General features: G+C 40.0%; 3 protein-coding genes across 6 annotated transcripts; all 3 read right to left on the bottom strand.

Annotated features, from left to right (window-relative positions):
- Positions 1-4,163: 4,163 nt before the first annotated feature.
- Positions 4,164-27,689, bottom strand: TWSG1 (twisted gastrulation BMP signaling modulator 1). 3 transcript variants are annotated; one of them, XM_040078256.2, is made up of 5 exons: positions 27,534-27,689; positions 25,387-25,552; positions 18,252-18,351; positions 14,388-14,654; positions 4,164-6,690 (listed from the first exon to the last, which is right to left on the bottom strand). In XM_040078256.2, exons 2-5 carry the CDS (start codon positions 25,507-25,509, stop codon positions 6,509-6,511), a joined length of 672 nt encoding a protein of 223 aa, XP_039934190.1. In that variant the 5' UTR covers positions 25,510-25,552; positions 27,534-27,689; the 3' UTR covers positions 4,164-6,508. The 3 variants fall into 3 exon arrangements, with proteins under 3 accessions (XP_039934190.1, XP_039934209.1, XP_039934200.1); XM_040078275.1 differs by having other exon boundaries at positions 25,387-25,514; XM_040078266.2 differs by having other exon boundaries at positions 25,387-25,571; positions 27,534-27,575.
- Positions 27,690-29,714: 2,025 nt separating this feature from the next.
- On the bottom strand, positions 29,715-89,130 carry ANKRD12 (ankyrin repeat domain 12). 2 transcript variants are annotated; one of them, XM_040061828.2, is made up of 12 exons: positions 88,928-89,130; positions 69,738-69,875; positions 63,240-63,387; positions 55,599-55,745; positions 54,557-54,757; positions 51,173-51,315; positions 49,443-49,590; positions 42,285-46,972; positions 36,184-36,282; positions 33,858-34,001; positions 31,307-31,402; positions 29,715-30,985 (listed from the first exon to the last, which is right to left on the bottom strand). In XM_040061828.2, exons 2-12 carry the CDS (start codon positions 69,822-69,824, stop codon positions 30,800-30,802), a joined length of 6,087 nt encoding a protein of 2,028 aa, XP_039917762.1. In that variant the 5' UTR covers positions 69,825-69,875; positions 88,928-89,130; the 3' UTR covers positions 29,715-30,799. The 2 variants fall into 2 exon arrangements, with proteins under 2 accessions (XP_039917762.1, XP_039917772.1); XM_040061838.1 differs by lacking the exons at positions 63,240-63,387; positions 88,928-89,130 and having other exon boundaries at positions 69,738-69,844.
- Positions 89,131-94,360: 5,230 nt separating this feature from the next.
- Positions 94,361-106,861, bottom strand: NDUFV2 (NADH:ubiquinone oxidoreductase core subunit V2). Its single transcript, XM_040059932.2, has 8 exons — positions 106,571-106,861; positions 105,447-105,509; positions 99,440-99,502; positions 99,240-99,356; positions 97,492-97,660; positions 96,189-96,298; positions 95,388-95,464; positions 94,361-94,516 (listed from the first exon to the last, which is right to left on the bottom strand). The coding sequence occupies exons 1-8, from the start codon at positions 106,844-106,846 to the stop codon at positions 94,423-94,425; spliced, it is 969 nt and encodes a 322-aa protein (XP_039915866.2). The 5' UTR covers positions 106,847-106,861; the 3' UTR covers positions 94,361-94,422.
- Between the last annotated feature and the right edge of the window lie 10,868 nt (positions 106,862-117,729).

Genomic DNA, 117,729 nt, shown 5'->3' with positions numbered 1-117,729 from the left:
CCGGCCGCCGCACTACAGCTCCCAGCGGTCAGCGCGCCCCGAAGGGGGGGGGGGGGGGGGGGGGGGGAAATTGCAGCTCCTCTGCCCCCGTCGCTGTTGAAGCCCCCAGGCTCGCGGGAGCGGGGTCCGGCTGCGTGAGGGGACCCCAGCGAGATACGTATGCGAAGCTCCCTCAGCAGCCGCCGAGAGCCGGCAGGAAGCAGGTCCATCCCTTTTCTGGGAGCACAAGGAGCTGGCGGTGGTCCTTGTGGCCAAGAACACCAATGATATCGTGGGCTGCAGTAGGAAGAGCGTTGCCAGCAGGTCGAGGGAGGTGAGCCTGCCCCTCCATTCAGCCCTGGTGTGGCCGCGTCTGGAGTGGTCTGTCCAGTTCGGGGCTCAGTACAAGAGAGACGTAGAGCAGCTCCAGTGGAGGGCAATAAAGATAATTAAGGGGCTGGAACATCTCTGTTATGAGGAATACTGAGGGAGCTGGACCTGTACAGCCTTGAGACAGGACAACTGGGAGGGGACCTCATAAATGTCTGTAAGTATCTGAAGGAAGGAGGATGTCAAGAGGATGAAGCCAGGCACTTCTCAGTGGTGTCAAGCAATAGGGTAAGAGGCAACAGGCAGAAACTGATTCACAGGAAGTTCCACCTGGATATGTGGAAGAACTTTACCGTGCATGTGACTGGAACAGAATGCCCAGAGAGGTTGTGGAGTCTCCCCTACTGCAGATATGCAGGAACCACCTGGGCACAGTCCTGTGCTGTGTGCTCTGAGATGATCCTTCTTGAGCAGAGAGGTTGGACCAGGTGACCCACTGTGGTGCCTTCCAGCCTTACCCATTCTGTGATTTTGAGATTCTTTTGGCAGCGATTAAAGATGGTTATGGCCAAACGAGTTGTGAGATTACACTTACTGGAGTGGGAGGTCAGCAAACACCACAAGCCATCAGTCTGAGTGTGGGAGCTGACACAGCCCCACAGGTGGGGGCACCTGGGCCACCTTCCATGTGATGGCACTGCTGACAGAATTCCACATCCTCAGTTCACATGAGAACAGCCACTGGTTTCAGCTTCATCCCGCATAAAAAACCTGACCTCCTGAGAGGAGTTACCCACTCCTTTCTACTGCTCTCTGGAATGCGAGGGGAATGGAGAAACCCTCTGGATGCTGCTTGAGGTGACCTGTGCCAAGGAACACATCCCCATCTCAGGATGCATCCTGTTTACAGTGATGTTATAAGGAATTTTGTGGGGGGGGGTTTTTGCCTCTTACAATGCAAGTTTCTGTTACGTTGAGCACCTGCGTAATTTGAATCCCTTTCAGGATTGCTCATCAACGGGGGAATTTGTTTCAGTCAGAAGCAGGGCCGATTCATTCCCACAGCCTGAAGCATAATCCCCGGCCTATTGGACCCATTAATACTGTGGCAGCGTGCCACCTGCTCCATTTATTCACTTGAGACTCAATGCTGCTTAGTCCCTGTCGAATGAGCTCTTTGTGCCACCTCCTGCGGCAATGTAAAAGGTCCCCCACAGGAATTTGTGCTGTTCAGTGGAAGCTACAAAAGGGAGGGTTGTAAACACTCCGATTAGTGTTGGAGCACAGGGATATTGTCTTCACCGCCTATTACATAACCTCGCAACTTCCAGTCTCCCTCTCCCTCTCCAGAAGAAACAGTGTAACAGCAAGGGCTCACAGGCTATTTAACTTAACATCGCAGCTAATGTGTTTCTCTTTTTTTGTTATGTATAAAGGCCACCTTACTCCTGGCAAAAGAAAAGAGAAGGGTCAGTTCTGTAACATCCATCCCGTAGTAATTGGAGATGGTTGCCCATGAGGATCTCCACTTGAAGTGACAGTGGCCAGAGGCTCTCAGCTCTGAAGAATATTTATTATCAGAGGCCACTGCCAACAAAAGTTCATGCACAATGGGTCTATCAGCTAATGAACCCAGAATGAATCTTCTCCCAGATTTTGTAGACAAACAAGTGATTGTGTGCAGTGCTGACTATACCAATTTACTGCCATGTGAAACGCATTTGCATGATTTCTGACTTGCAAAATTTGCTGTGGTCCGGGGCCAACTTACACAGACCGAGGCACTTTATTACACCCTCAGCTTGCCCCACATTCACTCAGTAAATTCTTACTGCTTTAAAGACAAAGTGAAGCAAAGATTCTGAGGTGGCAAGTTCTCTGCTTGGAAAATCAGTTTCACTGATGTACCCGAGCTTCATAAAAGTAATGAAATAATAATGGAGGGGAGCTTTAGAAAGCATTTGGTCAGGGAAAGAAAAGGGGAAAGGCATAGCTGTGTTAATGAATAATTCCTTCCTCCTCCTCCTACTTCAAGAAAGCCAGTTCTGGGGTTGAGCTTGTCTTGGAAAGATGGGAGTCTCCATGGGCTGTACCATTCTGGGATAACTTTAGAAATGCTGTGTAATTCTCCCTAGCAATAAAGGAATACACAGCAGACAAAAAAAAAGATTTAGCTTAGGAAAGAAACTAGTTGGCCACATGCTGAAACAAACAAGTGAAACAATGAGAGCCTGAAGATACAGCAGGAAAACCTAGAAGTAGTAATTTACTTAATGCCTTTGGGGGAGAAAGTATGTTGTTCATAGAAAATACCACAGAGCAGGAGAACAAAGCCAAAAAGGGTGTATGATGCTGAACTCTTCCTAAGCAGCTCCTATGAGCAGTGTTATGGAGCTGTAGAATCACAGAGTGGTTTGGGATGGAAGGGCCCTTAAAGACTACTTCCAACCCCTCTGCCCTGGGCAGGAGCATCTTCCCCTAGAATAGGTTGCTCAAAGCCAAATAATTCCAAGTTCTCTGCAGTAGGAAGAAAAATTTATAAATACTTAAGCAATGAAAAGGGTATAAGAAAACTTGAGCCTTGGCCACCCTTACATCCTAGGTGTATTTGTTTGAATCAGGTTTGCTCTGTTTCTAGAAAGATTTTGTATCTAAGTGTGTTTTCTCATGTGAGTAGCACAAATTTTAATGATGTACTGGTGATTTGGTGAAAGATGTCGTGCCAAGGGAACGTGTCAAATCTTGGTAAAGGTGTTCCGTTTGCCAAGCCTGAGAGGCATTACCATCTAACAGGAGAACGCCGGGTCGTTGTTTGGCTGTGCTCTGCAGGTACCTCATCAGCATGGTCCGTCCTCTCTTCTCATTAAACCCCCCCAGGCTGTGAGTCTCCAGGCTATGCCCATGAAGGTCTAATGCCAGCCGTGGGACAGGGCACCACAGCTCACGGGGCTGGAGAGACCGGAGCGTGTCCGTGTTGTGTGGGTCTCTGTGTCACCCTGCAATCACCAGCAAACTTCAGGTCACTCCAGCCAGCAGGATGAGGGGCTTGGGAGCCAGGTATCAGAACAACCATAACTTGGGGAGGAACACTGGAGTGACTATAGATATGTTATTAAGGATACAAGCAGGTGTTCTTATATTTATTTTTTAGGAATTAGATGTGAAATCCATTAAGCATGCTAAAAGCAAGCCAGGATCTTAAGAAATGACGGGAAAACAATGTCACAATATGACCTTTGTACTCAAGTGCCTGTAAGGAAAAACAAACCAAAAAAACCTGAACAAAACAAACTGAACCCCCAAAGCAACAAAAAAAAACTTTTTTACTTTTAAAGAAAGAATAACAAAAGGTTCTCCACCCATTTTCAGTCGGACCCCCAACACATTAGGGGTTTGTATAATTTCTTGCTATATGAATTCCCTCTTTGCTTCCCTTTACGTTCAGTGATTTACCATTCTGTCTCAAAGGACAGTGATAAAAGTGGCCAATGCTTTACCTGGAGAACATTCCTAACTAGAAGAAGTTTTAAAAGCATGTTCTCATGTAGGTGATGGTTTGCTGGTTATCCAGATGTAGGGTGAAATAAGAGACCCCAAAATAAATTATTATTTTTCCTGCAAAATTAACAAGACTAAATAAATAACTTTCCAAAATAGTTAGGTTTTTCACAAAGAAAATTCTGAGTATTAATAATTTATGTACAGAAAAATACTTCAAAGCAACACTTTTAGGTATGGAAAAATATTGTTGGAGAGTTAATTCTCTGTATTATTCTATCCATCTAGATCAGTAGATTTGTAATATGTTTCCTGGTAATATTTCCCTGAGAAACTCTTGAGAAAGAAAACACGAGAACCGGTAATGTCTTTTTATTAAAATACCTCTCAAAACATTCATCATCATAAAACACACTGGGTGTTGCTACATGACGTTTGTGTACACACAACACCTTCAACAAACTCTAGACAGCATCAGGAATTACAAGAAGTAAGGCAAGCCCCAGAAGGTGTGCACTACCTTCTCTCAGGCCACTACAGACAACTGTGTTTACATTTTTATGCCATTCCCCATAGCATTTCCTGGACACCTGTTAGGCGGTACCCCCATCCCTCCCGCCCTGCCTTGAACTGACCTCACAGTGAAATTCTGAGGATGTAAATGGAGACAGTGTCATAGATCCATGGGCAGCAGGTGCCTGACCAGAAATGTCAGCCCTGTTCCTCTCCCAAGCAGATTCTGAGCTACCCTCATGTTTCCAATAATTTAGGACTGCAAAAATCCAAAGCACACTAATGACCTCCTGCTTGCTTGATTGCTACGTGTCTCCTGTCTTGGTTGGGAACGTTGATGCATCACCCTCCAGCTATGAACAGTCATAGCTACTCTAACATATTCTTCCTCTCCATTCATTTTAAGAAATTCTAGCAGAAGAAAATATAACAGGAATTGTAAAGTATAGGAAGAACAACTCCTCTGCTATAAGCTAAGTTTTTCTATTCTTGTCTATGATCTTTTATCATTTAACTGTAAGTTTAAAGTATGAAGACATTCCATTATCCACTAGTTCAAAACAATAACATTCATCTTTCAAGTACATATTTATAGCTGAAAATGACACTGAAAAAAGTAACATTATTTAACAAGAGTAGATTTTTCTTTATTATTATTATTATTATAATTATCATTATTATTCCATCTTGTTGAAAGAACTGTATCATGAGAAAAAAAATTGAAAAAACATTCAGGCAAATTTTTCAACAAAGTAAAAGTAATATGACTGCTTTCATTTGTACATGGTACAGATAGACAGGTGTAACTAGAAAACAGTTTAATCCCTCTAGACTGATGTTAATGAGAGAAAAAACAATAGTCAAATTTTGCATATGCATATATCCATTAAAAAGTTCAAGGAGTTAAAACCCACATTATTATAAATATGAAAAGCTGATCATTAACTACTCATACACTTTATCCTTGTACTTAGTACCGTTATGAGTGGAGCCCTTAAATGGGTCATAGTAACTGCTATGTAACTGTCAACATATAAAAACTCTTAGAAAAATGGACAATGTTCTAAACTCAGAACACTTTAACTTTGCCTTTGCAGACACAGATTCCCTTCTTCACTGACAACAAATTTATGGGGAAAAAATAAAGTTAATATTAATAAAAATGTTTTGGAATAAATATTCACAGGCAATTACTAAATGGGAACATGCTTGCTGCCAGCTGCTCAGCTGGTAGACCTGTACCACTTGCTTGTTCCTGTCATTTCATTCTTTATTCCTTTAGTCATTACATCCATCACAGCCTGTCATGCTTCCTTTACTGGAATGTTCAGGGTGTAACAACCCTAGAGAACAGTGCAAAAGGTGGGAAATGCAACTGCACTTAACAGCTTTACTTTGGGATGTAAGAGAAGACTGAGAAGGTTATTTTGTGTAACACATAAATTATGCATCATAGGCCCCAATTAAAAGAGAGCAGGGCAAATGCAACTTGGAGAAAAAGTGTCCCATACATGGTGTTTTGTTGGGCAGCCCTTCTAAGAAGTTAGGATTTTATCCATGACAGCCCATACTTTGAACTTGAAGAGAAAGCATGAATTTTTATTTTTCTCCAAATACTACTTCCACAATAAAAAGCTACCCTCAAAAAACTGGAAAGTAATAAAGTTAAAAAACAAAACCATAAATCAAATCCCAAAAGCCCAGCCCCTAAACAACAACCATCCTTCCTCCCACCTAGAAGACATTTATTTACTTGTTGAATTTAGATAATGGAAATTTCATTACCATGTTCTAATGGTTTCCCTACTCTAAACTACAAGACAGAGTACTATGTTCTGAAAACCAGTATAGCCAATAATTTCAAATCAAAGGAAAATAATCAGAACAGCAATGATGAGCATGACTGTACCATCTGAGCAAAAATAAAGAAAAATAAGTTTAAAACATAGTGTTTAAACATCTACTAGTTAGCCTCACTTATATGAATTTTAAAAAAAAAAGAAAAAAGAAAAAAAAAAGAAAAAAGAAAAAAAAGAAGTTCTCTGATTTTATACATCCTCGTTTCCACCAGGTACATTTAATTGCAACCAGCAGGCACTCCACCAAAACACAGTATTTGCAATCCTCGTCTCTTTATCCGAGAGAGATTACTTTGGCCTCAGCATTGCTATATTACAATTTTCCTGCTTCAGAACATGCAGTTCATACATTTGACAGTTTTACTGCCATAGTCGATGCATTCTGGCCCAATGCACTCACAGCAGGCGTTGTGAAACCATCGGTATTTGGAAGCTCCCATGGACTCGCAAGAGATCTTGCACTGATGTATTGACATGCAGTCATCAAAATACACCACAGTACACATGTGTTCTAAACCAAGAAGGGGGAAAAATTTGGTTTAAAAAGTGTACACACAACACCTTCAACAAACTCTAGACAGCATCAGGAATTACAAGAAGTAAGGCAAGCCCTTAAAGTGTTTTTAAAGGTTAGCTAGAAATTAATTAAATGAGCAGCTTTAGAAATATGATTGCAAACCAACAGAACTGCGAGGCATAAGGAAAAAAATGACAGTAAAAGCAGAGAGTCAAGGCAGAGAGAAAAAAAAAAAAGACAGTAAAAGCAGAGAGTCAAGGCAGAGAGAAAATCTAGAGTAAAATCTATCAACTTCAAATTTCCAGCATCTACAACTGAACCTGTTGTCCAATCTCCTTCTGGATTAATTGACTTCTATATTCATAGGCAAGAATGTTTTTGAGTTTTGTCTCCCAGTTATGAGAGCATAAGGATGAGCTATGCCAAAATTACAAGTAGGAATGTGTCCTCTGAAGGTGTCCTCTGAATATGCTACCACAAAATACTTCAGGTTCAGAGAAGTTATTTAAAAAAAAAAGCCATTATTTACATGTAAATGTTTCTTTCTCTCTGCCCTGCCCCAAACTCCACAATAATCTTCAACCAGATTAAATCACAGACCTAGAGAATTCTTTTATCATCAGCATGAAACTGCACACTTTTTTCTTCCCTTTTTTTAGCAACATCACCAGCTTTACTAGCAATCTCAAGAAACCCCTTCTGCCTGAGTGTTGGCTTCGTGCTTCTAACACCCATGCAATTACTTGAAATGCCATGATGTTGCAACATCAAAATGGGGCTCAGGCATTCTCCACAAGTATAAATAAAACCAATCCCCACCCCCCCCCCGCCCAATCCACTTCCAATTCTCCAAGGTGGCAGATTCCACCATCTTTCTTCTGTATTGACCAGGTGATTATACCATAAAACTCTCTTCATCCTCCAAAGGACCATGATTACATAACATTTACCTGAGCATAACTAGGCACACTTTGGGAAAATCACAACTGGCAGCTGTCTGCAAACAGGAAATGTCTCCCTCACACACATCAGGCCAACTTGTGAGCAGAAGATGTCAAAGGGCTTTCTAGCTTATTACTATTCATGGTGCACCTAGGAGAGCCCCACTGATCTACATTCCAATGTGGAACAGAAAAAAGTAATCCAAACCTAAATAGTAAATCAAGACAGTGGATTTGTTTTTTGGTGGTGTGGTGGTTTTTTTGGGAGGGGGTTGGTTTGTTTGTTTGGTTGTTGTTGTGGGTTTTTTTTTCTAATGACCGATTTTGACCACTGCCAAATTATCTTGCTACTACCAAAACAGCTGCAAGAAGGTCAAAGGGTGTGCTGCCAGCCCACTGAAAGCAACAGAGTATTCACTGCCTTCATCATGCTCCAAACTGATGTACACACATACAGTGCAACAGGTAATAGGGATCTTGGGGAAGAGAGATAGACCCAGAGCTGAAGCAGTTTCTGCTCCAGGAAAATCTGTGCTGCAAGTAAAGCTGCAGTTGTCCAAAAAAATCTTGCAGTACCTGAAGTACTGCTGGGAACGTCAACAAAATGCACCGTGGCTGTGTTAAGTCCTGTCCCATTCTTCTATTTCTATAAGCACTTCAATAAGCCCTTATAATATATCCTGAGGCACAGCAACCAGAAGAGTAGAATTCTCAGAGAACAAAACCTCTACCTGAAAACAATTAACATATCTACAGCTTCAGTAAGAATGTTTGATTCACAGAGAAGAAGGGGAAAGAGCTGAACAGAAGTGCATGCCATGGTACCATGTGCAAAGGGTGACAAATATACACCTAAAGTGCTCAGCCACAGCTGGAAAGCTGGAAAGTAGTAGGGAGATGCAGCCAACACAGCCTCAAAGGCAAGAAGGCTGCCAGACAGCAGCTCCAGCTTTTATGGGGAATGCACAAGGACTTGGCAACCTTTCATCACCAGTGACAAAAAGCTCAGATTGCCCTAGTCCCAAGGGACTTCTCACAGAGAGTTTTTACTGGAAGGGTAGGGATGAGAAAGTAGAAGCAAGTCTCCAGGCAGTATTCTTATGTCCCATCAGTCATCCAAGTCAGTGCTGGGGCTCAAGCACAAGAACCTTACAGAAGACTCTGTTGCCCATTACTCATACTTTTTGTATCCTTTTGCTTAATCTCTATTCAGTCCTTTGATAGCTTTTTAGTAGTTTTCTACTGAAGTGTTACTACATTAAGTTTGATCTTAAATTCCATACATAGTTTTAGAAGGTGTTAGCTGGAGGCACAGAGCCTCTGCCTCAAAAGAGGCAATCCTGGCTAATCCAGAAAGATTTCTTCCTGCAAAATCACCTTTTGGATGCCATTTCCAGCCGACTGACTTAGTCTCTGGATAAGCCTAAGAAGGCAAAATGATTCATGGCTGTCTCCAGATTGGAGTGAAACAGCTCTTTAAAGGAAGCAACCATCCAAGGGGTTGCCAGAAGTGCTCACTATCTGTTGATCATGGCACTCCAACCTGCAACACACAAAGGAAAGCCTAAGGTAGGTCAGGGAGGTTGTCAGGAAAGCTGTGCACACTCTGAGGTGTGCTATCTGCTCCCAGCACTTATAGGCTGTTTTCATACCAGAGAATGTCCAGCCCCTTCTGCATAAGGAGACATCTGCGTTCACCTTCATGTTAACCTCATCTCTGACAGCCTCAGCAGTGTCAGTACTGCTTCACAAGTCCTGGTGAAGCCCCCAGCTCATTAGCTAATGCCTGCAGAAATGAAACTTCCTGGGGAAGGAGAGCCTGTGATTTCTAGGATGTAAAGATTGGTGATGCTGAAGATATCTCTCTGGGTAAAGGAGGCCAGAGAAGCAGCAGCACCTGGCCTATAACTGGCAAAACTAGGTGGTATCAGTCATCTCCTGTGAGACTGCAGAGACTGATCTCCAGAAGCATTCTCCCAGGACCAAAGCAAAAATTCAACCTTATTATGGTGGCAGCAACAACCAAGGACAGTAATCATGACTGACTGGAGAGTGGAGACGAAAGTTTGTATCCACCTGCACACAAGTCAAGAGGATTAGACTCTCAAGGACCAGTACAAAAATGCTGCAAAGCAGAATGCATGTGGCACGCCAGAGCTAGCAGTAGATCCATCTGGTCCCAAGTAAGCAGCTGGAGGACACGCATCTTGTATGTTACCAAATTGTCCCCAACATCTTGCTCACTGAAAGACTTGCCAGGTCTGAACAAGTCAGATTGGCCAGGGTGCACTGTGTTTGTCACAGGGCACTCCTGGTCCCCTCCTCAGCAATGCCTCTGTGCTCATGTAGAGGCTGAATTACTGAAAGCAGGAGAGTTCCTCCCCTCAAGCAGGAATCTTGCTCTATAGACTGCAGAGAGTTACACAGGGGAAAAAAATACATACCTACAGACTCGGTTGGGACCTGGGAGAGTACTTAAACTGTTTCACAAACCTAATTAGAGAGTCATCACTTGGCTCCCTCAGTATAGATAAAAACAATATTAGTGCAGTAACAGCTTTCTCATTTGCATTTTCTCAATTGTCACACACTAAGGACTACAGACTACAGATGCAGGGAGGGAGAAGGATGCAGCCATAAACTTTTTTTCCCAGAACATTAATTTCTCACTTTTTTCCCCCCTCACACTTCATACTCAGTGAAGGTTGTGTAGGAGAAAAAATAACCAAGTCTGAATTAAAAATGAACAGAAGAAACTATTAGGCTTTGCCATAAAATGATCAGAATTGGTGTAATATAGAAGAATTTAGCAACTCAGAGAACCTTCCCAGTTAATGATAATTTGCTGTACGAGATTTGTGATGTTAAAGGTGCTATGTAACTTCAGCTGTCTGCTGGCCAGTTTATTGGTAGCTCTAAAAGTTCTTTAAAAAAGTAACTGTCCATCCAGCAGTGATACCATTTTATCATAGAACGGCCTGGGTTGGAAGGGAGCTTAAAGATCATCTAATTCCAACCCTCCTTCTGTTGGCAGGAATACAACTTCCACTAGAAAAAGCACTAGTCTAGTGAGAAGAGTGGAAAACAAGAACAAGGAGATTAACCTGCAACTGATTATAAACAATCAACTTCCACGATATACTACCCCTGAACAATTCTATGTCAATCAATTTATAAAAACAAATGTTTTAAAAAAGCATCTTCCTAGACTACCTACAGAGGTAGATGTGTCTTCACTGGAATTCTAGCTCTCTCCCTGTTACACTGGAGGGGAGGAGAATTGCAGAGCAGACACCACCCCCTGTGTCACCAAGCAGTGTAAGTCAGAAACCCTTAATTACAACAAAGGTTTTGTTTTATCAACTGCCAAAAAATTATCTATCTCCCCTCTCGCCAACATCCTGTCATCATCTGAAACAACTAAGCTTATTTAAACCTCTGAACTCACAGTACAGAGCTTTGAGGTTATCAGCTAGAAGTAAAGCAAAGAGAATGAAGTACAAATGTAGCTCCAGATTAATAACCATCGCAATCCTCTCTGAAGTAGAGGCTCAAGTGCCAGAAACAACAGATACAAAGAACTCCAGCAGCTCCAGCGGTGCATGCATAACTTTGGCAGCTAAAACATTACAAGTCCGTTCACAGGAGGAAAGGGAAGACACTCATTAGGAAAATAACGGGAAGTTCAAGGTCTGGCAGCTGGGTTCAGAGTAGGCTGGGGTGAGAAAGGAATGCTTTATATCCCACCACACCCCACCTCCTCCCAGATCCGCGGCCGCCCTCCCCGGCTGTGGCTCCGCACCACTCAGGCACAAAGCTCGTGGCTCCCGTCGCTGGTGCTGCTTTTCCTGGCACTCACCCAGAACTGCATCAAGCGAGTCTGGCACCCTGGGCCAGCTCAGCGGCGATCCCTGCGAGAACACGCAGTAAAGCTAAAATCAGAGCTGTCTTACACTACGTGACAAGTGGTATTCGTAAGCAGAGCCTTTCCAAATTTTGGAATATCTTCCAGAAGGCAGCACAGAGACCAGTGTCCCCCTACAAAATCTACCTCTCATTAGCCCCTCTGCCTTTACAGGCCATGCCATTGGCGGCTGCCAGCACACCATGTTGGAGGGAAGCATGCAAGGAACCGCAGAACCACAAAATGGAGGAGGCACAGCGCTGTAAAGAAAACATAAGGCATCTGTGTTCCTGCTCACAGGAATATTCTTTCAAATCCCTGATTGTCACAGCCCCAAAGACAACTGCTTAGCAAGTGACCTTAAGGGTATCTCCATTTGCAAGACCTGCCCTCAAGCCTAGCAGCATTTTTGGGGAGAAGAAAAGGGTAAAGACTGTTTCTCCCACTGCAGGCTTATGCTCGTGTTTGCTGCCACTGAGCACACACATACACATTCACACACCCTCCCTCTCTTTCAGGGGTTTTAACACTTGCCAGTTTGCTAAAGCAGTGACCTGACCGAGAGACTGAACTTTGCATGGACAGAAGCCATCAGGCTCCAGGAACTTCCTCAGCTACCTCACTGTGCCCATGCTCACAAGGCTCTTCAGTCCCAATCAACCGCCTTTGGATTAGGGCTTCCCCAATGAACTCAGCAAGACAGCATTAGAAACGCTGCTACCCCATGGCTCACACAACATCCAACACTATTCCCCAGCTTCCTGCTTCCACCAGAATAAACATCAACTGACCAAGGCCAGACGCTTAATTTTTCTTTCCGCCTCTGTTCTCATTGCTCAAATCATCAATGTTTTTATAAGCAAAATTTAATATGACTTTTGAGAAAGCAGAGCACCACAAAGTTAACTACACTGTGACCAAGAAAAAGAGACTCTTCAGTAGGCTTATGTATTTAGATACTTAAAAGTACAGGAATTGGATGTGGAAAGTAATCTTTTCCAGTTCTTCACTGGTCACTAAGATGGAGAAGGCATATCCAATGATCACAAGAACAGTTCTGACATTTATGTCTGTTTTAAGTGTCTGCTGAGCCCTGAAAGCCAGTGGCATTTGGTAACTATTTCCAAATACGACTGTTGTTTTTGGATTGTCATCATTCCAGTAAGAGCTCTCTCAACCTAATCTCTAATATGTTCCTAGTAAAAGAAATGAAGGAGACTTTTGACTGAGAAAAAATGGCAGTGTTATGTATTTTTCTGTGTTGTTGAACTCAAAAGAGCTCCACACCCTTGAGATACAATTCAAAGTTCAAGTTTAATCCAAAACTATCATTAGTCCATCCTGTTGGTACAGTAGTGAAGGACTGTCAGGGAATGGCCATCTGGATGGCAGTACCTAAGTACAGAGGGGTATATTCACGGCTGTACTGAATTTTTTTTTTCCCTGAGTTTAATTTATAACTCTAAGTACTGTAGTCTTTGCACACAGGGCTTTTTGGGGCTTTCAATTTTACATGGCTTTGTACATTATTCTCATAACAGCAAGCGAGCATTTTAATAACATCAAAGACATATGAATGAGATCCTTTCTGCCCATCTGGTTTCCAAGTTCTGGAATTAATTTATTTTTCTAATGTGCCTTAGCCAAAGGAAATTAGAAGAGTTGCCATTACGGTTCCATTTAATCAGCAGCAGTCCCAGTCAATCACACAACTAGGTCAATGGTTCACACTGGTAGGGAAAAGCAGCGTGTCCATCAGTTAGGGTATCTTTTATTGATAAGATAAAGGGGCCATCACAACAGCAACATATGGGCTTACGAATATTTCAAGTGTATGTTGGGAAGGAAGCAAAGCATTAATTGCCCTAATAAAATAAATCAGATGCTCTTTTTCCCCTATTAAGCAGCAATTTCACTATGAACCGTTTATGAGATTCTTTAAAGTCTGACGTAATGATTTGCAGGGAAAAGTGTTTCAGGTTTAGTATGGAAACCAAGAAACAGTATTTTTTTTTATACCACTATCGATACTACCTCAAACTTCTCATCTTGCCCCCACCCAGCCAAGAAACAGTATTTTTTTTATACCACTATCAATACTACCTCAAACTTCTCATCTTGCCCCCACCCAGCCACAGCAAACAGTATTCTGAAGTCTGTCCTCTAAACTGAAGGTAAGAATATAAAAAACTTCATAAAAAATAGGAGGAATGAATCTGTAAGTTGAACCCCTACCACCAAGTTACTTATTTTGAAAACAGTCTGTCACTCATCCTTCCTTCATCAATCCTTCTAACCTTGTTCAGATTTACTATTAATCCTGGATTTCATACAAAACATCCCACTAAAGATTTCAAGTTATGCCAGCTTAGATGAAAGAAATGAAGAACTGTTCCAGATATAAGTGCTTATGGCCCACCATTTTCTCAGACCTCTTAAGCTGTGTTCCAGTTGCCTGCCTCTGCACTGATATGATTTGGATTCAGTTTCTGGTCTGTCCTGTCTCCTAAGCTACAGGAAACTGTTTCCAGGTCAGAGAACACACTGTGCCAGTGCACATGAAACAACATGAACAAACTGCCTCATGCCACAGGAGTAATTATGGAGATAAACTCACGTGGTTCGGTGTCTCCTAAGAGCATCAGTCATTTTAATACCACCTTCCACGTTCTTCAACACCTTTGCCTCACTCCCTCTGTTATGTCATGCTCAAAATCAGGCTGAACCTTTCACACATTCTTATGGGAAAAGAAGAAGTGAGCACAGAGGAGCATAGGATATGCACCAAGAAGGCTCCTGGAAGAGACAAGAGGAGATGCTAGGGATTTAGACACTACAGTCATTACCTTTGTCACTAGAGTAAGGTGTGTGGACATTGTTGTTTGGAACAGAGACGTTCTGATGCTGTGGCTGGTTCACTGTTTCTAAAAAGGAAACAAGGTTCTCATGGTGTGACAGTTCTTCCGCCACTGGGAAGGAAACAATATTCCAGTTCAGCTGAGTATCCCCTTCTGTCAGTGCCCGGAAAAGGGAAGGAATTGGTTCATGCAACTCCTCAACAGTGCTCTTGGATGTTGGAGGTGTGTCACTGTAATTGCGAGGATTGCACATACCTGCAGAGGAAGGAAACAGTTAATTACACGGAATCCCCATAGCTCTTCTTGAAACAGGCAGGAATATTCAGAGAACTAAAATAGCTACATTTCTTGCTGAACAGAACAGAACTCTTTCATATCTATCCCACTCTCAGACCAGTAGCAGAAGTGTATCAAATACAGCAGGACAAGCTTTCTGTAACAGCACATTTTGGATCTTTCAGACTTCTACAAAACACACCTGTGGCTTGTGAAAAGAAAACCCTCGTCTAAACAGTACTTTGCTTCCCTATCAGTGTTAGCATTACAGCTTAGAAAATGGAGGGTTCATGGAAGGTTTGTTTTCCCTGGGAGAAGAGACAAAGCACAGTATAATCGATAGGAGCATAAACCTGGAATGCAAGGTTAGAGCTGAACAAAGGGAGTATCTTGATAAGTCTGAGGTACGTGAAACTTTTGATCACAGTTCAAGTATTCCATCTCATCTGCTGCAGCAGTGCACTAGATCTTTTTAGTCATCTGCCAGAGATGCAAAGATCACTATCAGGACAGAGCATGAGTCTGAATTACTTTACTTGTGTAGAGACAGCCAAGATGAGCCTCTTTTTGCTACTTAGCTGGAGGGGCCACAACAGGCAAATACTCATTTCTAGGTTACCTCTTCCTTATTTTTTCAATGTCTTCTGCAGTATCTTTTTTGAAACCCTGTAATCTATTTTCACCTTGCCAATTCCTATGGAATGTTTTTGTGATATGCAAAGCTGGTGCCAGTTTTTTGTTAACCATTTAAACACTAACATTTATTACTAGCAATGAAACTGAAGGGCATCTCAATTTAAATCCAATCTGTGGAAACAACCAAGATTAAAAAGAAAATTTGTATCTGCATAGGTATTTTAAACTCCGGAGCCATAAAACACTGTTAGAAGTCACCTATCAAGAGACAAGCCAATCCATTTTCCTCATGTACATCTGGATATAATTTTGGGTACTTTCACAGACACAGGTTTAGACAGCTACACCAAATCCTGAAGTATGAAAGTGGTATGAGACATGAATGTTTAAAGCCTGCCTCACACAACCAGAGAAGTTTCTCCTGCCCCGTAGATCCACTACGACTCCAGCTTCACAAATAATTGTGTTTAATTAGAGCCTTACACAGACACATAATCTTCTCAACCTAAGTAGATGGATTTCCATTGTGAACAAAGCAGGGGGAAGCTTGTCCACCGTGATTAGCATGAGATCCAGCAAATCTTAAACAAGTGGTTAGCATTAACAGCATTTGGTAATAGAAACACTCCACAGCAGTCTGCTCCTATAAAAAGGTGAACCAAGTATGAGTAGGAAAAGAAAATAAGCCTCTTTTCCAAACAACATCAGGTCATACTAAAAAATAATTCCACTTACACAAAGATCCTACTGTAAATGTATATTTTTCTACTCCTCTCTATTAAGTTTGTTCTTCATGGACCTTTCTAGACTCACTGCTTTAGTAAAAAAATTCTATTCCTTCCTTATCACCTTTTAATAACCACTAATATTAACAATGCTTTAACAAGCACTCTATTAACCATACAATTGCAATAAGGGATTCCCACATGAAAATCAGTTAGGAAGATATCAAACCGGGTAAGAGTTTTGTACAGATACATCAAGGGATGTATGCTTTAGTTGATGTCATTGTATTAATGTTGTGAAACAGAAACCAGTGGACCTTTCTAGAGGTGTCAGACCTGACCTCTGCCAGGTAGGATTCAGAAAATAAATTTCATTGATAAAAAGGACACACAAGTGGGAAAAAAAAATAACATCAAGCTTGTTTACCAAAATCCTGCAGAATGTATACAAGTTTGTGTGCCTATCAATGCAGTATGAAAATATTACCTTAAGATGGAACCAAAAAATCATTGCTTATAGTTTAATGAGTAAATGCTCATCCACAAAGTTCCTTCACTTACTGTTTTTTAAAGCATTTGAATTATAACAATATTTTTATACAGCAAATATTATAAAATAGCAGCTTTGGTTAGAAAGAAAATGAAAAATTTTAACTTATGAGCAACCTGTAAGGATCAAACATGTCTATACTACGGTTTTGGAAGGGATGAGAAGATGCAGAAATGGGCTATTAAAATGATGGAAGCAGGCAAGCCTTTACACAAGGGACTAGAAGAGCTTAACTCAAATGGAATGGGGGACTTGTTGCTGTTCCCCCTCCTCCAGCATGTTTTTCCCTGTCAGAGAAGTGAGTGAACATACACAAAACATGGGGGCACCAACTGAGCTCCAGTACAGTTAGTGGTGGAGGATAGGAAATAATTCCTGACCTCAAGGCAGACGTGATCTATAAGACACAACAATCTATCTGCTTTTTCATTAGACATGATCAGCTTATAAAGAAACTTAAATATCAGCTCAGGTACCAGCAAAGAACTGTGTCTAGGGAGTCAGGTATGGCACGTATTCCTGTTTCCTCATTTGAATAAGGCTACAGCAAGGATGATCCTTCACTGAAGAGAAGGAGAATAGGACCATAGATTCCGAAAAGGTCTGAGGCACCCAAAGAACCAACAGGAGAAGTTTTCGTTTACTCAGTACTGGGAAACTGAACCTGAAACCTTGTTAGCTCCTCTCCTGGAAAACACTATGGGAAAGAGTCGCAGAACAGTAAGTCACCTACAGATTTATGAAAAGAAGCTCATGTGTGGACTTCACAATCCCAAAGGGTAGGTTCTTCCTCTCCCTAGAGATCAGTACACTATGCCTAGCTTTCTACAGCAGATAATGGTTCTAAACTACGGAAATAACCTGCACTGAAAATGGGTATTTTGATACTAAACACCTTCATGAATTCAGAGAAAACTGACCTAGAGTAGCTGAGAGCAGGTACATACAACACTCAACAGGCATCCCTTTCATGGAAGCCAGGATTTTGGATGTTAGCACAACAACCATACGAAGATGAAGCTTTTGTTACATATTAAACAAGAAACAGAACTAGAATGCACCTTCTTAAGCAGGGACAGCACTCACAAAGACCTGGGCACTCCGAACACCACCTGTCAGCAGCAATGTGCTCTTTTTAAGACTGTCACCTAGTCCTACAGTAAGACCTTGTCTGCTTCTTTCTTCCTTCCCAAAGAGCTCTCTTTGTAAATAAAAGAACAGTGGAAACACCGGGCCATGCATGCTTCCTAGTACTCCCAAGTCAATCCTAAAAGTGTCCCAGTGCTGTACTAGTCAATGCACCTTTGACAGGTAGAAACCTTCACACAGTGTCCAACCCCACAAAGCAGGCACTGTGGAGTTTCCTCAAGATGACAATTCCAACAGGAGTTTTATGTTTAAGAGACAAAATTAATAATCAGCTATGATGACACTTAACAAGCAGTACCTGGACTACTACCACCCCCAGCTCCATAGAGCAGACACAGCCTTCAGATGTTTGGGTCTCCACAGCAATTTATTCCATATCCACACAGAGAGCTGTAAGATGCTTGAAGCACAGGTTCTGTCCCAGTGTTTTACTTCTATTTTAAGGCTGTGAGCTCAGCATGTGTCAGGAGAAAGCAATGTAAAAAGCAGGAAGTCCCCCCAAAAATGCAAACTTACCAACACAGTCACAGCACTCATCCCAAAGTGTGCCCAGGCAGAGCATACACTCCTTACAGCAGGAACAGTTCCCTTCCCCAGGGCGGCACTGACACAGCTCCTGGAATCAACAGACACTCATTACACTGCAGCAATCCCAGATGTAAAATAACTACACAGCAGAGTGATTTTTCCTCAAGCCACAACTCAAATTAGGGCATTAAAAAAGCTTAGTACACTAATACAGCGAGTAAACGGTGAAACAACTCCAGCCAAAAACCGATCCAAGTTTACAAAGGGATCTTTTGCAAGTTTGCTTTTTTTTTTTTTTTTCTTCCTTAAAGGTGACATTCTGAAGAGAAATATGATGTAAGCATTTAAAAGACAAAAAAATCCTATTCATGGGAAAGGTGTGTGCATTTCTGTGCATGCCTAAATACAAAATCTTTGAATGCTTTTCCCATCACAACAGGAAACTTGGAGAAGGATGCTTCTTTATATATAAATAGTGACATTATAATTTAGCTAAAAAAGAAAGCTACTATAAGCCACGTGTGCCCACTCAAGACATGCATGATGTCTACCATCACACCTATCCCTGGATTCTAAGAGGAACTTACCCATTTAAGTCGTCTGACCACAGGATTTTCTGCATCTCCGAACGCTTGTTACACATTGCACTCTGTTTGCAACATTAGTGACCAGATTTCCCTCCCACCCCACCTGCCCCAGGTCTAGTTGATTCATTTTTACTATTATGAAAACAATCCTATGCTTTGTCCCTCCAAATTGGCAACTTGAGATACCTACAAGGCTTCTAGAGCCTCTAGAAAGTGAAATGACCAACACACGCATTTTTCTTTAACCCTCAATAACCTAAAAAGATGAAAAAGGCATGGAAGCATAAAAACAAATATTTCTCTTTGTACTGCCTAAACCCACAAGCAGTGGTTTAGCAGTCCTGCTGGAGACACACACTTGTGGATCTCAAAACATGGGAAAAGCCTACATGGATAAAGAAAATCTAAAAACCAGGCAGTCTCCTTCCCTCTAACTCAAATCCATACTAGTAATTCCGGTTTGGCCAAAAGACTGTGGCTACATGACAATAATTCCCAGCCTTGAATTACATCATAGCGCAAAACACAGATGAGCCAAGAAGTCCCTTTGGTTGTCCTGTCTAAGAATTTGGTTTTGATGACGTCTGTCTAACTATCACATTACACACAACTGGGGAGAAAACAAAATCCCGTTACTGGAAACACTGACCACGGGATCCTTGGGATCTTTCCACCCCTGGCTTTACTGGAAGGGCCATTGGCAAATCTGTTACACACCAGGCCAGAGAGATTATGTTCATCCCCACTCTTTGATCCCATTATCCAGAGGCAGAGGAGGGACACGCTGCAGGAGATTCTCATGGACAGGAGAGAAGGGCAGGAAGGTGGTTTGGTCTGAAATTATCCTATCCTGGACTCCCCACCCATGGTTCCACCCCAGCTGGGTCAGGGGCACCTCTCCTTACAGGCAGGCACCGATGTCACCTGCTAAGTGAGGTTTCTTTCTGAAGCACCTTGGGAAGAAGCTCATGGGGCAAAATTCCACTTTTAAAATAATTCTTTGCTTGCTGTCATTAAGAGGCACAAGGTAGGGGAGAAAGGAGGCATTTTTGTACCAAATGCCAGGAGCACATTTGCAGGGCAAGGCAAGGTACAGTTTTGCACCTGATCGTATGACCCCTGTTCTCTCTTCACTCTGCAAAACTGGCAGCTGCAGATATCCACAGCCTGTTGAGCTGCACAGTGGGCACCCCTCGCTCACACCAACTCACGTGGGCACACAGAAGACCAAGGAATGCACTTCACAGGGGGAGGCCAGAGCAAAGTCTGCCTGGGGGCAGGTCTCCAGAATACAGCAAATGGAGCTGCAAGGCTCCCAGGTCTGGACTAAAACTGAGCAAACCCTAGAACGTGCTGCAGATGAGCTACAATGTACTAATGCAGTATAAATCCACTGAGTCCTTATTTTTCCATTCACCTCATCCCAGATCACAAGTCATCTTGAATCCAGCAAAGAAACAAAATTTGCCAACTATTGCTTGTGATACATAATGCTGAGAAATGCTGTCGCCTGTGGAGTTTATCGTGAACTGTTTGTCCCACTGACTGATCGAGAGTGAACCCCTGCTCCACACACATTTCTGCCACAGGCAGCCCTCATAAGTATTGAATTTTTACTTACAGAGTGGAAAACCACTAAGATTTATTACTATTTCATGCTCAAAATTTATGAATGGCACCTATCACTGTTTCCACACAAACTGTGCTGTTTCCAAGTAAAAGACGAAAAACAGGCTAATTTTAAAAATACGTACATTTTTCCACAAGAGGAGACACCACAAACTTGGAAAGATGACTTATGTGAATTAATGATGCATTTTAAAAATATTTATTTTACCATTTGATAAACAGATTTTGTCAGCCTTTAGAATAAAAAGTCTGAACAAAACAACTTTAAAAATAACCACAAGTACTTTTACTTTGGCCAGAGAATAATAGTAATGCGTATTAGCATTAAAAATATCCAATTTATTCTTCAACAGTAAAACCGGGCAAACAGCTTTTACATTTTAAAACCCAACAGGCCAGCATGTGGGAGGAGGCAATTCTCACTAAACTATTAAATGTGATGCATGAATAGAAGCCAGAAAGCTCACTAAACTAAAGTTGTTTCAGTTTTATGGAAGAGTATTCTCCGAGAATTAAATGTAACCTAAAATTCTGCACTTGCAACCTGTGAACAAAAAATTCTGCTTAGCATCTGTGTGTGTAAGCACTGACTTGGGGACAGCATCATTACACCTACCAGTATTGTTACAAGCTTGTTTTTACAGGAAGGGCTTATGAGCAACACAGTATTTAAGGGGTTTTATTGTTGCTGGTTTTTGTTGTTGTTGTTGTTTGGTTGTTTTTCTTAATTATTTCTTTATTTTAAAGCTGGAGGGAGAGGAAGGAAGAAAGAAAACCTAATTGATTAGCCTTCTGCTACTTTTGGGCAATAACTGTGTGTTTTTCCATGTATCTGTTTGCACATCCTTAACCAGTTCTGAGTCCTCCTGCCTGACTCATCCACACTGGATATTGGTACAGGATACATCTTTTTAAAAGAATGCTTACATGAGACGTGGGTGAAGAAAGGCAGAATAAGGAATGCTCCTTGTTGATAGCTGGGGGTGGTGAGGTGTTAGTGGAAGAAAATATTACTCATAAGTCAACTTGGCAACTTCCCAAGCTGAACTACTGAAGGTGCATCAGAGAATGTATTTTGCTAGGCAAGAAATTAGCCTCACAGTTGAAAAACACAGTATTAAGGAGGAAGAAGGCATGTTTGTACAATAAAGTTACTCCTGCTCCAGAGAGCAAACAAAAATTTTTTTAGAAGATGTTTAACATCTGAATTTTTTTCAAAGCTGTCTGAAATTCCAGAGGATATTTTCTTGGTAGAGGGAGAAGCAGGACCTGAAGGCACTGGAAACCTCTCTGCAAACTGGAAGGGGGAGTGAAAGAAGGAGAGCTTTTTCCCTAGAACAGAAAATCTCCTGGAAGCAAACCAACTAGAACTGTTTTGTTAACCCAACTGGGTTACGTACTGCAGCTACAAAACACACACTGGAAGTAATTTTTAGATGCTGAAGCCCTGAAGTTAAGGAGTGGCATTTATTTCATACCACAGGGCTAAAATGTCTTGGAAATCCTTTCAGGCTGACAAGTTTGTACACAAGACTAACAGGAGGCGAAAAAGACAGATGAAAAGAGATTTTAATTGGAATGATACCACACCAGCTGAGGCGGCTGCAGTTCTGTAGAGTCTGGGAGAGAAAATCCTGTTTTCTCCACAAAAGAACGTCTCTTTAGAAGGATCGTAAAACCATGCCTGAATTATAACACCGTTTGTTTCCTTTGCACAGCAACAGTTTAAAGCACTGTTGCAGATGAGGCAGCAAAGCACAGCCTCCAGCCCAACACTGACATTCCACCCGAGCCTGACTCCTGCTGGGAGCTCTGCACCTCAAGAGCCAACCTGGGACTCGCCTCAAACCCATTCACTACGAACAATTGTGGGAACGTCTCATCCTTGAGGTTTCTGCCTTCAAGGATTTCCTCCATGTTGCAAGGACACAGCGTGCGCCTCCCCTCCGCCCAGCGAGCGTAACTCTGGCCTTTTCATCTCCTCCACACATGGAAACATCAAAACATCCCACGCGGCCAAGTCAACAGCAGATGTGCTGCAATAAACACTGCAGCACACGCTCCGTGTGCACCCAGGGCTCCACCTGGAATGCACGGCAGCAGTCGCACACGGACTGCAATTCCCCGGTCCCAGGGACATGGGAAAGAGCTACGGCCAGAGCCTTGAAGGGAACCAATTTTGTGGACTCACTCTCTCCACTCCCAAGTCTTACCCACATCTCTCTCAACAACTACAGGAAGCCACAAAGTTTCTTTGCGAAGGCTGAGCTTGTGCAAAGGAGATGCCTCAAGCTATTTTCTTACAGGCCTTTGCTTATGGCAAAAAGAGGAGCACCAATGAAGCTAGAGCCCGAGATGCAAAGGGAAAGCCGAATCCATGCGAGCTGTTGATCTCATGCACTGTTCTGGATCTAACAAAATAAATATTTATGTAGGGACCACCCTTAAGCAGAGCAGCTCCTAAGGAGTGGCAGAAATGACTGTACTGACTTCTAGCCATGCTGGCAAAAATATTTATGTTAACCGTATGCTTTTTGAGAGAGCAGGTCTCTTGTCTCTCTGTCTCCAGGACAGGCAGCCTCTCTTTCTGCACACAGATGCAGATGACAAACATTCACAATCTGTTTGCTCCCCCAGTTGTCTCCGAGTGACTTTATCTCGGTTTCAAGACATGGATTTTGCTGAATTTGAACAGCGATAAAAGTTGGTGAGGGAAAAATGTCGTGTGATAGTCAAGCAACCTCCCTCAACATGGCATTTTATTTTAAAGTTCAGATTCCTCCAGAAGAGTTTAGAGGGGAAAAAAGTACATGGATATACTCTACTTGCATGCCTTCCCAGGAAAGAGCATGCATTTCATATACCAGTGCAGCACTTCTGCCACAATAGCTCTGAAGTTTTTAAAACAAACAAAAAAGTCAAGCAGAAAGATGACAATTGCTTTAGGTCAAAGCTTTAGGATACTTCCTATCCACAATCAGACTAGTCTGACCTGACCTGTTCTTCTATAAAGAATGAATACTGACTGGTAAGTCAGGCCTGTGTGCAGGAAGACAGCACCCAGATGGTGGAAAGGAAGAGTGTAATTCCCCTGCAACTCCACACAACTGACATGGCCTAGGCTATATTAGGTCTCAGAGAATTGCATATGACTTTGATTTTAGGGAAATGCTTTAAAAAGGGACTCCACATCACCTGTACAGAGTAAGACAGAACACACCTACCGCAAGAAAAGCAGTTCAGTGGTTTCTCTGCATGCACAGGGCTGTGTTGCTACAGAGATGCCAACATAATCCAAGGAAAGCACATTTGTATGAGCCATTTCCATGCACTGCTGAACTTCAGCCATTTATTGCCAGCTGAGTACTCCAGTAGCATTAACTCCAACCCCTCCTGGGCTGTGCTCTGTTCAGACTAGCTCATAAAAATAAAGTTTAAATGCTTGCTGTCTCAGGCTTGACTTGATAAGAGATGATTACTCAAGGAGGAGATAATCTGTTCTTTCATAGATGGCGGACTTCATCAGTGGCACCAGAAAAGGAGACACATCTTCCCTTTTCACCCCTTTGCTTGCAGAGAAAGAAGCAGCAGACCAACAGCTCCCAAGACTGAAATCCAGCACCTGGACCAACAACTTCCCCCTGAATCAACAAATCTGTACCACTGGATTTACTGTTTAAGTGCCATGTACATCCAATGTCACAATCAGCACGTTACTTCTTACAGGTTTCAATCCTAGAGCCGATTTTAAAAAATGCAAGAGAGGGGGCTTATAAGTACATCAGTTTGTCATAGTGCACAATGTCCAACCACTGGAGTTCTGTTTGAAAAGGTAAAAATCAGAAGCCTCATTCGTGCTGCCCTATTTAACAACTCCACAGACTGTTGTGAGGCTGGAAGAAGCAGCAATTTCTTTTTTTCACTTTGCTTTAAAGCAAAGGCGGTGCAAAACCCAGAAGGAAGATGGTTCAGCCTACAGTCAGTCTTTAGTCTACAGGATGGATTTGTGAATCTGGCAAGTGTTTTTATTTGTAACCCAGACAAATTTTAAACAGACGTCAGCAAAATAAAGTAAACATGGAAATGCTTGAGGCCACTTCTACATCTCTTTTCTGTAAATGTGACCATGCATTTACAGAAAGCACACTCGCTGTGCTTACTGCCATATGATGTTGGTGCTCTCAGTTATTGCATTTCAAATCTACAAAGAGGCAGTAGGAAACTGTTGTTTTTAAAGAAGCTGCAGCTGACCACATGAAGCCTCCTTTTTCAGTCTGGAGTCAAGAAGCATGCTCTGTTTCCCATCACTAAAAGAATACTTGGTAGCTACCAGAACCGCTTGTCATTTTGCTAGAAGAGGCCCTTTTGTTCTGCTGCACACCACATTCCTTAAATCCTGCTCTAAGTAGAGGAACCTGGTCTCACTTTGTTCCTTACACTGTACAGACATGCAGCGAGTCAAAAGCAGCATCTGAATTTAACATACATTTCCTACCAGTTCAGTTCATAACTATTTGGTTTGGTTTTTAGGCATCTTTTAATTCACTGTACAACCCCGATGTTATGGAGAACATCAGGAGTCAACTCCTGACCCTCTGCTTGAGATTTAAGGAACCGGATAAATTGAAAGTCAAGGGGAACATCTCAGCCAGACATAACCCTTAGCTTGAACAAATTTCAATTTAAAAAAAAAAGGAAAAAAAAAAAGATGCTCATATAAATATGCACTTGGTATTCTCTGTCTATAAGATGGTTTTTAATCTGCACTTGTATGGGTAGGAGACCAAACCAACCTCTTTAAAGAGACACCACAACATAAAATACCAGTTAATTGTATCTTTACAGGGTGCAGTTTCAGGACTGTTTTTTGAACACTCAAAAGCAGATAGAGGACACAGGACTCATACCTGTATCAGGCATTTGCTGACGTCGCTGGCACAGAGAGCCTTGTTGCAGCCTGTTGATGATGGGATCCACAGCAGGAACAGGAGGACAGTGACTGTGAGCGCCGTGACGTACTGTGACCTCATGTTTCCTGCAGGTGAGCAATTTTCACAAGTACTTCAACCAGCACTGAAACAAGAACCAGCGACTGAAAAGACTGTTGGAACTGAAATTCTATTTCATTCCCCCCTTGCAATTCCTTCAATAAATATGAATATTTAAAGAAAAATTCAAATTGGGGTACTTAACAACAAAACCAACCCTTCCTCCTCCAACTGACTTGTTTATACAATTTTTTCTGCTATTGCACCTTTATATTAAAACTGCAATGAACTTGAGGGGAGCAATCTCAAGTTTGCAGTATCAATTATGGCATCCTATAAGCTGCAAAGATAAAAAAAAAATGCCTTGGATGAGAAAACTCACCAAAAGAGACCTAATTTTGTAAATGGCCAAAGTAGACAGATGGGTTTTATGTAGTATCTCCTCAGGCTAAGGCACACACAGGTCTGTAGGACCAAGGCCATACAGCAACCTCTTGCAACAAGCTAAGTTGCCCATCACCTTTAATGCAGACAGGCAGATGTTTTCACATGGACCCACAGATGTCACACAGGCTTTCAACCCAATCACAAATTTATTAACTTCTCTTTTAAGAATATTCAGACACCAGCATTAAAAAAAAAAAAGTACCAGACACTTTGAACAACGTAACTTTCAAGAGCCAACCAAGTGTCTGAGATCAACCAGAGACGACAAGCATCTGCTACATCAGACAGAGGAACCCAGTTTGTTCAAAGCATTCCACCTTCCTGCCTTTGTGAAAACCCAGCCTGTCGGCAGGTGGTATTTGCGACAAATATATCACGATTAGCAGCGTGCCACTCAGTTTTAACTTGTGCTTCATATAAGAACCCGGCTAAAAGAGGACCTATTGCACCAGGCACTGTACCAATATGTAATAAAAGGCAGCCCATGTTTGGGCAAGCTTACAGTGAGCCTGTATTGTTCTCCTAAGAGAGAAAGAATGTTAATGGAGCACTGGATTGATTCCTTTTGGTATCTTGAAGTGTTTTTCTGTTTTGTGAACTACAAAACCCAACACCCTCAATGAGCAAAAAAAGTGGAAAATCCATAAAGAAGGCACGATCTGGACATTGAAAGTCTGCGTCCGATTAGTTCTTCTTACAATGGTTGTTAAATGCCTCTGAATCTCGCTGTGCTGGGCACGCCGCCATCCGTACCAAGCAGGGCTGGGAAGACCCCCCCTGCAAGACCCGGGGGCACGCACGGAGGACACGGGATCTTTTCCCTCACCGCTTTCCCTCCCTGCCATCCGGAGCCAAGAACGCTTCCTTCCAGCAGCTACAGCTGCCGGCCCGGACCCGGCGGGTGTCGCATCCCGGCTCTGGAGCCGAGGCGAGCACGCTGCCGGAGAGGGGAGCGATCCAGGCGTGTTCCCGCACGGCTCGGGCGCGGGGCTGCCTTACATAAAGAGTCCCGAGCCGCAGGGCAGAGCGGAGCCGTCTCCACCCGCGCCCCTCGGATGCGCACCGGGGTCCGGGAGCCCCTTCCCCGGCCTCCCCCCGCCGCTCCAGTTCCGATTCACCGACCGCTGCTTTCCCAGACTTTTATCCGGCGTGGCGACCCCGAGGAGCGGGACCCCCGCCCGCCGCCCCTCCTCTCCCGCAGCCCAGCCCGGCGGCACCGGCTCGGCATCGCTCCCCCGCTCCGCCGGAAAACACCCCAAAAAAGCCCTCCGGCCGATCGACCCGCGCTCGGCTGCCCGTCCCCGCCGCAGCTCCCGAGAGGCCCGGGCCCCAAAGATGGCACTGCCAGGGGCCGGGAGGCCGGTGACAGGGAGGGAGATGCGGGAGAACACCTCCCCGCCACAGCGGCCCGGGGCAGGCGGGGCCCCGCACGGGGAGCGGGTCTCCTCCTCCTCCTCCTCCGCCAGGCACGCAGGCAGCGGGGCGGCTGCGCCGAGCCGCACCGAAACTTTCCTGCCACAAAGAAGCGTCCGCGGCTCCGCCGCCTTCTCCGCCTCCTCCTCCCAGGCCGCCGGCTCCATCCCTGCGCGCCCCCCGCCCGCTCCCCCGGCGGCGCTCACCGGGCGGCCCCGGGCCGGGCACCCCGCGCTCCGCAGGCGGCTCTCGCTGCTCCGGAGGCGACGGCGGCAACCCCGCGCCTCGTCCCACTGCTCCCCCCTCGGCCGCAGGCAGCGCGGAGGCGGCGGCCTCGCATCATCGCCCCGCCTCGGGGCACCGTCAGGCGCCGGGACCCTCCCCCCGGGACCCTCCGCCCCGGCGGGCGGCGGCTGCGCGGAGCGGGGCGGGAGGAGAAGGAGGAGGAGGCACGGGCCGGTGGATGGGAGCTGCCCCGGGCCCGTGCCTAGCGGGACGGCCAGGCCACTGCCGCCGGAGGGGCTTCTTCAGGGGAGAACGAGGGAATATCCCCCCCGCAACCCGAGTGCGAGCAGGGAGGAACTCGGGGGTGTGTGGGCAGGAAAGGCAGCCCCGGGGCGCGGGGGTGGCGGGCGCTGAGGGGAGCAGAGGGCGCCCGGGACAGCGCTCCCGTGCCGGAGGGAGGCAGGAGAAAAGGAACCGGGAGAAAAGGAACCGGGGAGCAGCGCCGCTGGAATCGCTAGCGGGGAACGCGATGAACTTCCCCGGAGGCTGAGAAGTTGTGCAGGTGCCCGGGGGAGGGCAGCGGCCACCTGCACCGGGAAGGGACCCTGGGCTTCCGGACAGCCTCTCCCAGGACCTCTAAAACACGGCTGGGCCGCGGCTTCATCCTCCCACGTGCCAAGCTCCAAGGGACCACGGTAAAAAGTTCGGCGCCTGGAAGAAAAACACAAGAGGATCGTGGCTGGGAACCCAGAAACTCAGAGGAGCCCTCGGGCTTCCCAGGAGGCACCTAAGACCCTGGCGAGGGAAATCGTGCCAACGAGTTATTACCGTATCTCCTCTCATCCCTTCTTCCCAGCTCCCACCACTCTGCTGAGGGAAATCCACAGCCCGGTATCCTTGAACAACACGAGGTATCATCCCACAGAGTAGACTCGGGGAAGAAAAAAAAAAAAAAAAAAACCCAAACCAAAACAACCGGAACAAACCCTGGATTCAAATCAGAGAAGCCAAGAGATCATTATCTATGGGACTGAAACATTCGGAGCAATAAAACTTACTAAGAAGTAGCAATTGTAAAAACTCTCTTGCACAGATCCTGGTACTGGGAAATCGCTTCTCCTTATAAAGACGGCACAGGCTAATGCCAAATAACATCTGTCTTCAGATCTGCTTACAAGATCCTGCCAAAACATTTTTCTTGTCTCCTGCATCCCAACTATTTTTGCCACACTTCTTTCCTAACACAGCCAAGACTTCTGCAACCCAGTTTCTTTTATGTTCTTTTTGCTACTCTGTTAATTACTCCTTTCTCCTATTTCTGCTACTTCCAGTCATGTCTGTTACTTTTTACTACTCTGTTAAGTATCTGATAGAAGTAACTTGTACTCATTTACTAGTTAACACCTTGCAGCTTCATCCATTTCTCCCTCATCTTTTCAAGCAGATAATACAGAAGCTATGTTCAGAAGAGTATTTAACTTTGAGAAGAAATTTGCTTTTTCCTCAATAGTCTCAATTCTGAATGAGGTCAGGAAGATGCTAAAAGCAGGAACAACTTTTCTTTCCACACGTACCTAACAAGAGGGGAAAAAAAAAAAAAAGTTACAAGGCAGGAATTAACACACTAATTGGCTTTACTGTGTTTGAGTTACTATTTATTCTAAACTGGCACCAGCAGTGATGTGCAGATGGAAGGAGCCTGCTGTCCACAGAGTCTCTTGTTCACTGCCCGTTTGCCCTCTGCCCCAGGAAATGCCCCCTGGACATTTACACAAGCACAAGGAATAAGTTCTCTGTGGTAGCTTACCACAGAGCTGATTAAAAATCAGTTCAAACCAAGGATTTTAAATCTCTTATTTTGAGTAACCAGCTGTCCTGCTCAAGCCTCAGTTCCTTCAGAAATAATTTCACAGACATCAGATCCTAAGCATTCTTGAATAATTTATGGCCTGGAGGGTAACAAATCTTTTTCATGAATATCCGTAACCTCCTACTAATAAATAATTAACCTTCTGATCATTAACAGTACCAAGAATAAAAAAGCATTAAATTTCACAACACTAAGAAATTTTTTTAAACTTTTCCATTGAGTCTCCTTATATATTCCAGGAATGCTAAGGTTTGATGTGTCAAATGTTCCAATATTAAGAAATTCCAACTGATAACATGACCAATAAAATTTATTAAGTATTATATTTACAACTATTTACATATCCCTTCCATAGATTAATATTAAAATAGACAATATACAATTTAAGAATTTTAATTCAAAGGCATTTTGTTGGAAAAAATAGGCTCTATTACGAGACCACCATATAAGAGCAAAAGGGTTTTTTTTGTTTTACACAAAAATACTTTCAGTACAGGAAGTCATAGGTATGGCATTACAACAGCAGACTAATATGAAGTATGATTTTGTACATGTTACAACGGTTTAGGTATCAGTTATTGAAGGGAAGGAGCTCAGAGTCCTGTGGAGCATGCAACACAGTTCAATCCTTTTACAGTTATGGTGATGGAACAAGCAGCTAACTCAAACGCATGCCATACAAAAAGGAACTGCCAACCAGGAACACACTACACTTAATAAAAACGACAACTTTGGTCCAATAAAACATTAGACAAAAACAGTTTTACAGTTAAAATATCTATTTTATACAGGTTTCAACATTAATTACAAGACTATTTACATTTGCACAATATGTATAAAATAAATTATTTAAAAATGAAGACAATATTACATCTTTTTCCAAAAAGAAATCTGTACAGTAATTTACAAAACATAGTAAGATTAATTTCCTCCAAGTCTTACACTTTCTTCCACAGGCCTTCTCATCACTCTTCTGTGGGAGTTCAACTGTTACTGAAGTTTCACAATACAAAGCTTTATAGCAGATTTTAAGTATCATTTGCTTTATGGTGGATGTTTTAGTTATTAACAGCTTCCAGCGCTGTAAACTCACCAGGTTTTGTCATCTTTTTCAGCAATAAGCTCTAAAGCGACAGGCAATTTTAAAATACAGATAACAGCAGTTACTGGGAATCTGAATTTAAAATTAGCATCCATCTTCTGTTTTTGAACAAGTGTCTGTGCCACACTTCTCTCTGTAGGAACACCTGAATTATTGAGAAAGGTAGTATTCCACAGAATTAAGTGCTCTGTCTCAAAAGAAAAATACCTTTGTGCATCACTGCACCTCAGTCTCTAGCTGTCCACGGGGAGGGACGAGCCCGACGGTGCTGGCTGTCATATGGGTGTCAATTCAAAGTCATCATTAACATCAACAAGAGGAACATAAAACTCCTGAATTTCATAAATGCTGATGGATTTGTACGTAGCAGGATCAAGCTCTTGCAGTTTAAGCTGCCACTCCAGTCTCTGCACCGCGTTCAGTGCTGCTGCTTCGTGCTGCTGCCTCATCAAAAGGCACGTCTGGTTTAAAATTGAGAAAGAAGTTATTGAAATACTTGAAAAGGTATTATTGCAACAAGTTTGAACATAGGAAGTATCTCTAAGAGCCCCTCTGGTGATAGTAAATTATCCCCCCAGTATATACTTAGAAATCTGCAGAATATTCCACTACACTTCCCAGCAACAGAAGTTAGGTTTTTTCTATAGTAATAGACCTTCCTTTGTGCTGACTCCACAAAAGCCCATAATACTCACACAAACCTACTATTTATCCATCTCATCTTCAGAAGGACATTAATTTTGGTTTATATTTTTTTAAAGTGGGAAGACCAAGGAGTGTACCTTTAATTTGTCAAACTTATCATCAACGTCCTGCAGCCATGACATGAACTGTCTTGCATTAAATCGATCCCTCACCGATGTTTTGCTGTCATCAGTCTGCAAAAACCAAAAATTTATTCAAACTTGATGATTCAATCTTAAACATACTTTAAAACACAAAACCTACTCTGTGGGACATAAACAATCCCACAAATACTGCTTCCCATGGAAAAACAGATTCAAAGTACAAAGGTATATAAAAGTATAAATGTTGACCAACACTTCCACTGTGAGCCAGCTGCTCACTAAAACTGGATATTTTTAGATTCCCTCAAGCTATTTACTGTACTCTGGTTTTGAATTTAGAATGGGAGGCTTAAAGATTTATACCTTAAAGTCTTAACTAATAAAAGGCAGATCTTTCCACAAAATTACTGTCTCTTTTTTTTTCTTTAAAATTCAGTAACAAATCAAATCAATATCCCTCAGGGAAAAGCAAAAACATTAATAAAGGAAAACTTAAGCTGCCTGATTTAACTGACTACAAAAGTATTGAATGTAATTAAAATACATTTTTGCCATCACAATCCCCAGAAGATTAAAAAAAGTGTGCAGACCTGTCTTATGTCCTGTTTTCATGAAATAGTTTTTTGTTTGTTTTTAATTCCAACTGTTTCATAAGGATTTGGAACGTCACATCTGCCCACTGTGAGAAACTAGATATACTCTATACATAGTCCTGAAGTCAGACTATGCCAACCATTTAAATAATAACCACTAAATACAACAGACTGCTGTTCCTCTTTCAGGGAGAAAAGAAGACACCGCAGGAATTTGTACACAGTAGCAGAAGGAACAAAAAGAAGCCCCACCAAACGTAAAAAGATTGACTTTTCTGGAGAACAAAATTAGTATTTGCTAATGGGGTAACAGGAAAATGGCAGAATGCATTACAAGACAATGTTTTCTTATGCATCTACATTCTTCCCATTAAACATATTTAAATCAAACCATCAAGTTGGTAGTATAAGACATTGTTTTCCATTACATAAAAAAAATCATTTCATAATTTGCTGAACATTATATGCAATGTAATTTCCTAAGAAAAATTACCACAGACTGAACCATAAAGCTGTTGAAGTAGTGAGGGGGGAAGGAGAGGCATTTTAGTACTCCTCTTGTTATTATACAGATGGTCGAAAAGAATTCCAGTACTTGGGGGGCACACACAACACCTCAACTTCTCTCCCAACAAAGACTCCTTTCATTTCACAAATTTCAAATACAGAATCAGCTTACTCAAAACGAATTGTAGAATGGTAACTACAAAAATGCAGTTTTGTGCACAACTCATGCTTTTCTCATATCTAAAAAGCTCAAGGTCTATGAATTGAAGCAGAAACAAAGCAAAGGATATTCAGAATTTCAGAAGAGAAAATTTTTTGCCCTATCAGGTTGAAGTTCTAAGGAAATGATGTAAATTTAAATGATGCTTTAAAAATTTATCTGCATGAAGCTTAAAATGAGACAACAATACAGTCTCCATAAACTGCTAGCTCCATAAACTGCTATCTTTTGCTGAAACACCTTGTTGGGAATAGCTTTAGTTCTTCAGAGACTGGGGAAAAATGTAGTAACTGATTGAGGAAACACTGGAATAATTCTACAAAGGACTCCAGAACTAATGTAAAATCTCCCACGTGTTGGAAGTGTATGTGCTTAATTTTAAAATCCCCAACATCCAATGCATCAGCACTTTTATTACACCCAAAACACTTCCTCCTTGCATTATGTGCTGCTCACAGTCACTGTAACAGGTGTCAAATGCCGGTTCCATGTTTGTTAGTTGGAAAAGCTGTCCACAAAATACCAACACCATGAGATTATTTTCTATTAGAGATACAGCTGCAGCCAGTTTTTGAGTGACAGTCCATACAACATACACAGATTGTGAAGCACATTGCTTATTTTATGTTTTAATCAGGACGAAATACCCACACTGAACATGTAAATAACATGGCACAAGTAAGTCATACGGAGCCTGAAGTAATTTTGAAAAAGGTTATTTCATCTGGTAGCATTCAACATTTCACTGTTGATCATATGTTTTTTTATAGTTCAGTTCTTGTGTCTGCCTTGTACAGAAGAGGAAAGTATAATGTGGATACATCCATAAAACATGCCCAAATTTCATAAAGCAATTTCATCACTTTGCACACTACTGCATTCCAATTATCTGGATTACTGATAGATGTGATTTTCTATGCTGATTGAAATCTGTCTTTAATAGCAAAATCAGCAGAGGAATTTGCTTATTTTATCCATTTCATAATTCCTGGAGGTAAAAGAAAACCAGACATGGTACAAACCAGAAAAAACATTACATACACCCATATCCACCTATTACTGTACACCCAACTGAGGCCCAGTAAAAATAACAACCTATACTGGGCATAATCTTAATCCCGGGCAAATCAATGACAGTTTTACTATGGGAACAGAATTCTTTCCGAATGCTTGAGCCAGGCTAGCCATGCCTTTTTGTCTGAAGCTGTGAAGGACAAATCTTTACCTGAGCATCCAGAGGCACGTTGTACACCTCAGCATCCAGCAGCACAGTGCAGGCACTGAAGGGCAGAGTTTGATTAGCCAAGGTCCGGGCTGCTCGGTAGTGAACACGTAGAACCTCCTGCTCATTAGAGACGATAAGCTTTTCCTAATTAAGATATCAACATATAAATATACATTTAGTAAGTGAAGTATTCATAAAAATGTCCACTAATTTAAACATTTATTTTTAGGGCTTACACTTTTGAACATTGTGAGAAATGGGCTGCTGAAGGTAGGAAGGGTTGGTCTTCTAATCAAATCTGAAATTTCAATTTAATGATGCAAAGAGTGTCCTGTGGATGTCAGAACTGGAAGCACCTTCTCCTTACCCCCGGCCTTCACTGATGGATGAATGTTTCCACTGAGGCAAGTTCTGGTTGATGAGGGTGGTGAAAGATGAAAGGTAGGAGGAGCATAGCGTTGGGATACAGATTTGTGAATGTTAACTGTATGAAGCCTTTTACTTCAGGCACAATGGCCAAGCAAACTGAAGCAGAAATACAATTCGCAGGGTATTTTTTTTTTTTAGACAATGTGCAGTAACTCCCTAAATTCACAGCTGCATAAATATTCTTTACCCTAAACTGAGATACGAAAAATACAACTCATTTGACAAAGTTTGACTTACAATTGGATTCTGTAAAGTGGATTTAATTTGAAGAACATCCCATAGAGCAAAATAACTACGAATATGCATAATTTTTTAAGACATAGAAGAATGTTCGTATGTGTTTACTGCTCTGCAATAAAATGGCTCTAATTTTTATTAAAGTAAAAGAAGGTGGATTATAATATTATATTTCCCATTTTTCAGAAAACAGAAAAAGAAGCATCTTTCCTTTGGTTAGAATCATAAGAGTCTGGGTTGGAAGGGACCTTAAAGATGATCTAGTTACAAACCCCCAGCTGTGGGCAAGAACACCTTCCACTAGACCAGTTTGCTCAGCGCTCCACACAGCCTGGCCTTGAACACTGCCAAGGATGGGGCATCCACAACTTCTGTGGGCAGCCTGTTCCAGTGCCTCACCACCCTCACAATAAAGAATTTCCTCTTAATATCTAATCTAAATCTCTCCTCTTTCAGTTTACAACTGTACCCTCCCCTTGTCTTATCACCATTTGCCTGTGTTAAAAGTCACTTTCCCTCTTCTATATAAGCCCCTTTAAATGAACTGAAATGCCCCAATGAAGTCTCCCTGGAGCCTTCTCTTCCCCAGGCTGAACAACCCCAGCTTTCTCAGTCTGTTCTCCACAGGAGAGGTGCTCCAGCCGCCTCATCAGTTTCATGGCCCTTCTCTGGACTCACTCTACCAGGTCCATGTCCTCCTTCTGCTGGGGACCCCAGGGCTGGATGCAGCATTCTATGGGGGGTCACCTCACCAGAGCAGAGTAGAGGGACATAATCATCTCCCTCATCCTGCTGGCCATAATATTTTTAGTTGCAGAGGATTTATTTTCAGTCAGAACTTGATCCATGTTTACAGTCTTCGTGCTTCTTGTTTTATACTTTTTGCTGTAATACTAAATTCAAGTAAAACCCTCTCTCAGCTGGGTTTGTTAAGTCACATTGAAACTGTCAATTGAAAAAGCATCACACTGGGTTTGATGTGGCAGCTCCTTGTGTAACTATGTGGAAATCCTTATGATACATCCATGTCAGAAAAGAGTCCTGCCTGTGCCCACAAGCTACCTGGCTCATGATACTGGCATCTAAAACTAGGTTACCACAGAAAAAGGGCAACCTAAAAATAAACCATACCCCTGAACCAGGAATACTTTCTCTGTTTCTGTGCTCAAAATCATTGATGCCCACAAAGGTAGTTCTAATATAATTTTACCCAGTTTCTGAGCAGAATATTGCCAAACAAGTTTTAGTCTTAGAGCCACACATCTCCACATCTCCTCTCAAGACAGAATTCACTATGTCTTTAATTCTTTAAACTCAGTCAGTTTGGTTTTGAAGTCAACAATCATCATTAGCTTTCAAAACTACACTCTGAAGCTTCCTTCCCACTGCCTCTAGGATAAATCTGGGACAAAACTCCAAGTATTTAACAGGAAAAAGCTGCTATCTTACCAACTTGAGGGTTCTGCTAATAGCTATTCAAACCATTCCCGCGCCCCCCCCCCCCCCCCCCCCCACTTAGAAGTGTCTCCAATTAATACATTTGGATGGAAAGAAGATTACTACTGAACATTGCTAAATTGAGAAAATGTAGTCTGTTCCTTGAACAAGCGAAAAAACATAAAGCTTAAATCCAGGACATAAAAAAATAAATTAGTCTTACCCTTTCAATACTGTGCTGTAAACGTAGTTTCATCCTTACAACCTCCTGTTGTTTGAATAGTTCCTTAAGTGGGTCTGACAGTGATGGAGGTGGCGTAATCTGTGCAAAAAGATTTATAAATAGTATAGTGAATATGTATTTAACATGTTTAGCATTGCTTATGTGATCTATTAAAACCCCCACACACATACACACAAAAAACTGCAAGGCATTTTTAAAGAAAAGTAAGAGCTTTTTACTTTTCATTGATTATGCGAATTCAATGTGTTTGCAGTAAAAGGTTTTAAGGATTCCATACCATAAAATTAATAAACCCAAGTGAAAACGGTGTTTCAACCTGTTTAGTGCTTTTAACCAGTCATTATCAGTATTCCACAGCTTTTTTTTAAGAGGCTATACTGTAGAATATAGTAAGAATACAACTTGCTTTCAGTTTTAAAGACTCTTTAAAGTACAGCTGTTCATTTTGAGAAGATAAAAACTGCCTAGCAAAATACAAGAGCAAAGTAAAAAAAAAGTATTGCTAAAAAAACCCCAAACCACTTGATATTTTCACCTAATGGCAACAACATTTTATACTGCACAAAGATAACTAACCATACTCCTAATCTTGCAATCATGCAGAACACAGGCAAGCACAAAAAGTAGACGAGAGACCCAGACAGTAGCTTGAAAAAGCATTTCTTCCTGTCGGTTATTCAAATACGTTTTTTAAAAAACTTCCTTAAAAAGAAAGTAATTGAAAAAAAACCAAATAGACTTGAGTGACATATCAATGCTGTTACTGATTTGTTATGCTATAAACATTTTGCATCTTCAATCAATTACAGTAAACAACCAGAATTAGTGTCTGGTCTGAGCTGTATGAAAAACACTGACAAGGCACCTGGAGCCCTCCTGGCAACCGCAGAAATCTGATGCTTTTTGAGAAGTAACTAATAAACATCTTGGGAGTTTTAAGGCTCACTCAAAGTTTACTTTTCTTTATGCCAGTTCTATTAGACAGTTCAGCATGGGTTTTAACAACTGACAGATCTAAGAGCACTGACACTGCTTTGGAAAGGCCCATTCAAACTACATGAAACACTACCTACTACCACTGATATTCAAAAACCACAGCTCAAATACAGACCTGCAGTTACTCTACCCTACCTCGTACCTAACACAAACAGAAAGATAAATAAGTCTTTTCAAAAAAATAGATCCTTCAACTGTCAAGAAGTAAGAAATCCATTACGGAAATACAGACACACTGTAGATTAAACTAGATAATTAGTATCAATATTGCACCTATACATTCCAGTAAGAAAGTGATTTACCTACCAGAAACACCTCAATTATTATTATATTGGAAAATTATTTCAGGACAATTTTTTCCCCAATTGGTAGTTAGCCAATGTCTCTAGAATTATAGAACATAATATGAACAACTGATTGCAGTTCATTCCTTATATTATTATATGGTATAAAATGACATTCAACTCTTTCATATTTCGAACTACAGAACAAGATGCACTTAATTTTTCTTAGTCAAAACAGTGTGGCCCTCAAACCAGTAATGTTTATGGCACATGCTATTTTGTGTAAAACAACAGTACTAAAAACAAACATATCCCCTTACAGACCAGTTTTCTCTGAAATTTTTGTGTTCATGGTACAGTACAATAGTGCTGTCACAGTCTTTCAGTAAAATAAGACAAGATGCTTGCAAGTAATATCAAGCTTTTATTTTAACAAACCCAAAACATCTCCCCAGATCTCTGTTCTTTTGGTTACAGAAAAGCACAAAGATAAGAAGCAAGATAGAGAATCTGTCTATAAATAAGCTTTGGGTTTATGCACCTAAATTTGCCAGAAGAAATAAAAATTTCGGAGCTGGCAAGCATCCATATCACCTGAACAATTTCACAGAATCACAGAATGGTCTGGGTAGGAAGGGACCTTAGGGGTCATCGAGTTCCAAGCCCCCTGCCATGTGCAGGCATGCCACCCACTAGACCAGGTTACTCAAGGCCCCATCCCATCTGGCACTAAACACTTCCAGGGATGGGGCAGCCACAGTTTCTCTTGGCAACCTGCTCCAGTGTGTCACCACTCTCACAGTGAAGAATTTTTTCCTAACACCTAATCTAAACCTGCCCTCTCTCAGTTTGAAGCCATTCACCCTTGTTCTGTCACTACATTTCAAATATTATAACATGTTATTCCCTTAAATTTACAGATGGCTTAATGGTGCAACAGAAATAAGAATCAACACCACAGAAATAACCTGACAAGGAGCTGACCATCTAGACAGCAAAGTTGTGTGGACTTTTATTTAAATGTATAGAACTCTGTTTCAGCAGCCTATGTTCAGCCCTGAACAGAGATTATGTTCAGACTTGTGTGAACTGACAGGTCTCCGTGATCCCAGTGATCCCTATTGCCACTAGACACATCCATAAACTATTCACTCCTGCCCAGCCCAGCACCACCTGCCAAAATGCACAGCTAAATACTAGGTTTAGTCACAGTAATTTATGGAATGATCTGTTTTTTCCTCTCTTGGAAACTTCGGAAGAGTGAGCCTCAGATCCTTAAGAGTCTGAACACAGGATGTGGGCAGTCGCACACCACCTGCTGGAAATCCCAGCCTGTGAACCAGCACTGGATTCAGACAAAGGAAATTGGTTTCTTTGAGACCAGAAAGTCTGACTTAAAGGTTTTGAGGGAGGAACAACCAGAGAAGCCTTTCAGACCTTCTAGTCAAAGAAACTGCTACTAAAGAGAACCCAAAAAAACATGTAGGGAAAATACAAACACATAGGGTAGGACTTGCAAGAACAGAGCATGAAGCTGAACACCATAAAAAAAAAGGTGCCCTCTGGTTTTTTTGCATAACCAAAATATCCAACTATTCTCTTTAGGACTCACACTCCATACAGAAGAGAGGGAAACAAAGGGGCCCTGCCTGCTTCAGAGAATTCTCTCTTCCCAGTCTGAGAAATGACCCAGAAAAGCCAGACAGAACTTGGCCTTGTGCCTCTGCTCCACCTCACTTGGAGCCAGCCATCAGAGCAGGTCTGATTGGGCAGAGTTCATGTTCAAGACATGCCCTCCACACATCAAAATCCATCAGCAACTTTCCTGCAGGCCTTGCATGCTTCAAAACAACTACAACAAGAGCATCAACTCCTCACTCTATAAGCCTTCAAAACCCATTAGTGCATGCTGCAAACTCTACTCTGCTATGTCATCCAAGCAACTGACCTGCTCTAATGCTCTAGTTCATGCATTTTAAAAACAAGTTTCTGGTAATATCCCTAAAATTAGATTTTACCACTTGAGTTTCTACAGCAATGCCAGGGAGACCAGAGAGAATCCCTCTTACTAGAAGCACATGTACTAGATAGCCATTGGAGGCTGGCAGTGAATCATCCTGGTACGTCCTCTCAGGAGGCAATACAGATAGAGATGACTGAACCCCGTAGAACATGGAACAATCTGAAAGGCAACAGAGCCAAGTACAATTGAAATTTGCTCTGCTGCAAGATTTAGATTTGTCTCCTTCTATTTTGAACTGACTTGATGCATTTGTATTTGTACTGGTGAGAAGGAAGCCATAGTTGATATGTAAATACTCTCACTGCCTTAGGTGATCCGGGTTGTAAATTACAATGTATAAACAAGGCTTCGGAAACAAGGTTTTAGCACACTATCTCCTGGTTCCCACCTACAGCATGTTTGAAGTTCATCAGATAAACTACAGTGCATCATTAAAATTCCAATGCAGAGAACAGTATGTTACACCAACCATTACGAGTCTCAGAGCTAAATATATGGTCTTCACACAGACCTACACAAAGGTATCTGTAACACAGGAATAATTAAATAAAGAGTATCTCCTTTCCCTCTGTGTAAACTGATGAAGCAAAAATTAGTTAAACAGAGAATCATTAGAGAATCAAAGGAAAAAACTGTAAAACAAACTTGACAAAAAGGTAATTTTATAGTTGCTTACTAAATTCTGCATTACAGGTGTGACAACACTCTATTAATATTTCAACATTTCACAGAGACTAAGCCTAGCCTTTATTTTCACTTTGTCGGACAATGTGTATAATAAATGAACACTAATTTCTGAGAGTGAAATGACTCTTGGTTTAGCAATACTCTTTTTAATGGAATTATTATGATTGTGATTTTCAATGGTGACAAAATTATTTAACTGTGTACATAAGCAAATTCTGCCGGTAAGTTAAACCTGAATTATTACTAATTTTTTTAAACAATTAATTTTTTTTCTGAAAGGAAACATGAAAAGTTTTATCAAAATAGTACATTTACACAAGTGACAGTAATTAAACAGTCACATTGGAGATTTTTCAGAAAAACAAAACTTGCTTAGAGTACCTTCTTATTTCGAACAAAACTCACGCTTTTTCTTGCACTTTAATTCTAATGAAAATGACCACCAATTTCCTAATAATTTATTTTGGCTTCTCAAAGTTTATCTTCTTCATTTTTTCTTCTAGAAGCTTGAAATAAAAAGTTCCACCTGTTCTCTCTACATTTGTAGAGTATTACCAGGACAATCAAAGTATATACAAAACAATTAACTGTTTAAAACATCATCACCATCAGAACATGTATGCGTAAGGAAGCAAACCAGAAATCTAAATGAGATAATCAGTAACTGTAATCCTTCAATTACAGATTTACATTTTTATCAACTTTTTTTAAAGAGGCTTTTCTTTTCACCAATTAATTAAAAGCCATTGAGAATGGGAAGCATACATCCATCTCTGGTATTTTCTGAACCTGTTACCTGAGATTTTGCTCCCCAATACCTAAATTTATTTTCATTAGCTGGAGAGTCCCTATTATACACCACAACAGAGACAGGAAGCAATTATAAGGCAGTGCTTTAACATCAAGTCAAAAACTCTGCCCTCCATATGCTGTCTACAGACATTGCCATTGCTGGCAGGGAATTGAATTCTATTGCTCAGGTAGGAGATGGGCCAGGGAAAAATATGTCATGCTTCTCTACTTTCCACTTATCCCAAATTAAGCACTGAAGTGTGATGCCAAAGCAGTAAGAGCAGTAAGCTGTAGATTGAAAACAGTATGTACTTGACTAGGAGAAGCTTTCAAAAAAAAAAAAAAGAAATCTATGTCTCCAGTGATAAAGATGTTACAAATGCCGCAACAGCTACTGGGAAAGATCTGTAGACTTGGGAAGGCTGACAGCCTGTGGAACATGCACCCTGGTTCACTTACAGACCTTGTAAAAGGGTCATCATACTCACATCTTTCCTCAGACTATAACCAGCCAACTAATTCAAAAAATGAGAACAAACTGCTTGTACAGGGAATTAAGACTAGCTATATAACGAAGAAAACTTTTTTAAATTTACACATTAAACCCCTATTCATCACTTCATCAAAAAAGTCCTCAACTCTGCTGGACAAAGCTAAAGCTTTTTTACTCTCAAGTGAGTTACCTTAGATGAGCTGACACAACAACTTGTCCGTTCAAAAATGGAGAGCTTAGACCTAAACAAGCATCTCTGAACTACAGATTTCTTCAGTAAAAAGGAAAAAACTTTGACATTATTTAATAAAATTATGAACACTTTAGATTGATGGATTATAAAAGCCAGGACACAGCAGATTACATCTGCAGCTTTTGAGATAGCTGGCAGGCACTCTCCTGCTTAAAACATTTGGTGATGGACTTTGTATTTTGAAGTACTGCACATTCACCCTCTCCAAATGAAACAGCTTTGACTAATTAGTTCTAATGAAATTATTGACAGGAGAAATTCAGAAAAGCTCTCAGTAATTGACTTCACTTCTGAAAGAGTAGGCTTTACATACTTTGAAATATAGTACTTGTATGTGTGCCCTTGACAGATGTCATACATGGTTTGTCTTACAGTGACTGTGAAACCACTGTCTGTATTTCCAGTGAACGGGGCTTTTAAATATGTCGCTATTAATGAATATTAATTTGACATATGTCTGCTTCCAGCAGAAGATTCAGAAGCAAGTTAGGAAGAATATGGAAGTTACAAAAATAAAACCAAACCACACCTTTCATGGCACTGCATACTTACAGTTGGGATGCATATCTTGCTCAGGGGATTGCCATCCAGCAGGTAGGAGCCATTGAAGGTCACATACTCATCGTAATACTGAGGTGCCTGAGGAATAACACTGCACAGCAATTTACGCTTCTCTTCTATTTTCTTCCTTATGTGCAAGTATTCAAAATAGGGGTTTGCTCTCTCAGAACTGTATGGCTGAATCTCTTCAAGTTTCAAAGAATCAACAATAGCTGCCAGTGACTGCTGGGTCTTTTCCTTGGCCTGCAGCAAAGAAGGGTTTGCTTGCACAGGCTGAGGCACACGTGACACCTTCCTTTTACGTGGATGATGTACCTGAGCATCATCATCTTCAGTTAATCTAATCCTTGCTTTCATAGATGCTGATGATTCAGACTCTTTTTCCGATGTTTGTGTACAGACAAGAGGATTCTGCTTGCCCTGGTTAGCAAGCAAATTTGCCCTGTTCCTCGTGATTCTTTGAGGTACTTCTTGCTGTTCCATCTTCTGATCCTCAGCAACTTCTTCTGCTTTAACTATGTGGCTGTATTTATGCACCTCTTCATGTGTAATCTGTTGTGAACTATTTTCCAAATTGGATAGAGAGGAGTACTGCGGTGGATCATCTGCCAACACATTTTCTCTGTCTGCAGTGCAGGGGCTTTTATTAACCAATTCATTCGTAATTCCCTTTGACATTCCTGAACTTAGTTCACAGAGCTCAGCATTTGCTTTACTATCAACAACATGCACAGAGACCAACTTTTCTTGTTGGTCTTTTTCATTTCTGATATCTGAAGTATCTGCCTTGTTACCATCCACTTCTCTCAGGGCATTCTCAGAACCAACTTTACTGAATGAGTATGAATTCACATTTAACTGTGAACTGCTATCACATTCAGGAGTATCTTTCTCTAAAGGTACCATTGGTAAATCATTCACCCTTTCATAGCTCTGTGAAACTTCTTTTGCAGAGCTCTCAGAAAATACAGCCATAGCTGCATCAGTCTTAATGTCTGAAGGGAAGAAAGCATGTTCCAATTCTCTGGAACTAGCAGTGTCTGTATCCAAAGCAGAAGTTGTAGTCTGAACAAGATTTTGCTGCTGTACAAACGATGACTCTTGACTGATAATGCCTGGCAAAGAAATGTGTTTTGACACAACTGGAAGTGGCTGGATAGGAAAAGAACAAGGTGACTGTGAAGGCAAAAATGATGCTGATTCTTGAGAACTGGAACTTCCCTTAATTTCAGGGTGCTGAGGCAAAAACTCAGATACTTGTTGTTCTTTTAATGTCCTGCTCTCAGAATTTTGCACTGCTATAATGCTTTTAGCATCGTGCTCTGATACACCACAACCTGAGCTATTACAGTCATTGTTTAATGAATTAAGTCTGTCAAAAGGCACATCCCATGGTTTGGTTTGCTGAGTCACACCACTTTGACAACACAGCTCTAAATGCATGTTAGAGTCTTCTGAAGGGCTCATCTGAACAGTATCTTTAACGGTACTTGTCCCCATTGTTGCCTGCTTGTTGCTAACAGCTCTGTTTGGAGATGATGCGAAGTTTGACTGCAGAACGGTGACACTGCCCTGAAAATCTCTTTCAAGTGTGCTGCACGGTAGTTCTGGTTTAGGAGAAATGCTACTATAAGCCTGAACTGATGGCAGAGCGGTCTGGTTGTTTTCTTCTGATATAAGAGGCTGTCTGCTGTGTTCAGAAACTGCAGCAGGCATGCTGCATCTTCGAGCCTCTGTAACAGGCCTACACTCATTTAAAACCAACTTAACATCTTCAGCAGATGCTGATCTAACATACATTTGTGGGAGCCTGTTCGTGAAAGGTGGCTTAATGCGATCTGGCAACTCAGCAAGACCATCAGCCTCTTTTTCCACAAGGGCTGGTGATTTGGCACTTGCCAAAAATGGTGACTGTGAAAAAGACATTTGGGAATCAGAACCTTCTGGCATAAAGTCTGAATCATATTCAATTGCAGGCCTTGGAGTAGTTACAGTGGTATGGCAAGAATCCTCAGAGCTCGCAACAGAAACCATGGACACTGACCTGGAGCTCAGCCCCATCTTTTCACTTTCCGATTTGGGCGATCTGTTTAAATTATCTAAAGCCAGTGAAAGCTTTGCAACACTGACACTTCTCGTATCTACTGACTGTGATCTATTACTTGTAGCATCTTTCTGTTTTTCCTTCATACAAACATCTGGCAACTCTGAACTTTTGGAACGAATCAGTTCTTTGCCTTTTACTTCAGCTAATGAGTGTCTGGGTTTTTCCTTCATTTTGTTATGTTCTGAACAAGTGCGGTTTCTCAAACGTTCCTTCTCTTTCTGTTTTATTTTTTCTTTATGTTTTCTATGCCACTGCTCTATTTCCAGATCTTTAAGGCTAAGCATTCTTTCAAAACTAGTTTGCATTAAATCATCATTGACTAATCTTTTTTCTTTAGGTCGAGCATCCTTTGGTGCAGGAGCTGGTTTAGGCTTAAGTTTCTCGTGTTCAAGTTTTAGTTTAAGCAAACTACTCTGATGCAGTTTATCTTTATGCTTGTCTCTCTCTTTGTATCTATCTATATCTTTATCTTTTTTATCTTTCTCTCTACCATCTGGAGTTTTCAACAAATCATCTTTTGGTTTTTCTTTCAAAGATGACAGTTTGTCATGAACTGTTTTATTACTTTCAGTAATAGTGCATCTCCTTTCCTCTTGCACGTGTTTTGAGCTTGCTAATGATGAGGTCTCCTTGTCTTTGGATTTGTCTTTTTTTTCAAATTCCTTTTCTTTAGTTCTAGTTTTTTCTGATTTAGTATATTCAGATTCTTTTTCAGACTGCTTGACTTTTCTTTCAGTACAGTGTTTTTCTTTGCTTTCAGCCCAATATCTCTCTTTATCGGCCTTTTCTTTATCATGCTTCCTATCAGTTTTTTCTTTATTTCTTTCCTTGTCATCAACTTTTTTAAGAGCACCTATGCTTTTTACTTTATCATTTTCCTTATGGCACCTTTCTGCTTGCTGAAAACTGGACTTCTCCTTTACTTTCTCTGTATTTTCATTTACTTCTGCTTTTTCTTTCTCCATTTTGTATTCATGCTTTAACTTTTTCTCTTTTTCTCCATGTTTTCTTTCTATCTTTTCAACATCTTTTTCTTTGATTGAGAGTCGCTTTTCTGTCTTTTCTTTATTTTCCTTTAAATTCCTTTCCTGTTTTTCAGTGTCTATTTCTCTTTCTAGTACACGCACACTGGCGGCCTCATCTTTAACACCAAAACAGAACAATTCAATTTCTTTATCTGCAAGCGTAACTTCTTTTTCTTCTTTTGTATCTTTTATTTTTTCATCCTTGAGAAACTTCTCATTTTCCTTTTTGTTCTTCTCTTTTTCTCTCTCATCTTTAATACTTCTCTCTTTCTGGAACTGCCTCTCCTTAACTAACTTATCTTCTTTTGCCATAGTTTTTTCTAGCTTTGATTTTCTGTCTGAAGAAACAGATTCATGTTCTGTATTTACCAATGTATCATCATTTTCATCACTTTTGAAAAAGTTCTCTTTCCAAAATTCTCTGTCAAACTCAATATTTCTTTGAACCTCTTTAGCATTATCTTTATGTTTGTGTTTCTCCCTCTCCCCATCGTGTTCCTTTTTGTGCTTTTCCTTTTCTCTTTCTTTGTGCTTTAATTTATGCTTTTTAAGCGTTTTACCTTCCTTGTCTGTTTTTCTCAAAGTATATTCTGAATTCTCAAATGTTGAGCTATTATCTTCCTCTTTAATTTTAGGACTAGATTTTTCTCCAAATTCCAAGTGAAAATCCTTTTGATGATGTTTGCTTTTTTCTTTGTGCTTGCAAGATTTGCCACTAGAACTTTCTACTGGATAATCAGAATCAGTGTTGTGATCATACCGAACTAATTCAGACTGCAATGTTATTTCTGAACTTCCTGGTGATAAGCAAGTTTTGGTATTTTCTTGCTTTAATGGCGTTGACTGCTTTTCACTTAACCCACAGGGATGCTTTGGAGATTTTCCAGCAGTGATATGAAACAGTTGTAAAGAAGAATCTTCTTTTGAGGTGAAAGACTTTTTAAAGGTTTCTTCCTCTCTAGCTTTATCTAAAGAATCTATCCCAGAAGTAGCTATATTTGTTACTCTAGCATTTTCTTTTTCTTGCTTTACTTCTTGATTCTCTTTATTTTTGCTCTGATTTTTTACTTTCCTTTTAACCTTGCCCTTTTGCTTGTGTTCATTTGTAACCATATATTCCTTCTTCACTCTGACATCAGAATTTGATGTCTCTGAAACGGAGCAAGGAGAGACCATTTTCTTGTCCTGAAGTATTTCTTCATCTGAACTTTCAGAACTTGAATACAGAACTCTAGAGGGTTTCTGCTTTTTAGTTTTACATGTTTTTGAAAAGATAACTTTTTCTTGTTTCACAAATAAGCTGGTCTTTTCAACTTCAGTCTCACCTTCTTTCCTTGGGTCTTTTCTTAGAATATGCTTGTCATCAATCATTTTTTTCATTTCATCTTCATCATCATCTTTGAACTCATACTCATCTAGAGCAGATGGAAGTGGTGCCTTACTAGGGACAGTTTGTTTGCTGTTGTTGGCTACAGAGTCCTTTTCTGCTTCTGAATCAACATTCCCATCTACACTGGAAGGATTTACAGACGGAGCTTCTTCAGAATCTAGAATAAGGAAACCAAAAATAATTGAATGCCGATGGGACACTTGTCACACTTCAGGATAAAAGAGTTCAGTTCAGCAGTCACCTCTTTACAAATGAAAAAAAAGTAAAACCTACCTTAAACACACAACAAAACTTTTCACTAGAATTAAGCTTTTAAAGAGAAAACAGAAAGTCATGAAATCGAAGTTCTCCCCTCCCTTTACAGCTCTCTCTCTTTAGGCATGTAAAAATACCAATTAACATTTACATCTAATAAAAGAAATGCACTTAAATTTTGAAAACCTCACCTATTGTGCATAATTACTGTATAACCTGACTCTTCCTAAAGGATAATATCCTGCACAAATTACTCAATTACTAAATAATAACAAATTCTTATTACACATATGTAAAAACATTTGTCTTAAGATTAATGCTTTCACTAAGCCGAAGTTGATTCTGTGAAGTGATGCCACAACTGTCCCTTTGAACAGAAGGACCACACACTGTATTTCAGGTTGTTCTAATGCCAAACAAGTTAACAGTACATCAGAACATAGGGCAATATGACTTTTTTTTTCCTTGAAGTGTAGTGAAACTTTGAACAGAAAACATTCCTAGGGTGTTGGATTTTATTTATTTGTCTGGGAAAAAGAAACCAACTTTTACAATCATGTGACATGATACTCTTCTTCATGTGCTTTTCAAAGACCACAGAATGGTTGAAGTTGGAAGGGACCTCTGGAGATCATCTTGCTCAACTCGCCCTGCTCTAGCAGGGACACCCAGAGCCAGCTGCCCAGGGCCATGCTCAGAAAGCTTTTGAATTATCTCCAAGGATGGAGACTCCAAAGCCTCCTTGGACAATGTGTGCCACTGCTTGGTCATCCTCACTGCTAAAAAAACGTTTCCTGCTGCTCAGAGGGAACTCCGTGTGTTTACTGTGGGCCCATTGCTTCTGGTCCTGTCACTGTGCACAACTGTCAAGAGCCCAGCTCTGTCTTCTTCACCACCTCCCCTCAGGTATTTTTATGCAATAAGACTACCTTGAGCCTTTGCTTTTCCAGGCTCTTTGTCATCCTCCTGGCCCCTCTCTGGACTCTCTCCATTATGTCAATGTCTCTCCTGTACTGGGGAGCCCAGAACTGGACCGAGCACTCCAGCCATGGCCCTCACCAGTGCTGAGCAGAGGGGGAGGATCACCTCCCTCAACCTGTTGGCAACATTTCTCCTAACGCAGCCTGGGACACCACTGGCCATCTTTGTGGCAAGGGCACATTGCAGACTCATGATCAAGCTGGTGTTGTTCACCGTCACCCAAAGCTGCTTTCCCAGCGATGGTTGTTCCTCACCTGCTGCAGGACTTTGCACTTCCCCTTGTTGAACTACATGAGATTCCCATGAGCCCATTTCTCCAACACAGTGAGGTTCCTCTGGATGGCAGCACAGCTCTCTGATGCACCACTCACTCCTCAGAACCCCAAGATCAGTGTCATTAGGAAACTTCCCGGTGGTATACGCTCCCCCAGCCATTAAGGAAGGCGTTAAACAGGAGTGGACGCAGTATTGATCCAAGGTATACAGGCAGTTACTGGCCTCCAAATAAACTTTGTGCCACTAATCACCATCCCTCTGGCCTACATGTTCAGCCAGCTTTCAATCCACCTCTTTCATTTACCTAAAAGATTCTGAATTGTTGAAGATTCTGAAAGCCAAATGAAAAGTTCCTGTCTGGCACTCAAGTAAGTTACTCATGCTCAAGAATCTTTTGCTTCTGAGGAGGCAACAATTCATTCTGCGCTCCAAGAGGTGTTACATATTCCTCAATCTGCAGAAACTCAGGAGGGACCAAGAATTACTGCCTCCACTTCAGCAAGTTACTTAACTGGTTGCCCACAGAAACCAGCGGTTCCCCCAGTGGCTGGAACTTTTCTACGCTGAGTAACTAAGTTTCATCCATATGAAACACTGACTCCTGATTCATCTACTAAAGGTGGGAGATAAGTGATTTTGGGGATATTTTTCACCATGAAACAAATCATCTCAGAAAACACGCTGTATCATAACAAATATGGTCTTTTCCTCTGTATCTTTCTCTGGTAAAACCACCATTCTAAAATAGATTGATTTGCAAAGTGGGAATGGTTTATTAAAGTCAGAGAGAAAAGTAAAAAAAAAAAAAAAAAACCCCAAAAAACCAAAAAAACCCCCAAACCAACCAACCAAACAAAACCCCAAAAACCCCACCAAAAAAAACAACAAAAAAAACCCACCAAAAAACCAACCAACCAAAACCACACCAAAATACACATTTCAGATAATTCAATTGAAAAATTTAACAAACTATCTCTAAAAATAAAAGACAACCTTAGCAATATCAATTGTTACCTGCAGCAAGTTTTAATAACTAACACTATGCAAAATATTAAGGCCACTTAGCCTTAGGTGAAATTATGCATTTAACTATGCAATTACATAGCTACTTTTACCTGAGCAACTGTCCTCATCATCAGAGATGGGCACCTCTCTTTTCAATAGCATTTCCAATTCTTCAGTTTCAGCAACATCAACAGGTCTTTCCCCATGCTTATTGGCTTGAAATGGATTTCCACCATGTCGAAGCAACAGCTTCACAATCTGCAGCATTAAATAAATGAACTTTTAGGTTATCCACTACATGTTACTTGACCAGCATAAAAATCCCCCACTGCATACAAAATGTGAGTAACATGATATGCAATCCTAAGCCCTATCTATGATACTGAGACTGGAAAGCAAGACTTCACCAGCTAAAATGCAAAGTCCAGGTAGTATACACATAGTCTGGTCAGTAAAGGAAGTGAAAGGGAAGACTGGAGACAGCTGCCTTCTGTTACACAGACACAGTATCAGTACAGAAGAAAGAAACAGGGGCCTTTTGTTCTTGTTCTAGCATTTCTTCACACAATTCAACTGGTTCCCCACCTACCAGGCTCTCTACCCCTGTGCACTTGATTCACCCTCTTGCTCCAAATTTTATTACAATTAAATAAGGAACAGATAAAGTTTTACAAGTCACAGTACTGTTGGTTTCCCCAGTAGTTCCAAAAAGCCCTGAGAGAGATCCAAGTGTCCTACTGGAGAAACAAACCACGCTCATCCAGAACTGCATGCAATAAATCAAAACCATCAACTTCTCCATCACCAAGGGCAACAATTTGTTAATGTAACAGTGATACTAAGGCAGCTTCATTTTCAGCACAGTGTCCAGTATTAATTACCTTTTATTTCCTATGTGTAAAGAATGTGGAAATTCAGCAGACAGTGATACCTTAACAGGAAGCTTCAGAATTATTCTGGTACACAATGTCAGTGAGATGGCCACAGGTACCTGTGGCCATCTCACTGACAAGCGAGTGAGCCAAGCAAAAGGTCCCATTCTCCAAGACTCTACCACAGCTCTATGAAAGCTTGATCTAAAGACCCAAGATCTTTGTTTACATACCTATAAAAAGCAGTTGCTAAACAGCTAATAAAAAAATTCCCAACAGATTATCATAATTAATTTCTCTAGCTTTTCCAGAAAAATCTTTCAAACTGAACACCTTGTTTGCCAGGTGTACTTGATTTAAGGATGTATTCTATTTTTCACTTTATATAACAGATCACACACACAGTAATGAAATAAGAGATATAAAGGGAAAGCAGAGTCATTTCTGCATCTTATTTGCAGAAATCAAGAACAAATTTAAAAGTTAATGTAAAGTACCTATAGAATTCCATTTATCTTCTCCACTAAGTGCTGATTCGTAAATTAAAAATAATAGTAATAATATATACATCAACTCTCTATTTCAATACCATAAGTAGTATTTAAAGAGAAATATAGGATATATACCTTTAAATATTTATTAACATGTATGCATAATATACACAAATCTACAGTATACTGTTAGGAGATATTTTTCTTTTGAGAATTCTGTACAGTAAAAGTTTCTCAAAAAAAGTAATTTACGTGCTTATTTACCAAGAAAGTAAAAGGTAAAACTTTTAAATATTTAAGAATATAGATACTGGTAGAAAATATCTGGCAATAGACGTCAGAAGATGATCAGAACAACTTTAAGACGCTCCCCAAAGAGCAGAAGCAGAACTACAAGACCATACAACTGCAATGAGGACAGCTAGGATTTGTTCTGAAGCTTCAGCATTTCAAATATCCCCCTCCCAGAACACTCACGTTTCTATGTCCACTGCTTGCAGAATCATGAAGTGGGGTATCATCATCCAAGCCCTGCGTGTTCACATCTGCTCCCGCTGCTATCAGAACTTTAGCAACATCATAGTAACCAACATTACAAGCTTCATGCAGCGGTGTCCAACCTAGAGCGAAGAACGGTAGGTTCAAGACAAAGATCAAAGATTTGGGTTTTCGTCCCTGTGCTATAGATCTCTATTGCCTCCAAACATTTCAAAACACACTCTCACACACGCTGCTTGGCAGACCAGCAATACCATCCCTCTGATGAACAACAAATGCTTTATCAACTCTAAACCTCACATCAAATTCCAAGTTTTTCTGCGATTAAACTGAACACTGGAATCACAAATCAAATAGTAGACGACAAAACCTGGTACAAAATCCCCAGGCTAAACATGTTAGAGATTCCTTGACTAGTAAACATTTGAACTGTGTTAAGTGTGTATATAAATAATATAATGATATATGGAAACTGTTTGAAAACCACACTATTGGAAATAGTGTGGCAAAAACCATAACCAGGTGCTCCTGTAGAGTTACTGAATATGTAACTAGGAATCATTAACAACATTAGCAGCTAGATAATAAGCTATTAATAAATAATGGCAGAGAACTTATTCTGGTATTTCCCACAACACTAGTCATTTTTTGCAATTTTGATTTCCAAAAGTTCAGTGCTCATTTTCTGTAGCAGAGTATCTCAACTGAAGATGACAACCTTGGTATGGTAGACTCCTACCTCAATTTCCTCTCCCCAACTTGATGACTTCCACTTCATAGCTGACCTGAACTGCTGTTGATGCCTTCTCAAAAGCCCAGTTCTTGGGTGGCATTCAACTTTTGTTTCCAACATATCTAGTAAAAGAGTTTAGTCATGTGAACTCTGTGTCTTATCAGTAGCAGTCCTGTACACCCGTGAAGTGGAGGTACAAAAAACCCCTAACTCATCTAATCCCTCAGTAATGGGACTTCTCACCTTCATCTTTCACTCAACTTCCAAGCTGCCATACATTTAAATTTTTAAAAAAGCTAAAAAAAAAAAAAAAAAAAACAACAAACCAAAAAAAAACACAAAAAACCAAAACCAACCAAACAAAACCCCCTTCTCAGTTATTCTAAAGCAAAACACTCCTTTCTGTTCTTCATACACTAAATTTCCTCTTCAACCATCACTTGGGTTACTCACTTCCAGCACTGCCTGGCTACCACCTTCTTCTTTCCATTTTCTTGCCATTTGCCCTTTTCACACTCATCCAACATGATAATGCTCTTCTGCTCTCAGCCCTCTGATCCCTGTCTTTTAGTCTCTGTACTAATTGTCTACATAATTTATTTTTCTCCATGTTGTACTGCTTTGGTTTTCCATCTTTTCATGATGTCCAGCCTGCCAACTCTAGTGCTGGCTTGCTGTCAATATCTGTTTCCTTTACTCTTGTTCTCACACGGCAGTATCATTCTGGCAGATATCCCATGAACAGGGTTACTTCCTCCATTACTAATTCATTTTCTGTTCCTTTAGTTCTGCCAAATCCTTAGCTAAAAAACCTCTAATTCTCTCAACTACACTGCGTCCTAAATTCCTACTTTTCTCCACTCATGACTCACTGCTTCAATCCTCCCCCTCTTCTTGACTTCTCCCTCTGCACAGTATTTTGAAGTTCAGCCATTTCTGCTTCTCACTTCGGACTACCAATAAAAAATCTCACATGCTCCCAAATACCTCCTCCAGAATTTTGAATGAAGTCTCCAGCAACTTGTTTCCAACTGATTCACAAAACCAACTTTCAGCCATTGTCTTTTTCCTTTCATCTGCCTTTAAAATTAAATATCTGCCTGAGATCAGACTGGGATGAAGCTGTGAAGTTAACTTCCTTCAGAGCAACCCATACAGTAAGGTGCATTGCATTTTGGGGCTACATCAGTACTCACAGCATACTGGTGGTTTTGGCTACTACTGAACAGGGCTTGTGAAGTGTCACAGTTTTCTCTCTCCCTCCTCCTGCACAAGAGTTTGGGAGGGGACACAGCCAGGACAGCTGACTCAAATGGATATTCCATACCACAGGATGTCACACAATAAAAGCTCATTGAAAAAAGACGGAAGGAGGGTCGTTTGTACATAATGGCATTTGTCTTTCCAAGTATCTGTTACACCTGCTTAGGGCCTGCTTCCTGGGAAAGGACTGAACATTTGCCTGATGATGGGAAGAAGTAAATTAATTCCTCTTCTTCCTTTGCTTGCACATGCAGCTTTTGCTATTCTTATTAAATTGTCTTTAACACGACCCACAAGGGCTTTTTTTCTATCTTATTTTCTCCCCACACCTTGTTGAGGAAGGGAAGTGAGAGAGCAGCTGGGTGGGCGTCTGGCAGTCTGCCAAGGTTAACTCACTACATCTCTTCTTCAAGTGTTTCTATTATTCTCTATGGGCCTGCCTTTCCCCAAACCTCCCCCTCCTTTTCTAAAATTGCTCTTGTCAACAAGTTCTCATCTCCCCTCTCAACTTCTTTGAAGATCTCACAGTGTTCTACTTCTGCTTGTCTTCTTCTCTTCCTCTACATGCCAGTCCTGGGCAGCTTCATGCTCAAATATAAATTCAGCTACCCTCTACAAACCAAGAAATTACCTATCTATTTCTTACCTAAAGTCAAGATTTCAGTTCATCTCATTAATATCTTTTCTTGATGTCAAGTTTGGGCTGACAACTAATTGTGCTATACAGTTCTTAGTTTCTCCTACAGGGGCCTGCTACCTCAACTCCTCTAAACCATTCCCACTGAGAACACAATTCAGACCTATAAACCAAAACCATAAACCTAAAAATACTGTATATGTTACAACTTAACATAGCTCATCAATCATTGCTTAAATCACAATGCAAATACTGACATATCAAAGCTGTCATTAATCCAGCAGGACTAGATGACAACTGCAACCATACCATTCTCACCTGCCTTGGTGCGTATCAGCTGTCCCAGTGAAGACAGAGCGCATCACAGCACCACCACCTCCACCATTATTAAACTTTGCATCTCCTCACACAGCCCACAGCCTCACCATTTAACTCTGCCCAGCATAATCCTACCAAGTTCAGCAGGTGTGCACAGATTTCTGTAAATACCTACTTGCTCAAAAGCCCTGGACACAACTGGAACCTCCAGGTATTAAAACAGTGCTCTAATAATACACTATGTACTACAGTGCCCCAGTAGTACCACTGCCACTGGAAACGAAAAACACAATTGTGGGAATTTCTAGGAAGTTGAACTTTTACATTTGCATACAACATAAACCAAAAGGAAACCTCTGTTAACAACTTTGGTCTTACTTTTAGTTTATACAGTTAAGAGTACTCAACTTACCTGCAAAATCTTTTACATTTACATTTGCACCTAGTCTGATTAGCTCCTTGACCTGTTTAACATCCCCTCGAATTGCTGCCATATGAAGAGGAGTTTCCCCTCGTTCATTTCTCTTGTTAACTTTGTCTTTTTGTCTTGAAGAAGAGGTTGGAGTTTTCTTCTGTGTTGGTGTTGTTTGTAAGGAATGATTTAAGGTGGAATCTATAAAGCAAGTTTTTAAATGGTCACTGTTAAGTTAATGAAAATGAGGTGAAATAAAAACATTTGCCTTCAAAGATAATGACCAGGGAATCATTATATTTAAATGAAAGGCATTTCACCCTTCACGCGTGTCAGTGCAATGCTGACTTTCAATGTGACAAAGGGCATTTCACAAATTCTTACTATTTTAAGCAGGTTTTTAGGACAGATGAAGTCTATCCAAACTACAAGGTTCACATACTCTGGTATAAATTCTCCTGAAGCAAGACAAGGTGAGACCATGCAGATAAGTATCCACCTTGCTTCCCCTTCCTTCAGCAAAATTCCACTGAATCTTTATGCAGTGGGATGCCAGTTTAAGGAATTACAGTCTGCGTATTGTACTACATACAAATCCTCAGCTGTACCAACACAGCTGGATGGACTGGATAGTTCCTTAAGGAAACACAGCCATTTGCTTTTAAATAGCAATTCTGTAAAAACTTTACACCTGTAGAACATATATATACATAAAGACTTTTTTAAATGCAGCTGGAAAAAGTATTTCAGGCTTTAAATACTCTATACAGAACAGCGTCAGAGGCAAAAATAACGAAGGAAGAAATTAAATTTTCAATTTTTACAGCTATCACAGTGCAAAGCTTTTCACATAAATATTGAAGATCAAGATTTTTTAAATCAGATTAATCATCCATGTGAAATAAATTTTAACAGAAGCATGAATGATTTAAAATATGTGGGGAAAAAAAAGACTGTTGAAAAACATCAGTGTTCTGAATATTGTGACTAGGACAGAATTAAACAGGCAAGAGGGAGAAAACTGTTAACTCTGTAAGATCACCTGGACTGTTGTCTCTTGCTGTCATCTGCATGAGAAGTGCCATCTGTTTGCGCTCTGACAGTGGGTAACCAAAAAGAATACTAACAGGTGCTGATTTCTTATTCCCAGCATCCTTCTTCATTTTCTTTTTCTCCGGACCTTCCTTCTCTAGAAATAGGAATATTTCAAGACTCACACTGCAGTTCCATCAGTATATTTTTCTAAAAATAAAATCATCCTCTTAAGGTCAGTAAGCTTGTGAATGGTGGCAGGGGATGAAAAAGAGAAATTACACCTCTAACTTACTGCATTTGTATTAGTGTTGGTTACATATTCTAATCATATTAGGATAATAAGCTACTGAGATAAAGCACTTAAAACTGTAAGCAAGATTACCAAAAAATTCTAACAGATGAAAAACCTTTATCATAGAAGGAATTCTGTGTATCTCATAACTTTATTTCTCAGAGATTAAAGTCAGGAACTTAAAATTTCTGTAAAATCAGCTGGTCAGCTTTCAACATTGAATACAGATCTGAGACTACACTCTCTTTTACTTCTCTTAAGACACCATGTTAAAAATTAGGAAAAGACTATTTAATATTGGTATCTGCTAATTGGTTAAAAGATTTTTTTCTCTCAAACTCATCCTGTTATTTTATCTTAAAGCAATTTCTTCTCCAGAATCCATATCCTTCAAAAACATACAGCTATTTTATATACATAACTTCTTTCCTTTTATCAATATTTACAGAAACTGTTTAGTATTTCATTGCCAAGTTTTTAACCAGGAGCTAAAATTACATATCTAAGTAAACACATCAAAACCAAAACAAAACTCCCATCAAAACCAAGAAACCTTGTCATCTGCAAAAGCAGAAAAGCTTAGAACAGAGGACTCCACTGAGGAAAACGTCAGTGACTTTCTGCAGAGAGGTAAAAAATTAGAAGATTAAGCCCTTTTGAGTTTCCTAGTTATCTTTTCACTTTCTACCATTCTGCCTTCTTTCTTGTTCCATTTTCTGCCTTCCTAGCCTTCCCTAAATCTTCTTCTAGGCCTGATTACAGACACAAGCTCTAGTAATGCAATGCTCTTGAGGCACAGGAAGGCACATCAACAGTTCTTATCTTGAATTCCATTCTGACCCGTAAGAAATACATGATTTTACGGGTTAAACAATTGCCAGCGAGAGTACTTAAGAATGGAAAGCTACAAACCCACATACATATGTAAACTTCTATACATTTATCCATCATGTTTAAAAAGGAAATAAGATCTCTTTTACTGAATCAAATGATGGGTTTTTTCCCTAAACTGCAGGCAACTCACAGTCTTGAATATCTAAAAAACTAATTTAATACCAAATCAACACTATTTGTGCTGTGCCCTACTGGTAAAAAACTCCGCATAAGAAAAAAACCCAAAAAACCCCTTACAATAAAATTGTACTTTCAACTTTTTACTGCAAGCACGATTTTCTCTCTGCAAAGATAATGTACAACACACTCTTTACTGACTAATATAATACTACCATCAAAATACCAGATTTCAGACTGACCAGCATAATCAGCTATTTCTTAGCATATGCTATTTACTACTTATGATTCTTACCTTGAAAAACACTTATTTTCATTCTGATTTATTCCTTACTATTTTATAGCTATTTTAAGCTTGATAAAATAATATATCAAAATAAAAGATATAAAGTTCTTTATTATCTAGGTTTTACTCTTTTATGCATTGGGGGTGTCTGAATTTCTTGGGTTTTGCCTTTTTAAAATCAGCACAATTTATTCCTGCCTCATGTTCAGTGCTGCATTTCGGTGGTGAGGTAAATTATTCTTCTAATACATTTATATTAACATGGTGTTTGCAAAGCCTTTCTAGATCTTACCAATTAAAAGCACCAAGTAAGAACACAACTGTTCTCACCAAGTTATACTGTAATTATGCACCTACTGCTCAAACCCAGACCATTTTATTAAAATGGATATTAGATTTCATATTTGTTTCCAGTAAATCTAAACACTTCAATAAACAGAAGTCAATATGACCAACAACAAACCTAAGAAAATCCCAAGATTATCGCAGGTGCACTTGATAAACCCCCCAAGTATCTCATGGATTTGACCTGGTTCTGACAAGAGGAGTGGAAGAAAGAAGAGAAAAAACCAAAACAAAACCAAATCAACAAACACCCGTGCTCCACTCGCGCACCACCCCCCCCCCCCCCCAAACCCAACAACAACACCAAGAAAAAATCAGGACAAAGTGAGTAGGGCACATAAAATAGAAAGTTTTATACATCAAAAAATAAAATCTACGTTCCAAGAATACCATCACACAGTACACTACACTTTAGCAGGAGGAGACCAACTTAACATTTAGGAACTTCAACTTCTTAGCTTTTCTTTGTCTTACAGTAACAGAAAACTTTTCACTGCTGTCAAGTTCACGTTTCTACAATTTGAACAGTAATAACTTCCCTAATAAAGGAACAGAATCAGTTTAAGATATTAAGCTTAGGTAGAATTTGATGCATAAAACTGACTATTCCACTCAATCAGTTGGTTTGGTGTTTTGTTTTTTGGGTTTTCTTTTCACATTTTGTTTTCAGGTTCTATGGAATACACATTTCTTTTACATTCACATTCTCATCACTTTCTGCTGTTCTTCAGCAGTTAGAAATGAATATAAGGGTTAGATAGAGAACATAAGAGATTTTTTCACTTTTTATTAAAAAAATAAAAACCAGAGCTCTACAAGCAGCTTCACGCTCAACTACCTTTATTTAATAAACTTCATAATACACAGCCAACTCCCTTAGGACAATATCTCTTTAAGCTTTTCCCTTGGCAACACAAGCTTTTCACCAAATTAAAAAAAAAAAAAATTAAGTAGTCAAATTATGTGAAATGGGAATTCAGGAGCATTTGAGCACTTACTTGTAAAAGAGCTCAATGAAATGCACTCAGTACTTAAAATGTACTCACACGAGGAACACGAGACACTGGTGATTATTTTAGGATAATTTACGCATGAAAGATTTTGTCCCAAGGCGATAATGTGTCTTGTTTTTTGTTTGCTTGCTATTTTTTTTTTTCCAATTGGACAAATTACAAATACCTACTCAAATAATTGTTAATGTTTTGGAAAATTAAATTATTAACTAATGCAATACATGGATTCCTCAGAACAAATCATGCTGAACTAGCAGAATATTTCATTTGGTGAAATAATCTCCTCAGTAGATAAGGGAAATTAAGCAAATTACACAAACCAACCCCCCCCCCCCCCCAAAAAAAAAAGTTCAAACGTCAGGGGTCATGATAGTCTGTTTTCAAGTAAAAGACTCCCATTATAGTCCAAATCATAAAGAATGACAGGATCAAAAAATAGCAAATTTAAAATATGAGCTGCTTGAAATAAATGTTATAAAGTCATAAGACTGAATGATCTACAACAAAAGAATAATACATTCACTGCTAGGTCAAGACCAGCTCTGCAGATAATGAAGTTCAGGGTTTGATGAGCTCTGCATCATCATTGCATCCTGACTGAATTTATTTCCAAGAGAAACACGCCATGACTGGCTGTGTTTCCTACCTTCAGGGAAAGAAAAATCTTAGAATGTGATGCAGAGACACCACAGTGCATTTAACAATGTAGAGATTCCAAGGTACTGTTGTGAAACTTAATTAACCAAGTTTTTGACATATTTATTTAATGAAACCAACACACAAAACCACCTCCACCTTCCTGCCTGTGGCCCAAACAACAGTTAAATAAACTTGTTATAGCTGAACAGTAAGCCCAAATCCAGCAAGCAGTGTGTGAACAGTCCCTTCAACACCCTCACTAACCTCTGTAACTATAGAAAGCAGGAGCACAGGAATTGTGATACTGTGATGTACCCATGCAACATGAAGACGCCAGCTGTTTTGCTCTTCTGGATGTCAATTAGTGCTAAAAGAAGTGCCACGTTTGGACTGCTTTAAAGACTGAAATTGAAGGGGCCAGAAAACAAAACCAAGATCCTGCTATAAACAGTAAATCAGGAGAACATAATTTCCAAGAAAGATCAACACATTACCACATTCAGTGTAATTGTAACTTGTTGTTCCTGAATAAACAACTCTGTAACAAGACTGTCTTTAAAATGAGAAGATTTTTAGGATCTGCAGTTATGATTAATTATTATGAAAAATTCAAATTTCTCTCTTCAGATTAGTAAGGTGGAGAAAGCAAACTAATCTGACCTCGGCAAAATCAACATTTGTCTACTGTTCTTATTCCAATAACCACATCAGAGTTTACTTAAAACTAACCAGATTACTTAAATAAAATTAAGAAAATTTAAATAACTCTGTTTAAGTAATCTAAATAACTGGTAGCTTTTCAGTCAAATTATAGTTTTGGATTGGGAGACTTAAAATCAGAGAATTTATTTTAAAAGATATGAAAAATATTTCTGCTTTGACCATCCAATCCAGCAGTCTCAATCAAAGCTTGCATGTAGACCCCTCCCTAAGATTTACTTATAAACAGGTTAAAGCTATACTGCAGTATATATAAATTTGCCTGCGGGATGTATACATTGTATTATTCCTTTCTGTTTGCTCTGACCAAGAATGGGGATGTCACAACAGAGCCCTCAGTTTCGGGAAGCCATCACAGCCAGGGGAGCGTCACAGCCCTGCACAACAGAAGAAAACAAAACAGGATGCTGCTGATAAAAACAGGGACAGAGTGTCCTTCCAGGTGTGTCCTGTTCCCTGGGGCCTCTTCAGAAGGGACTCCTGGGACTCACATTCTTTCAGACTTGTGCAGACTGTGCAGCTCCTGCAGCCATCTCAACTGGCATTGCAGGACTGCCTTTATGCAACTGGATGTAATCTTCATGGGTATTAAATTAAGAAAGTAACCAAAAGGCTCAGTCTTAAAATACTGAATACAAATTTATTGCAGCATTTTCTTAGAGAAAAAAAAAATAGATTTAAATTCAGATAAAGAGGTGAGTTAAAATTGTTCTAGACTCTTACAGACCAAACAAATGCTGTTTGGTTTCAATCTTGCCAAAACTGACGGGGTGTAAAATGTACTTTGGGTACAGTGTTGCAGAAATCAAATGAAAAAAAAAAAAAACCAAAAAAAAAACAAACCACAAAACAAAAAAAAACAAAAAAAAAAACCACAAAACCCACCAAAAACAAACCCCAAACCATTTCTGTGTTACATCAACATTCATTTTGGCTGTCCATACTCATTATCACCTGCAGTATTTAGAGAATACTGAAACAAACAAACAAAAAGCCCACCAGAAAAAGGAACAAATGAGAAATTTTTACAAAAATCAGTAAAAAAAGGACAAAATTTTAGTTTATGAAAGACCCTGGAGCTAGAACTAAGAAAGCTCTACTGATGCAAAGCTCTAAAATTAGGTATCCCCTTCTTTGACTCATTTACATGCTTAAACAGGATGAAATCCAATTATCATGGAGTTTCTACAATCAGCTAGTGACCCTACAATGTATCTTGGGGAATAAACCATTTATTAAACTATTAAATTGATTTTTTTTAAGTACCTCTAGCTACTTTTACAGTCTGGGGTTTTTTTACCTCAGACATATTTTCAAAGACCTTGAAGTTGTAAGAAGCTTTTCATTACCTTTTCTTTTCCCCCCCTCTGTGTCCAATTACACTCTCATTTCCAAAAACTTACTTCCTTCCTTCTCAACATTCGCCATTCTCTGTACACAGCTATCAGGGAGACACTTCTGTGAGAGGCAACAGTGTAGCTCAGTGAGAGCAAACCTTTTCCAAGTATAATGCCAAGTTCGTGCCAGAAGTAGCACTGCATTTCATGATCACTGATGTCAGTCCTAATCCAGGTCAGTGACAAACCTGGCACCAGTGTAACTGTCTAATTCCCAGCAGTCTAATCCAATTGGTTAGGCACAGAATCTGCATTACAGGAACAGTTTGTTCATCCTAGCAGTGCTCCTGCTCTAAAGTTTCTGGAAGGTTTGTGTACCAAGTTTCCCACCTGCAAAAGGGCAGCTGCTCTAACCTCCTTACCTCAGCAGAAATGAAATGTTCACCAAGCTGTGATGTCTGCTACCAAAGTTAAGAGCCACATGCCTTCTACTTTTATGTTAAATATTTCTTGCCCCTACTTGAACTGTCTATTTCACCTCCCTGCTACAACTTCCGACAAAAAATTTTTGTAGTGTGAGCTTTGTCTTGTTGTGCATGTCTAAGTGTCTGAAATAATCAATCTTGTTTGTGGCAACTGTGACAACAGATGCCATAGCAGAAAAAAACCCAAAAAGTTCTGCTACTTTAGAAGATGCTTGGGACAATGACTTATTTAAAGTTGATGGGAGTGGGGAGACACGACAAGATTTTCAACACAGAAAACTTTCAATAAACACTAAATATTACACCTAAATACATTTCTTTCCATTATTAAAAAAAATAATTATGGTCTAATATCAAGCAAAAAATTTAATAAAGCAGGTGCTGGGAGCATACTTCTAATTTAGACATGGTCTTTTCAGAATGAAATGGTACTGTGAATAGTGTAAGAACCAAGAATGCTGTAAAACCACTGTAATCAGAACAAACCCCAAGAGCACTATTTTGTAATGTGACTATTTCAAATATGGATTTCATACTACAGTCTCTTTACCGTAATAAAAATATGTATGTATTATCATTATTGATTTGCATGAAATCAATCCTGAACAAAAACTAAACACACACTGAGGTATACACTTCTACTTTGCATTTAAATCTAAGCATATTAAGGGAACCACCTGGTCATGAAAATATTCAAATATACAATAAGCACTGTATGAAAAACTGTATCACTGAGCCTTTGAGAAATTTGGGGAATTTCAATGTGTTCTGCTGGCCATGGATAATATTTGGTTATCAACTGAACTATTACTGAACTATTATTGCACAATGACACAGATAATGAATTACCTAAACCCAGAGATAACTGTACCTCTTGGAATGCATCCAGCTCCCTCCATCTTGATTTGGAAAGAACTTTGTTAAGAATGGCAGTCTGAAGCTTTGAAATAAGTTCTAATATAAATAAGCTTAAGCTGGGAAGAACTATTTAGTCTGTGCAGAAAAGGTACAGATCATAGGAACTTAAAAGCTGAAAGGGGAATTGTAATCTCCACGACTAGTTTAATTAGCTCTGTCATCTTAGCAACCTTTTCTATGAAGGACAGTACATCTACCAATCTATCTGATGCTCCCCCCCAAAAAAAGGCTCCATAAGGCCGACAGCTGTGTCTCAAATCAAGGCATTCACATGGTTTTTCATCTGTTTACTCGTTCAAATGAATGGATCTCTAGAGATGACAATACAAAGAAAGATTTGTTACTGAAACAGAAGGAAAGAATTAAGTTAGGAAACAACTGGAGAATATGGATCAACTATGGTGGCATGGTGGCCATTGCTAATGACAGGATGAAAGCCTATCAGACTGAGATGCAACAATCAGAAGCAAGCAAGCAACTTTTATACTTATTATTCTTTTTAAAGAGAAAAAAAAATCAATGTAAAAACATAATATACAATTAATTAAGTTAGGACTTATTTTACCAACAAATTATTAGTTAAGGAAATAAAAAAGTTCTACCTGTGTCTGAATTGCGATCTTCATTTCTGGATGGACTAATAGTAAAAGGAAGTTTACGTTTCATGGAAGACTTTTCTTTCATCTCCTTCCCCACATCACTCCTATCCACTTTTGGAGTTTTGCTGTAGGATGCAATCTTGTCCTTGCTCTAATATAAATAGAAAGTATACTAAGTAACTTTTGCATAAAGCAGGATAGTCTTATAACGTATACAGACTGAAAAGACTGATATGTGAGAACCTATGTGCTTGTGTATCAGTACGTGTATTACAAATTTTTTTGAATAAACAAAATAATCAATTGTAATTTCTTTTTTAAATTGCTAACTTCTGTGTTATTCCTACTTTCAGATACATCACTGTAGAAATGCTGTTCACTATTAGAGGCTAATTAATTAGCAAAGGAACAACACAAGCTGAAAAGAATTTTCCAGGTCTTGATGGCCGCTCCAATTTCCTTCCCTGACCATAACAATCCCACTAAAAGCACATTAAAAGCCCACACTGCAATTGAGACTGTGAACTGTAAACCTTCAAAACCCCCTCTAATTACCCTCCCCTGCCTTCACTCCCACCCTGTAATCCAACAATACAGAAGTCCCTTTCTGTTTCAATAATAACAGCGTAATGTTTCATCTGAGAAAATCTATGAAGAAGCTTTTTAAACTGATATCAAATTCAGAAAAAAACAGGTACAAGCTATTTGTATTCTTGAGTTGTATAAATCTAGATATTTTGTCTTATAAACCATATTGCAAATAAACAGAGAAAAACCTAAACAGGCTCACTATTAACTTATACTTGATTACTTCACTAATATAGGAGGAAAGAATGTAAAAGATACCAGGTTAGTGTAAAAGGCTGCTTGAGGGAACCCTCTGCAAACCCCAACATCTTAACCTACTAATTGAGATGCAATGACACATTCTCTGTCCAGTACATGTTGCAGAAATGCATTATCCACTCCGTCAGCTGTCACAACTCTGTCACAGCTTTATATCATTTCTAACACATGCTCAGATGAAATTACTAATAAATTAACTTCCTAAAGGTAGAAGAAGAACATACACTGCCTTGTCAATCACTGAAAACCAAAAGGCTGGTCCTTGGTACTTCTGAAGATTTATTCTGATTGGAAGAAAACTAAAAGTACACTTGAAGTAAAGGTACTGCTCTCAAAGGCAGATTTCCTGTTTTTTTTTTTTTAAAAAAGCCGAACTCAGGTAGAAAGATATCATCTGACATGCTGAGTTTAAAATGTTGCCAAAAAGTTAAGCAGAAATGATTAGAACAAGAACCTGCAAACAAACGCTACAACCTTCAGAAGACAAATATCTCTACAAGGAAAGTGACAAAGAAGGCATAAGTTTGTGTCAACAGAATTCCTGAGGTATAAAGGTTGCTGCCCTCAGAACACCTATCTTCTTCCCTCCAAGTTTTGAAACCCAAAAAATCAAAATCCAAAACAAAATGCAGAATAAAACCCACACACCAAAACTAAAGTCAACCTTCCTTCAAAACCCCAAAGGACACAGCACCCTTTATTTTTTCTTTACATGCTAGAACAAGAAAATCTAAAAACCCAAATCCCTTAAGACACCCCTAGGCCCTTGGAATATACAGTGCCTGTGGTAATAGTTATGAAAGAAGTTAATCCACCTAACGCAAGTCGTCATTTCCAAATGCATCTCTAATTTGGCAAGAGCAGATCCAAACTTCATTAGGCATTTTTAAACTTCATTTATTCTCTTCCACCACACACACAAGTCTCTCACTTGAGCCCAACCTCACCAAGAGCTTTCTCATCTCATTTCAAACAAACCAATTATTTCTTCTATCTATGTATTTGGATTTCCCACAATATGACAAAGTGGCATAAAAAAAAAAAATTATTTCTCTAGAATATTATCTTATGTTAGGTACTATGCAACAGAAAGGATGAACTAAAAATCTAAAATTCCTAAACAGAAAACATTGGTTTTGACTTGTTCTGTAGAAAAAAAAATAAAACCAAAACCCCACAACTTTTTCCAGTTGGTAATCTTTAAAAAGAATTCTTCTGGGGGCACTCCTCGGTAAAATACATCAGTAAGTGTTAACAGAGGCACAAGCTGCTTAAGTAATTAGGCAGCTTTACATTTATTCTTACATTGTTTGTATGCATTACGTAAAATATGACTGATGCACTAGTTTTTGAATAATAACTGAAAATTAATTTTGTGATAATTTAATTAGGAGTAGAGACAGTTCAAAGTACATACTTTCAGATAAATAAAAACACATTGAAAATAATAAAAAGAGACTATACATAGAATACACAGAAACGGAAAAAAAAGAAGAGTATTTTGTTCCTTAGCTACTGTGGAAATAAGTGTTCGGCATTCAGTGGTGGACTTTCCAATCCAAAAGATGCAATCAACAGGGTAAAATCTGTACAAAGTTGGTGCTATTTATTATTTTCGTTGACAATGCTGAAATAGAGATACAATCAGATATACAGACAACATCACAACTGAAAGAGAGGGAGAAGCAAAGAGCCCTGGCAAGGGAAACGTAAAATGACTGACTAATTTGAAGAGTAGTCTTAACAAAAATCAAAACAGAAAAAAACAGGATAAAACCAAGGTCCTACAAACTGATAAAAATAATTAACTGTACAATGATAAAATTCTGTGTTAAAAGACAGAAAACTCTTAATGGCATCCTGCATTCAGCTTCAAGTAAAGGAATAGAGGAAGTAGAAATAGGAAGAGGAAGTAGAAACCCTGCAGGTTAGACCAGGCATTCCATTTTAAAGAATGAGCATTCACTGCTCCAATTGCTCCTGGTCACTGCAACAGCATGGACATCTCTTTTTCAGGGTCCAAGGCAAGGTTCAAAACTCAGCATCAACAGGTCTGCTGCATGACTTCATTGTGACGCATAGAAATAACCTAAAATGAAGTTGACATTTTTTATAAAATGGCCTGTTAAGTCCTGTGGACTTTAGTCTAAAGAGGTTAATTAATCTAAAGTGAAATCTACTAATCAGATAAAACACTGAAGACATGTTAATGTTCAGAAAACTAAACTACTGATGATAAGTGAAAAGCATTACGTACTTTCCATGTCCACTGCAGCTAGAGAACATTTAATGGCTTTAGACTGCAACAGGAGACTAGCAAAGGTTGTTTATCCTTCTACTAAGTATCTAACTCTATGCCAGTCAGCATAATTAAGAATCAGAATAAACTGCCCAAGGAGACAGGAATTTCCATCAGGCAAGCCTTTAAAGAAAAGGTCTGGCAAACATCTGTCAGGAACTGAGTACAGCTTATTCTACTCTGGGGCAAATGGATGAACTGGATCCGCACGCCTCAACATTTAATGCATGCCTCACTGGAGGATGTAGTAACAAGGAAGAATTTTCTCTGTCAACAAAACCATACTAGTGTGCTATGATGAGGAACACATTTTTAATCTGTTCAACAGGAACTGTCTCAGAAGGCCAACAAACAGCAGTCTGGACAATTTCTTGATATCCCATTCCAGCTCTATTGTCTGGTACCGCTACAATCAATGACAAGACACAAAAGGAGACAACAGAGAGCCATATAATCTAGCAGATGTACTAAGCCCTGGGAGAACAAGCATTCTTTTTCTGCCTTTCAAAGATAATTACATACTGAAGCGTGTTCTGTATGGTATTAAATGGTTCTGGGCACTATTGTTGGAGTCTTCCAAGGAGAGAATTAATTCTTACAAACTCCAAATGTGTTTCTCCTTTGGATGACATATCCATACTTCACTTCCTTTAACTTCCTGAGTTTGGCCATATGAAGTATATATTCAGGTAAATTAAAATTTCATCATGCTCATATGTTTACAAAATATCTCATACAAACATTAGATGATCTAGCTGCTGTATAAACTCGTACTATTTTTATACGCTTGCCAGATGAGCAACTGAAATACAAATACACATACCCTAATGCATATGTGATATAAACTCAGCTTATTAACAGCAATGCCATTTCAAATGGGGGGTTTTTTGAGATCTCAGAAGACCTGAACACATAGCTGATTCACATAGCTATTCACTGGTTGTTAGGGCCACATAATAAGCATTAATTTCTGGACAAATTTGAATGATTATGTCTAATAATAACAACAGTAACTGCACTACATTTCTCTGTCAACAGCTAAGAGTGCACAATCAGAACCCGTGTAAAAACTATGAAACAGAAATAAAATCCTATAAGTGTTTTTTCTTTTATCCTATGTTAACCATTAGAACACTTACACCATTTAGGTCATCACAGTATTTATTTTGTGAAGAATGAGGATTCTTTTATGGAGTGGTATCCTTTAGCATTACTGTTCACTTGTAAGAGGCACAGTTTTTTATGAACATTATTTCACACTATTCCTTAGTACTTCCTAACATGAATTACATTGGCTAACCAATCACTAACATTTTTCACACTTCTAATGCTTTAAGAACTATTATTTTTAAATTCATGGCTGCAAATGTTTATGCATTGAGGAAAATCCTTATTTGCTTTACAGATATTTCCACTACCTTTTAAGGATATTTCATTAAAATTATCACTTTTGATTTGGCCTGATCAATCCTCACTTCAGAGTTCTATGTTTGTGTATGTCGTACAGATTGGCCGTCATGACTTTCTGTTGTTCAAACTCACACTTTACTCTTAGCCTATTGCCTGCCAGATTTCAAATAATTTTCTTGGCTGAATCTAAATTATGACATTTTGGCAATATTTTCTCTATCTTTTCTAATTCATACTGAAGAGTGCAGATTAGTCAAAGGCCAGCTGAACATTCTAACAATTGTTCATGTGTTAGAGAACAGCAATGCAACAGTTTAAGCGACCATTTAACATGACCATGTATTCAGTTCTTCTCAGAATATGACAACTCTATTGATTATGCTAAAAACCTGAATACAGGAACATTAACTGAAACACTTATATTCTCCATTAATAATAATAATTCTCCCTTTTTATTTAGGATCTTATATTACACATTGTTTTATATCATACAATTCCAAACCAAATACTACATTATTCTAATCTCAAGCTCTACACTGTACCAGGGTGGACAGTGAGCAACACTGGATAGAACAGTGCAAGCGGTTTATCAGCTCACGTTTTTGGCATCAACTTAATCAGTCCATCACTGGGATTCCATATTCACAACCTTTGCCAAACTTCCATTCCCTACTCTTTCCCTAAATTACTGAATGACACTTAATTCAACTTTACCATATCCCAAACAAGGACCAGAATAAATAGGGGGGGAAAAAAAAAAAAAGGAAAACCCAACATTATTTCATTCCTTTACTAGTAAGCCAATTTCCTTTCCCCATTTTACTCTGTTAACTTCCTCAGCTTATCTAAGTAATTCCTCAGAGTAAGCAGAAAGAATTACCTTTGCCTCACTTTACTGGCACCAATGAAACAAACTAGAAAGAGACTGAAAGGTCTAAAGGTTTCTATGAATGGTTTTGGAAGACAAAAACTTACAAGTAGATGCTGAATCATCTTATCTTTTCCTGTTTTTTAACCTTGTCCTATGTTATATCCAGACATCAAATGGTCTTGCAAAGAATACAGATTTTGACAAAAGGGTAAGTACGGCCACACACACACATAAAATCCTTTTCTAGAGAAGACAGTTCTAAAGACTGCTGGGAAACAAACAGATTCTCTCTCCTTAGGGCAATAAACATGTCACTCATCATTCTCAATGCAGAGTATTATTCCAGCTTCTGTTATTCATTACTAGCACAGATAAACCCGTGTTCTATTGTACAAGTGTACCAGGCAGACAGACTGGAGAACTGGGTGATCTGAAACTTGTCTCCAGACCTCCAAAAATCATGGGATACTTCACATTTATAAACAACAAATCACCCTTCAGCATGACTGGACTTCCCATGTTCCTTCATTCCCCAACACTCAAAAATGGACTGTACAATTTTTAGATGGGACTCCCTTGTACAGGAGCTACTCTCAAGCTTTGTGCAGCATTTGGCTTTTAAGTCCTCCCTCACAGAGGGAACACTGGAAGGAACATTGGAAACCGGTGTTTTTCTTTGGTCTGTGCCCTGTCACAGGCCTTCACAAATGCTTTGTGTGTTTGCTACAGAGAGCAACACACTGTAAAATAAAATATGAATTGTTGTGCTTGTGAATATATGAAAACTTCACATAAGCTACGATATGGGAGACTATATACTAACTTACATCAAATAAAATCAAAGCATCTAGCTTCCCTTTAAATCACCTTGCAAGTTACAATAAAAGTTGAATTCTGTCCCTCAGTTTAACTTACATTTAACTTACAATTAAATCAACATAAAAATGTATAACTTTTTTCAATACTGATGATATCAGAACAGAGATTCTTATTTATTTCTTCCAATTACAGCAACAAAAATCATGAAAGAAGCTTCATTTTACTTAAATTAAATGGGTATTAATATAATTTTTACCTTTCTTGCAGTTGTTTTTTCCACCATGGTGCTATTGCTGTCAGAATTTTCAACTTGAACTGTTTTTGTAGACCCAAATTTGGGCATTTTATAGCTGTTTAGCTAGTTGTATCTTGTATCAGTGGGTTCATCCTGTGTCTGAAAAACAAACAAACAACATTACACAAATATACACACTGCAGTGTCATTTCAGGATGAATGCTACTGCAGATGGTAGCAGAGCTGAATAGTACCCCCAAAAAGATGACTAACAATGACACCAGGCTTCAAGCATCGTCCTCACATGAAGCTCAAACCTTGAGCTTCAACACGGCTGTTGCTGGGGCCAGTATCATGAAAAAGCACCAAGTCAGCTGCTAAACTGCCTCATCCCTCTAGCCTACCTTTTTGGAAGGCTGAACATTTTTGGCTATTTATATAGGTTCATAGGTTCAATATCTCACTTTCTTTTAAATGCCCTAAGGCTCAGGAAGATGAGCAAGGTTTCTAGCAATACTGGGAAGAGAAATAAAGCCTCCTAGCCTAGGACACTGAAATATTGTATATTCTTAGTAGTATGGAAAGAAGGTCAAGTCTTGTGATTTTTTTATCCTTTCTGTTGGATCAAGAGATGCCTGTTAGATGAAAAATCTCCTAAAGCTTAAACCTGGAACTAGAAACCTTAATTTCCGCTATCTATCAAATCAATTACATAAGCCACCACTAGAGACATATCTATCTATATAAAGCTCCGTGAGCTGTGTAGTGTTTGCTATATGGTGGAGATGAAACAAGTGTCATTACAGATTCGCACCATGGAAGAGGTCCGACTTGCCTCTTACACAGAAGGAAGAGCCACCCTTTTTGTAAGAATGGCTGGGAGGAAAGGCCACACAAGAAGTAAAACTGCATTTGACTGCACTTTAGAGCTGGTGACTTTTGATGGGTCTCTTTGAGTTGATGTATTTTGTTACAAGTATATACACGATCACAATCTTACTGAGTTGTCCTAATTTTATGCCTGATCAAGCCATCATTTCAGGTGCAACAACTTCTATTGCTGCTTTGCCATTAAAATTTTGGGATCATCACATAGAGAATTTGTTGCTGTTTTAGGACTATGGCCACTACTTTGGTTGGAGACAGTTAATTGACAACAAACCTGGTGCAAATGACTTTAAGAAAACCATTTTGCACATTATACCTGACACGAGATGTTGACATTCAAACAGATTTCTACATCCTGCCCACATATCCATCTCCCACAAGGTTTAAACTATGGAAAATCTGAATATTTGTCCAAGATTAATACTGTTGTATACAACAATGTAACATGCTACTTTCTTAAATCTTCCAGAGTAGGAGGGGAAGTTAAAAAAGCTAAATCCTTGAGACAGAGGTAGGAAATGTTGCACCAAGGTCTGCTGTTTTCCTCCCTTTCCTCTACACCTGAGGTGGTGTTTTTCCTTGTTTTGCTGTTTTTTGTTTTTTTAACATGAACCACAAGCTTATGAAAAACAGGAAGAGATTAATTAGAAACAATCTCACACTCTATAACCAGAACCTTGTCTCCACTACGATGCATGATACATTGTTGTGAAACTCATACTGTTCTATTCTTACTTAAGACAAAAGAAACATTAGTATTTTCCCTCCATTTGTGGAGCGTTAACAGGATTTATGCAGATTGTTCAATTTTAATGAACATCAAAGCACATGGTTATCAGCCTTTTGTTTTTAGTTGCTTTTTATAACAGCTACAGGAACAAAAAATGGTTATCAGTTCAAAGAAGAGAAAGAAACTAAACAGAGTTTCCTGTAATTTACAAAAAACTTTCCTTAATCCTAAAAGAAGCAACAAGCTACTATCTTCACAGAATACTACTGTGCTGATTAGACCAAACACAGTATATTACCATAGTAGCAAATACATTTCCATGGGTTTAAAAAGCGACAAGTCATAAATCGGCTTTTGCTCATTTAGCCTCTCAAATCCTCTCTGTAAGTTTTATTTGTATCAATTCCCATTATATATATCATGATTACAACTACTTTAAAAAAAATCAACAGGTCAAAGTTTTCTTTATTATTTTAATCAGAATATTTCTCATTGCATATGCTGATGTTTCCTCTCCTTCCTTTTTGACTGCTACCCAGCTCTCTGAAAGTACCTCCATTCCTGCTTTGCTTCTCTTCCTTTCCTAGATTCATATGCCATTCCCTGGTGTATGAAAAAAAGCAAGAAGCCAAACTTCATGATCTTAGTAAAATTCATTAGCTTAGGCTTGGCTCCCTTGATCTCATTTGCCTCACCTGCAGGGGCTAAACCACATGAACTGAACAAGAGTTGCCCTTCTCAGGGCCTGGTCTCCCTGCATATCTTATCTAGACAGCAACAGTTTCTTTTTAAAAAGGGTAGAACAAAAAATCCCAGCCTCAAGTATAGTATGGGGGCAAGAGGATTATGAAAACACTTTCAAAACAGATTTCATTTAAAGGCATTTTTAATTATACAGTTAGCTTAATATACAAATAGAAGTAAACGAACACAGAAAACAGAGGATATTTAAATTTTCTTTACCAAAATGATCAACAGGCAGAAGCAGGTGTGCCAGAAGCTCCACCTGAACATGAGAAGAACTTTACTGTGCAGATGACCGAGCACTGGGTCAGATCACCCAGAGAGGCTGCGGAGCCTCCCTCACTGGCAGTACTCAAAAACTCTCCGGACTCAACCCTGTGCTGTGTGCTCTGGGCTGGCCCTGCTTGAGCAGGGATCTCAGAGCAGATGCCCCACTGTGGTCCCTTCCAACCTGACCCAGTCTGTGATTCTGTGATCAAAAGTAAGTGTGAATTCATTCAATTCTTGACCCAAGCCAAATATGTTTTGGGAAAAAAACCCTGCTTTGCAAGTTCACTAAAACTAAGTGTCACCTACTGGATTATCAAAGCAGAACCACCACACTGAGACTAACAAATGGCACTATTTCCCTTAAGTGTTTCAAGTACCAGACTGCTGTGTCACAATTACTGTGCAGAATTTAAAACACAAATAAATGCTTCACATATTTGAAAAAAATACTTTTCACAAAGGGTAGATTTTTAAAAACTATTAAAATATCACAATGGAGGCCCAGAAATTAGGCAAACTATTCAACTGGTGATTACATAGTGTACATAACAACAAAATTTTCTGCTGAAGAAGTGATTTTACTGACATTTTCAGTTTTATTTCCATTTGTCTGGAGTTCAATGCCATTTCAATTCAAGTTCTAAACACAAATGTTTGCATTCAGAGTGGAAGTATGGAACATTAACAGGGTCTTCCAGGGAAACCTAGATCTGTGTCTGCTTTGAGTTTTCCTCAGAGCCATTTCTTAATGCAATTACTGGTTTATTAGGCAATCTCGATGGCACATTTTGTATCATCAGAATCCTAAATTAAAAGTAAACTCTTTACATTCGAATTATTCTCCTCTGTCACAACAAGCAGTATCCTCACTTTTCATCTGATACACAAGCACAGACAGCTGTGCTTTCTCTCAAACCAACTGATTTCAAGCTTTTCAATAAAACAGAATCTGCTTCCTACTAATGAAATCAAATATTGTTATTTTATGTTTGGACATCTTTCCTGCACATTCATTACCAAACATGAGTCATAGTATTGGAAGTACTGTTGAACTCTTCTCTCAGTTACTTTTCAACCAAGAAACTAGAAATCTCCTTGAAGTAACAAAGATAAGCATTTAGACACATCTATAGGAAGTGACAGAAACACCAGGATTATTTCCTATAAAAAACTCTGGACATAAACAATCCCAAAAAAATCTCGCCAACCACCAGAATTTCAGATATAATTAGCTACAGAAAATTAGTGATATAATAAATCTCTAACACCAAGTTACTGTATTAATTTGTATATGCTTACATCTAGCACTGATGAAAAAGCTTGTCTTTACCTATGTAAAAAACCAGAGAATTCATGAAGTACTACAATGGTGCTGCTGCCACTGTCATGCATTCCTTTACATCTTTCAGTCTGGTCTTCTGAGAAATTAAGGCCCATGTGTTTGTGTTAGGTGCACATGTATGATTCACTAATGATTTCCAAGCCTGCGGATGGATTTTCTTTAAATTTGACAGCAGTAAAAATTTTCAAATATATTAAGCACTCACAAATTTCACGGGGAAAAGTGGCCAATGGACAATAAGAATAACAATAATAATCCATTACCATTTTCCCATGGGAAGGCTTCAATATGAGCTTCATGACATACTGCCTGTAAGAAAACTCCACATGAGATGCCCATTGTAAACCACTTTCCTTCTTCCTCTTAGTTATGGGGGGAAGTTTCAGTTGAGACCTGCACATTACCAGTCAGTCAACTACAAGACACAGAGTGCTAAGAAATTAAGCATCATTAGTTCTGGTGCTCACTGAACTACTTGTTTCTTTTCTGGTTCAGAGTGTCCTGCCTGTAACACCTACAGCAAAATGTCACAGGATGCTTTGGGAAGGTTTTCATTGTATAGCTTGAGGGTTAGCTGACTGCTAGTACTACATCAAAACAAGGGGGCACAAGATTAACCTCCTGTAAGAATACAAGTAGTCGAGTTAATTTCCAAGACACTGCATCTACCCTCCTGCTCTAGAAAGCAGTTGTATTTAAAAAGCAGGGGTCTAGAGTAAGGCAATCTTTTCAACTACCTCTGCTTTCCCATATTTCCCGTATCTTACTTTATCTGCAGGGAAGAAGAAACACAAAACCAAAACAAACAGAAATCCCTCTCTTTCAATAAGGATTACCTGCAGACTGGGAAACAGTGAATCAACTATACCAAATTTCTGCTATAAATAGTTGACAGGAATGCTTCAGAATGTTTTAAGAAAATTAGACTACTGAAAATTACAACTATGGCTACATCTAAATTAACAAGAAGTAAAGAATTATCAAGAGCAAAATCTGTAGAGCGGAACAGCTGGTAACAAAAATCCCACATTAGCAGATTTGCTCTGGACTACTTCTAGTGCAGTTTCATGTACTAAATGCACATTAAAGGTTGGAGCACATTCAACAAATTCCTAAACACATCACTCAGCTTAAATCAGGAAGAATCATGCTCTGAAAACACTATACAAAGCAAACTCAACTACAGAGAGGAAAGAGGATAGTCACTGATTTAAACTAAGACTGACCCGATTTTTTCTCAGCAATCTCCTCCTTCCCAGTCCTAGAAATTTGTCTCTTCCAAGTTTATCTTGAAATGACTGGTATGCTCTAGATCTCAAAGCTATTAAGAGTCTACCAAAGAAAAAAAAGAAAGTTAGTGGATGAGTACAAGAGAGATGTCTAAGAACAGCTGAACTGAGGGAAAGGCAGGCAAAAGCCAACATTACATATTCTGTTCAGAGAAAGCCAGCTGGCCAACCCGTATGTACACACTGGCTAATTAAGAAGTATGTAGGTAGCTCACGCCTAGCCATACCAAATGTTATCTGCATTCTGGTGGGAGTGTGTCAAAGACAGATGAGGTTAACACACTGGGAGAAAGGGAATGGGTACAGTACAAAGGACCAAAAAGCTACAGAAAACTGGTATTTTTAAATCCTGTAAGAAGCAGAGTTTTAGCAAAAAGATGTTCATTTAACTAAGTTTAACACTCTGTGCTCTTTTCTCTTCTAATCAGGAAAGCGCAAATGACCTCAGTATTTTATTTCACAACAAAAGCATCCTTCAGCAAACAGCGCAGAGAAGTGATTTCTTTCCACAAGAGAGGCTAACTAATTATTAATGCTAAATGAAATGTGTGATGGGAGACGTAACAGCAGTGCCAATTATTTTCTTCTTACGGAACTCAGTTCTTCTACACACAGCTACTCAACAAGAGCCAACTGCTACACAATGAAATGGTTCCTGGTAAATGAATGTGTTATCAGATCAGCATCTACCTTTTCACCTACAGTGTCCAGTAAGAAAAAAGGGCTTGAGACAGAACAAAAGATTATTCAAGATATTTCAGTTAGAGGCTGGGGATGTGCTAAGAGGCACAAGACCAGCAATTTGGCATGGTGAGGAAAGAGGCCACTCAGGTTACAACACACAGTAGCAGTGAAGTCCAGCAGAACAGGTCGGGCTTTTCTGGGTTGCAATTTAAACACCACATCTACAAAAAGAACACCTGTCTGTATTTTAACTTAGTATCTCCCACACAGAAAAATATGTCTAAAGCTTCAGATTAGCCATATGACAGAATGTGACTCTGGCAAGGAGGCAGCAGAGAGAGATTTGAGAGGACAATGCTAAGAAGGGATTGTCTCTGGGAGAAAAGCATAGGAGACTCTATGATCAACACACAAGTATTTTTTTCCCCAGAATACTTCTTTTGTGTTACAGAATACAAACCAGAAGCCTTTAGTCTTGCCATTCCTACACCTTGTAAAAAAGCACAAGCGTTCCATATCACTTTTGTTTATATGGAGAATGACCAGCTTATCCCTGTGGTCCATTTTCCACTACCTCCTTGGACAGACATACTTGCAGAAATGAACTCTCAAACCTTGCTGATGTCTCACGAAAATGTCAGAACAATGGTAAAGGACTGGGGGGGAATGGACACACACAACTGAGAGGAAGCACTTAAAAATCTCATCAGAACATTACACAAAATACTATTCTGAGAGGTCAAAATTTTAGTGACTGCAGCCTGAAAAACACTTGTACCAAGGCCTTCATTGCAGAAAACTATCAACACAGCTATTCTATAATCATTAGAGCAGTTTATTTGGTCTTTACAATGAAGACACTGAAAAGGTCATTAAAGGCTTTATTTGAGCAGAAATAGTTTCAGGTTTCTTGTACAAGTCCTATGAAAACACTGTTACATTGATCCCCCACCAAAAAGACTGCCTCTCAATCATTTAGCAACTGAGGGTGCTGCTGTAGTCCAGCACATATAATAATCCTTAAGTAGGATTAGGGAATATTTTAACTACCTGGGTGCTAAAGTCAAAGGTGAATAGGTACAAAATCTAGAGTGCAAATCATTTTTTCTAAGAAGCTGATAATACATATATGCAGCTATAACAGACTAAATATACACTGCAGTACATCCCTACTGGCAAGCCTACCTCCTGCTGCAGGCTAGAACCATATTATTCTTTACAAGATCAAAGGAAAACACTTTCTGCATAAGAAAAGATTAAATAAAATGCTATTTGTGTATACTGTACTGTTTGAGAGTCTATTTATACCATCACCACTTCCTGTATGTGGTACAAAGTATAATACCTTCAAATACAATGAACAGAACAATTTACCAGGCTCTTTTTGCCCTGTACTCCATGGTGTCTCATTGTACTCACAATTCAGAACTCTGGTAGTAGCCAGCAAATAAATTACTAACCACTACCGGCTTTAGGTAGCACAGCAATTTAGTATGTTAGAGAGAACACTGTCTGAATGATACATGCGGTGGCTTTTGCAGATGAAAGGTGACAAGAACATTTTTATTTGGAAAATATTCACAAGGTCTTTTCACACAAATGCAATGGTTCAGTGCATGCACATTCCAGTGTCAGGGTTATGATGAAAGAACTAAGCCCCAACAGTCTCAAACTAATGTGCCTAAGGCAACAGTCTGTTGCTGTATTAACTGCAAATGTAGTACCCAGCATGGACATGAGTCACAAATTTGGCAGATTTTACAGCATTTGACAATAAAAAAATATGACAAAACATTCTTGGTCCAGAAGTGACAAATTACTTTTATTACAGTTTTTCTTTAAGATTTGCACAATACTTGAGACAACTCCATGGATAGAACATGCATAGCTGGAATTAGTTCTATTCCTTTGCTATACTTGTTGTGCAATCTCAGAAACAGTGCCCTACCACTCCCCTGCAGCAGTTTGCTCTACCAGATTTTAGTAGATATAGCAAAAAGAAAAAAAAGGAAGAAAACAAATCAGCCTAATAAACATACATTTCAGAAATATCTGCCATGAGAAAAATTGGAGATATATATATATTTTGGAGACTCCTCAAATACTAGCTAATAGATGGAACAGACTCATTGTACTATCAGAGAGCATTCCTACATTCTAATTTGAAATGTTCAGATACCGAGATCCAAACACAAGAATTGTAAAATCTTTCTGCAGTAAGCAAAATAAACTACTTATCTGAACTCCATTTCATAAAGGTGTCCTTTATAAAATAAAGTGTAACAGTAAAACAGGCATGGGCAGTGACTACTCACAATCTCCAGAACAGCTTTTAATGTACTCTGAATACCTACTCATCGCAGGCCAGACTACACTATACAGGGGTAGGATGAAGTCCCTAAAAAAACCAGCCAGCACTCAGGCAGCAAGAAAGATTTTCCAGTACTTCAGCTGGAACTCACCACTACTTCCTACCAAAATAAGGAATCTATCTCATAGTCTAGGAATTTCTACTAGGAAGAGAAAAAATGAGAGGACATACAAATCTTTCCTATGCAGAAAACAAACAAAACTTTTGCAGTGGTTTTGTTGCACTTGTCTATATAAGACCTTGGGATAATTCCTATTTTAAGAGCCTGAGTTTACCTGTGCTTGGTTTCAAGTGTCAAGTTCCACAGATTTCACAACACTCTTTAATTGATTTCTGTGGTAGTAGTAGCACCTAGACTTGTCAACTTCTTTATCACAAATACTCTCAATTAAAGACCATGAGTGATTCTAGAGCTTTCTAATTAACCTTCAGTAAGATTTTTCTCCTCTTTTATTTTAACTAAATAAGCTTATCAGAGACTACAAGAACTTCATTGTACATAGAACTAAATAATAGTTGAGGTAAAGAGACATTTGGAGGTTCATTTAAGTCTCTCAGTTATCTAATCAGTCAGACATTTTCAGCTTTAGTTGAACTTTATGCAGGCCAGGTTGAGTTTGTTACTTGAGCAGAAAAACACAGTAAAAGAAATATGGAAGTACAAAACTTCCTAACTGTAGGCGCCTATAAATCATGTAGCGGCACTTCACAAGCAGCACACCGTGGAAGAAGAAAAAACTTTGGCCAAAAATTTAATTTACAAAATCCTATTCACTGATTGAAAACACCCCAGTATGTCTTTGAGACGTGTTACATGGAAGTTGAAAGGTACTATGGGCTCATTAGAGAGATCACACTGCACTCACAGCTGTATCTGAGCAAGGGATGACTCCTCTTTCACGTCACACACCTTGTCATTAGAAACACCCCTGCACATCCTCCCAAAGGTTTTCTTGCAACTACGTTACATTAAATGCCAACCAAGTAAGAACTGAAACTTCTACTGGAGTAAGCTGGACATTTCCTGCCTCACTAATTCTCAACTGAAATTCCAAAATCTACCTGTCAGAATGAAACCAACATACTGACAACCTAGTGAAGTTCTGAGGAACCAATGACCACAAACAGCTGCAGCAACTGACTTCACCTGCTCCTAGAGAAAGATAATTTATTTCTCACTCTCAACATGATTGTTGCTATTTCAGCTTGTCTTGATTTCTACCTTCTTAAAGTGAAGAAATGTCTTAAAAAAACAAGAAACAAAAAAACCCCCACAACAACATCCTAAATAAAAAGCAGCACCTACCCCAGATAACTCCAAAGAAATATTCATAAATCAAAACAAGGAGTGCTCCATCTCCCTTCAGAAATATTCATTTATTTTCACAATATTGCTGGAAGATGAAAATGCATTATTTCCTTCGTTTTACAGATGGCAAATTAGGTTGACAGAAATAATGAAAGTAAGAAAAAACGAAGTGAGGAGTTCGACCAATTTGTCACACTTGTAATATCAAATACTTTATTTTTCAGATTATTTTGCATTAGATAGTAGTCAATACTTGGTTAGACCATAGCTACTATTGATTTTATTTTCAGCTTCTGCAAGCCACTGCTCTGTCCTACCACTGCAGAAGGAAAAAGGTCAAAGTCTCAAAGCAGGTATCTCCACGTGAGGAAAACACTTAGCATGTGCTCATAAAAAGTCTGTAGCTCACAAATTCCAAAACAGACTGAAAACAGGTCATTTTCAGATTCAGTGTTCAATCTCCTTCAACATGGGACCCTCTCTTCCTGTAACCTTCTCCTAAGTTAGAAAACTTATTCCAGCTTTTGCCACAGGACTCTTCTTGGAGTAATAACTTAGACTGCACAAATGAATTTAACCCCAGAGTGTCATACAGTTTATCATTTAAAATGGAATATCAACCAAAACCCCATCAACTCATGATGCAATTCTGCTGTGTACAGCAGGGCAAATGAGCAGAGCTGCTCTAATAGAGAGCAGACAGCATTTCTGGCACAGCAGAAGGTAAAGGTTAGCCACGCTGTAGAACACAGCAAGAAGTCATGCAAATACTGACAAGAAGCACTTGTTTCACTTCTTTTGCAATACACTCCTCCCATTTCCTTCCTCTACTTTCTCTGAAGTTTCCAGTCTCAAACAGATTCTGAGATCCTCCCACTGCAAATGTCACTCCACATATCAAGATTACGAAAAAAAAAAAAAAAAAATCAAAGCAGTTTGTTGCTATCACACTTCAAAACTCATATGGAATTAATTACTGTTTATGTCTTTCCAAGGCACTGCAGAAAACACATAAAAACTAACATTTAGTCAAAATATCCTTGCAGGTGCTATATCAACCAATTGAATACTGTTTGGCACGTAAGACCTAAAAATTACTAGCAGAACATGACAGAGGAAAAGAATAAGGATCCCAGGTATCTATAAATGACCTTTCAAGTTCTTCCACATAGATAACTAAACAGGGGAAAAAAAAAAAAAAAAAAAAAAAAAAAAAAAAAAAGAGGTAGGCTTTAGTTTAAGATCTCACAGCAGTACACTGAGTATCCAAAGTATCCAAGTATCCAAAAAGGTCCCTCTCAAAGGATAGGACACTCTCAAATAATTACTTAGATTCATGGACCCTAAACCTCCATAAACCCACTTGCATCAAGACCCATCCAAAAGAAGACAACAAAAACTGCCAGCAAAGCCCTGTATGGTGCTGAGGAAAGGTAGCAAGCAAAAGGAGGGAGAAGATGAATTATTTTCCTAGGTGAGCCTTCTAGGATGCTGAAATCCTTTCTTACTTAACAACACCACCACCAACAAAAAGCCTTAGGAATTAATCTGTTTATATAATGTTATTTAGGGTGAAAAAACAATGTTGACAAACACAGCCTGAACCCACAGGATGGCACAACCCTGAAAACAGGTGAGCAGGGAAGACTGTGCTTTGCAACAGGGATCCCTAAAAAAGATTTTATATAAACAGAAATAGGAAAGCACTGGATGAGAAATACCTGAAGGAACAAGAAAGTAAGATCAAATACTATGATTTCTTTTTTTTAATTTTTGAACAGAAATAGTTACACAAGTCTGAAATCCTAAACATTAGTTGTTTCATAAAAGCAACACACAGGGCCAAGGAACTCTCTTTACAATAAGTACTCTCTGATTTATATAGAAATAGTACAAATGTCTATATTCAGGACAAACTTTCAGAACAGCAGTCCTATGAGTTTAAGATTATGGAATTCTCCATTATTTCAGAGAAGTTTTTGAAAGGTTGTGGGCTTGCTTAAATAGTAAAGCATGTAGACTGGATACAATATATTACAAATGAACTTTCAAAACCATAGTATTAAGTAATTAATAACTTTCACAACAGGCTTGGAAAAAGGCAACTTTTTCTACAAAAGCATAAAACAGCAGGATGTTTGATCACAATGGCACCCCAGATTGCACAGGAATGGCAGAATCTTTATCAATAAGCCAGTATTAGTTTGCAAAAAAAGTCAGATCATTCTATTACCGCTATCTATTCAATAGTATAATTTCCTCTCAATAACCAAGAAAAGTGCTGCAATGAAAGCATTTACATTTTATGAAAAAACTTCTTAAATTGAACAGCTTAAAGTACAAAAGCTGGAAGTTTATGGAACCTGCATAACATAAACCAGATGATATTTTCATTAAAGAATGGTTAGGAATTATTTAACAGCAGAAACTCCTCCCTGATTCTAGGAGACTTGTGCTGAAGCTTCTCTTTATGTATATAGGCACACATTTCCTACCACAAAATGGGAAGGATAAGATGCAAGAAATGAACGTTTAGGAATAGGTTATCTCCGGTTATCCACTGGCATTATCAACAAACAAAAACAAACAGACAAACAAAAAGCACTGCCTCTCCCAGAATGGTGACAAATCTTCCTTTCAGAAGTCAGACATCAACTCTCATTTCAGTGTGGCAGGAGTGGCTCCCACATACTGACAAGAGAGCCACTTATGCTATTTCTACAGCATTCCTTCATGTGGGCCAGTAAGGATCTGAACCGGTGCCAGAATTCAAGATGAATCTGAAGGACACTTGTCAGCATCGTACTATCCTCAAGTGCATTTCTCTGTTCTAAGATTAACCCTTTGTCTTTTCATGGAGGATACATTATTCTTACACAAGCTGGCTGCTCTGCAAGGAATCACTGGAAAGAAACAAACAGAAAGAACAGTACAAACAGAACAACTTGAACAAATATTTTTTTTTTCTTCTTTAAAGAATTCCAAAGGATCAAAAAAAGGACTAAATCGCTTTGCAGATGGTCTCAATATTCAAATAATAATTTCTGAATAAGTTCTCTTACTGCTAATTATACTTCAGCTAATTTCTTGTATTTCTTCTTCAGCAAGAGAAAATAAGATTGTTTCACTTTCAGTTTCTCACTCACAAGCTTACTCAGAACCAAGCACCAGAAGAGACTTTTTCCATTATGTTATAGCACAAGTAACGTACGGAAGACATAGATGGATTTGTCTTGCTTGAAAAAGAAATATCAGAAACTGCATTTTTAACAGGCAAAATGAAGTGCAAAGAAGTCTTACTTATACAACCAGATAATTAGTAATTTAATTTTTTTTTTTTTAATTAAGAATCTGTATAGCAGAATTTGGGAGAACATACCACAGCTTTACAAGACTACCACACACAGGCAGTACAAGAAGAATGCATCCTTTGACTCTTAAAAATTAGTCAGGAAAAACACATTAACTAAAACAGCTGAAAAAAAGGTTCTATTACATATTTGAATGAGAAAGAAATTCAACAGTTTTATAATTTATCAAGCCTTCAACAATAAGTTCAGCAAGAAATCCCAACAGACTAACTAAAATAAGAACATAATATTTTACTTGCACTATTGGGACAAATTCTAGGTTCAACTGGTCATGACCATAAACACAGTGCTCTTGCTGAGCCTGCAGGGAGCCTGGGAGGGACTGGATGATGGGGTCAGATGGGGCATCAGAGGGGCCTTCTGACCTCAGCTAGTTCATGATTCTGTCCCATGAATCAGAAATGCAGATATTCCTTTATCCTCAACAGCAGGATGGCTACGGGCTGTTCTCTTTTCCTGCTGACACGTTCATCACAGGACAAGGTGTGTGTCTTCTACATTCTCCAGAAACTTATGCTACATAATCAGGACGGCATCTATTCTAACAAATCCTCACATAGGTGGCCAGAAGAACTGGAGAATCTTGTGAGTGTGGGTGTCACACTCCAACTGTATCAGGACAACTGTGTAGAATGCAAATACCGTATTCCTACTGAGGGAAAAACCTAGGTGTCAAAATAAACAATCACATGGAAAAACAACCTCATCTCTTACAATCAGACACAAGTAAGTTTCCAGAATGCCTGAAGGGATCACCCTTTGTTCTCAATAGTCTCTCAAAAAAAAGGAGAGCCTTAATTCTACAAAGAGGAATTCTATTCCAGAAAGATAAAAGAATATGCTAGCCCAAGAACTCTGGTTCTTAAGAGCCAAAGACACTTATAGCAAAATCCATCAGTCCTCACTTTTAATCTACAAGTCTATAAACTTGAATCTTCACAGGTGCTTCCTCTTGAGTCTTTTTTAGGATGAGCTATGGGTTCAAAGGAAACACCTGCACAGTTTAGCTTAATATGATACACTCTTTAGACTACATGGAGAAGTGGAGTTATAAACGTCAGGTTTGATCTACTCGTTATTACTTAAAGATGTAGCTAAATAAATATTTTTCAATTAAGAAAGACTACTGCATATGCAGAATCTACCAGAATAAAACTTTAGAGCCTTTTTATCAGTACTTCAACAAACATAAGACAAGCAAACCTACTGCCAAACAATTTTCAACCCTTTCCAGAGGAATCTAATTTTCCCTCTGGAAACCTACAGATCTCCAAGACAAAAGATTTCATAACTATGCCATACGTTAATTACTAGAACCTCAGTAATTTCTATTTAAATCTTCATAAACTAATGATAATTTGTCAACTTAAAACCGAGAAAACCCACAATTTATCTGCAGCACTGCCAGAAAGAACATTACTGAAAGCACACACAAAGGCCCGCACAGGCTAAGAACAGATGAACTGCCAACATCTACTCACAGTCCTTCAGCGATAGCAGGATTCAGGACAGGTAAAGCAGGTAGCTGGAGTGCTGCCACCCATAAGAAGAATCTAAAGCAGTACATGCTGGACAGAGAGCAATCTTGGCTTACTCATGGATTCCCAACTGGATAACCGAGATTTTTGTCCTGGCTAAATTGTGAAGACATGCAACATATTCGACAGGCTTTATTGCCACCTCTTGGCCATCGCCAAATCTCACAAAAATAACAACAAAATCATCTGTCAGCTCCTTTACAGAAATATTCTTTCTTTGGGAGGAAAGAGATAGCGAGGGAACAGATGGAGTGGAAACAGAGAACAAGCACAATACTGTTTGCAGACAAGTATAACTATTTAGGGCTATAAAACTACAGTGAGTACTGCAGTTAACTTTCATTGAAGTTTTACTGTGTCATCTGGAGAATCAAAGGGACTGGAAAGCAAAGAACCAGTTATTTTCAAGACAAAAACCATGATTTTTCAAAATTTGCTCTAAAAAGGTGAAAGGGGTGTCAAGACACCTGTTTCTTCTTGAAGTCAAAAGATGAACAGATTAGCATTACCCACACATGAAAGAGAATAACACTAAATGAAAGGCCCATTTTCCCTGCATTATTAGGCTAGTAATAAGAACCTAGATTAGTGGGTCGCTGAAGAGTACAGAGCACCACAGAAAGTTGGTTTCTCTCAGTTATTGCTTGTTGCACACAAAATTGAAGAAAAACAAGAGGAAGACATTTCCATACACCAGCTAAGAAAGTTACCTGGCCAACAGATTTCAAAAGGTTTGATAGCCAGATACCCCTTAACTAGGACTAATGCAAAAGTCTTGGAAAGAGAAGGGAAACCATAGGAAATGTCTTTACACACAACCTCATTTCCTCTGTCATCAAACAATGGAACTTTTTAAGATCTACCACAGAACACCTGGAAATGTGTAAGTTATTTGGGGTTTGTTGCACTCAATACATTCTGAAGCCCAAAGAGGAGGGGGACAAGTGCTTTCTTTCTACCTCAGATGCTTTCCAGCCTCACAAATGTAAGACATAAGGCAAGGAAAGAGCTGTTCCAATACTCTCTATCTCCAGTAAGCGACTCATGGGTAGAAAGCAGATGACAGGACCAAAGAAGAAAATGTATGAAGTTTTCCTCCTCAAAGTGCATTTTTAGGTTTTGCCTCTAATACAGCCCATAATTCTGTCTCTAATGCTGCTAATGGTTTTTCTTAACATAAACCAGTGTGAAATCAATCCTCTTGTGACATTATCACTACCTAGAGCACTCTCTGTAGAAGCCATGAAACTGACGAGCATTTATTCATTTGTTGCTTGCGAAACATAAAAGCAGTTGCAGCAGACATAAGGATGCTTCATCAGATCCTGGGAAATAATCTAAAATAAACTAAGGCAAATTTGTACTCTCAAGGGCTTCATGTCTCTACATGAATATTTAGTCTTTAAGCAAGGTGGCAATAAAGGACCTCAACTGCCTCCGTAAGCCTATAGAAGAACTTAAGACATTTCTAGGTTCTGGAATAATAATGAACTTACAAGGAAAAAACCTAAAGATGTTAGCAAAGCTCTGACTTTTGTTATTCTGTTAATAAAGTCATTCAGCGTAATAACACGAAATGCAAGACTGAGTTTGTGCTAATATTTATTTCATACCATCTGTCAGTAGAGTCTAATGATGTAGTCAAAAAATAGTTTGATTTGGAGACTAAATGACCAATCAACATTTATAATACTCCATCTGCAATAAACCACAGAAAAGAAGAAACACCAGTCATGCCCAGCCCATCACTTTGTAAGATAAGATCCAAAAAATTGTCAAAAGTAGGTTGTTCTGAGTGCGTATATTATCAGTGTGGTAGCAGGTTAATCATTACATATTTTGAGATCAATAGTTTTTTCCAGTTTTAAAGAGGACCAACTGCACTAATCTCTTAGGCAACTTCATCAGCCTAAGATTGTCTAAACATGGTAAATCAGTTCAATACAATTTGTTTTCCGGCCTGAGGAAGAAGTTGTAGCTCAGTCATTTCTAGGTGCCTATATTTCCACTAAAAAGAATATCCAGCACCTTTTACCTAGTTAAGTTAAAGCTGCAACAGCTTATGGAGTTTCTAACAATTTAAACAGACATCTAAGGGTACAGAGAAACAGTGTTTTGAGAATAACTGGTGACCACTGATTTATAAACATAGATATCCAAGTTTCAGTGCATGCTTTTAATCCTGTGTTGAGTGGTAACATAGCAGTACTTCCTGCAACAAATGCCAAGAAAACACAGAAGCTTCACAAAAGCTCGCTCATTAAAAGGCCCTTTCCTCTAAGAACTCACCTATTGTGCAAGCCTGTTGGAAGAAACTGCACAGAGACTTCAGTTTGTGGCATGGGGCTTGCTTTCTTACACAATATGTGTCCTAAGCTTTAATGTCTGTAGCATTCTGAGTTCACAAACGATTTTGAATAATCCTCTGGGTGGGAGAAGAACACACAAAGAGATGGCAACAGAAAGTCAGAAATATTTATATTTGAAAGACTGAGCTGTCATCTTTGTGAAAGAACCAAAGGCTCTCTGATCAACTGCCCACACTCAGTGATTACTACAGAAAAGCCAGGAAATCAGAAAAGGGACTCATACACCACACACTGAAATACTGAAATTGCCACAAGAAAGCCATCATGGTCCTCTGAGTGCCAGGAAAAACATTGGTACTCCTTGACATTTTAGCTTGCATGACACATGCAGAAAAGTAAAACAGTTAAAGGGGAGGTAGAGTGTAAAAAGATACAGTCAATGGGTTTACTGTTATCTTCCCAAAGAAATAATCTGCTGTACCTCAAACCCTACATTTTTATTTGAACAGACCATTTCTCAAGCTTGCACAGAAACCTACTAAATTCACAGAGAGTGAGATTAAGGTCCCCAGCTGATCAAGTCACAAGGTCAGCAGGAAGTCTGAATTTCCATCGTAAAGAATGAAGAAAAGCAAGAGACACCCAACACCTGCACAAACCTCAAATAGTAAGAACAGTTTAAATACCTTGACATCTCAGATAATGCTGAAGATCTGTTACTCCAAGGACTTTTACCCAACAAAAGACAGCAAAGAATTACGGCAGAAGAAAGCAAGCACAGGTTCCCTGCAACTATACAGCACCTGCACAGCAGCTCACCATGTCCCTACCTACAGTAACCAAGACTTGAGGACAACCAAGCTACTATCAACTTGTATATTGAAAAACACCCACACCCTTGCTGTTTCCAAATTAGAGAGAAGGAAGTTCCCCCAACCTCCAAATCATGGCTTGTCAATAAACATGAATTATTTTAATAATAGTTACTGATTTCTTATAGACATGCTGATCTCACCCTTTCCTAGCATTCCAAGATTAGACAATTTTTTCCTGGAACATGAGTACATTTGGACTGCTCCACATTTGTACAATAGGTTTCTGCTCCTATCAGCATCATCGTGGACTCACTTTTCTCCATTAAAGATTTGTTTCATCCCATGAGTTACCTTGTAACTCAGAGGCATAAAATTCCCTTTCTTCCATATCAATGGGCCACAGAAGCAAGCCATGGAAAACAGTGACAGTGTCTGAGCAATTTCCACAGGAGCTCTAGCAAATAATACCGACATTAAATAATAACACTGATATTGGAATGTGCTGCTCAGAGAGGTGGTGGAATCAACGACCCTGGAGGTGTTTAAGCAAAGACAAGACACGGCACTCAGTGCCACGGTCTACTCGACATGATAGTGTCTGGTCACAGGTTGGACTCAAAAACCCCGGAGGTCTTTTACAATCTAATTGATTCTGTGAGTCTGCAAAAGATTTATTTTATTTAGGAGTCTGAAGAAAAAAAAAAAAAAATCCTTTAATTTCTTATCTCATACACAGTCTTTAGGGAAAAAAAAAAAAAAAAAAAAAAAAAAAAGACAAAAAAAATCCCCAAGAAACCCTCCACCAAAACAAAAAACCCAACCAAACAAGACTGAATATTACCAACGATACCCCGAGAGTCTGACAGGAACTAGAATGAAGAACCGAGCCTGGCATTCTCTCATTCCTTGCCCTTCCTTTGTTGCCTGCTGTCACCTGTGCAGCGCGAGTTGCCGCGCTTCATCCACATCGGCGGCTGCCTGGCGCGGGCAGGGAAGGCAGGGAACGCGCAACCCTGCCGAGAAGCCAGGCAGCCTCGGCGGGGCCGGCACCGGCGGAGCAGCTCCCAAGGCTGCAGGGAGCAGCCGAAATTCCCGACGCGGAGGCGGGGCGTGTGTATTATGTGCGTGTGTGTCTGTGTGTTATGTGTGCTATGTGTGTGTACACAGCCGTGCCGCGCTCGGCACCCGCGCCCCGCTCGCCCGTGCCGCCTCCCTACCTTCCCCGCACGTTCCCGGCCCTGCCTCCCGCGGGAACCTCCTGCAGCCGGCGGGCCCCTCACGCCGGGCGGCGGGGCAGGGGCCAGGCTCGGCGGACCAGGCGGTGACAGCGGCGGCCATGGCTCCCGCCGCGGCGCTGACGGGCTGACAGCGCGGCCGGACGGAGCCGGGCGGGAGGCGCGGTGCCCGCTGCCCGGGGGGACGCGGCGGCAGCGGTGACACCGCCGGGGCGGGCGCTCCCCGGGCTCAGGGACAAGGGGGCGGCACCCCGCGGGCACCGGGTGGGGCCGGGGGTCCCCGCCGCGCGTCGGGAAGGTGCGCTCCAGTCCTTACCTTCTCCCGGGAGCGCGGCAGCGGGACGCGTCCTCCTCCTGCTCCTCCTGTCTCTGTGGACGGCGCGGCCGCGGGGAAACGGGCAGGGCACCGAGTGCCACCCGCAGCGCCTAGGGGCTGAGGCTCAGCCGCGGCTCCGGGCGCTGGGGCTGCCGCGGATTGCAAACACCCCGCCCGCCCTTCTTTCTCTCTTTCTCTCTCCCTTCCTTCCTTCCTCCTCTCCTTCCCTCCCTCCTTTCCTCTCTCCCTCCCTCCTTTCCTCACACCCCGCGCCGCCGCTCGGCTCCCCCCGCCCCCCTCCACAGCGGCGCTCCCATTGGCCGCGCGCCGCCCACGTGGGTCTCGCGCAGGGCACGGGACGCGGGCGAGCGGTGCCGCTGCCAACGACGGACCGCTCGGGGCGGGGTGGGCACCGCGCCGCTTCTCTCCATTCCCAGTGCCGGCTCCATCCCGAAGGAGACGGGCGCGGACGCCCGCAGGGCGACGGGAAATAAAGGGCTCGCGGGATGCCACAGATGGACGGGGCTGGGACGGGGGAATAGGGCGCGAGGATTGCGCATGCGCGGGGGGGGGTGGTGGTTGCTGGGGGCGGCGGCGCATCCTCTTGGGCTGCGGCCGCTGGAACCTTCTGGAAATGGCGGCGGCGGCGGCCCCGGCTGGTCACGGGGCGAGGTGGCGGACGAGAGCTTTTCCGGTCCCTGCCGCGGGACGAGAGCCGACCTACAACCACCAGCGTGCCCCGTTTTGCCTCGCCCCGTCCTGTCGCTGCCGCCCCCTCCCCGGGGAGGGGTTTTTCCGCCGGTGATGGCGCAGTGAGTTTTAACTACCCGGCGCTGTGCGCATGCGCGGCCCATCCCGTTCTCCTCTATGCTGTTCCATGCCATCCGCCGGGCGCTGGCGGGTACGGAGGGGCTGCGGGTAAAGGCCCTGCAGTTTTTGGGAGAAGCCCCCGGACGCAGGTGCGTGTGTCGCGGTGCCGGAAAGCCCAGGGTGGCCGTTCGCTTTCGCGAAAGGCTGCGGGATACCGATCCCACCGCGCCCGGCGGTCTGGGTAGTGCTGCATCCCTCCCCACCCCCCCACTCAGGCACAGTTCCCATCCGCACGCCGCTGCAGGACAAGACAATTTCTGGGTTTCTAGACTAGTTTTTTGGGGTTCCCTGCTTGCACAAATGAACTAGATGTCATATAAAGACATCTAAGGGGTTATGGAATTGCCTGACTGGGGCTATAGCCCCCGTTGCAGCCTTGGAAACGGGCCATTCATCTGCACTCGTGAACGGTTTTGCATCTGCCTGTAACAGTCGTAGTATGTGGCAGGACTTCAGGAACACACGTCTGGTGCTGTACTCGTGGGTTCTCGAGTAATGCTCTCCAGGTCTCTTCTGGGAGGTGCTAAAGGGCTGCCAGGTATAGTGTTTTGACACGGCAGCTAAACAAAGCCCTTTAGCACATAGTCTTAATTGCCATGGTCACTCTGCTACTGGATTGCATTAGTCTGTTACTGGGTAGAAATTCCTTCCGATTTCCTATCCGTCAGAAAAGAGATTTTTTTTTTTTCAGAATCAAAAGATTACTTTGATTGAGGCCACCTATTGTGTGGACTTGCTGTATATTCCGATCCCAACCCATGATGTACCAGCATGGATAGAGGATGGCATCAAGAATCTCCCATATTCCCATGCTCCACACTTTTCTGTTCAGACAGACTTTTCTCACTTGCTTTCACAATCTTCCTGTACAAATGCTGGTACAGATCATTGGTGTTGTAAAACAACTGCCTTCACTTTCATTTGATTCTGTTAGTTACAATGGTTACTGTCCAGTGGCCACGAACAGCTCTGTCAGCGTGGGTGACCATGTAACAAAGGGAGTTGCCTTCACATTCTTTTGTGTTCGGTTGATGGCAGGTGAGGCTATCTCTAGAAGTGGCAAACCTACTGAATAGCAGACAGCCTGTGAAATGTCATCATAAGTGGAGTAAGAGCAGTTTCCAAAGGCAGAATAATTTTTCTTCTCATGGTATTATACAGGGATCCCCACTGTAAAACATGACACTGTAAAACAGGTGTGGCCTGCATTGTGATACTGCATTTTGATCCTTGTGCATGAGCACCATGGAGTTCCAGGAATTTGGTGTGTTAGGTGTTCACAACCAGCTGCTGAGCTAACAGGGAAGGAGTCCCATGAGCAATACCTGCAGCAGCAGATGTTGAGATCTTAAAATAGTATCTATCAGTAACTGGAAAAAACACTGTTCCTTAAGCCTTTTGTAAGAACTGTTTGGAGTAATGAAAAGCATCAGTCAGTTGACTGCTAGTTGCTACCCCTACATTTGTTTCTTGCCCTTGCTTCCAGCAGCCCCTTCCTTTTACATCTAGCACAGCTGCAAGATGATTTTGTAGCTGCACAGTGTTGGTGTGCATAGGACTTTCCTTGATCTGCCCTCTCTTGAGGCAGTCTTTTGTTTTTCTTCCCCAGTTTCTTTTACTTCTTTATCTTCCACTTCTAGAGAATATAGTATGTGAATTCTTTAATTTTTCCCTCATTCAAAGAGAGGCAAACAAGACCACTGAAAACACAGAATCAGTTCTGTTGGTGCTGCAGTACCAGTTTCAGGAATGTGTTGACTGGTGCTATAGTTGACTCATTTTTTGCTTAACTCACCACCCAGTACTCTTACAATCCAGGATATTAACCACTTGATTGAAACTGCAGAATTGCAAGTGTTCAGTTATTTGACAGGTTAGTGCTACTGCCTAGAATTAATATTAGTAACGCTCTGCTATTGAAGATAATGAAAAATATGTCCTGTTAATATCTGTTATGAAAAATATCCTACATCTAGTAAAATATACTTTTTTTTTTACTACTATTAAAAGCAAGCACAAGGTATTATCTACAGCTATTCAGAAACAGAAGAAAGAACTTGGATGTATCAATTCTTGCACTATTCTGGAACTCTTTCATAATGATCACCTTGTTAAGTCTCATCACAATCCTGCATAAACTACCATTATGAAAATAATTTATTGTATATAGTAAACAGCTACATGTAACAAATACAGATTATGTATTTCTACTTGAGATGTTTGAAGTGTTCAAATTTCAACAAAACCTGAAATAACGCAAGATGTGAATTTTTCTTAACCATTTAATACAATGATTGCCCAAACTTTTTTGAGAAACCAGGACCATAAAGCCTCATATAATTGATGAATGAAGTGGGTAAAACGAGAGAGAAGAGTCCTAGTTATTTTCTTATTTCTATACATTCATTTTACAGTCCTGTAGCTGCCCTCCGATACTCAGTTTAAAGAGTGATGTATCCCATTTGTGCCATGCAGTAGGGATAATGTAAATTATCCTATTCTAGTCAAGTGATTGGCAGATTCTCACATGTTGCATCAGAATGACTGACAGCTTGTCTGTGGAACATCACTAACAATCTCCAAAATATGGGAGCTGTGGAGGTCCATGTCCTGCTCATGAGACAGACATCAAAATTGTCATGTGCAGATGGAATAAATGGGGGAGAAAAGTGGGATAAGGCTACAAATTCTGTCTGGCTTTAAAAATGGGCGGAGTCTGGCATTCTAGAGCTTTGTGTTTGTATAGTTGGAAGTTTCAAGCTTGGCAGGTCCAAAACTGTGTTCCCCTTCAACACGGTTATGCAATCCCATGAGATTTCACTGCTACATGCAAAACCATGAATAACTGTAGCACAGTATAGTTCCACAATGCATGCGACATCCTCACTTGTATTCAACACATACTTCAAAGGTTAGAATAAGGTAAAGCTGTTTGAACTAGAATACAGCTTTATTGTTAAAATGAAACAAACAGCATAGTCAGACTGGGATACTAAAATGAGTCTCTCCTTGTATCAAGATGTGAGATGCTGTCTGCCTCATTTCACATCTCTAGAGAAGTGCCACATAGTGCCAGATGCCCGGCCTGCTACAAGGCCTGAGGCTATTACAAACATGGAGTGACCTTCCAGAACAGCATTCAGGAACTTAAAGTGACAGATAAGATTTCAATCCATGTACTATTTTCTCCTGGGCACTATGTTCTGTATTACTTTTACACAAGATTTTTTTTTCATGCTTGTTTGGAAACTGCTTCACTCATGAGTTTTATGTATTTTTTTGAATTTTCCATTTGTATGTAATTCAATTATTTCATTTTATAAATATAGTAATATGGAAAAGATAGCAAGTTTCTCATACAAATGGTTTACAGATATATTATGTTCCCAGAATTACCAACAGTAGTATTGCTTTTTTAATGGCACGTGAAGGGAAGTTCACAGAGCCTATTGAAATAAAGGTGATGCATCAACAGACTACACAAGATAGACATTACATAGGTAATCTGTAAAAACAGAATTTAACTTCAAAGAGGGAGAATAGTTTGGTGAAAGATGGTCTGATTAATCAGACTATCAAAACAAACTAAATATAATATAGAATAAAATTATAAATGATACACTTAAGCTTCATCTATCTCATCAATTGTAATAGGAATATAAGTTCCATGGCAGATTTTAGAAGAGACAAACACAATATGGTCTCAGGTAACTGATGTGTCCACACTTGCTAATTTACATGGAAATGTATGTCTGTATAGCTAAAGCATTTGCCCAGTTTTATAAGCTAAGTATTAAGTGTCAGTATGCAGTCAGTTTTTAAAAAATAATCTTCAACTTTTTTATATTGAAAGAAATTCCTCATTTTCACACAGATTAGTTCTTGAAAGTAGCTGGTGCACAGTAGTTCTGTGATTTAAAGATCCAGTGTCAGATATTATTGCACATGTTGAACTGTTCTGGTATATTCTCTTCCCCCAACTCCATACCTTGTCTGTACTAAATAAACTTGCACAGGAAGTTAGTTGGTTTTTCTTGCTATTAATTATTTTAGTAAAATACTACTGCTCTTTGAGGCTTTACATTTTTCCTGATTACGGAATGATATTAAAGAAGAATTAAGCTTAAGAAGAAGCACTTCTAACTGAATCTATGAGATTTTTTACACAACACAGCTCAGATAACCTTTCTTGTTTGTGTTTGTTTGTTTATAAATTGCCAATAAAAGTAACACGATGAAGTTTTATCAGATAATCTCTTTTCAGTTTGGTTCTTTGTGCATTTGCCAGATTTGTAATTTGGTGAGTTTTGTTGTTTCTTCAAAGAATTTTAGAAAAAGCTGAAAGAATTTTCAATGACAGATCAAAAGATGCAACTTTTCATTTCTCATTAACTGTAAGTGGACTCTTTCAGGGAGTCACTTTACACAGTCTACAGCACCACTTTTCTTATAATCTGGAATTATGATTAAACTGTGCTGTACCTGAAACCACAGTAAGTTGGAAAGTATGATTGCTGTTACTTTTTTTTTTTTTTTTAAACCAAAACATTAGAATGTACATAATTGTACTGAGATTGAAGATACTTTATTCTTTTCAGACAGATCATCTTATATTACAAAAATCCTTAGAGGTCATCTCGAACTCCAAAACCTGGTCCTTTTGGTGGTTCAGTCAGGGAAGTAAGGCCACCAGCTGGCTCACAAGAAAAACGTCCACTCCTGAAAAATGAAAGCAATTTATTCACTGGTGGTATTGATAAAAATTCAGATTCTATTTAATCGTTGGATAGAAGATAGTCACAAATCTCACTTAGAGGCTGAAGCTACTATTTTCTGTTGTTCTTCCCATTCAACATTAAGAAAAAGTGTGATGTAGCTGTTAAGGTGAAAGGATTCCAAATTCAAATATTGACAAATAGTTTCATAACTGAAATGCAAGCTAGGACCACTTGTTTTCTTTTATATTAATTTACAGGTTGGCCAGGCAGCATCAAATTTTGTCAATCATAGTTTTGTTATAGATGCTTCCCTGTGTTTTTATGAAACTGTAACTTTTTAAAGTTCGAAACATCTTTATAGAAACAATAGTAATAGTAACATCCAAGTCAAATTAATTTCCCCATTGACACAAACGTAGGTGGGCTAACAAAGAACAGTGGGAAATAACAGATAAGAAAATTTCGGCAATAACAACCCTCTCACTAACTTAGAATCTTTGGTTTTTCTCAGAAAAAAACAACAGGAATTTGTTGGTTTAAATCAGCTAGACAAAAATTCCAACAGGTGACATCATTCACCTATTAAGTACTAAGACAAATCAGACTTCATGTTTTCACATTTCACGCTCCTCTGGTCAGTCATCAAGAACATGCAACTTCTTAGTTCTTTCCAGTTTGTTTTGGCTTTGAATGCATGCAGTTCTGTTCCATAAACTAATGAATTCTTTTTAGCTGTAGGCTGTGTACTCAAATCACTGGAAAAGTAATTCAGTTTCTCAGAAGAACCACTGTTCATGTAGGTGACCAATATAATATATACAATTTATAAATTAGGCAATTATATATTATAGTTTATTATAAATATGACATACCTTGGGCCTGGTTTAGGAACTTTGCCAGCCTTTAGCTCATCAATTATGTCTTCAATATCTTTGGGTGTCAAATCTTCCTGTTTAAAAAAAAAAAAAATCATTGACAAAACTGAGAGAGTCATCGGTTACGCTAAATGCAGCACATCAAATTTAGCAGATCAACATGACCCTAGTGCAGGTAATTTTGATCCCATCCATTAACACGTAGTGGCTTAAAGAATGAGAAAAACTGGCAAGTCTATTGTCATTTAAATGTTGAGACTTTGTTTCATGTGTAGTTACAGAAATTATATTAAAACAAACAATGTTGATGCAGGCCAAGGATTTGTGTTTTCAGCTTCCTGGTATTAGGGAGTTGGATCTCTGCCTACCCACGACACACAAGCCATGACACATACTGCAGAATGGTGTTGGCTACAACAAAAAAAATTTGGCTACAGTTCAAGACAATACTTCTTAAATTAGTCCATACTTTCCAACAGACTGCTTTAGAATGCTTTCAAAAACTTATCAAACACCTATTTAAAAATTCCAGATTTACAGGCCAACCACAATCACAAAAATGCATCACTCCTCTTGTATAATCAAGAGAGTAACTGAAATGAAAAATACACTGATACACTTGATACAAATGAAGTATTCTAGCAAGAGGCTAAGAAACGAAAAGATGCTGTAGGTAATGAGTTTTTCCTGCCAGTAGGAATTAGAAAACTGACCACAACTTCACAATCTGTAACAACTCGAAAATACAGGTAAGCCAGCAAAAAAGCTTAATCTTTTAAAAGGGAATGTAGTACTTACATAGTAATTGTCATTTATTTGTACCATGGGTGCATTTACACAAGCACCTAAACATTCCACTTCTATCAGCGTGAAGAGTTTATCAGGTGTTGTTTCCCCAACTTTAATACCTAAACCAATAAATTAATTAGGCTCAGCAATGGTTATGAACAAGAATAATAAAGCATGAATCTAAGTACTCCATGACATGGAATTACTTGTATTTTGGCCTTAAAAGCATTGGCAAATTTAAAAGCCTCTGAAATGAGTCCACAATGTTTCCATTGAACAGAAGTTTCAAATAAACTATTAAGTAAATTTTCAGATACATTTTTACATTTTGTAAACTTTGTTTACAGGTATGATTCATTGATAAATAACCATGAAATGTTAAGAAGCACAACAGATCTACTCAAGAACATTTTTAGTAACCAATATAATAAAATGGAAAAATAGGGACACATAGCTTTTATGTGCTGAAAGGAAATGCATTAATATATGGTGTTGAATATTCCCAAATTAACCAACATCCATTTGTTAGTTACAAATGCATAAACAGCTTGCAAGTTGATACACAAAGGATGATTTACTGAACTGTACACACACTTAGCATCCATGGCATCTTACTGTTCTACTGCTAGAGATACAGACCTTGCCTAAAGGCAAGTTAGTCCAAGTAACATCTCAGAGTCTGATCTCTAAAAATACTCCATGTAAGGAAGAATGCTGAAAAGCAGTTTTCCTCCATTTACTAGTAGGAAGGGGTTGGAAATAATAAAAGTTGTAAGTAAGGCCCGTCTCAGTAAAAACTACAGAATCATCCTTACTGCTTTGATTTCTCAAGTGGAGAGTTTCAATTGAAATTAAATTATGCAGTAACAAGACATTTCATCTAAATGTGCCTTTTTCAGACAACAGAGTATATGAAATGACAGATAATAGGCAGCTATTCTGCAGCTCTTTTCACTGGTTCTTAGAAGAAGTAAATACAGATTTTCATAGAAGGGGAAGAGTTGTCAGTTGCTGATCTTACCCTCTCTTCTCCCCATAACCACCCAAAAAGGAGGAAAAAACCCCAACCCACACAGAAAATCCCGGAGTACTCCTTACATCCCATTCTCAACTGACTTTTTCCATGGAGAACTCATAAATTATGTTAACATCATGTTATCATCCAGAGGGACCTTGACAGGCTAAAGAGGCAGGCCCATGTGAACCTTACGAAATTGAACAAGGCCATTTTTTTCTTCTACTATTTTACTTCACTATCATTAAACAAAGGTAAAAAAAATACAAAGAAGTGTATTACAAGTTTGTGTCATACCAAGTTTCTTCTTAATGGCTTCTAAAATGCTGTCAGAGTCTCGCAGCATGCACGGTGTGGTGGTGCAGACCTGGATGTGGTATTTCCCAACAGGTTTGCGATTGTACATGGTGTAGAAGGTTGCTACTTCATAGACTCTCATGGGAGGCATTTCTAAAACTTCAGCAACCTGTGAGGGGAAGAACATGCTGTATTGAACTCTCAGATGGCAGCAGTAAAGGCATTTAGCAAACCATTTCAATGAAGTCACCTGTCCTGTTTGCAGTAACAGATGTAAGAGGGTGGGTCTCAAAGCACAAATGTATTCCAAGTGCCAAGCCCGGACACTTGAGTTCTCTGACTGGCATCACTCTGCTTGAGCACAAATTCCACTGAGCCATGGATCAGCACAGCGAGGAGCTCGAGTCAGCTCCCCTCCAGCAGCTCTTGTCAGACACAAGGGGATGTGAGGAGTCAGCTGGGTGTGGGCTCTCCTTGTCAGCTCCAGCTCACACTGCACTTGTGCTGTGTGAATGAACAAACCTGTACGAGCCTGCCCACACTAATCTATGGAAGCCTTTTGGTAAGGAATACTTGTAAGCTGGTACTGTGCTTATCTAATTCACATAGAGCAGGTCTCCCTCAGGTTCTGTGACACTCCAGGGCTACATCTGCAGATTCCTGTCACAGCTAATAAGTAGGGAGTGAAGCATGATCTCCGTGGAGCCAGTTCTAGTGCAAGTATCCCTGACCTCATTAACCTGGAACCCTGTCAAACTGCTCAAGTTGAGAACTGGCTCTAGTTTCAATAGTGTAACTGTTTTACCTTCCAGTTCCTCTAGCAGGCAAGTAACAAATCATGGAAAATATTTGTTCACTTAAAAGTCTTAAAATCGTTTTAAACATAGTATCAAACTGAAAGTTAAATAAACAAAAATACACTGCCAGAATTAATGGAGCTTTGAGGCTTTATGTTATGCTGTAGAAACTGTAGCAGACATAAGCTGCCTTTCTTTAAATGCTCATTTACCTCCTTCAGTCATTTCTCTAATGCTCACAATTCTCAAATTGAATTTAAAATTTTATACTTTAAAATTGATGATATGCCAGATGGTAACACAAAGTACAACAGATTTATTCATACAAATATAAACCAGATTTTTTTTATTTCTTGGTGTTTGGTTACTGTTATGCACCCTCTCACTTTGGAGCAGTGTAGTTGTTTGCCTGGTTATTTTGAAACTCTTTTAATAGTTAACCTGACAAGTCTTCTGGGCACTTACTGTGAGGTGTTACCCAACACTCCAGACATCTACTACACTAACACTGCTCTGCAGAGTCCTTACAGACTTAGAGATTAAGTATAATCCAGGCAATGTGTGAAATACCATTTATCTGGGAGGAAGAAAACTCCACTTACTACCTCTTTTTTTTTCTTTCCCCGCATTCAGCAGTGAACAAATTCTGTTCCTAGCTCCAGGATCATTCTGGGAGAAGAGCCTATCTGAATAGGTTTTATTTCATTTTTGATTTTGTTCTGTCTGTGGTTTCTAGCAATGGGCTAATATTAGGTACACAGAGCCCCGAGTTTTCTGCATTAATTTTCCCTTTTACTTTTAAAAATGTAGTCTCATAGGGAATTCTCATAATTCTGCGCCACATGTAAATTCCCATGTTAGTAAGCTGTCATTAATTAATGTTAATATTCTAGTAAGATATTGAAAGAAAACAATAAAATTATGCTTGAAAGATAATTAAGTACTAAATACCTTGTTCATAGCTGATATGGGCAGCCATCCATGCTGTCTTTGGGCCAAATCCAGTACTGCCATGACAGCTGCAGACTTGTGTCCCTCTGGGTAGTTGTTTATGATCGCTTCTATTCGCTTGTTAAAGGAAAAGAAGGAAAACAAATCAGTGCTGCTCTAAAGACAAAGGCTGTGTACTGAACTTTTTTTTGTCTGCATACCTTTAGGTTTTCAGGTGTGAACTCAAATGGAGTATCTGGATTGTTTTCAGGACTATCTCTATGCTTCAAGAAAAGAAGAAAAATGTGTAAAAATGGGTTATTAGGAAATTATTCAGGACATATTTACTGTTGTAAAATACTTTCTCACTACAAAGTTACAGTTGAGCTGCTTGAATAAAAACGATATATGCCACATAAAAAATTCATAGTACTAAAGTGATTAAATATATTTGGGAAGGTTATAAAAAATATTGATACTTATTGCATCACTCTTAAAAATAATTCCCATTACTTCCTATAAAAAAATTATTTATTGAGAAATACAGTAAATGATATATTGAGAAAATATATGGTGTTGTTATCAAAGTATGTATTTTAAACACTGTTAATGCAGTTTGACAATTATGTTCAAATTTACAACAGGCAGAGTAAGAACTCTCTGGTTAATACCTTAATAAACAAGAGACTAAAACAACAGTTCATTTCTCCCTCTACCATGAGACATTAATTATAAAAAAATTCACAATTCATCAAGAATTTTTATGTAGAATTAAAACATTTGCACATTCAAACACATTATTAATCAATTTTAACATATTGATTTGTAATGGATTTCAACATTGTATATACAATTCTGAATCAAAATGTAAGAAGCCAAATTTTGAATTAATATTTCCAAAATAAGGTATTCTAACAAGCTATTTTTAAGGTGGTCTTCTAGGGAAACATCAAATTTTAATTAGTTCTATATTCAGAAAATACAAATTTGGAGGTCGTGAAAAAAGTAACATTTTCCTGCAATAAAATCTTAGTTCTGATGAAAAACCTTTTTCACCAGAAAATGTTCCTGCACAAAGTTTTTAGCTGTCTCTAAGCAGCTCATTTTGGATTCCTTTAAATGCCTATAGTTAAGTTTAATTCCAAACTTCATACAGTTTTCAAACTGAGAAAATTTCAAATTAAATGGAAAGTTTTTTGGAAAATACAAGCTATACCTGAGGCTTGATGCTAAAGTAATCAACAACTAGCCAATAATAAAAGCTTTGTATTAGAAGAAGTGTGTTTAGAACAAAGAAGCCCTCTCCACTGACTTTCACTTGCATCATTTCCTCCAGTAACCAAAGGTGATTTTGCAGGTGCCACAGCACACATTTCTTACTAAGCAGCAAAGGATTAATGAAAAACCTTAACATTGCCAAGACCCTTCCATACTGAAGTGAAGTATGCATCATCAGTGAAGAACTTAGAACATGTGTGGCCCACAGCTACTCTTGGATTTAGAAATTTTATATGGAAATATAAAAATATTGCAAGGTCAAATACTTCAATTACATCTGTTGGTCTGTCCAGGCATTGCCTTTGCTTATCCTGTCTATATCCCAAAGCAAACACTATGACTGCCACCATCAGTTTGAAAGCACTGTGCCCTCACCACAGTTTCAAGTCCAATATAAAACTACTGTTGATAAATACTTCACCAAGGATGACTTTCCTATAAGAACAGGAATTACAGAAAGATGACTGATGACCTTTGAACTCGCTAGTATTTTATTAAGCATTAATTTCTTGCTTATTATGTGGTTTACAAAATAACATAAAAGGGCTTTTAGGAACATGATTCCCATTATTTTAGACTGACATTTCCAGATAAAGGATTTGATGACTCATATTTAATCTTGGTGAGTGTTTTCTATCAATTTTAATAGAAGCTCTCAAAAAGAGGCTGATGGGGGAAAGACTGATTGGAAATACTGTACCACTTTTATTATTTTTTCCTTTACAGACCTTGCCATGTCTAAGCTGCACAGATCAATTCCATGATTCATGATAAGTGTTTCCATAACTTAGCTTTTCCTTCTCAAATCTGCATGATTATTTTGCTATTATTTTGCCTTCTGTAGCTATTTGATAGTTAGCAACTGTACTTTGTCACAATTTATTTTGCAAATAAATGTATTTGATTTATTAAAATCTCTGTCTGGAACATCTATTCTTTTCTCTAAACTGACATCCTTAAATGCCCTACATGTGAAGAGGGATAATAAAGACTTTATATTGGAAGATACAGGTGTAGCTGTAGCAAGGTTTCACAATACTTTGTAAAGGCTATAGCAGAGTTGAGCAATAAGTAAGTCATGCCATCTTTTATGTTTTCCCTTTTCCCGAAAGGGCTTTATCTAATTCTGGACCATGGAGAGTTTGATGGTTTTCATCAAGAGCTTACACAGTTCTAGAACTCCTGAGCAGTTAGGAATTTTTATGTTCACTAGTTAGTCTTACATTTGTCTGACATTGTATTTAGCTGAGACTTGCATGCACTGACGTGCTCCTCAATTACATGGGTGCATTTCCAGGTTTTTTTAGGATACAGATTCTAGACAGCAAGATCAGAAATAAGGACACAGTACTGGAAAGAGTACTGTGATTGAAAGAGTGGTTGAAGTTGGAAGGAAGCTCTGGAAGTCATCTGGGTCAAACTCCCCTGCTCAAGCAGGTACACCCAGAGCTGTTTGCCCAAGACAGTGTCCAGATGGCTTCTTCTGAATATAGCCAATAATGGAGACTCCACAACCTCTTTGGGCAACCTGTGCCAAGGCTCTGTCATCCATAGTGAAAAAGCATTTCCTGATGTTCTCTGAGGCCATTGCCTCTGGTCTGGTCACCTGGCACCACTGAAATGAGCCTGGCTCTGTTCTCTTTGCACTCTCCCCCCATGCAAGTCATTTTCCAAGTCTCTTCTCATGCTCCCCAATTTCCACAAGTCTTACGTGAAGTTTTTATTCCATTCATTCATTGACTGTATCACATTTCTATTACAGAACAGAGTCTATTTAAATAGGAACACCTTCACTGCAAAGGCTACCCAAGCCACAGATCCCAGTGCACTCCCATGGAAGCCACTAAGGCTGTTGAATCTTCTCATATATTATATATGAATATTCATTTTGCGACACCAACCTGGGCCATTTTATTATTATGCTTCCAGTGATCTAATCATCTGTCTTTCTTGACACAGAAAATTATTAAAGAGCACTGAAGAATTACAACAGTATATTAGAATATTTTAGTTTCCATGTATACTGCCAAAAAGTTGGCCTGAAACTAGACTTATGCCCTATGGTGGTTGTTGTTGGACACAAAAGAAAGATGAAAGACTCTAAATATTTCAGAAGGTAAAAAGTATAGAAGATTTATTGTTTAATTCTTACTACCTTTTATAAGGTGTTCTGATACAGACAACATAATTGGTGAATAGGAACGAAACTTCTGTAATCCCACTGATTACACTAGAGAAACAGCAGAACACTACCTGGAGAAAAATTGTTTTGAGAAAGGATAGTTGTTTTGCCAAGATTGTTTTGAGAAGAAGCTTTCTTGAGAACTTTTCCCTTGGGAAACAGTGAGCACTGCTAGCAGGCTAAAATCTCTTCAGACTTTGAAATATCAGGCCCACACTATGGTAAACACCAGTCCAAAGCACTGCAAACCAAAAGCAGGGGTGACGTTTAGGGCAACAACCTGTTCAGAATCCATATCAAATCAGCACTGAAAAAATATGTATTAGTCCTCCTCTAAAAGAAAAAGTACCCTACATTCATGAATTCAAGATATACCCCCTTCTTACTTTAAGAATGGTGCAAGTGCTCTCCAACCCAAGTATCTCACTGGCCAACTTCACAAGTAACTAAAACTTGAATACAGCGCTTTTCCAACCTTTTGTGCTGAATCCCTGTGCAGCCCTATGACAAAGCCCACATCGGGGCTGTTGATGTGTTAAGGAAACTCAGTCCATGTATTGAAAACAATAAAGTAGAAGAGCTTAAGAGCTAAGTTTTAGCTGTTAAGAAGGCTAAAATCAGGTATAAGTCAAGTATAGAGAATGCATGTTTCAATGAAGAAAGGCAATCATAATAAATGTCTCTGGAGTCAGGCCTTCCATCAGAACTTGGAGATTTGGAGCATCACTCTTACATTCCTACAGGCAAACAATCTACTTAATTTTGTACTTGATATCCTCTCACTGGAAGTGTGATGTAGCTGCCTGGGATGGCACCTAGTTGTATTTAATGATTGAGAGAAAGGCTCTTTCTGGGTGTTTCAAAATACAAAGGCATTTCAGCAAAAGTTCTCTTACTTCTGTGTGTTTCTGCTAACTTGTAACACGTTTGCAAAGGGAAGCACAGGCATGCAAATCAGAAATGCCTTTTAATACTAGATTTTTTGACAACCAGGTCCCTTGCTAGCCGGCCCTCTGCTGTTACAACACAAATACACTGCCTGCATTTACCTTCCTCACATACAGATTTTATACGTGAAAAGTGCAAGAAGAAGAAGCAATAAGCTTTGTAAAATAAACCTGAGATATTTGTGTGCAAACTGACATACTAAGAGGACCACCACAACAGGTACGAGTTATTCCCATTAGTCCTGCGCAAGCAATTTTCAAACAAACTTTCGATACTTCTGCTGTAATTAAAAAAAGAAAAAAAAAAAATTGTTATTTTCCTCTACAGAAATCCAGGGGAAGTCCAATTTTCTGATTGTCTATGAACACCTGGTGTTGATTAAAACAATGCCTTCATCTCAAACCAGCAGGACAAGTTTCCATTCAAATCTGACATTTTAAGTAACATCTGGAATTTAGTTAGGGCAAACAATTACATACACATATAGTGACATCCAACTGTATTCTTCCCATTAGCTTTTACTTTAGAGAAGAACAAATATCACCTTATTAAAAAACAACAACCAAGGAAAAAAAACAAGAAAAAAACAACCCCCCACAGAACGAAGTTCTTATGCTCCTCTAGCAAAAATTCTGCTGTGGAATAAGTCATCAACAATGCTATTAAATAAACATCTGCAAGCACTCAGCTTTTCTACTTGCCTTTCTCTGTTATGAGGCTCCTCCCTGCAGTAAATAATTTGAACAATTACATAAATCTTGAATTTATACAGCTATCTGCCTTCCTATGTCAGACGTCAACAACCATTAGGGCGCCAAAGACATCTTTTGCCTGTCTTCATCAACCTCCAACTACACTGGAAGTTTCCTAAATTGCCAGACTACAGCATTTCCTCTATTCCTTGAACACCAGTTCTCACCCTGTAAATCACCAATTCCTGCTCACATTTCTGGAAAAGTACACAAAGCCTATACTGAGATCCTATTAACTTCGTTTTATGATTAAAGCTGTAGAGACAGCTGCAGAAAGGAAAGGACAACAACATGTCCAAAAATCCTGAGCACCTGTTTGCAACAGTGGTCAACTCTTTAGTAAAGGGCTGATTTTTACCAAATATTGGGAAAATGCCAAATTATTCAGCTGTTAAACTGCAGACCAGCTAAAGCTCTGAACAGAGCAGAATGGGACAAAATACACACTCTCTTGGGATGTTTCAGGTTCTCTTCAGACACAGACAACACAGCTGCTTTACACACTTAAATTCAAGGGCTTTTTACTTTCTGCAATCCCTACTACTGTTTATGGCTTTTATGACAGCGCCTAATGGCCTCAATTACAACTCACTGTACAACCTGCTGTATCACACAGAACATGAACAAGAACTGTACTTTTCAACTCCTGTAAACACACCTAGGTTCTGAGCCCATGGGTAATTCTGCAGCAAATTTCAGAAAGCAAGAAACTGCACTTGCTAAAAGTTTAATGAGATTCAATTACAAACTCAACTAAAATAAAGGAAAAAAGAACTAGTTTATAATGAAATAAAGTTTAAGCCAAGTCTCATCTGCAATCACATACAAATTACTGAGCATTTTCACTATATAAGGCAAGAAACACAAAAGCCAGTAACTAAAATAAAACCTTTTGATACTCTATTACAATTCTAGTAGAAGGTTTGACAGAAAAAAACCCTCTGCTTTGTAAATGCCAGTGGGTTTCTATAGCAAAGGTCTGCCCATCAGAAGCTTTTAGGCAGATTTGGAAAAGCACATGCCAAACTCTTCTGACCCGTCCCCCTTCCAGTAAAGCAGATTATTTACCACAAATAAGGCTCCAGTGGCATTGCGCTCTGCTGTTCCATGCAAGTATCGGATCTGTCTTACCTAGAAGCAAAAAACAGTGTTAATGCACATACTGCTGGGGGCTGCTTTCAGAAGCAGTCAGATTTCCATTCTAACAGTAAGCCATTAATTCTACTGCCATCACTAATAATTTAAAATAAGTCAAGAAGAGGCTATTAAGGACTCTCCTATACTATTATGAGAGCAAATATCTCAACTCCCACCTTGCCCAGTTCAAACAATGTAGAAATTAAACGATTTAACTCTGCTATTGCTAAATTTAAGTGCCTTGAACACAACTTCCCATCCAACATTTCAGGAAGAATTTCTCAATTTGTGACTTTGTATCCTATATGTGCTATAAAGTTTGCAGAAACCACCACTACTACTGAAGTTCTTCTCCAGTAAGCATTTACAAGCTTCTTCAGCTTTTATCGAACCAAACGCTGAGAACTGTCATAAGAGGGCAAATGTAAACACAAACCTGAAGAATGAACAGAACACAGACCCATATGCAAGTTCTATTCAACTATTCTCTGTACTCTCCGACATGCCAGAACAGACCAAGATGTCTAGATTCTGGCCGGTATTAGTAAAATTTGTGGGTTTTCTACCGCAAGTATTTATTCTATTAAAACATGATTTTATATTAAGTCACGTTTATTTTTATACTTAATTCCTGAGCAACTTTGAGATTTCTTAAAGGAGAATCACAGAATGGTTTGAGGTGGAAGGGACCTAAAGACCATGTCCTTCCAATCCCCTGCCACAGGAGGGGACACTTCCCAGTAGACCAGGCTGCTCAGAGTCCCAACCCACCTGGCCCCGAACGCTCCCAGGGATGGGACAGGTCATATAACAGGGAAAGGCTGCAACCATCCCGTGACACCACAGTGCAGCTGCAACTGCGGGATCCGTTGCTAGAAGGACTGAGCTCATCAGGCCGTCTTTGCAGAAGAGCAGGGACTGTGGGTCCGTGCTCCATAGACTCGGATTCCAGGCACCGAGCTACCCCAGGCCCCCCTTCCCCATGCCCCGCCGCGGCCTCCCCGCTCTCCCGCGGCCTTTCCGACTCCCGGCCGGCGGGGGCAGGGAGCCCTTACCGAGCGTTCGGCCGCGGCGCGCAGGGCAGCGCACAGGAGCATGGCGGCGGCGGCGGGAGCGCCGATCCCCGCTCCTGCTGCTTCTCCTTGTCCCGAACCCTCTCCTTGAGGCCCGGGCTCGCCCTCCTCCGCGCAGCGCCAAGGAGACGCGCAGCGCGCATGCGCCGGGGTGCGCCCGCCCCGCGCCTGCCCGCCCCGGGAGCGGGGGCTGTCCCGGCTGTCCCGGCTGTCCCTGCCCGCCCCGGGAGCAGGGGCTGTTCCGGCTGTCCCTGCCATCCCTGCCCGCCCCGGGAGCAGGGGCTGTCCCGGCTGTCCCTGCCCGCCCCGGGAGCGGGGGCTGTCCCGGCTGTCCCGGCTGTCCCTGCCCGCCCCGGGAGCGGGGGCTGTCCCGGCTGTCCCGGCTGTCCCTGCCCGCCCCGGGAGCAGGGGCTGTCCCGGCTGTCCATGCCCGCCCCGGGAGCGGGGGCTGTCCCGGCTGTCCCGGCTGTCCCTGCCCGCCCCGGGAGCAGGGGCTCTTCCGGCTGTCCCTGCCCGCCCCGGGAGCAGGGGCTCTTCCGGCTGTCCCTGCCCGCCCCGGGAGCAGGGGCTGTCCCGGCTGTTCCGGCTGTCCCTGCCCGCCCCGGGAGCAGGGGCTCTTCCGGCTGTCCCTGCCCGCCCCGGGAGCAGGGGCTGTCCCGGCTGTTCCGGCTGTCCCTGCCCGCCCCGGGAGCAGGGGCTGTCCCGGCTGTCCCGGCTGTCCCTGCCCGACCCGGGAGCAGGGGCTGTCCCGGCTGTCCCGGCTGTCCCGGCTGTCCCGGCTGTCCCTGCCCGCCCCGGGAGCAGGGGCTGTCCCGGCTGTCCCGGCTGTCCCGGCTGTCCCTGCCCGCGGCGCACTCGGCCCGCCGGGAACCCTGCCGCAGCGTCTGCGTGAGGGTGGCCGCGGGAATTGCAGCCTCTCGTGACACGCACCGGCGTGGAAAAAAGCAGATTCATTCGGAAACAAGAGCTGGTAACAGCGGAAAATCCAGGGAGCTAGTGAGGGTTTTGTTCAGCCCTGGGTTTCCCACCTTCCTGCCCACTTGTTTGGGGTTTTAATGTTTGAACTGCTTGCGCCTATGTTGTGTCCTCCTTCAGGAAAACCAATAAACATTGGTTGTCTTTTTGACCTTTGATAAACATTCTCTTATGACACCGTAATCCACTTAATACAGTACAAATACTGGAAGCGAAGATCACAGAATCACAGAATGGTTTGGGTTGGAAGGGAACTTAAACATCATCCGGTCCCAACCCCTGCCATGGGCAGGGACACCTCCCCCTAGAGCCGGCTGCTCAGAGCCCCATCCAGCCTGGGCTGGAACTGCCGGGAGTGGGGCATCCACAATTCATCTGGGCTAGGTGTAAGTAACAGACTCATCCGTAGATGCGGCTGGTTCTTAGGAGCATGGTTCACAGGTCCGTCCTTGTGCAGAGCCTTGATCGTCCGGGTTTTGTGCTGAGGAGTGCAAACGTAGCTTTTCCACTGTCAAATAAGCACATTTTTTCGAATAGCAGCTAAGAAGGAAGTCTTTTGCTCCAATGAGTACTCAACATTCCAGGCTGGCAAAGCATCACCTGATGTTCCAACATCTCTTACTGTATGCTCCTCTCCGAGGAGGAATCTCCCCCGCAGTCCCCACCCTCTCATCTCCCCTGGATTTCAGTGTGGCAGCCTTATTAATTTCATTAATTTCACACTGAAAATCTATCTACGTGTATTTTATTTTTACAAAAGCTGTGATGGTTTGCTAGTTGACACCGTGAGTAACAATTACCTCTAAATACCCAGTAGAACAAAAATTCAGCTTTCCTTACGGTGTTTTCCTTCATCCAAAGCATTAACTTTTTCATCTGCTTACTTACGTTGAGAGAGCCTCTTTTATTTTGTATAAACTTTCAAAAAGGCAAGATTAAATACACTACAGCAAACTGAGTTTTATTAAAAAGATGTCATGATTATGGTATGAATTTGTACTGATGAAATGATCCATCAGGGCACTTGTTGGGACAAATGGCCGTGTTAGCAAGAACCACGGTGGCCATGCCTATGTAGGTGCACCTGGAAAAGAAAGGTTTCCTGTAAAGAAACCTGTGTGTATGGTGAGACAAATACCATGGTACATCTCAACAAATAGCTCTAGAGAAAACCCAGAACACGAAATGTTGCACATATTAGGACATTTTAGGATACTTGTTACTCTTTCAGATAAATGTATACCTACAGGGATATGTATGTATGTGCAGAGATGTACTTGGGAGCTGTTATCATAAATAATGTTCTTTTAACAGAATACTTTTCATTTGCACTGAGGATCAGGCAGGATGTGGTACTAGCTCTGATTAGATTACTGCCCTTTACACTTGGGTTCACTGTAGTCAGTGGTTGTGTTGCTGCTGCTTATTCATCATTTCCTCAATGCTGACAGATACTATCGGCATTTATAATTTAAGTACCACTATTAGTATTTGATATTTTCATAGTTTTCACTGTTTACTTGGTCATAAACCTCATTTTTCTACTTGAAACAAAAATAATTATTTTCTGTGTCATTGGATTTCTTTATTAGTATGCATTGTGCCAAATAATTGCTTTCAGGGTTTTGACTTAAATGGAAATAACAGTAGGGATATTAAATGGCTGTTACATTACTCTCCGTTTTAAAATACAAAAACAAACAAATCAGCTTTCATTAATCTTTAATCCATTATTCATGTACACATGTACGGGCATTCACTGTGTATTTTCTGACATTCAAATGTAGTACTTTCAGCCATAGCAGTACAAGTAATATTAACCAATTATACATGAAAACATTGGATTTTTATTATTTTAGAATCATAGAATCATAGCACAGTTAGAAGGGACCTTTAAAGATCATCTAGTTCTAACCCCCTTTCAATGAGCAGAAACACCTTTCACTAGGCCAGGTTGCCCAGAGCCCCATCCAACCTGGCCTGGAAGACCTCCAGGGATGGGGCATCCACAAACACATGCTCTAACATTAATTAATATAAATAGTATGTAATTTGCGGTGTGAGGACTGTGAATGTTGGCAAGCCATTTGAGGAGATTCTTTTGAAAGCAAGTCACCTGGAGAGAACCTAAAATCTATTAAATGGTATCAGAGGCTTTTTATCCCATTAAAACACCTTCAATCAGCTCTGCTGTCAACCGTGTAAAAGAGAAAAAATAAAGGCTATGAAGATCTCTCTTGTCTTTCCAAATTTTTTTTCCTGTTTTTTTATACATTAGTATGTTTGTATTTAACCAGTACAGAGATTTACTTTGGGAAGTGTAAAAATACAGGGGTCAAACACAAGAGATTGTATTAGATAATTAAGACCATAAAACATTGGAAAACAAAACATTCTCAGTTGCAATCTTCATGTTCCAACACTGTACAGAAAACCAACCTCTATACTCAGGAGTGTTTCAGATGAAAAAGTGCTGTTTTCCTTTTGATAGATTCACTTTAATTACTAAAAAATTACTAAAATACTTTAATTACATACTAAGAGCAAAATTAGTGCAAAATATGACTTGAGACCCATTTCTCTAAGCAAAGTAGAGATAATGCAGGCAATGAAGTGCCTGCTTGTTTAACACACTCACCCAAGAACTGTAAAAATGAGAATGGATATTCATTAGCATCACAGAAGAACTCCTCCAACAAAAGATGACTGTATGGGTAGAGATTGTACATCGAGCCACTTCCTCAGAACATTTTTCTTTAGAGAAATAACTACGAGAGAAGAGAGACTGAAAAGAAAATGAGAAGGCACACGGAACATGGAATAAAAACAAACCACAATTATTTTTGTTAACTATTTGCCCAAAGGTATTCTACACTTTTATAAGTTCTTATATTGTGTTTGGACTTCCTACAAATGCAGTTGTTTCAATATGCTGTAGCAGTTTAAATTTAACTTTTATGTGAAAGTACAATTCATATTATGTAAGAAAGTGTAAATGCACTTAAAGTTTAAAGTGAATCATAATTTAAGCTACTACTCAGATTATTTAGAAATATGTAATGATAACTTAAATGTACCCATACAGAGAGATACTTGTCCTGGTAATAAAGTAATCACATTATGTAACTAAAATGTTGTTACCCAAAAATGAAGATTTCCTTTCGAATATGATTAGGAGTTGTTGAATTTATATTACAGATGGAAAAATGTGAGAAAAATGTATACTGACCCCCAGTAAACCACAAGAAGTCACCAAGAGCTGGAAAAGAACACAAGCCCATTAATTCTGTGCGTATCCTATTCCGTGGGTCGTGTTTTTCTCCTAATCTGAGAGAAATTCACTTCATGGTGATCAAGCGTTCGTAATCCCTGATTTGCAACATAGGGACGGCAACAAATTCTAGGAACAAATTCTTCTCAATTAATAGAGAGGGATGAGGAGATAAATACATTCACACAGCATTAGACACTTAAATGCCCAGGCTAGGGACGTACACTCTTTCTGGAGTTAACTGACCCCTGTGCTCCCTATGTACGGAGCCTGCAGAGCTACTTTCCTAAATTAGTCTCCCAAGTCAGGTAGTAAAAGCTGTAAGGAAGAACATTGTCCAAATAATGTACACAATTTAATTTTAATTCTTACATTGCTTTTGTATTCAGCCTAAATATTAATTTAAGGTGAAGAATGTTTTGATGCGTAAATAAACTGGTGTTAGAGACACTACTTCTTTCTTCAACAAGGCTATGACAGGCTGGTGTGCCTTCCATTGGCATCTCCTCACTTTTTCATAGTAGTAATCTGTGAAGTTCAAACACCATTCAGGAAAGGGATCAGCCTCTTTTTGCAGCAGCTTTGAACTTCCTTTATTCAAAAGGGCAACTAGAACTATAATTAGGTACAGCTAGCTGTCATTATTTAGCTCATTTATTATTTATATCTTCCTCCCACAGTGCCTGTGAACCTCACATCTCGTGTTGGCAGAGATAGGAGTCGGAATGTTGCTTTCACAAGCTCCAAGTAACATAGTAGTGAATTTGGTATGGCCCTGGCTTTGTAATGTGGGCTTCAGGGTACTGACCTAATGCAATCAGTGATGTCATGGCCTGGAGCATCCCATGCTCAGAATTTACTGAGGCAATCTCTCTCCACCTTTCAGGCAAGCAATCAGAGATGAACCCTCCTGTAGACAGCTACTCCCTGCATGTACCCTGTTTCTTGTCACTGAGGTCTCTCCCCACCCCACGCTGGGTAAATTATTGTTTTTACATTTTGTGAGTTATGGTATTACCAAGTTCTGAAAGTCTTCTGGGAGATGGGAGAAGAGTTAACTGTAATGTTCAGTGGGGACAAATACGGGAAGACTATAATTGGATGGAATTTTAGGCAGTTTTCTTTTAAGCTCCCGATGGTCGGTAACACACTCTTTTTACAAAAACCCTCCATGACCAGAATGCACCTTTAGGAACAAGTTGTATTGCTTTGTCATGGTCTTTAAGAACAAGTTTCCTCTTTTCTGCAGTATGCAGATTAATCTTTCTAGGATGCCTTCTTCCCCAAATCGTTCTCCGTGAAGGACTAGCAGATGGAAAAGCAAGAACTTGAGAACAGCCTGGTGGGTATTGAGTGGGTGAGGTTAAAGCCAAATACAGTCGAATTGCCAAAATAGATTTGAAATTTCAGCGGAGCTTTTTCCCTGGCCTCCCTCCCCCATTCTCCCCCCCAGTTTAAAAAAGAATAAATAAAAGTTTAGACTACAAGTTGTTTAAGAAAGAGGACAGTGCAGAAAATGAAAACCAGTGACCTACTTAAAGAGAAATTAAAATGCATTACACCTCTTGGGGTTGAGGTTACAAAAAAATAGTAACAAAAAAAAAATGCAACACAAGGAATGTGTGCATAAAAGGAGACAACATCTTCATTTTGCCCCTAAAGGCAACAAAATTCTACCAGGAATTAATTTGACCTCTGGTCAAATTATTATTATGCAGTTTAAAGGGCTGTTTTTACTTTGCCTGGTAAGTCTTTTAGGGCACTGACTTTCTAATGCATTAGTATCTCGTCTAAAAACGAATGCTGCTCATTCTGTCAGATATCCTAGGGCACAGTAAGTTTCTGCCCTCCTTACCTGCTATTCTGTCTATTACAATAATTATACTGTATTTCAGTAACTTTTTCTTTTTTTCCTGAGTGATTACATAGACACTATCCTAGATGACCAGAAGCTGTTTTTCAATTGTTCTTTAATCTTTGATCTGTTCACTTTGGATGGTCCTGGCAGGACTTTGTGCTTCTGCTGGCATAGCTCTTGCTATCACCGGGTCAGATCTGCCTTTCCCTTGCATCAAAGTGGATCCTCAGGGAAGGAATCCATTTTACTTAATGTAAACCAAAACATACATTCCTTCTCAGAGCTACCTTCACAGCTCTATGGATAATAATTACAAACACAGGAATTAAGTTTGTCTTATATCCAAAGCCTGGAGAGTAATTAAGTGTGCTGGGAACAGACATGCTGATTCGATACCTTAGTGATCTATTAGAATCCAGCTGTTCCACACTTCTGATACCTGTGGTGAAACGAATCGCTGCCAAGATGATAGGAGCATCCTGGTACACAGATCCTGCTTACAACACGAGAGCCTCCCACAGCTGTGACCCCCACACACCCACACCTTTCTGGGACCCAGCACCCAGCCTGGGTACCAAGAGTGTGCCTGGCACAGCCTGGGCCTGGCTTTCTCATGAAAGCTGACACAGTGATACATGCTCACAGTGCAGAGCATGAGAAGAGACAGAGGAGAGTTCCAGACCCAAAACCATGTACGCCCTTACTCATCTGCAGTTTGCTATTCCTGCCACGATAGGTAGTAACATTCACAAATTTCCCATTTGTCTTCCCCCTCTGACCATGCTCCTAAGAACTTAATTTCATCCTCTCTTTTAGTTTCTGTTGCCCACTCATCACACTGTCTTTAATCATCGTCAGCCCTTCTAGTCACTCTTCTTTGGGTTGTCTTCTTCACAGATCCAGGCATGATTTAACCCCTACCATCTTAAAACAGTGCCCTTGAACTCACCTGCTTTTCCTGTTTAGCTCTTTCTCATCCTTTCTCTTTACATCTCTGAGCATACAGTTCTTAAACGGGGTTTAATCAAAAAGATTCCCACTTTAATGCAGCTTTTGCCCTTGTGCTTTGCTGACTTCTAAATCTATTATGTATTTCTGTCACTCTCACATTCTCTTCTCTCTCCTGAACAAATGTCCTAGTGATTTCAATCTTTCCTCATCCACAGCCATTCCGAATATTGCTGCAAACACTCTTTCTCTAAATTTGACCACAGAATACTGGAGAGTTCTGACTTTCCTTTATTCTCCAAAGGGTTGCGTTTGCTATCAAGGCAAGCTGCATTTGGAACAGTTTTTAATTGTTCCCTGTAATTATTTTGATTCGATTGTAAACCAGCTTTTTTATGTTAGAAACTGGGTGACATCATGAACTATAGAACGGACCAGTAAAGACACCAGGTATCATTTTGCATCCTTCCTGACAAAATCCATGGTTCAATCTGCTCTACACTTGCTAACTGTCAATCACTCCTCAAAGGTAAGCAAGGACCTACCATGGCACTAACTCAACAGAAATGCCTATCTCCACTGCAGGTGCTGTCATTCAGAGAATGCTCTCTCCATCTTGGACACTGTCCTTGTGCAGTGACAAGAGATCACCTGGCTTTAAATTGCCAACTCATATTTGGCATCAATTCAGCTAACTGGGCTGCAGAATGGTGAGTCATGAACAAAAAACAAGTGCATGGGATTTCCTGGGCAGGCTCTTGTGCAAGCCTGGTTGAGGGGGGTTCTGTGGAAAACCTATTACAATATACATTGCCTAATTTTTTCATGTTTGCCCTGTGCTGCCCACTAGGAAGAAATTTCCTATTCGTATGAATATCTAATACAACCTTTAAATTCCTTGTTAAAGTTCTTTTCTGCTGTGATGACAACACTTAAGGCTGCTGGAACTGATAGCAGCCATGTTGATAGGTACTGATATGTCATTTTCTTTCATTCCCCCATCTGTCCTCTCCTGTTTAATGCTTTGATTTAACCTCCTGGACACAACGTAGGATGTAAGAGAGCCTTTACTCAGGGGAACTGTTCCAGTGACCAAAGTAGTTCGAACATAAAAGAGCTATATTGGAAATTACGGTAAAGACTTGAGTGGAAGAGTGATGTAAAGGAAAGGAGAACCAAATCCCAGTTTTGGCAGATGCACTCTCCTCTCTCACAGTTTCTCCTCCATTTGTGGTGTGGATGATTCTAAACTGCCAAATGTAATATTTATTATCTCAAAATCTGCTCAAATCAGTAGATGTTCCCTGCTTGGAGTGCTGTTTTTCCTATTTTGTACAATTTAACTGTAATTGGTGTTAAATTATTCTTATTTATTATGGAAATACAAAATGTGTTACTGTGCTCTTAATCTGCATAGACTGAAACCATCTGCTGTGGTTCACAGTTGAAGAACAGGAGATTATAAATTCCCTCTAGTATTTGTATCCAGCCCTCATTAAACAAGTAGTCATTACTGCTACCAAGTTGTAAGTCAGAGAAGCGCACAATCATCATCTTAATAATTAAGCATATGAATGACCTATTCTTTTTTTTTCAGAAACCCAATATTTACATGCACATTCACCTTTTGACTGGTAAGAGAAGGCAGCTTACAGGGGTTCAGGTAGAGGAGGAGTAGAGGGTGTTCTCAGATGAGTCAGTGAGTAACTCCATGCTGAGTAAAAGGTGATTTGACAAAAAAAAAAAAAAAAAAAAGGAAAGTCATGCTGTACTCAGTTGCAGAATGGCCTAGTTTACCTCCAGAATGTCAGGAAGCAAGACTTAGTGGGGATAACTTTGCAGTGAGAAGACCTTTTTGAGAAATATATTTTGTTTGTGCTGTACCCAAATATGCTTCAAGCCTGCTTGAGTTAAAGCAGAAACATGAGGCGTCCTGCCTGCCTTGTACCCAGACATATCACAAGACTGTTTGACTTAGGAAGTGAAGTATTGTGTAATACCTGTTTGCTCGGCATAGTTGCACAAAAATAGTAGAGCTGAGATAATCGTGCCCAGACTGCGAAGACCTGAATCAGATGGTCAGTATGCAGTCTGCAGAACACCCACCTGGAGAGGCTGGACTGGACCTGCACACAGAAGGGTGTAAAGTCTGTCTGGCAGACAGAACAGACTGGCTCTGACCTAGAGAAAGAGGAAGCAAACCTTTGGACCAGACTGGTCTTGATCCACAGGAAAGCTATGTGTAAACAGGAGTGCTACACAGCGGAGATTGGGGAAAGGAGAGTATGCCCCCTTTAGCTCTGGCATTCCATGGAGAAGCTGGAGAGCTGTCAAACTCAGCCACCAGTGCCATGGAGGCTAAGAACTGTCAGATGATGTAACCATCAGAAACCACAATGCAGCAACAGTGTCACAGTACTGTGGATCGAAGGCTTCATGTTTAGGTCCATATGTTTAAACATCGTTTGATTTTTGTTTGCTAACAGGAGGTTTGCCTAAAAGCTGAGCATAAACAGATGCCTAAACAGATGCATAAACAGAAGTATTGATTGGCTCACCCTCCCAGAACTCTTCCATTACAGTAGTCCCCAGGGCTCAGTTGCAAAGCTGGCAAAAAGCAGGTTCTGGTACCAACACCAGTTTACCAGGCTTTGCAGGACCTGAGAAGAAACTGCTGCCAGGGGATGTAGTACCACACAGAAGCTGAGGACAGGAACAGAATATCTGTGAGTCCAGTAGACCAGGTCTCCTGTGCAGGTAAATACTGGAGTGTTTTCATCCATGTATTGAACACTAAGAATTTTGGGTATTCAATATGCGTGGATGGAATTGTATCCTGCACTTTACCCGTGCCCGCTCTGTGTCATCTTCTGGCAATCAAAATACTGACTCAGTCTTAGTCTTAAATCCAGCTGAGTTAAACCAGAGTTGAGTTTGGTTCTGTCTGATTGATAAGTAGATTTGTCTTCTGTTCTAAATTAAACAGAGAAAGAAATAAGAGCAGCAAGGCTAAATTTGTTAGAACAGATTTGAATCCTTATTTAGCTTCTTTTCCATGATGCAAGTCTTTAGCTCACTATTTACCCTTCTGTTTCCTAGAACATATTCTGGATGATGATGCTGCACTCTTTCTGGAACCGTTTACTCAATATATTTGTTGTATTTGCATAACATTTTGCAAACAAGATAGACCAATTTTTTTCCTTGTTGACATAATTCACCAGGCTTCACATAGGTTCAGCTGGAAGGAATGTGGTACAGTTGGTTTTGTTTACAGATTTATTCAAAATTAATTTTAAACTCAAGGTCTGCACCTAGTTTTCTGGCTGATCTTAGGATGGGAAAATGCTGAGGCCCATTTTTCACTTGTTAAAAATGACACTTGTGAATAAATGTAAGAAACTTCCAAGCCTTTATCATTAGATTTTAACTGTATTTTCTATTAAAATAAAAATCAAACACCGGTCTTTAAACTGTTTTCCAAAGAAAAGTTCTTTTCCCTATCCATTTAAGGGAGCAGGTTCACTCAAAATTACCCTGGCCCAACTTTTAGAGGAAGCAATACACTAAGATCTAAGCTGTCAAAAGGAGGAACCACAGAGCTTCTTGATGGATTTAGTCTAGAGTCAGTTCAAGGAGGCTGAACCTTTTGCTGACTTTAAATACACAACATTTATTTTCTATCATACAAAAAGTTTTAGTAGAAGGAGATGGTACAAGGCAGTGTTGTGACCCTGTGTGTGCCTCAGAGAGTTTTAAACAGTGTAAGTTAACAGGCAGAGCTCCTCAGGCACAGACACCCTCAGAACTGGGTAGGTGTAAAACTGTCTTCACATCTAAAGATCCTGTAAGATGACTCAAGCATGGCACAGAATCTCACCTCAGTGCTTTATATCACTGTACTTCCCATATGTCATTATGGATATAACACCTCTCCCTCAGTCTGGAAAGGCCTGAAATAATGAGCTTTATCCTCACAGCATCTTTATGCCTGGATAAACATTGTGCTGGTTTGGTTCTGAAGTATCCTTTGTATCCAAGCCTTATAGGTGCTGTAATCACCTGACTTCAAAGAAGATATAAAAATAG

This window comes from Hirundo rustica, chromosome 1 (assembly GCF_015227805.2).
Source record: "Hirundo rustica isolate bHirRus1 chromosome 1, bHirRus1.pri.v3, whole genome shotgun sequence".
Lineage (NCBI taxonomy): Eukaryota > Metazoa > Chordata > Aves > Passeriformes > Hirundinidae > Hirundo > Hirundo rustica.
Note: the sequence above shows the minus strand (reverse complement) of the source record. Positions and strands in the feature narration are given on the sequence as shown.

Excerpts from the sequence above, each read along its gene's own strand:
- TWSG1 (XM_040078256.2), bottom strand. The coding sequence starts at position 25,509 with ATGAGGTCACAGTACGTCACGGCGCTCACAGTCACTGTCCTCCTGTTC. Across the intron at positions 18,352-25,386 it reads TCAGCAAATGCCTGATACAG|GAGCTGTGTCAGTGCCGCCC; the intron begins GTATGAGTCCTG and ends TGTTGATTCCAG. Across the intron at positions 6,691-14,387 it reads ACCTTACTCTAGTGACAAAG|AACACATGTGTACTGTGGTG; the intron begins GTAATGACTGTA and ends TTCTTGGTTTAG.
- NDUFV2 (XM_040059932.2), bottom strand. The coding sequence starts at position 106,846 with ATGGCAGGGACAGCCGGAACAGCCCCTGCTCCCGGGGCGGGCAGGGAC. Across the intron at positions 105,510-106,570 it reads GCGCCGCGGCCGAACGCTCG|GTAAGACAGATCCGATACTT; the intron begins GTAAGGGCTCCC and ends TTTTGCTTCTAG. Across the intron at positions 99,503-105,446 it reads CCACTGGAGCCTTATTTGTG|CATAGAGATAGTCCTGAAAA; the intron begins GTAAATAATCTG and ends CTTTTCTTGAAG.
- ANKRD12 (XM_040061828.2), bottom strand. The coding sequence starts at position 69,824 with ATGCCCAAATTTGGGTCTACAAAAACAGTTCAAGTTGAAAATTCTGAC. Across the intron at positions 54,758-55,598 it reads AGCAAGAGACAACAGTCCAG|ATTCCACCTTAAATCATTCC; the intron begins GTGATCTTACAG and ends CTTGCTTTATAG. Across the intron at positions 34,002-36,183 it reads TACAGCACAGTATTGAAAGG|GAAAAGCTTATCGTCTCTAA; the intron begins GTAAGACTAATT and ends TATCTTAATTAG.